At 40.7% G+C, this 111,626-nt stretch overlaps 2 protein-coding genes across 8 annotated transcripts; one reads left to right on the top strand and one right to left on the bottom strand.

Moving 5' to 3' along the window:
* Nucleotides 1-7,815: 7,815 nt before the first annotated feature.
* On the bottom strand, nt 7,816-85,333 carry SYTL5 (synaptotagmin like 5). Of its 7 annotated transcripts, XM_040057087.2 has the most exons (20): nt 85,220-85,270; nt 84,865-84,999; nt 82,202-82,292; nt 57,247-57,745; nt 47,954-48,169; nt 38,201-38,313; nt 36,828-36,960; nt 34,882-35,007; nt 32,041-32,179; nt 30,596-30,731; nt 28,670-28,776; nt 24,637-24,729; nt 20,426-20,491; nt 19,246-19,424; nt 18,339-18,441; nt 16,062-16,223; nt 12,858-12,966; nt 11,136-11,271; nt 10,049-10,257; nt 7,822-9,442 (listed from the first exon to the last, which is right to left on the bottom strand). In XM_040057087.2, exons 4-20 carry the CDS (start codon nt 57,363-57,365, stop codon nt 9,300-9,302), a joined length of 2,289 nt encoding a protein of 762 aa, XP_039913021.1. In that variant the 5' UTR covers nt 57,366-57,745; nt 82,202-82,292; nt 84,865-84,999; nt 85,220-85,270; the 3' UTR covers nt 7,822-9,299. The 7 variants fall into 7 exon arrangements, with proteins under 7 accessions (XP_039913024.1, XP_039913021.1, XP_039913022.1 ...); XM_040057088.2 differs by lacking the exon at nt 84,865-84,999 and having other exon boundaries at nt 85,220-85,333; XM_040057086.2 differs by lacking the exon at nt 84,865-84,999 and having other exon boundaries at nt 82,202-82,320; nt 85,220-85,287.
* Nucleotides 85,334-101,912: 16,579 nt separating this feature from the next.
* Nucleotides 101,913-109,207, top strand: DYNLT3 (dynein light chain Tctex-type 3). The gene is made up of 5 exons (XM_040056660.2): nt 101,913-102,014; nt 102,954-102,995; nt 104,804-104,927; nt 105,839-105,916; nt 106,985-109,207. The coding sequence occupies exons 1-5, from the start codon at nt 101,985-101,987 to the stop codon at nt 107,059-107,061; spliced, it is 351 nt and encodes a 116-aa protein (XP_039912594.1). The 5' UTR covers nt 101,913-101,984; the 3' UTR covers nt 107,062-109,207.
* Nucleotides 109,208-111,626: the final 2,419 nt, after the last annotated feature.

Genomic DNA, 111,626 nt, shown 5'->3' with positions numbered 1-111,626 from the left:
TTAACAGCAGATATTACTTGGAGGGAGGATGGGCATTGGAAGAGATAAGTACACTGCCCCACCTGGTTTAACAGCCCATTAACAGAAGGCCCCTGCCCCCTCCCCCCAGAGTTATGAGATAAAGAAAAAACACCTCTTCAACTGGTTTCAACTGATTGGGAATAGAATACGTGCTTTTGGTTATATATTGCAACCCAAGACAGAAGCCTGAGCTAAGACAGAAGCCTGAGCTTTCCAAGTGTTGCCGTTAGGAATAGGGGGCAAGGGCAGGATTGGTGACAAAAATCACAGAAATACCATTTCCCTTTCAGACCTGACCAAACAAACAATAAAGTCAATGCTGAACCCACTGTAAAGGAGCAGGGAGGGTAAGAGGCCATGGGGTAGTGGACACAGCTGTACCCCAAGCTGCCTTCCCTCTGCTGCCTAACTGCAGTCAGTGGTTAAGGAAATCAGGGCTGGGCACACCAAGGACATGGAGCTGTGGGAGGAGACCAGAGAAGAGACACTGAGGTGGTCCAAGAGCTGGAGCATCTCTCCTGTGGAGACAGGCTGAGAGCACTGGGGCTGTTCAGCCTGGGGGAAGAGAAGACTCCAGGGAGACCTTAGAACAGCCTAAAGGGGCTACAAGAGAGCTGGAGAGGGATTTTCAGAAGGGCATGCAGTGATAGAAAAGGCTTAAGCTGAAGGAGGACAGGTTTAAATTAGATGTTAGGAAGAAATTCTGAGGGTGGTAAGGGCCAGCAATCTGGACGTGTTCAGGGCCAGATTGGATGGGGCTCTCTGGAGCATGTCTAGTGGAAGATTCCCTGCCCACAGGAGGGAGACTGGAACAAGTTGATCTCTTAAATCCCTTCCAACCCAAACATTCTGTGACTGTGCCTGTGGAACAGAGGCAGCCCAAGGATACATCCATACACAGACTGCTGTGGCCCCAGTTCACTGCCTCAGGTTCTTCACCATGCACATGCTTAGAGCATGAATCATGGGTGGACAGGTTTAGTTTGTTTTTTTTATTCCCCTCACTTTCCTCACGGAAAAAGGAGAGCAACTGATTCCCAATGATTTAAAATCTGTTACAAAAATAAAAATCTTGGATGGGTCTGATTTTTCTCCTGTATTGCTGCAGTTCCAATCTGCTGCTACTCCATTTTGATTTAGGTACAGAGTGAGTGCATCCAGTCATCTTTCATGACTGGATGAACCGGAGCAGGGCTTTACAATTGCTACAATCAGGGAAGTGATTGCAATCACTAGGCTGTTACAGGAAATTGAATTAAGTGGAGGAGAGTGCATGAGTGATTGGATTACTAGTTATATTCTGCACAGAACATCTATTAAAATCCTGTGATTAAGAAAAGCTGTTCTTGATTAATAAAAGGTTTCTGGCATTTTCTGTTGTACATTTTTGTGGGGAACAGTGAAAAATACCATGTGCCATCTCTGTTTTGGACTCAAATCAGCCTGCATGTATGTATGCAGGGAATTGGTAGAATGGCCTTTTGGGAGTGTTTGAACAAGGGATTTAGTATTTCTGGCTTTAGCCCAGCATTTACATATGCAAATGTATTCCAGTAACTCATCCTGTACACTTCTAGTCCCAGAAAAATAACATTGCATAAGCAAGGTTCAGTTATCTACACCAGTGCACTTTTTTTATTAAAGGTTTCACAGAAAATTCTCCTCCCTCAAAGTTACAGTGGCTGGAGTCTCTTTCATACTGCCAACACAGCTCTTCTTGCCGTAACTCTAATCCTACCACTGCTGTCAAAATGCAAATCTGATTGAAGACAGGAATATTAGACCTGCCATAAGTCTTACTCTTTCCATCCCACCTCCAGGCTGTTCATTGCAGATGTGACACATTGCAGTGTGAGGATACAGTCATGGACTGGGGGTTCCTACATCATCCTGGAGGTTCTGAGTATGAACCAGAAGACTTCAATTATTTCAGATGAGAAAAGAATTACTGTTCCTGAAGCTCAACATCTTTTACAAACAAAACTATTGAGATAAATTGCAGGAGGCAGCAGTTTCTCAGCAAAAAACAATTTTGTGAACAGGCCTGATTTTCCCCAGATTCTACCTGATAATCCACCTAATTAGATGAGAGCAACACCTGCTGTCACACACCTCTACAGCTGCAGAAGAGAGACAAAATTTGAACTTGCATATCCCTATTCTTGAAGTTCAAAGCTCTCTGGGACAGCAAGTGTTGTGTTTTAATGAAAACACCAATGATCCTTAACAGCTCTGCACTAAACGACCACAACATGGGACTTCATTACAGCTCAGTACTTACATAGGAGCATGAGTCAGACTGCATCACAAAATTAATGAACACACAGAGGCTGAAGAGTAACCTGGAGTATATTTAAATACTCTTATGATCACAACCCACTTTTTAAATTGAGGTGAGAGAATCCTAGAGCTCAGGCTGTGCAATCTCAGTGCTTGATCGCTTCCAGCCACTCACCACAGTCTCTGTTCCTGCTGTACATCCACAGGAAGCAAAATGGGAGCAAGTGCTTCACACTGTCAGGAGCTGGCACAGCTCCTCTTGGCCGTGTGCCTGCTGTCCATTTCTCTCTTACAATTTGTGGCTGGAGGGTATTTTTATGGCAGCTTGGTGAAGGGAAGAGTGGGAAGTGACCTGCAGATGTTGGAAGGCAGAGAGCAGCAAGGCTGCCTGTGCTAAGGAGCCAGTGAGGACATGGGCAGCTGAGGAGAGCACATGCATTTTTTTCCCTGGCCTCTTCCAAGCAGTGACCCAGCTCCTGCATGCTCTGTGAAACAGGAAACAAATTGGAATGCCAGTGTCCATGCAGAATGTTCTACTCTAGTGCATATCTAGTTACCAACATGTCTCCCATTGCCACCCACACAGCCAGAAAGTAACCAGAACCTGAATTTCAATAACTACGATGGCCCATACTTCAAATTTACAAAGAGAATTTGTCATATATCACCTCAAAGAGAAGGGGAGGAGGAACCACTGTTCAGTTGTACAGGAGTGACAGAGGTGTTTTCAGACCCTCAAGCAAATCCTTGAGTACAGTCCTGAGCAAAGGTACAGAGACCAGAGAAATGGCAGGAGGGCTCCTCCCCTACCTGCAGCTGCCTTCCAGTTTTGGGGTGTCTGACCTGCCCATGAAGGCCAGAACCAGCACAAGGATGAGCTAGCCAAGAATGGTGTGAGGGCAAAAGACCCTGTGCCCAAACCACACCAGGAGACCACTGAGCCTGAACTGGTCTCACCTTGACCTGGGCACAGGAACTGAGCCAGGCTTTCAGACTGCTCCAAAGTGAGCAGAGGCAGAACAAGCCCAGAGTGGGGTTTGCCTCCTTTCTCACTGGGAGGCAAAAAAAGACACAAAAGCCCAAGGAACTTGGGTCGAACTGAGGGGTCAAATGCTTGTTGATTTTTCTTATAATAATAATAAAGAAAGAAATCAGAACCAGAAATTACAGAAAATACGCATTTTGAACATACCTGGATTTTCAGGTGAACTAGGGAAGAGGCAGGAGATTCAGAGATGGAGGGGAGGACCTGGTGAGCAGGCAGAGTGAATATACATGTAAAATAATTTTATAGCAAGGAGGAAGAGAAATTCCTTCCTGCTTTATTTCCCTTTTCCTCAGAACTGCATATTAAAAGAAATCAGATTTCATGCTTATGAAATTAAAAATAGTTTGATTTCTAAACTTTAAGTGTTTTTAAGACAAGAAAAGGAGAGACAGAGGCACCATCAATGGAGTCCCACCTGTGAAGACACGCCAGGCCCCTTGCATTAGTCATCACATATCAGTGATGTGATGTCTTTACCTCAGTGAGATAAGATGGGATATTCCTGGGAGACATAGTTTCCTGTAATTCATTTTAGGAGAGACAAAGACACAGCAACATTTCAGTATTTTAATTTAAAAGACATAACAGAAATCTTGACAACAGCTGCAGATGTCTTACCAGCCATCTTTGTCCACAAAACGATGTACAATGCACAGCACAAAAATGTTCTCAGCAGAAAACATTGCTTTATCTCAATTTGGCCAGAGCTTAACATACTGCAATGCCATTTACTGCTACTACTGTTCATGTCCACCAGAATAATTAAACAAATTGCTAGCAACAGATTTTAAGCAGACCAAAGGCAGCACAAGGGATATGTGACATTCTCTAATTGCTGCAACAAATGACTATGCTTGGCTTTAGGCAAACCTCAGCAATTAGAACTATTCTCAAAAATACACAGAGAGCTGTCAGGAGCAGTAGCACACAGCCATTTAAATGTTATTGCCACAAAGTAAAATGGTTGAAATAAAGAATGTAAATAGAAGGTCAAGATGCAGCCAAGGTGAGTTTCAAAAGCAATCTAAAAAACAAGCTGAGATTCAGTTCCTAGTGTCAATATACACAGTATAATTAACACTGTATTATTATCACTTATTAAACAGCATTTGGAAACATGAAATCATCAGGGAGGAAATTCATGGGCACAGTGGTAAGGTTCTGTTAGCATGCTCCTCAGCATCTCCTGCTGAGCTGTGGTAAAGGGCATCACTGCAAATAAAAGTTTGCATCACATTCTGGAATTCACCACCACTTCTCTAGGGTTCTCAAATGTTAACATTTCTGGGGGTTAAAAAAACAAACAACAACAAAAAAACCCCAACAAACTAATTAGTTTTAAAAAAAGTTTATAAAGTGCATAGGTCAGATCTCAGAAGATACTTGTTTTTGTCTTGGTGGCAAAGTTCTGAAATCAATACTGTATGTTAGCAGAGGAAAATTTCAGTCTTAACCTCATATAGAAGAAAATAAGTGGGGCTCTCCCATCACTTCTTCATGCTGCCTCTGCCCAGATCCCGGGGATCAGTGCCCAGGGAGAACATTCTGGTCAGGGCTGCTGAACCAAAGGGAGGGGTGAAGGGAAGAGAGAGCCTTGCCAAGATTCAGGTACAACTCTTAATCTTATGTGAGCCCACAAACCAGACAGCTGTGGAAACAGGACTCTGATCTCTTCTCCAAAGGTGTAAGAGACCCAAGCAGATTTTCTGTTCATTGATGCTATAGAGCAAACTGCAAACTTTACATTCCTGAAGCTGGGCAATGTGCAGAGCCATCAAGAATTCAAAATTATGCCAGATTGAAATGCAACCCTGCTGTTACTTCTCCTTATCAATTAGGACCAGTGGTTGCTGAAAGGCTGCTCTCTTGTCATAGCTGAGTTGATATTTTGCACAATCCAACTTAGAATAACTAACTGCATTTAGCAGGGCTTAACCAGTCAGGAAAAGAAAAATCAAAAATTTATATATAAAAATGCTTCATTCATGCTGCCTCAGCATAATCTACATTGGAAGAGGCACAGAAGAAAAATCTTCCAGTCTAATGTGCCATGATCAAAACATGGTCACCATCCTAATGCTTTCTCTCTTAAACCGTTACAGCTGGAAAAGAAGGATGAAAATGTGGCATCTGAAAGGCATCCAAGGAGGACAGTGGCACTTGGATTAGCCCAGGAAGATGGCAATAGCAGCCCTCAGTCTTTACAGCTTTCCTCTCATCTCACTCAGGTGTAACATGGTGGAGGTGGAGGAGATAGGAAGGACATTTCAAACTTATTTTATCCTGGTTCTGGTATCTCAACATGCAAGCAGGTTTAGAAACCTAAAGTCCCCATACAGCTGTTAGAAAAAAACACCAGAGAGCAGGGTTGAAAACCAAAATCTGCTGGCAGGGCTTAGAAAGCCCTTGGCATCAGCTCTTTTTGGTAATTATTGGTGCTGTCTATAGATGTGTTTACTGGCCCAGCTTGACCTTTTATAGCAAAAGTTGCACTTCTATTCCTCTTTAATGGGTTTAACCCTCAAAATTTAATCACAAACCTTGCTAGAAAAAGAAGTATCTGAGTAAAATGTGTTTTGTAACACATTTTCTACACCCACCATAGAGCAGATTTTTTCTCCACTGATGCAGCTTCAGTTGTTCGGGTCTGTGCAGAAAAAGATTTCAGAAACATCAGCTCTGCTGTATCTGTTTACTTAGGACAGGAGTTTATGAATCAGTGTTAAAATTGTGGCTATTTCCTCCTAAAAATTACCTTTGAATAAACCATTCATGCAGCTTCAATACCATAAACACAGAAAGAAAGGCTTTGGTCTAATTCCTGGCTTTCTATCTTTTTTGTTCAGCCTGGTAACACACAGTGCATGATGACGCACAATTATGGGCAATTAATTCAAACATCCAGGAAACAAGAAATCACATCTGCAGTTAATCATCTTGTGCTTTTTCCAAACCATAAACCATCTTTACAGAAGAAGAGAACAAAGAGATGAGAAATAATTAAATGTGACATTTTCCATAAATCAGATGATACAATTGAGCTGATAACATCAGAGAGCAGCAAAACTTTCCAAATTGCTCCAATGTTTATCTGATGCTCATCATCTCTCCGAGGCTCTGGTGAGTGTGGCTCCTTTTCTATTGACACCATGCTGAAGAACTGTCCCTGCTAACCCAGGAGGTCATTTCCCTCTTCTACCCCAATCCCCACCAATGGCAAACACCACCACCTTGGCCAGAATTCCTTCCCAGGTGAAACTGTTCCTTCCACGAGCTGAGCTGCAGCCTGTTCACAGCCCAGCCTGTAATTTCATGTGTGGGCTCAGAGTGACATTTTGGCTCTTTGGAAGGAAAGATCGGAGCTTAAAGCCCGTCTGTGTGCTGGGTGCCACTACCCAGATCAGACCATTCATCACAAACTCTGCCTTAGGACCAAAATGGGCGGAAGTTGAAGCAGTAAAATACAAACTTTTTGTTTCAAAGCAAGATGTGGTTTAGCTAAAATGTTCATGCTTAGAAAGTTAGGCAAATGCTTGTGCTCCATGCAAAAGTAAATTTAATTCAAAAGTTTTTTCAGTTTGGCAAATGAAAAAATGCCTGTTCCAAGGTCCAACTTGGAGGAGTTTTTTTGTTATTATTTTTGCCATCTTCAATACTAAAATTAATCAAGGCAAACTATTCAACAGACCAATGATCCTCTAGAACTCAAGCTGGAATTTTACCTCAAAGAACTATTATCTTTAGGTTCAACAAGTTTATCTGTCTGAAACAACTTCTAGCAAAAGAAAAAAAAAAGTTTATGCCTACCTGTCAATGTAATATTATTATTCCCAAAATAAATTCAGGTTTGTAGTACAAACAACCAAGATAACTAAAAACAATTCTGTTAAAGAGAGAGGTAGTTCAGGTGTCAAAAGTTAGGTTTGGTTTCACTTTGGAAGATACTGATTAAAAAATAATACTTAAAGACAGACTATTGTGATAAGAACAAGGTCATAAAATGTTGTGTGCTTGATATTTGTGCTCTAATTTGTCAGCTCACGGCATCTACAGCACAGAACTGTAGAATGACAGAATCATTTAAATTGGAAAATTTAAAAGTCAGCTAAAACCAAACTAGACTTCCCTGACTGCCCAATTTAAGCTGAACTTCAGAAGAATATGAAGAAAAGATAAAGAAGGAAAATGAAGTCAGTTTTCTTGAGTAACCACTGACGTTTTGTTCCCAATCTGAGATTCTGTAGGAGAATTTTCCTTTTCAAAGATGACTCGGTAATTTCTGAAAATGGTGAGTCTCCAACTGGGCAAGCAGTACCTCCAGTCACTTGTAAAAGTCATACCAGAATTTTGAAATAACTTATGCATAATAAAACAAATAATTTTATTAAAAGTACTGTTTTCAACACGAATAAATACTTCTGTTATGCAATAATACTATGGTTTTAGAAGACTGGCTGTAAACTTCCCTGCAGTTTCCAGCCACTCCAAAAACAACAACAACAAAAGCATAAAATATCTTAAAAAGAAAAGAATTAACATTACATTTTAAGGTTTTGAATTCAGCTCTAAATACATGTACTTGATTGTAACACTAGGACACCTACAAATGTCAAAATCTCCAGCTGTAGTTGCTCAGTTCATATTCTGTTGTTTAATCTAAATTTCTTGCAATAAACTTTGGGGGAAAAATCAAAATGTAGGAATATCTATAGATTAATTTACCAGTGCAAATAGAAAGCTGTGCTCTAATAGTGGAAAATTCAGAAGAAATGCTGTTCACTCAGCTTCCTTATATTTCTTTGTCTTAAACCTTGAGGAATCACAAAATTACTGTTGAACAATTGTCACGGTTAATAAGATTAATGATTGTATTGGCCAAGACCCACTCATCATTAAATCCACTGGGGGATGTTCAGGAGAAAAAATGTCCTACTTAGATTATAAATAATGTGCATGGGCCTGAATGAGACCCCAGCCCCTTCAGAGAAGATTTTACAGTTATGCAAATCATTTTGGCATGTGCTTTGATCCCATTCTGTTCCATACAATCTGTTGAATCAAGTTTTAGCTAACTCTGTCCAAGCCTGGCATGTGTCTCATCTCAGCAACACATCAGATGGGGACTGGCATGTGGACATATTCCCTCTGTTCAATGACATCAGAAGGTCTTGGCTAGAGCTGTCAACTGAATAAAAAACACAGCAGCATCATGTAGTTCTGGAAAACTCTTTGAGCATTTGTTACGATTTATTTTCATTAGAGGCTCTTTGATTACGTTGAACCAAGTCTGCCTTTTATACGTGTGCATTAAAATACCCAGAGGATGCCAGGGCACCAGCACTGCCCACCAGCTCACTGCTGCCTGTTTCCAGTGTGCAACACACTGCATTGGCCCTGCTTGGATGGGTTGTGGTCCCAAGCCTGTTGTGCTGCGCCACTGCACAACCCAACAAGCAAACACGATGAAGAAACACTGTTTGTTGTCCTTCGTAACGTTATGGCTTCTCAACTTACAAACACCAAAGCACAGACTCGCTCTGAATCTGCTTGAACTGTGCCACTGCTGCCTTCTGGGCCATCTCCGAGCCAGAAGGATTCATAAACCTGGCATTACTCACTAAATGGCCGGTGAGAGAATTTGCTCACTCTGAGCAGCCCTCAGGCAGAATGGTCATCAGCTGCACACCAGCCACCAGAAGGGACAGAGAAAGCCAGTCTGATCTCTGTGCAAGGTCCAATTCTCACTGGCTTCAGGGGAAAAAATTCACACAAGAAGCCTGGGAAAAGAACATGTGCATGAAAGTGCAGAATGCATTAAAATCTCATTCAGAACCTTAATGTCCAAGGCAAAGGGTACAAACCCTTCTCACGTCCAAATGGGCAAAGTGACAAGAGCCTGGACACCACCGGAGCCAGGAGTACCTGTGGCACCCCCAGTAGTTAAAGTCTTTCAAGGTCTGTGTTTTCCCATGCTGGATCTCAGCATCAACACCCCTTCCACTGCAGCTCCCGGACTGTCAATCATCTTCTGCCAGAGGAGCTGCTCCTCCCCTTGAGAGTCCATCCAGTCAACCTCTTTGCCATTGCTTACACCTGATAATTGTAAAAACATGAGGGAATTTGGCATTTTAGGAAGTGGTTGGATAACATCACTGCTTGTTTACTACAACAGTGTACAAGGCAAATGACAAGCATTTTACACTTCCACCTGTACAGGGAGTTGTACTGAAAACAGGTCCTGGAGAGCACCAGTTTGTCCTTGAACTCCTTCAGGCACACGGGCAGAGGCTCAGAAATCTCCCCACATTGCACCACAAACAACTTTTTCCCAACACAGGAGGGGTTCACACCTTTTCCAGCTCACTCTATCATCAGCAGAAAGGCTGCTTCTGGGCAGGAATAGTTCAATCCTTCTCACTGGGATGCTAAGGAATGCTTCCCAAGGTATTCACAGTTCTTTTAGACTGTGTAGAAATACAAATGGGCACATAATTTTTGTGTCTTATTCAGTGGAGGAAAGAGCTAAACCATCTACAGATTATCTACGTGTTGACTTTTCTCCATTTTCAAATTCCACAATTTCCTCTCTATTTTCAAAACACTCAGTGACATTTCTGTCCTTCACACACATGGATCACTTGGGATAAGGAAAGAGGAGAGCAGAATAAGAGGAGCAACATGAGTCAGATGGGACCTTACCATTTCCAGTGCTCAAACGGACACCTCCCAAAAAAATATTACTGGAAAGCGACTCCTTGTCCCACACAGTCAGTTCCAGGCAGACATTCCGTATGTCCCTTGAATTCAAGCCACTGAAGGCAAAGGTGTGATTCCACTGGGGGTTCACACTCTTTTTTACTATGGGGGTTTTGTGTTTTGTGGCTTTGCTGTCATCTGGGAGCAGGTATCTGGGAGATAAAGAAAAGGAAAATGAATATGGAAATGGATTTTCACATAGTATTCACAATATATAACAATCACATAGAGGCTCAAATGGGGTCAGAACCCCATCTCCCCACTGGTATTAAGTTAAGCATCTACCTCAAGTGCTTCTTTTGCATTTGTGCTCCATTTGTTCTCATACCTACAGTGTCAGTTGCCACAAGCAGCAACTGAGTTAGGTCTCCTTGCCCCAAATCTCAACCACAAACTTTTTGTTTCAGTGAGGCTAAATATAGACAGAGTCATTAAAAACATTGGCTAGAAGGGACCTCTCTGGAGTCATCTTGTCCAGTGTCCCTCTCAAGGCATGAGATTGTCCAGAAAGAAATGAAAATTACTTTTTCTACTTGAAATATATGTGCTGAGTGATAGTTTTAAGCACAGCAGAAGATCAAGATAAATTCTAACCTTCACCAGGGAATTAAAGACAGGATGTTTCCTGTGGGCCCCAGCAACTACGGACCCCAGTACTATGAATTGGAATGTAGCTGGAAATCAGCAAGCCTGAAAACTAGCATTCAGAGCAAAAACTGGCAAAGAAATATGTTTTAAGGTATCTATTACTTCCTAAATGTAACATTTATAATGCATAACCTACATTTATGAGAAATCCATTATAATGAGAGCTGCAGAATTATGTTCATTTTTTTTTCAAACACAAGCATTCTGTATAGTTTGGATTTTGAGTGTCCAACACAATATGCTATATATCTAAAAAACAATGCATACATTGTCATACTATGTACATCTTTTGTGTACCCACATGCTTATAAGCATGTGACACAAATCTTAAATTAGATCCAGTGCAATCATTAAAAAAAGGAGAGGAAAAACCCCCACAAACCCTTTCACAAAAGTATCAGATGTGCCTCCTGATTTCACTGCTGTTAAATTCTTTGCTTCTTTGATGAGGACTTCTAATATGCCTCCAGATGGCAGATGAGAATCTCCTTTCTTTCCTTTTTTGAAGCCTCTCTTTCCTAAGCATAGAACAAAGTTGCAACATTACAATCAGAAATTATATATAGATTGCAAGACTGATTTGGAAATGTAAATTGCCTTGGTTCGATTTTTATAAGCAATTTATTGCAAAGGGATTAAAACATTTGTTATTAAGGCAGGGGCAGAAAATCACTCCATATTTGGTAAAGAACTTGACCAAGGACTAACTAGCTAGTCCTTGCAGGACACAACACATGCTCTATCTGAAGTCCTGTCCCAATATAAGTATTCAATGAGGATTGCTATGCTGAACACAAAAAAAATGCATGCCCAGTAAATCCTGCCCTCTTTTCAGAATCCACTTCCAGTGCTGATGTTAAGGCAGCCCTGGACCACAAAGGCAGCTATAAAACCTCTGTCCCAAAGCCTCAAGTGCAGAAATAAGCCAGCTGTATGCTGTGTGGGGATGCCCTGAGCTGCTGCTCCCAAGCAGCAGCACACGGACACGTGCACTTGCAGTTGCTGCGGGTTCCAAGAAGCTCTTATCAGCAGAGTCTGTACACTCTGATTCGGGCTGAAAGCATCAGGGAAAGAAAATCAGGAGTGATGGTAAAATGTACTAATTTTTAAAAAATGCAGACTGTATCTGCGCTGAGCTGATGACAATGAGCTTTTAAGAGGGCAAACCTTGAGTAAACCTTACCACTAGTAGAGGGAGTATCCTCTGTCGCAAAAAAAAAAAAAAAAAAAGAAGAAGGAAGGAAAAGAAAGAAATCTGATCTATCAAATGCAAATACTAACAAGCAATACTGTCACTAAGACAGTGATAAACCTGCATCTGGTGCATCCATGTGCACTCAGGTGCTACCCAGTGATTGCTCTCACTTCAAAGGATTGCTGTTCCTCATGCTAATACAATGCAAAGAGATAGTAACTCTTCTCCCTTGTTCATGGGTGATGAAAGTAATGGCTTGCCCTAAAGAACTCAAATAATATTTTACAGGACTAAATTGCAGCAGGAAGACTGAGCAGAGGAAAAGAAGTGTGAAAAAGGGTGAAAAATGAGGAGGCAGATTAAGGTGAGTTAAGCATGAAGAACTAAGTGAAGTGTACTACTTGATCAGCTAAACACTGTATATAACTAGCTGAAAAAAGAACTCTCAGACTATAATGCTGACAGTTTATTTCTCTGTGGCTGCCCCTTTTCATGTTAACTAATGTTTGGATTTTTTTTTTTTTTTAATTAAGTCAGAGCCATGCATCAGCCATTGACTGCATATTCCTTTTCATTTCTCTCTCCTTAAGTTCAGTGTAAGAGAAAAGGATGAAGCAAAAGAAACTTTCACATGGTTCAGAATTTCCACACGTAACTATTGAAGACAGGTTGGATAAGGCCTTGAGCAACCTGGTCTAGTGGAAGGTGTCCCTGCTCATGGCAAGGGGCTTGGGACTAGATGGTCTTTCAGGTCCATTCCAACCCCTCAGCATTCTGTGATTCTGTGAATGAGCATATCAAAGTATGATTTCAGTCTTCACCAGTATCATCACTTTGCCCTAAGTGAGGATTTTTTATACATCATCATCACATGATTTTTAAAATCATCATTATTAACGTTTGTTTTACCTTGAAACTGCCCCAGAGGAAGCATTAGGTTTCTGTCTGGGGGAATATAACGTAAAACCACTGTCAGTTCTCCTTTGTATTGAAGCCCAAAATCTGTTACTACCTCCACCTGAAGAGAAAACAAACAAACCAACCAGAAATGCAACCAAAGTTAATCATTCACCTTCTTATTTTGATTTCAATTCTGTCAAAATATATCAATACCTCCATATAGTGTTTTAAACACTTCTTAAACATATCAAGATGTAACAGCCCACTTTCAGATAATTAGACATTCCAAATTGGAGGCAATCACATTTTAGAGAACTTTCTGAGCTAGGGAATGCAGGCTCTCAGGAAAATAAACCCTTGTGGCATTAGACACTGTTCAGTGAACACAGAAGAGGGAGTTATCTAGCATGAGTAAGTGAAAAAAAAACCCAACGGCAAAAAAACCCTTCAAACTTATTTCTGAGTTTATAAACTGTAACTGATTTAATCTGATAATCAGCCCTTATTTCCACCAGTCAGGATTTAAAATGTGATTAGTTTAATATTTTTTAGAGAAGTCACTCCTGAGTCACCATTTGAATAGATGTGTGGGGAACAAAGGTGCGGAGACCAGAGTGCAGTTTTGAAACAGAAAAACTTCTAAAAAACTGTTGTTCCCAGTGTTCTTCTCCTTTTCTACACAGCTACTTACTTCTGCATTTCTATGTCTTTTTTTATAAATGTTTATATCTTACCCAGAAGAATGCAATCAATGCTCTTCAGTTCATCCTTGTAACAGTAATATTAGGCCTTCACTGGCAGGGTGTTGAACTTCCATTCACGTTGTAAGAAGTTGGAAAGTACATTTTAAAAACATTGGATGCAACACAGAGAGTTCTAACTTCTCTGCTGGACGTGGGACTATTTGGATGCTCCCAGCAGTGAGAGCTGTCCCTGCCCATGGCAGGGGTTCGGCATGGGATGATCTTTGAGGCCCCTTCAAACCCAAACCATTCTGTGATTCTGTGATATGATTTTTGTGCATGCTGCAGTGCTCAGGTTTGGGTACAAACAAACAAATCTTCCTGATTTCTTTAGAGGGACAAAGGACATGGATAAAGGGAGAGGATCCTCCAGCACTGCTGGAGGCACCACAGAAGCCTTTAAAGAGTTGTTCATAGGGCAATGTCTGACCTGTGAATGTAATTCTCTGAGGTGTATTCAGCTTGTTTCCTGACACCCCATGGAGGTCAAACCTCTATTACCAAGAGAAAACAAGCAGAAGAGCCCCCACCAGGAATTCACAAGGTGTATGCAGAGAATCAGCATTGCCAACGCTCACAGACTCCAGGCTGAGGCATGGACCACGTTCACTGGGGCTAAGTCTGCACCCAGGGATGGGACAGAGAACAAAACAATTTCACCCACAGCAACAGGGCCCTTGTGTGGCTTTGAAGCATTTTTAGAGCAACACAGGCACTGCTGCACTGACAGAAAAACAGTCCTGTCTCACACCAGTATCCAATGCCAGCTGCTGCAACAAAGGACTAAAGAAAATCTGTAGTAAATGACTGTGGAATAATCTGCACATCTGCATTTTGCCAGTCAGGCAGCTCACTTATGGCCTGAACTAAGCAAGTTTAGGATCAAGTTTCCCATAAAGGCATCAGAGGTTATTTTTTATTTAGTTCTACTAGTGGACAAGCAGTGGTTCAAGTCCTAATGTCAGGAAAAACTTAGTCAGCCTGTCCCCCAAATCCACATATAACATGACTCTGTGTTCTCTCCTCTCTTCAGCCACAGAACTGTTTTCTCTGCTTGTTCTGACCTAACCACAACTCCTCTGGAAAACAGATCTCTCAATGCTCATAGAAGAAATGCGTCCTCAGGTCTCCAGCCTTTTCACTAAAGCAGCTCAATGATTCATGATAAAGCAAACAAAGAAAGCACTGTAATAAATCCCAGAAAACGTTTGATAGCCATTCCTTCATTCCTGTCTCTATCAGGCAGTGCATACAGGAGAAGAGCGTGCATTTTGCATGGATATTAACCCGTGCTTCATTTTTGTTAATTTAAAAAACAATAATTGATTTTTTTGTTGTTGTTAAATAACACCCTTGATGATCAAAAACTTTAGCAGTGTTTTAAGTTTAGGAACATTATTGGTGACAACTTAGGAGGCAGACAAGACCAATTCTGTGTTTGCTTTCTTTGACAGTAAAAGAAGTAATTTAAAAATCCTTTGAATGGGTTTGGAAATAATCAGATACCACCAGCTGCACTGGCTGAAATGCTTAGTGCCTCATTATTATTTTCCTGAGCAGGAGAGCTTCATGACTTTTTTAGTTATTTTCCCATTAAGATTAAAAGAAATTACCTAGAAATTAATTACAGAGCAAACAGATCCATCTCCCACCTGATAGAAAGGCAAAAGTTAAACGCACTCTCCTGAAACCCCAAAGATAATATGAATTCCTTAAATGTAATAAACATAGAAAAACCAAATCCTCCAGTCAATCTTGACAATATTAGCTGCACGCCTTATATATTTTTGCAAATAGAAAAATACACTTTTTTTAAATGTCAATCCAAACCCCTGGAATTCCTGGGGATTATGACTGCTGCAGGAGCAAGCAAGGCAGTAGCCTTTAATCCTCTAGTTTACAACAGCTCTTTGAATCTCTTCCAGAAATAAACACCTTTGCCAAACCAAGGGAGCCCGGGGCACAGAAGTCTCCCTATCCTTCTGTTGCACAGACCAGTTATTTGTATCTCTGTGCCTTTCTAGTTAAGGTGAATGAGGGATTTTACATCTGAAAGATGTAAAACTCTTTGGAAAAAAAAAAAAAAAAAAAAGCTTTTTTCTTTAAAAACCTCTTAAGGGTTTGGTAGAGGGAATGATAGGAAAGACCTTTGTTTTATGTGATATTTTTAAAAATTAATGCATTTACTAGGTCATTTTTTATTGGAGTTGGATGAACTTATGGTTTATTTAAAAGCTTTTTTGTTGTTGTTATTGTTTTTAAGTAGCTAATCATATGTGAAAGTTTCATGAAGACTTTAAAACCAGTAAGTTTTACTGAATTTAGAACAAGTTGGGGTCTTTTTTATTATTATTATTGTCATATTAGACACTTATAAAGTCCTGTTTTATAAACAGGTTCCAAAGGAAAAAATAACTAACTCTTGCTAAATTTGCTTCAGAGCACTTTCACCAGTCCTGGAAATCCTTACCTTAGGCTGGAGCACAAACCACTCATCACCCTGATTTTCAAAGTTCCAGGAATCAAATGGAATTTCCACTTCCCCAAGGAAGCTGTTGCGTCCAAATCTGTCATAGTGCCAGACAGAAAGTTGTAGGGTCCTGGTTTCCAGCTGTGACTGACTGATGACATACTACCAACAGAAAAAGAGAAAAAGAAACTCTCAAAATAAGCAGCAATAATATTTTCCACTGAACCTTTTATAGCTCTAGCTCAGTTTCACCAAGCCCACAGCAGTTAACAAATGGAGCATGAAAGAGAGATTGGTTTTCCTTGCAAACAAGACTGATCTAGCCAGAAAGCTCATAATGTTAATGTGAAATCTTTCTTTGCTGTGTACATCCTGTGATAATTTTTATTGTGGCCTTTTTCTTTTTAAATTTTATATAAATTATGTAAAATTATGATGCTTAAAAAAATGAGGGTGCTAATTCCCTACAAGTTTATGTAAAAGAAGAAGATCAACATCTAGGCTGATAAAAAGAAGAAACTCCACTGGTTCTTTCATCCCTAAAGAGAGTCTGCTGAACCCTTTTCCAGAAATTATCTCCTCATTTCCAATTTTTTCTTTGTTGCTTACAAAAAATTGTTCTGCAAGTGCATACAGCAGCATCTGCAAGTCATGGATGGAGTCTATCAGAAACCATTGTTGAGTTTGAGAGCTAAAAAAACTCATCTCTAGCTATAAATACATTCAAACTATTAAAAACTCATATAGTAGTCTAGCAAATACACAGAAAATTATAAACATCTGGAATTCTGGCTCCTCATCCTCTACTTTTAGCAAAAATCCCATTATTTCCCTGCCATTCACCCTGAATGGTGGTAGGTGAAGGCACCCAGATGTCTTATTTTTGCATCAGGAACAGTATCTTGGTGTGGACAAATACTCTCCAAAACCTAAAACAGTCAAGTCAGTTGGCTAATTATGTATAGATGTATCTACAATGCCTAACCCTAGATGCCAACTGTTCCACTCTGAGAAAACTCATATTTTGCAGCAATGGAATAACAGTCAAAGAGGGAGATACAAGACAGATTTAATTTTTTTTTTTCTTTTTATTTTAAGAGGATTTTTCAGTTTGGATGAACAACTCTTCTTTATCCACAAGCATTTCAAGTAACCCCCTTTTGTTACAATCTGTATTTTTGAGAAACTTCTATGTCCTATCTTCACCTAGGAATTATTTTTAGTGCCATATTACTTCATATATAAAGTCGAATTCTTTATTTTTTTTTCCCACTTCAGGCAAGCCTTAATTTTACTCTATACTGTTTAAAAATGAGGCTATAAAAAAGCTCTCCTTTGGCAAACAGCACGGCCAGACCGAGTGTGTGTGCCTGCAAAATGGTTTTGTAGCCAGGCTACGCCAAGGACCCCGGCCAGGGAACATCTATTTGCCTCTATTATAGGAAACTTATTTAGAATGTAACTGAAATTAAAAAAAAAAAAAAGAATCAGGAGAAATTTAAAAAATATATTTCAGGAGAAACTAAAGAGAGTTCCTGGTTTCATGGTAGCCTGCTGGATAACTCATTTCAGTTGGTAGGAAAGGGAATCATCGTGAGGCTTGAGGTCAAGATGCCAGAGAGGCAGTGAAGGGGCAGCCGCCCCACCGCTCCCACCTGCACCCCAGAGCTTGTGAGGAGCTCAGAAGAGCTCAGCCTCTCCAGTGGGGGTGGATAAAGGGCAAGGAAGGAGAGAGCTGCGGCCATGGTGTCCCCAAGTGCATCAAGTCCGTTGCAAGAGAAAATGAACTTCACCACAGGTTTTTAGGAAGACAAATGATGAAGCAATTCCTGACATTTTCTTATCAAAGTTAGCTCTGCTTTAGAAATAAGTCAAGTCTTCCAGAAGAATTCAGATCTTACTGCAAAATGTTATTTTCTCTTCTAAATCAGTTAGACGAGATGTTCTAATCTAGCTTTATTTCGGCATCAACATATAAAACCTTTAAGGTGCTTTTAACAACTCTAAGCTTAGGCTAGATGGGAACATCAATAGTTTCGAAACAGATCTATGGAAACTAATAGAATTTTTAACTAATGGGGAGGTCCAAACAAAATTACTTCCTTAATGCTGAAAGCCAGAAATTGAAACTCATGTTTACTGGATGATTTTGCTTAAACACCTCCCCTTTTGAGGCATTTCTTCTGAGTTCTAATCCCTGTACTGAAACACATATAGAAAATACCTGTGAGCATAAGTGAAACATTCATCAGGGCCTGAGAGAGTTACTGTTCTCACCTTCAGCGTCTCATTAAATTCTGGGTTGGTGCTGTCACTTTTAATTTTGGTCTTGCGCTTACTCTGGCGGGATTTATCAGGCAGAAGGTAGGCTTTGACATATCTGCAGAGCAAGGAGCAAAGGATTAGCAAGGAATAGAAAATGACCAGTTTGAGCAAAGATCTGGCATTGCTGCCTCAGCAACACATATGAGGAAATTAATTTTTGTGGAATAAAGAGTGTAAGCATGTAACAGAGAATATGCCAAACATGGAGAGGTATGGCCCTTGCCTACAAACGTAGTGGCGAAAGTCAGATAAGATCAAAATAACAAAAGGCAGAGCTAAATTAACTTACTTATCCTCAGAAACGCAGCAAGCTTTGGTAACAATTTCCCTTTTGCCACATATGATTATCAACTATGGTAAAATATACACTAAAAGTACAAGAGAATTAAAAATGTCATCATTTATATACCATAGATTAATCATGATTAGAGACACTAATTGTTACTTTCTGATGAGAGAGTTTACATATTATACTGAAAACTATGATGAGAAATTCAGAAAACATGGTACTTTCAAAGTGAGTATATGGGCCCATGAAAACAAAGTTATTTCCATTAATCCAGAACATCTCTTCTCATATACTTCAGTTTTGATTATGGAAGTAAAAGAAACTCGATGCTGCCTGCTTATTCCTTCTTTTTTGTTTCCCTTTTAGTACCAAACAGGTTTGGTAATTTAAATAATCTTATTGTTTCCCCAGAACACGGGGAACCCAAACCAAACCATCACCAAAGTTCTGCTTGTACCAACTGGATCCTGTGAATTCCCAGGGTTGAATCCCAGCCCCTGGTTACAGCCAGGTGGGATGTGGCGGAGGACAGCCCTAGCAGAGCTCAAGGAAATTCTTCTCTGTGCTTACGGATCTGTCCTTTGCCTCCTCTCATCTGCAATGGCCAGGTTCCTGCAGCTCTTCACCAGGATGTTGAGGGCACCCGTTTTGTAGATGTAGTTGATGTTGAGGAGGATTTCACCACTGACCTTCACATTGCCATAGTCCCCAGTTTCACTATATACACTTGTCATGCTGTTAATGCTCGTCTGCAGGGGAACAGAAAAAGGGCTCAGAGGCTGAAGCACATCACTCTTTTCCAAAATCCGCCTTTTTTTTTTTTTTTTTTTTTTTTTTTTTTTTTTTTTTTTTTTTTTTTTTTTAATTCATAAAGCTACAGCCTTGCAATATTGTCATACCTTTTAGGACTTGCTATGGAAACCAATATATCAGAGAATAGCATTGCCATGGTTATATGTAAAGGGAATAAGGACTGTAGTTAATAGTAGTTTAAATGTCTAGACAGAATTTTTTTCATGCAAGACTCAAGCCTATTTATAAACATAACTAAATCTAAATTGCCACATTTTACTTAATGGATGAACTGAAGAGCAGAGAGGCTACATAAATTGTAAGTTCCAAGGAGGGTAAAAAAAAAAAAAAAAAAAAAAAAAGATCTCTTCTCTGGCTCAGCTGGTCACCTCATTTTTACTGAGTCTCATAAGACAGCTGCTGACAGAGCCCTTAGGAAAACTTACAAGGATGCTTCCCATAATGGAGATAGTATAAAACCATATTTATTTAAAGTGGCATCTGTCTCTCATTAACAATTCTAAAAGGAGCAAAATTGTGCACCCACTCCATTGCTACAAATTTTGTGAAGTCAAAAAATTTTATCAATAATATAATCAATACAACAATTTTTGCCACTACAGCATAATATATTATCCCTCAATCCCTCTTCCTTCACACTCATAAAATGCAGAGTATTGTTATGAGGATTCCCTCTTCCAAAAGTTTACAATTAAGAAAGAACTGAATATTTTTTTAAGAAAACTAGAGAAAAATGTACACTACAGAACCAAAAGCATTTGGGAAATCTGGCGCACGCTTCCTTTTGTGTCATTGAACAAGATTGCTCCAAAACACATATAACACCTAAATTCTGACACACAGAGCCTTGCAAGACACACAGATACAGTCTTCAACAAAAAGAGAGAAAGGAGAAACACTGCAAGTAAGCTAGAGCAGAGGATTCAGGAGAACTCACTGTATCACCATCTGCTTCGGGAACATTTAAATATGTCCATTTTCTGTCAGAGCCTTCTGGGGAGTTCTTTAGAGAAGGCAGTGCAAAAGATCAAGAGAAAAGAGCATTAGACTGCTGCAAGAAGAAAGAATGAGTGCAGTGAGAAAGCTTTATGTAGATGGAAAGGTAAAGGAAGTTTGTGTTGAAAAGGGAAGGAAGGGAAGGAAGGGAAGGAAGGGAAGGAAGGGAAGGAAGGGAAGGAAGGGAAGGAAGGGAAGGAAGGGAAGGAAGGGAAGGAAGGGAAGGAAGGGAAGGAAGGGAAGGAAGGGAAGGAAGGGAAGGAAGGGAAGGGAAGGAAGATCACCAAATCAGAGAAATACTGTTTTCCATACACTTCAAGTATGGAAGGATGCATGCTTTAAAGTAACTACATAGAAATGAAGTGACCTCTGTATCAAAATAAACAAGTTATATTTTAGAACCGTAGCTCAGCAGGTTTGGATTCATGTTGGATTACATTTGTTCTCATTTACGTGTCCCTGTGCATATCAATCCTCCCTGAAGCCAGTCAAAAGCAAATCATTCCTCTATTTGCAGCTTCAGCGCCTTTGTAAGAAAGGGAAGTTTCTCTGTGGAGTTCATAAGAACAGGTAAAAATTGCACTAAAATGTTGAAACATGTCGCTCTCTGGGAAAAAAATACAGTAATGATTTCATTATTCAGGGACACATTTTCCCTCCTCTTCTTGCTAGAGCAGGATCTCACCAACTGTGTCTTGATCCATCTCCTTCCTTGCCAGCTGCAGGGAGGAGCACAGACCAGGGAAAGGGAAGAGAAAGAATTAGTTTGTGACAAAACCCATCTCTCCTTGGGCACCTTGCCCAAGGGCCCTTCAGCACAGAAGGCTCAAGGGATAAACAGTTCTGGGTCAATGTGGTAAACAACAACAGACAGGAAAAAGTGTTCTTTATATTACGATTATTACCCATAAATTTAATTTTATACCCAGTGTAGGAAAAATAAACAGCTAAAAAAAGGTGGGTTTGATGTTCTGCTGGCTGGCTTTATGCTTAATTAAGGGAGAGAAGAAAAAAAAAAAAAAAAAAAAAAAAAAAAAAAGCTTGTCCTTTTAATCCTTTTTATAATTGTCTGACATTCCATTAACTGGACTGGTTAAAATTACTGGAGAATTATCAACACATACCAACCAATGTGACATTTTTCATCCAATTTCTAACATGCCTTGAGCTAAATTCCAGCCTTTACAATTTATACATTTTCACCTCTAAAATACATGAAAATATCCTTTTACGCTGTTAGGGAACTTAACCAGTGCAGTATGTGCTAAAAAAATGCCTAAATTATCCCTGCAATGATTTGTATACCCACTGCAGGAAAAAAAAGCCAAGGCTGTAGCAATACAAGGAGGTGGAAGAGTTGTTTTCTTCTCCAAACACTTCTATCTCTAATCTAAATATTTTTTTCCTCAATCTTTATGTAAGCAGGCAGCAAGGCATAAATAGCTGGATGAAGAAAAAACAAAAAACAAAACATGACAGAAGGTCTGAAATAAAGACATGGCCCCTGAGCCTGGAATTTATGCAAACACATTTTCCAAATTGCTTGCAAACCACGCAGAAAGTTATACAAATTTAGTAGAATTTGATATAATTCACTTTTTTCCCCCCACCCCCAGACTGTTCTGTAGCATTTACACAGGACATTGCATACACTAAATGTAAAATCCCAAAGAAAAGTACTCATATCCCTGCTGAGGAAGTAGCAAACAAGATGTGAAGGATGCAAGGCTCATTTTGATACCTCACTAAGAATTATATTTTTTTTGCATCATATCTTATCACTGCAGTAAAGCACTGGAACATCTTTGTCTCACTGATGTGGTGGGTCTTGACAAGAACACATAAATATGTACAAGCATGAAGGATGAAGAGAAAACTGAACTCACAGTTCATGCAATAGCATTGGGAAAACACAAAATAAAAAACTAACACTGAGATACAGTTTCCCTTCAATGTCACTTCCCACTTCCATTTTTGCTCATTCATGTTGCAAGTAGATTTCAAGTGTCTTTTATCCTTTGTGATATTTCTTTTCCTCAAATATACATTGTAAAACTAGCCATACTTATTTTAGAGAAGAGAAGAGAAGAGAAGAGAAGAGAAGAGAAGAGAAGAGAAGAGAAGAGAAGAGAAGAGAAGAGAGAAGAGAGAAGAGAGAAGAGAGAAGAAGAGAGAAGAGAGAAGAGAGAAGAAGAGAGAAGAAGAGAGAAGAAGAGAGAAGAGAGAAGAAGAGAGAAGAGAGAAGAAGAGAGAAGAAGAGAGAAGAAGAGAGAAGAGAGAAATCATGCTGTTCTGAGTCTACAGTTCATTAATAACCTTTTTTCTATGTGACTTAATAGTTAACTGTAATTTTACAGATAGCACAGGATAAAAAAAAACCATACTGTGCAAGAAGGCTCAAAGGCTAAAAACAATCAAAGTGAAAGTAAAAATAGGATGGGTAAAAGTTAGCAACACACTTAAGGGGAATAAAGAAATGAACCTGTAAAATTGCCCTGCAAGGAAGGAAGAGGCAGCTAGCCATCTACAACTTTGTCATCAACATTGCATGCGGTGACATTAAAAATCATGCCATGGTGAATAAGGAGAAATGGGAGCATTGAGATGTCAGACTATCTCAAACCTACAGCACTGGAAAAGCTGCACTTTGCTTAAGAGAAAGGTCAGAGGGAAATCTACAGCAAAGGACAAAACCCAACACATGGACAGAACGCTGCCTGAAGCGCAGAGGGAAGGATCACTAAATGCAGCTCCTTAATTTGTGGCCTAACAGAGGAAGCACTTGGGCCCCTGCAACCCTCCCATCAATATTCCAAGGAAATGAAAATGAATCTGTCTCTAAAATCCCCAGGAGGAGGAGGCTTTGGAGGCTGAGCCATTGCCAGCCTAGGCTGAGTGGGTGTAATCAGCCCAGTGCCCACACGCTACAGGCGCCCGAGCCTGACGTGGTGTGAAGAGCTGCACTCTCCACTGTGTCTGCAAAAATCAGAGGGAAAAAGGGTCTGACATGGCCAGATCTAAGGCATCCAGGTGCTCTGTGATGTTAACATTCTCAGCCCTTTCTCCTCCCCATGTAAGCCAAGCTTCAGTTCAGCCAACTCCATTTTTGGGGATCAAGAGCTTCTTTGGGGATTCCCTTGGCCTTGCTTGCACAGAGACTAATGGGGGTGCAATCTAGAAAGGACAGTTTTTTGGTTATTGTTGTAGACCTAATTTCCTTCTCCTTTTTAGTATTCAGACTCCTCTTTCTTCATCCTCTTCATCACTCACACACTCTACATAGAATTTGTTGCAGCTTTGTGCAGTCCAGACCTATTCTTAGACACAAGCTGTAAAGAAGAGTGGCCAGGGAGGACCCTCTGAAGTTATTATCAGTTGCCCACAGATCCCAAAAATGAGGTACACAGCAGATAGTAATAAACTAGACATGTTAAAGGCTGCTTTTGTTATCTATTTTCTTTCCCAGTGAACAACAGACTGCATAATAAACAGCAGAAGGCTTCTTATACCAGTTTTGTTGCTGCCATCAGGTGCAGCTATCCCTTTATTGTCACCAACCTAATCCCCAAGCACCTCTCTCCTGCAGTAAAGGGAAATAACTTTCCAGCTGTGGGGGGCATAGCAATCATGCCATGAAGAATGAGAGAAGCTGAGTTAGGGGACGGACAAGGATTCCATGGAAGTGGGATGTGTGCAAACACACGGAGAAATGTTTGTGTCCCAAGAACCTAAAAAAATCAGAAAGCGGCTTGAGAAGGAAAATCCTCCCCTGCACAGCCTAGTTCTCTTTGTTTCAGTTTAATTAAGATCCTCAGTTTAATTAAGTGCTCCTCTGCAAAGCTGAGCAGTCACACACTTCAAGAACCTCTGGTTTGCCTTCTCCACATGTAAGTTTGATGGTAACCCAAGCGTGTGAGGAAGTCTGCAAATGAGTATGCAAAATAGTTTTCTCTTTCCATGCCCTGCAGAGAACAGTGTTTTAGCTTTGAACAGCATAAATAATTTAATAGAAAGTCTATCTGAATATTAAAAGATGCTTCTCAAGTGCAGAATGAAAGATGAATGTGGTAAGTGGTATGAAATAAATTCATTTCAAGAGGAAATACAGCCTTTTGTGGAAGGACAATGCATGTTTTCTACTCAAGATCTTACTGTTGATAATCCACTTGTCATATGTTCATGTTTTCCTGGATAACAAGAGGCCACTATGTCATCAATATCTTCTTCTTTTTCATCCAGATAGCCCTAAATGACAAACAGGCATTTTAGTTGTTGTGTTCTGCACAGTATTTGGTCAGCTTCTGTCACTTAGTTTTGTTTCACAAGTTTTTCACGTTAGGAAGACAGTGCTCAATGCATTCAAATTCTCTTCTGCAGAGGAATTTTGATTCACATTTTCCACATCTCTGCACAGACACGGAGCATAAGGGGAAGAGACAACTTTGGTTTCAGGATTCAGTTGTTTAAGAACTGAAAATCTTCACGCATACACTTCACGTCTTATTGTATCAAACCAGTTGATAAGCATTTTGAAAAATAATTAAATTTCTGTATTATATTAATAATAAAAAGGTGGAGAATCAGTAACAGATTAAAATAAGTGCCTGAGTTTTAATGAGCAAGACTGAAGTTGAGCAACTTTACTTATATACAGAAAACAATATTTTTCATTGTTTAAACACGGGAATAAAGTAAAATCTAAACCAAATCTTTAGATATGATTGATGGTCCTAATGGGACTCTTAACTTTTACTTAAAATAATATGAAAAAAAAATGCCAGCAGACAATTATAATCCTATTAGGCATAACTTGGAAATCTCACTGTTTCCCATAAGACTTATCTCAGGTACAATTTGAAAGACTTTGCTTTTAATTTTAATGGAAGTCAAATTTTCAACTTCCTTATATCTGCTTTGCAGCTATAAAAACCTCACCTCATTCTCTATTGCTTCGTTGCTCTCACTCTTTGAACCTAAACAGAGAAACACTGTATTCAAATTCAGGAGTCTGGAAGACTTCTGTGCTAATCAGCAAAAACAGAGCAGACAGAAGTAGTGCTGCTAGAGAGTTGAATTCACAGTTTACATTAAAAAATTGCAGCACATTTGCCATACTTTACATAAAACTGGCTGTTACATCTCTTCTCCTTTGCTCCAGTGACTGAACAGATATGAAACCACCTAAAAGTGATTTTCTATTACTGCTTTCCAATTATTACTGCATATGTAATATTGAGCAGAGGGAAATCAGAACAAGCTATCACCAAAACTGACATACTGAAGAAAACACTAAATTTAATGTTCTCACCATGAGTTTGCTCTGCTGTTCTCTTATCTTTCTAATCTGTTTAAGGCACCCCACAGGGGAAAAAAAAAAAAAAAAAAAAAGAAATAAAAAAAAAAAAAGAAAAAAAAAAAAAAAAAAAAAAAAAAAAAAAAAAAAAAAAAAGTAATAGATACCTTATATGGAGACCTAGGCCCAACAGAGCAAACTATTTCAGGGAGACATATAGCTGAATCATTCCAAAGTAAAATTTCCCAAAAAGCTAAAATAAGACCCAAAAAACCCCACAAAACCCCCCAAAACCCCATTCCACCTCTAATTTCTACTCCCCTCATTGAGATCAGAGGTCAGGTGATGTAGTCTAGTTTTAAATTGCAATAAGAATAAATTTTTCTCTACTTGTCCATGGAAGCAATTCTACACACGAAAAACTCTTTCCTTTACACTGTTGTATGCATATCAGTGAACTTGAAAATAAACAATGCTACATTTTTATTGCAAAATAATTAAACACAGGGATGGAAAAAGTAAGGCAACATCTTCAGATTGGGGTGTTTCAGGTCTAGACAATCAAATACTAACATTGCTTCACTGAGTCCTAACAACTGCTGAATACTAATTTTTGTCTGCAAGCAAAAATCTAAAACTTAGGGTAAAAAAAAAAAAAAAAAAAAAAAAAAAAAGGTTAATATTTAACTTACACTCTTAATTTATTTTGCACCACAACAATTATATTTCTCAGGAGGTGTTACAGATTGCAACTATGTAATTGGTTGGTGTTATTAGCTTATTAAAGTTAGAGCTAGTAGGATAATAATCTCATGGTCTCCAGTGGGGGCTATAAAATGCACATCACCCAATTACTCCTAAAAAAGCAGCTGAGCATGTAATGAACATTACTTGGTCAGGAATTCAACACACACCTCTCTAGAAAAGGTGCTGACACTTGAACACAACACTGGATTTAGCTGGTTCCCCATGCTCCTTGATAAATCTGGACCACACCATGTGGGGTTTGGGGCTTGTCCCGTTTCATTATCAAAAGCAATACTAAGTTAGAGAAGCAAAATATCCATTCCATTTTCCAGCTGATTTCTCTGTATGGGTAATGGGTTTCCCTGATAAAGGTGGGAGCATTTAAAGCCTTTTCCCATCCTTTCAGCTGATCAGTTCCAGCAATCCTATTGACATGTGGCATCTCCCATACCAGCTCCCATCACTCATGAATAAGAGACTGAAGGACCTCAGCTAGAAGAAAAGGAGGTAAAACTCCAGCTTTTCTCAGGCTGCAGGAGCTGTTTTTACCATCATCAGATACCTTTCTTTTTGTCTCTCACATGCAAGCAACAAATAAACTAAATTCCAGCAGGAATACAGCTTTTATCTCAAACCACTGCATCCATAATGAATATGGGACATGACTCTGTAGGACTCCTGTGAGGCAAATTACCCTAAATGAGTATAGTAGCACAAAAGCTGATGGAAGCAATCAGCTCATTTCATAAGGCAGAGAAAGAGAGGGTATGGGTAAAATCAGAGACCTGTGCCTCCTGTTATGAATGAATTTTAAAGGGGAATTAGCACCAGCCTCCAGAGCAGCTAAATCAAGGTTAGGTCACAAGAGAAGTCTCCCCTGCTAGCAAAGAAGCTACAGAGTTGCAGAAATGTGATCTGAAATTTCATTCAGATTCAGCAAGCAAGAAAGAAAAAACAAAATCTCTGATTAAGAAGAAAAACATCAAAGAACAGGTAACAACTCTGGATTTGTCATCTCTGGCAGCTGCCTCAGAGAAACATCTAAGTTGTAACTGTCAATTAAAGCCGAGTACAGATATAAAGAAATATAAAGTCTGCATTTTTTTATTTTGTGTTTTTCTCCTGCATTATTTTCCAGGTTGTTAATAAAGACTGCATCCTTTCTCTTTATTACAACTTAAAAATAAACCACTTATTTGTGAACTTTTTCTTCCACCAACACCTGATATGCAGGAAGGTCTTTTGTTAATTCCTCAAAGATAAACCCGAAGCAATGCTGCAGGCACATTCTCTGACTGATACTAATACAAGAAAAGACGGAAATCCCAAAACGTGGTTTTCCACCAAGACTCAAATTTTGACACTAAAGGAAGAGGAGATATCTGCCATGGCCAATGCTCTTCTGCAAACAGCAATGGAAGGGCAGGGCTATGACAACAGGCAGAATGCAAAAGCTACAAGAACACATTTGGAAACTTTAGAATAAACTGCGATTGGATAAAGAATTACTTAAATAAATTTTCCCATCTCATGAATATTTCATAAGCTTGGATGTTCTTTTATAGCATTGATGAACATCTGCAAATTGCCTATCTTGGATATGTGCATAAGAGGAGAGGGAAGTTGTGAATCATTTCAAGAAAAGCAATCCATAGAATACAGAAAAAAAGGCACGGAGATGTATGGAAGAGTCAACAGGAAGATTAGGCAAGCAACATTGCCAGAACAGAAAGCTGGATCTTCCTGCTAAAAATACAGGTAAATGGAAAACCAAACCAGACAAAGATTAAAGCCTTTAAACTATGAATTTCTCAGCATCAAAATTAAAACTTATGAAATATGAATTAACAGGATTTAGGAGCATGTACAATTTAGTGCCTGGAATTTATTTTCAGGCTAGGTTTCTTTCATCTGTGAACTCCAACACCCAGCAAATTAAAAACAAACTGGAATAATGACTATTCATTGAAATCACTCTATAGCAGACAGACTCAGAAGACAACATTCTTAAAAAACTCGTTAAATATCCCTGAAAGAATGTCCTGCCTTACCCATATTTTATATGGATACACATAAAATACTGATTTCATTGGTCCAAACAAATAGAATGTCCACGAGATGAACATTTACATATTTATGACTCACCAGTTCCTGATCTAAGGCACTAGGTACAGATTTGCTTCTTACACTCAGGGTATCCTCATTTCCTTCAGAGAAAGATTCGCTCAAATCTATCTCAGATCTGCTGCGGTCTGGAAGACAAAAACAGTTTAAATGTTTGCTACAGTTTGTACAGAAATATTCCATTTCATCTTCCATACAAGTATTGCCCCAACCCCAACGCTTTTTAACAAAAATAACCAAAAAAACAAGATAAACAAACAAACTAACAAACAAAACCCACAAAAACCCAAAAACCCAGTATTTTGGTTATCTGTCAAAAGGTATGGTAACAGAACACCACTATGGTAAATGGAGAAATATGTTTTCTGATGCTGCTTAGCCTTCTGGGCAAGTTTTACCCCTATACTATTTATTTATCTGCTGGGATTGTCTTCTGTGGATGATACCATAGATCATCGGAATTTTGACTTTCTCTGGTAGGCCTGTCAGCCTGGAATGTTGCAAACTTCACTGTCCAAGTGTTCACAGCGATTGCTACACCTACCACCACCACCAAAATCTCCCCAGCATCTGCATCAGAATCAAGCAAGGGGGATACAGATGGACATAGAAAGTACTTCTGTCATTAACGGTGTTCCTGGGGCAGAAATTAGGAGGAAACAAATAGTCTCAAGAGCTCCAGCAGCTTCTCTCAGTCTTACAGGTCTCCCATCCACTCTATAGCATAAGACATAGAAAATATTTCTCTAAGGCCTCTTAGTCCTCCATATATAAATCTTTTGTGTGACTGTTTCAGTATATTTAGAAAGAAAAGAGGGGGAAGAGAGCACTTTTAGATCCTGCACGTAGGAATCTGAAAGGTTTTTAACTGTTCATCTTCTATCTGGTCTACAGCTGATGTGGCAGGAAGGGTCACGCTCCTGAGCTAAATGTCCCTTGAGATCTGCCAAGGAGACAATGCAGGGCAAGCTGCCTACAGTCTTGTTCAGCATCCATCTGCTTTGGTAACACGAGGTCAGTTCTTATCTACCAGGAGAGCCTTTATTTTGTAAGGTAGCAGGAACAGGAGAATTTTTACTTCCTAAGTAAGTAGCCATCTGTAACACCCCTGCCTGGAGTTGCACTGAGCAATATTCTCAAGGAAACTCTTGATGCTTTCAAGCTGAAATGTCTGAGGTAAGGAACATTCTCTCCTTGGATTATATCTGTGGAATACACCATTAGGCTAAATCCAGCTACAATAAAGTGAGCCCTGCTGTGTTCCAGAGAGAAGCCTGTAAATCCAAGCCCACTCCATCAGCCCTGCAGGAAGCCAGCTGAGTGCCTGGGAGAAGCAGAAGAGTGCAGGATGCTCCTGCCTCCCATTTCAGAGAGGGAAAAGAGGATCTCCATCCACTACAGCAAAGTGGCTGTGACAGCACCTTCCTGTATGAGCCCTCTCTACCAGACTCCAGTGAAAAGAGGTAAATTACAGATGGATTGACTGGTTCAGAGCATCACATGTAAAAATCAACAGACAAGATGTCTGTGAGGGTCTTGTTCTCTGACCACTCATTGTTTCCCAGATTTGCTTCTGGGCAAAGTGGGTGTGAAATGTAATGGCAGCAGCAGAGTGATATTATATACAGGTAGTATTTCATACAGGGAATGATGGAACAACATGCAGCTGTGAATGAAATCTCATAACAACTCTAAATCACATGATTTACCTAACAATAGCATTGTACCAATGTTTCTGGGGTGTGGATTACCATTTTTTAATGTAAAACTTGTGAAGGGGTATGAACTTGATCAATAAAAGGGAAGTGTCTTCAGAATGAACAAATTTATGAAACTTACATTTGGCCTTTCACCATGTTTAAGAACAAAAGGAGCAGAGTCACAAGAACAGGCATAATCCTCTGATAATAAAGGCTGTCAGAAAGAAGAAAAAGAATTAATACTTGCCTGATGACAAAGATACCCTAGAAACTGCAATGGAAGGTGTTCCAGATTGTTTCCTGCAGTGCTTCTTTACTAGATCCTCAGGCACACTTTCACTTGCTGGAATAATCATGCTGTTTTCTGAGCCTGCCCAAGTGTCCTGCCCAAGAGGAAAAATACACATGCCATAAATACAAAACCCAGGTTTATTCACTATTAGTTTATAAAAGCATGATTTCTATCAGATTCCAGAACTCCAAAGCTACTTTAACATTACTGAATATATTTAGATTCCAGTCTGATCTGCTTTGCTTAGCACTGATGATGCATAAAATTTGCAGAAAGATGCAATTCTTGCTTATATTCTGAGTTTGCAGCTGAAGAACCACAGAAAAATAACAGGAAAAAGAAACACTCAAATCTATTAGAAGCTCACTCAGCTCAGAAATCAGGGGAAAAAAAAAAAAGGAAAGAAAAGACAAAACCTACGCTTTTTGTACTAGCATAATGATTGCAGTCGGGGCAAAACCAAATGGACTTGAACTTATTAAATTATGCCAATATAACCCCTTAAATAAAGCCCATATCCTTGATATCATTATGAACCCTTGCCTGCCTGTAAAATAAAAGCTAATAACATAACTCCATCTAAATTAAATGGATTTTTCAAGCAAATCTAACGCACTTGAAAACAAGTCAGTATGTGTGCAGGCAAGAATATTAATAAAACAATCATTCATTTATTTACACCGCCTAAAACTGCCCTTCATACACACTAACTTATTATTTTATTATGAAAGACAACATATTAGGCCAAGTATCTGTAAGTTAGAAAGAAAATCGATGTGTTCAATAGGGCTGTGATATAAAAACTCATCTACCTTTTTTAGAACACTAATGGTAAAAACCTCCCAAGAGGCCTAACAGCACGTGAGAGGAACTGTTCTGATAACGTGTTTAACACACATTTTGTGTTGTGGAATAATTTATGCAGAGCACAGTGTCCAAATCCAGATAAAACTAAAATCAGTTTGGCCTGATTTTCTGCAAGTGCTGGACTTGCAAAATTTCCCTTAGGAGTCACTGGGAGAATGCCAAATTGTGCATGCTTGAAAGTCACATCTCTATTTCACTGCCCTTACTCAAGACTCCAAAGTGCCAAAAAATATTCCCATCCCTTGTGCCTCCCAGTCCAGAACCTGTAACTCATTATCTAATGCTGGACATCCACAGCGATTTCTAGACAAAAGAGGAACGCCTGCCAAACCACAAACCACATCGCTGCTAAGAGCGTGGCAAGCTGTGCTCCCGCAGAGATCTCCACAGGCCCCAGCAGAACGGGGCGAGAAATGAGATTTTCTCTGTCAGGCTCACCCTTAGGTGCTACAAAGAGATCCAAGAGGGCAGAGCCCAGCCCTGGTCCGGTGCCAGCTGTCCTGGGAGCCAGCCCTGCCCTGCCCTGCCCTTACCCCGCTGCAGTCCGCGGTCATGCTGCGGGTGCTGAGCGCCGGGGAGCGCGGCACGGAAGCCTTGGGAGCGCTGCCTCTGCCCCTTGCATGTCCTGCAGTAGCTCCTGCACCGCTGCTGGCCAGGGAAAGCGTGCTCCCTCTGCGGTGGAGACAGACAGGAGGAGGGAAGGGTTACTGCTCCAAGCAAACCAAGGCAGCAAGAAAAGTGCTGTGATAACTTGAGGGGAATAACAGAGCCCTGATGGGCTGGGGTATCACCTGGAGAGAAAAAAAAAAACACAGGCAAGGATGAATTACAATTGCTTTACACGTACAAGTCACACAAGTCCTGTCAGGGCTTCTAGCAGAAGTGCAGATGGCCCAAGTGGGCAGCTCTTGTCCAGGCTGCGTTCGTCCCTGTTCGATCCACACTGCATTCACATCCAGCAGGAGGAGGGACAACTCATGCAACCATTCCTGCCAGGCTGTTCCACTGGTGGAAACTACAGTAATGTGACGCTTCTGGACACTTCTACAGCCGATTTAATGCCAGCACTATCTCCAGAAACTCCAAAATCCTTGTGTGTCTGTCTCCATCTATCCATCTATCTCCAGAAAAACACCAACTTGTTCACTGTCCTGTTTATGCTGCAGTTACGACTCTAGACCCAAACCCAAACTAGGCTGATTCTTTCAACCATTGTAGAAACTTAGGAAGGTTGGACAGGTCTTCTTGGAGGTTTCACTTCAGTAAAAGTGACAAAAAATCATCTGTGATCAGACTCCAGTTGCTGTCTAACATCATAACAAGTGAAATTTTTTCCATGGAACAATTTCTCTTAGAAAATACTGATAAAGCCATGTGAACACTGCGGGCTAGAAAGGGTAATCTGTTGCACTTTTTAAACCCTTTTAAACAACGAAGATTATTTAAAAATGTGTCCTTAGTTCTTATTTCAATCTACTATTAGAGAGAGATTTGACACATTTTATACATGTTAAGTAGACAACAAAAAAATTGTGTTGTGACTTTGCCAGGCTTCTTCTGGTGGTAGACAAGACCTGAGGGCAGTGGAGCGGAGTGCCTGTGTAAACGAGCCTGAAATCCCACACTATTTATCCTAGAAGTGTCCTGACCTGATGCAGCCTCCCAGTTCATTCAGCAGCAAAAACATTTACAGCATTCAGCAGTAAGCATTTTTGCTAGAGTAGAAATAAACCAGTAGATGAGGTGAATTCATGGCCTGGATTTCCCTGTTTCTAGCTCAATACATCTTCTCTTAAACAGAAATGTTTGAAAATAATAAGAATTCTCTCTTGGTTTCCCTGCTGGTAGGTGAAATACTACCAATTTTGACAACATTACTTTGGGCTTTGGCACAGGACACTAATTTCACCAGAGATTGGTGAGAATGAGATTACAAGTAGAGAAGAATTTGTCAGAATCTCTCAATACATCACCCTAATTTAAGAAGTCTTGCACTCTGGCACTGGGAAACAGCTAGAAAATGATGATTTATGTGAAAGTCAAGCAAGGCAATCAAACATAAAAGCTGTCCTTATAGACAGAGAGTTTATCAGGTGCTGAATTCCACCACACCAACAAAATTATTTTGTTTCATTTATGGTCAGCTGAATGATAACTGTCTTGTGATTTGGCACACAAGAAGAGCTGCACAGAGCTCTCACAAGCATCCCTTTGCCCTTATCCTGGTAAACTCTCAGAGAAAGATCCTAATATTGCATAACCTCACTATTAAGCAGCACAGACACCAGATTCCTGAGGTTTTGTCTCTTAGATCCTTCATTCATCTCCACCCTATTCAATGAAAATGCAGAAAACCAGTAAAAATTCTACTTCTGGTCTCATAGAAGTCAGGTGTGAGTCTGGTGAGATATAGAAGGCCTAATAAGCTTAGTGAAAAAAAAAAAAAAGATATAGTGAACTGGATGAATTAAAGAAAACAACTAGCTTGAAAGCTGGATTGGCTGGTAGGTGCTGCAGCACCCAGCAGAAAAAGAAAAATCAAATTATCAACTGTCACAAAGATTTCTACCATCAGCTTTAGGCAAATTGCAGAACATCTAGAAACTGGGATTTGAATTGTAGGTAACAGAGAAGCAAGTTCTTGCTTGAACAAGAGGGTTTATCTATGTGCACACTAAACTCCGTGATGCTCTTTTTACCTGTTATCCTTTGTTCCTGCATATTTCTTTGGAGTCTCCCAGAAACACTAGTTTAGAGACAGGAAATCATTATTAGAACTTAGAGCAAATTGTTATTATTTTTTCAGTCCAAACTGTGAAATTTCTACGTGCGTGCACCTGAGCAAAGAATGTGTCTATATCCAGTGTAGGGTATCCAACTGAACAAGGGAAAAGTGAGCTGCTTTTTGGCTTCATTTGAAGGTAGGACATGACAGGATTGTTGCTCTTGGAATTTGTAATGCCATCAGAGGCATTAGCAGAGATCTCTTAAGCCCAGAAGACTGATGAAATAACTGGAACAATAATCATGGAAAGAGAAGGGCAAACAGCCTTTGAAGAAGAAAACATAAATTATAATCAATTAACATTTCATTAGTAAAGAAAAACAAAGAACCTGAGTTCTGTAACATGAACACAACTCATCAATTAAAAGCCAGAAAACAAAAACAACGTGCTGACATCGAGCACCAGGTGAACATGAGGAGAGTAGAACGAATGGAGATAATTTTTTGGTTTGTTGGGTGTTTTTTGATGTTTTGTTTGTTTGTTTGGTGAACATAAGCTCTGTTTCTCAGACAGCATTTGTGTTGGGCATCCAAAGAGACAAAGCAGCCCAGGGCACTGGCCCATGCCCCCAGGTCGGTCCCTGCTCACCTCTCGGAGCACGGAGCTGATTTGCCACCACGCAGACTTGAGCTTTCAGCCTCTGAGCCTCTGTTCCTTTCACCTTCATCTTTTCCAAATGTAATTTCTCCTTTGGTGACTGCCCTGATAACCCTTCTGTTGAGAACAGGGAATAGAAGATTTTCAAAGTTGTGATGTGCACAGTCCATTAATTTCATCTCAGCTATGGACAAGTCTGGATATATAAAGGTCACCAAATCTGGTTATGAAACCGGTTGCTGGGGGGAAAACATTGTATTTACTACAAACTGCATTTTAAGACACTAAAACACTAAAACATTCCTTCCATTTGAGCTTAGAACCAGAACTGCCTTTTGTGAAAATTCATCTCTTTTTTAGAGGGGAGTTTATAGTTAACAAAGAATTTTTGACTAAGGGTGAAAGAAAATTATATGTATTTTCTCTTTAGATATTTCTAGAATTATATGCATCAAATGCCCCAAACAAGCCATTTCTAAAAAAACCCCATAGCATCACCTCCTTACCCTGCAAAACATGGCCTAATGGGATGGAAATGAATGAAATTAAATTTCACAAAGTAATAGGATTCCTCATGACCTCACAAACCACAATAGACTGATAATTTATCCCATTACACTGTCAATAGCAGCTGGCCCCCTTGCTAAAACAAATGCCCTCACGAGATATATGAATGTGAAACGTGAGGGAGGAAGAAGCAAGCAAGGAAGAGGAACAATAATGAAATATTTTAGAAGAGGCCACTATATATACTAGGAAAAGCAAGCCAAATTCTTGTAAGATTATGTTTCTTTTGTGGGGAATGTCACCACCAAAAACATTTCTGTCCACAAAGAGAAACAGCACCACTAAAATAAATAACAATTATAAAAACAATTGCTTCTTGTAGGGGAATATGACTTATTGGTTTGCTTAAGGGATTTAAATGGAAGGAGGATTAGAAAAGTAAATTTTAATGCCCTCCTACTATAGCTACCACTTAGCATGACTCAGAGCAAAATCTAGGTCTATTACAGAGGATTCCCTAGGCTGGTTCTTTCTTTACTGTAATTTGAGGGGCCAGAGGTGTTCTGATGCTCTTTCCCCCTATATTAAAGAGAGATAAATCACTTCTGTTAATTTCTGGAGTTGCTGGAGCAGGTAATTTCATTCTCATCTCTCCTCAGAAGTCAAAAAGCCACTGAAAGCATCCACCTGCCCTATCCCTTGGATCTCTGATAAAAATGTGTTCTTCCTTTCAACAGGAACAAAGTTTTTCAATGGCCATGGAGGCACCAGCCATGATATGAACTTCCATCCAGGTTTTCTTCCCATTCACCCAACAGCCCCAGGCTCAGTGCAGACACCACTTGTGCAGCCACATAGTCAATGCATCTGCCCTGAGAGTGAGTTCCTCTCAAAGGGCACTGCCAAACCGGGGCTAAACCCTGCAAGATGAGCAGCAGCAGCTCTGTTTATTCACTGTCACACACACTCAAACTGTGCTTGCACAGCTGAAAGCTCAAAGGAAAACTTGTCTTGTGAGCCAAACTGACCAGGATCCATAAAAACCAGGTCATACAAACATTATTCTTTGCATGTGCTTCTCTGGCAAGTCTGCCTTTAAGGACACTCTGTCACCTCTGAGTAGAAACAAGAAAAATCCAAAAGTAAAATTGACTTTTTTTCTGCTGCCTTTATAGCTGAAGGACAATCACTGCTGCATTTCCTAGGAAACAGCAATCTAATTACAGTAAGCATGCCTTTAAATGAAGGTTGTTTCTAATCCCGGGAAGTTTGAGGCTGATGTGGAAGACTGGAAAAACTCAAAAGAAAATCTATCCAACCATATGCAGCTGATTTTAGATTAATCAGTGATCCAAAACAAACAAAGAAACAAACAAAACAAACCCAGAAACCAAAACAAAAACCAACAACAACAAAACCAAAGGATTTACCCAATCTTTCTAGGTCTGCTGAAGACAGACTTGTGCCCGTTTGTGGAGCAGACTGGTACATCTGGCTTTTTTTCTTCATTTTCTTGGGGTTGATCTTTGAACGTTCTTTCGTCATCTGCATTGGGAACTGCATCTGCAGTGGAGGGAGAAAGAAAATACAAAGGAAACTTCTGCACAAAAAACACAGCACAGGTCAAACAACCTACAAAAACAGATAATGAAAAAACCTTGGGGAATCTTTGTAAAGAAATAAAACTTTAGCTTGAGATGTTCCTCATTATCATCTCTTGTCTTGATCTATGCTTCCAAATTTATCAGTGACAGTATTTAATAACCAAAGGACCTGAAATTTAATTTTGAAACATACAGTACACTCTGTGTTGAATGAAAGAATGTTTGTTCAACTAGGAGCAAGGTCTGGAAAAAAATGGCTTAAATATATTTTTCAATATATCTATCAAGTAGCAAATCATGAAATACCCAATTTGACCACTAACATAATACAGAGAGCTTACACACTTGCCAGTTTTACCGCTACTGAAGCACAGTGATATTGGCAAGGTCTGTATTTTCCAAGGATCAGGTTTGTACCACATAGATTTTTTTTTCCAGTGGCACTAAACCAGTGCTTCTCCTTACGAGCTAGGGGATAAAACTGGGCATAAATTCTACATCTGAAACAGACTACCTGACAGTTTCTGTGTTCAGAGTGAAGGGGTTAAATGGGTACAAACCAGCAGCATTCAGGGAAAAACTCCTATAATGGTCCAGTGGTACCCTGCAAGGTCCCAGAGCAGCTCACACACACCAGGCTGTGCTTGGCCAAGATAGACAATTTATTGTACCTAAAAGTGCAGGTGCAGCTTGTTTGAGATACCTGGGCAAAAGGAAAATCTGAATCCCAGGTAGCCTGGATATAGCCTCTGCTCCAGCAGACAGCAAAGGAGCTCACATTTACCTTTCTTCTTCAGAGTTGAAAATTGGAGTGATTTTATACACCAGTATCACAAATAAGAGAGCCAGAGCCAAAAAATGACCAGGCTGAGATCTCTCCACACAGCCAAACTTCCTGTAGGAACTGAGAACAAGGACCCAGAGTCTCTGCTGCTGGGCTTTGCAGCTGAATAACACTGTCCACCTGTTTGGACAGTGAGTTTTCAGCAGCTCCCTATCTCCACAGAGATAATTCTTTCATATAGGCCTTACCTTTACTGAATATTAATTATTCGTAAATCACTGTATAGGCACAAATAAAAAATTAAGATAAAAATGCTGATTTTGCTTTAGTCAGGAATAAAATACAACTCAAGCACTCAAGAAACAAGGATTTGTACATATAAAGCACAAGCAAATCTCTCTCTTGAGGTCCCTACCTGGGAATTTGTGAAGGATTGACTGTCTGACAACATCAGTTCCAAGATTTGATTGCTTGAAGCGCTTTGCTCTCTCTTCAAAAAACCATTCTCCTGTCACTATCCGTAGCTCTCTGTATGAGGAAGATGAAAAAAGCCAGAGACACATACACATTAACCAACTTGGCCAACCAAAGCTACTGCAGTTCATCAATCAACTGCCATGTTCACAAATGCTGGACAACATTTGCACAGTCCAAAATAAAGTGTAAAGAGATTGATTGTAGAGCTTGGAATAATAGGACACTCAGAAAAATACCACTTTATTTTGTGAATAGAAAGGGATTTTTAGTAGATAGACATTTACTTGACAAAAAACATGTTTCAACCACGTTTACGAGGTTTCTGCAAAAAACACAGAACACTCTGTCATCCTAGTCTTTTGTGAAGTACTCAGTGTCACAGATTTTAATGTCTCCAAAATAACAAGAGACATAGAAACAGCAACAGTGGATTGAGGGAGAAAATCCCCCACCAAGGCTCCTGCCAGATGAGTCAGCAGTTCATTGATCCTGTGGGGTTATAGACAGTTTGCTGCAAGTCCATATATATATTTCATGTCTAGTTTTATATGCTGACACATATGCAGTTTCTTCACATGGCACTGCTGCTATGAATTAGCTGTGTGTCAGCGATTCAGAGCAATGAAAATTTGTCTTTGTTGCTGTTCTGGATAATCCTGCTTTTTCTGGCTTCAAATTCTTTTACCTATACTAGCAATTAAGAAAAACTGTACTGGCACAGCTGGGATTTTTTGCTGGGTATATTTTAATGCTGGTTGTTAGCCTTTTCCTGAATTAGTTTCATTATGGCACAGCATCGCCATTTCTACTGCTTCACCACACACAGCTGATGGCAAAAAGCTACTAATCACAAATACTCCAATAAAAAGCAAATAAACAAACTAATAACCCCCAAACATTAAAACCTGATTTAACTCCAGACATGTTCCTGCTTACTGTTCAATAAGAAATCTTACTTTCAAACCTCTACCGTAAAAGAAATCATCCAGTCTCTTGAGCACTAAAATTACTACAGACAGATTTAGAGCACTTATCAATATCTTCATTATTAAGTTATTTCTGAGTCATGCCTGATTGGAGTCTTGCTTGAGAAAATACTGAAAATTACAGAATAACACCCTGACAGTGGTGAAAAGACCTAATATTATCAGTTTGTCCTAACCTGTTAATGAATCATGCATCTTTCATGACTCACTAAAAAAAAAACCAACAAACAAAAAAAAGAAACACCCCCCCCAAAAAACAAAAACCCAAAAAAACCTTAGAAAAATCAAACTCCCAAATAAATGTCCACAAGCATAGAAATAGATTATTGCCTTATCTTGTTGTTGCAGACTCTCAGTCTGAAAAAGCCCTCCATAATTCATCATCATGATCACCCAGTCATTATGAAAGGTATTAAATGAAATCTTTGTGCTTCAACCAGGAATTTTTAAATTACTTCTGTTGGTTCCAAACACTGAAAAGGATTCACTTCATAAGAAACTATGCCTGGCCTGGCTGATGTGAAAAATGTGCTCTTCTCTGAAAGCGTACTTTCACAATTCCCTTACAGCACACGCTTTTCTCTGCAGTTATTTTATCCCAAAACTTATGGCATGTTTAATGTTTTATACCAAACCATAAATCTCCCAGACCTTTCACTACATCATTAAATTCCATTGCAACGTGAATGACATTGCAATATGACCTATACAGTTCATTCATTTTTTTCCTCAGTTTTCCTACCAAGTTTGACCATAAAACTCCACAAGTGCTGTTATCTCCTCAGATGGAGAATTCACCCATCCCTGATATCTTACCAGGAATACTTAACTTGATTAAGGTCAAACAGAACACTGCCCAAATCCTCATCTAGAGAAGCACCTTCACCCTTCTCCAAGCTCTGACAAGCTGAAGGAGCTGTGACCTTCACCCGGGCTTTCAGCAGCGCTGGAGGCTGCCGTACACAGAGCTCCAGGCTTTTACAACCAAACCTTGCAATTATTTTCACACACAGCCCCGACAGTGACACCCACCTGGGTTGCTGTGGCTCATGGAGGGGCAGCTCTTTGCCACAGGGCCCCTGGAGAGCCGTCCCCTACGCTTTCTGGGGAGATGTGAACAGTGGTGAGGGAGAGAAAACCTCTCTGGTGCCTCCTGCATCACAGGTGCCCAGGGGCTTTCAGCCTGGGTGGAAGGGTGGCCAAGACCAGAGTGGCTGCTTGTTTTACTGTCCAGTAGTTTTGTGGGCTGATGTGGAGATTTGACCCTGCACTAGCAGGACCAAGAGCTCCTGGAGAGTCTTGGGGGCTGAAGAGACCGTGGGAGCTGCAGCCAAGGGAAGGATGTTTAGGGCAGCTGTGGAAGGAGGCTGGGAAGGAAGCGGATGGAGGATTTCTGGGCTGTGCAAGGGAGGATCAGCAGTGGGGTTGCTGGTGGAGGCAGGTCCTCCCTCAGCATCCCTCCCTGGGAGAGGGCCCTCCTGTCCTCCATTCCACTGTGGTATGGGACCTTAGAGCTCACCATCAGTCTCCCCCTCTGTGTCCCCACTCCATCCCACACCGTCTGAACAACCTCTGCCGCTTCTCCCTCTGGCAGTCAGGCAGCCTAAAAGATGGGAAAGGCTGGCACCAGGCTGGGATTGAGGAAAGAGAACTGTGCAGAAGGACTTCCCCTTCCTCTTGCCATCCCTGTGTAACTACTGACCCAATACCCATCTTCCTCAAAAGGTAAGCTTTGCAGGGAAGGGATAGATTAGTTTATTTGGGCAACAAGGGTTGATCCCTTTATCTATTGGCAAAGGATAACTAAGCAATCTACTTCTCATACTAATCTCTCTCTGCTATCTGGCACCTGCCACTGCCAAACAGCCCCAAATTACACAGCTTGTGCCCTCCTGCTGAACCAAGGGTGTTCCAGGCCATTGCTGACAAACACAAATTGGGCCTCAAGGAAAGAGGAGGGTGAAAATCCTTCTCAGGGCTGAGCAGGCAAAGGAGTGTGGCAGACACTGCACTGACAGAGCTGCACTGTGCCCATTCAGGTTACACAGCAAACTGACCTGCCCACCTGCTTCATTAGAAGGATGTTATTAAGATCCACATTTTCAATGAGGTGCCAACTCCTTGACAGGGGTACTCTGAAGAGGCTCACACCCATTCTGCTCTGAGTTCACCAGAAGGGTGAAGTCTGAGGCAGAACACAGACAACTCCCTCAACTGAGGCACAAAACAGGACAAATAGAGGGAGAAATGCTTTGCTTCAGTCAGGTGCTTCACCCTCTGTCCAGCCCTGTTTATCCACAGCAAAGAGGGAAAAGCAGCAGGTGCTGACAGACAGCCATTGCACGTGCTGCGTGAAACAAGAGGCCTCAACCCTCACTTCAAACCTTCATCCTTATCTTCAGTCTGTCTGGAGATCCTGGCTTCAGCTGGCAGACCTTTTTTCCTACAAAATATCACTTTCATTTCACACAAATATCACTTTCTAATGAAATAAAGGGAAAATCCCCAAGCTCTGCAGCTTTGAATTTCTAGTGCACTAGTATTGGATGTATTTTACATGTATGCTGAACAGTTCACACAAAGATGAGTGTTCATCTTAATCACTCATACATGTCAGGAGTACCTATTAAAATTTTTTTTGTACTACACATAAATAGAAATGACTTCAGATTAAATGATTGCCTAAGTCTCTGACTTGAGGTTTGAATTTAATTATTGCATTTGACATTCTGAATCAAAAATGTGAAGAGCAAGACCTAAACAGTCTTGTTCTTCATTATAAGAATAATAATGTTATTTTCATGCAATTATGACAAGGGGAGTCTCTCCTGCTGAGATAGAAGAAAGATGCACTATTTCAGATACAGGATTTACATGAACCCCTTCTGCCTAAAGAACTGTTTCAGGTGAAAAGAAACAAGGGCTTTACTCAATAGTGGTTTGAATCAGGACTTGCAGGTTTGGCTTTGTAAAATGGGCCCAAGGTAGATACTGACTGCAGATTATGGTATGTGCATGCATTTCCTTTACTTTCCCAGTCAGATGTAGCTCATGATGTAAACAACATGTATAATTTCTACCAAAACAGGATTTAGCCTGGCCTTCCAAGGTGTTCAGCAGATGCTGAGCTCAGTAGCTTTAGAAAAAAGGAAAGCAGTGTTATAAATTGTAATAACAGCAATTTTTGCACAACTGCTCTTTCCTACACTCAGAATAGCTAGCAAAATTAACATTCAAGCAGTTAAGTTGAGTACCAAATACTTTAGGTATCTGCTAAAGTCCTTCTGTATTACTGATCCACCTACTCACATCATCATGTGAGAGGGAGCAGGTTATGGTTCTGTGCTTCTTCCCCCTCTGTGATCTCCTACTAAACAAATTAATTTCACGCTGCTCAGTTTGAAAACAGAACACAACCTATGGCCTGCCCCTGCCAAAAACTCAGATTTTCCACTCTCATTTTTATGAGGCACTTCATGGTTAAATGCCCCAGTTAATAATAAAAAAATCCATTTCAGACAGAAAGTCCCAGTTGTTACTTTCAAATATTTCTTTAGGGCAAAGCCCCACATTGGTAAAACAGTTTCACCTCCATTTAATCATCCTGTCTAATTCATATTCACAGCAGAATCAAGAGATTCAGCCTACCTTCCTTTCCATCCTCTGTTCTTAAAGTTACTTTTACTTCCTCCTCAAGAAGAAAATGTGGGATACAAGGCAAAATAAAAGGCTGAATAAAATCTGCTTTGAACACACCTAAGCCCTCATCTTTGAGGGTGTGTGAGGCTTTATGGTTCTACATATTCGATTCCACAGAGTGTTTTCAGCAACATAAATTAATTCCACTCTAAGTTTTATTGTGCTGTGAGGCTATTAAACAGAATTTTTTGACCCTGTGAAAAGAAGGAAACCTTGCCTAGAAGTTACTAAAATAAAATTATAAATAATTTGAAAAGGCTTTGCATAGTAAAACATTGGAAGTGGCTCTATTTTTAGGCTCCTAATGGGAATAAATGTTACTAAGAGATACCAATGAATTCTCATGACATGTTAAGACAGCATAATTATTTGAGAGATTAAGATAAATTTTCCATTACTGCTTTGTTCTGCTGTAATAATTTGGGCTACCTAGGCATTTGGTATATAAAGGCAGTGCTCTCACACACCTAGACACACTTGCAATAAGAAATACAGACAGCATCAAGGTGTGAAATGTACCTTTCAGAAGACAGCTGGGAGAACTTCATTTCCCTCAATCTATTGATCATCTTGTCTGACAAATTTAAAACAAAAACTGATCATAATTTAAGAAGATGCAGGGGGGAAAGAGACTTTAATGGGAAGTTTCTCTTACAACACACATGTTTGAAAGCTCCTGATGACCTCAGTTCCTTGTAAACAAGGAATGGAGCAGAAAGATTCCTCTACAAGTGCATCACTACATACAGGCTCATTAAATAGTGCAACAACACCACTATCAAACACAATCACGTGGATAAGGACTGCCTGGTTCTCTGACCTTATCTTCCCTTAGGAGAAATAAGAGTTTGACTGAAGACCTAGCTCTAATCCTTCTTGACCTGTAAAGGCTTTGTCTTGTGACTGTATTTTACCTGGTAATAACACCCATGAGGGGCAAAATCCAACTGAGTAATTTTCTCTTTATGGACATTCAAGGGAGATATCCTTTAACAGTAACTCTAAACTGTAAGACAACTTACACATTAATCTGTTTGTTATACTTAAAAATACTGATGAACCTCTCTCACTATTCATATTCAAATGTCTTTCCTCAAATTCACTAAATCTCTTTTTCGGAACCTTCTCAGAATGTAATTAATGTATCATAATGAGCTTCCCCATCACCATAAGCTGTTTTTCAGGCAAGTCTGTCTGGAGAAATGGCAGATGAAATGCTCTAAATATTATTTTATAGAAGTCAGATTCTATTGTTGCCAGATGATGTTCTGATTGACAGATGAACAAAGAAACTGTATTATTAAATGAACCGGTATCTCACCCCTACAGCCTCCATCATGTAACTATGTTGTGCTTGGAGTTTAATTTGTTCAGATAATAATATTATGCTTTACCACATAATTATCGTCTTGAAATTACTGTTCTTCAAATCAAAGTGAGCATGCTTGCAGTTTGCCACCTTTTTTTTTTTTTTTTTTTTTTTTTTTTTTTTTTTTTTTTTCTTTTTTTTTTGGTAGCTGGACATAAATCCACCCTAACTCTTAAAGCAATAACAACATTTAATCCCAGGCCACGTGACAAAATGCCCTTTCAGTGTACTGAAAGTATCCCAAACTCCAGTGTTAGGACCAGACAGGCAGAACTCAAAAAGCTCATAAGAAAAAAATTGTCAAAATGTTTTAAATGAAGAAACAGGCAGATATTGGCTGATATTACCTACATCCTTTTTATTGATACAAGTTATTTCTGCAACCACTTTGGATTATCTGTGTAATTCAAGGTATTTCTGAAGAAGTTAGTGCAATTGTTTTCTCTTTGAATGAACACACACTCCTCACCCAGTACCAGACCTTCTTCTCTGACACTAAATGTACTAATTAAGTTTTCCAATCGTTCTGAAAACTTCTGGACATATTCCTGCATGTGTAACTCATGACGAGGAAGAGGGCTTGTACAAAAAAAAGATACTCTTGAGCACAATTTGGGGAGCACAGCATCAAAACTGTTAAGGGTTCACAAAGGCCATAAACACTTTTCCCTGACTTTTAATTGCAGTCTGTTTGACATCAGACATACACATCACAACAAGAGTTTAACCTGGCTCTGCTAATGGAACAGCTCAGCAGGGGCTAGAGTCTATATAGATATCAACAGAATCAAGACTGCTAAAAGAGAGACAGAGGAGAGGGACAAATATGAAAGATTTCCAACACTCTTTGGAAAGCATGGTAAAACAGTCCAATTTGACAGACACAAACACTACACAGGTCAATGCTACAGAGCTAAAAGATTTTTCTCCTCTTCCTGCATTTTGTTTGCTACTTATAGATCATAAATATCTCTTAGCACTGGGTTATTTTCTTTTCCTTGCCTCCCACCTTTCCATCTTATCAAGGGCCCTATTAACTTAATCAGCTCCTCCATCAACTGTAATTTTAAAACCCTAAAAATCCTGATTCCCCCTGCATTTCTCACTTGGTAGAAAAGCAGAACAGAAATAATTTGAACAAGAACTATGCGCAATGATGTAACTGAAATGCCTTTCCCAAACTTCCATCTCCACGCTGCCCACACAGAAGATAATCTCTCTGTGTACTCCCAGCAAGGTAGAAGACATTTTACACATCATTAACTGTCATGAAGTCTTGCAGAAACACTGCATATTAATAAAAAGAAAGGAGAGAGCGCGCTTTCAATTTAGTAAAGATACTCAACATGGACAGAACTTAAGCATTTACAAAGTTTAGCACTTTGCAAGCAAATTAGACCATGTAATTTGTAACAACCTAAAGGCAGACTTCAACCAGAAATAATTGTCAATGTGATTGCAAAGACCACTGCTTGGCACACAGAATTGCAGCACAACCAGGAGAAGCAGAGCTTGCATGTGTTTTGAGAAATTGCCTCACCCATCCTTCAGCCCCAAAACAGGACCACCTTTATTGATGTCATCATCCCAAGAGAGGTTTACCCAACCTGTTTTAAAACAGCATTCTGCAACCTTCCCAAGTTATGTTAATGTTCATATCATCTAAATTACATCCTTTCACTGCAATTTAAGTACCACATTACTTTTCTTACCCAAAGAGGGGTCATAGAACAATCTGTAAACTGATTTCTGTAAATTTAAAACTCAGGTATTTTGTCTTCTCTCACCTAGGCTGAACAGTTGTGACTCCATCCATTGCTCTGGACACCCTGTGTGCTAAGTTTCATTATTTTCTGCTGAATTTTCTCCAGGTGCCCAATATGAACTCTGATACACAGAAATGGGCAGGTACGCTACATAAAATAGGATTTTATCATGCATTTTATAGGCCATAATTTGGCTTGTACATCACTGTGTGATGCTTAACTTTTCTACAGTGGAAAATTCTGTTGATTCATGTTCAACTTTTATCCAGTACAATACCCAGATACTTTCCTAAGGAACAGATGCAGAAGCTTTATCCTCATTTTGTGTTTCTACAGCTGTATTTTTTCCCCAATGTAGTACTTCCACATGCCCATAGGGAGCCATCACTTGCTTTACCTTCAAACCACTTCTCTAAATTCTAAGCATCACTTTGAAACCCAGTCCTTTCCTTAAGCATGCCTGGAACACCTCTCAGTTTTATGTCTCCTGCAGGTGTAACTGGCAAATTTATCAGCTGCATCAAGGTCCTTGTTAAAATATTTAACAGTAATAAGGCAGGAAATATTCTGCTCTTTATTACTGCGTGCTTTTAATTATTTTTTGTTTGTATGTGTGGCACTTTTTTGGGTGTATTTTTGTTTGTTTGGGTTTTTTTGGGCTTTGTGTTCTTGAGTGGTTTGGTTTGTTTTGTTTTTCACAGTGAAACGTCCATAACCACACTGAGAACAGAGTTTTACAATTTTCCAGGCAGGTCTGCAATCACACCGGCAGAATTTATTCCAGGTCACAGCTACCCTAATTTGTCAGCCTATTAGAAAGGAACGAGAGAGTAACAAAAGGTTAACTTCAGCCAAGTTATAAGACAGCAACAGATCCTCCTCTGTCACCTATCAAAGGTGGAAATTAAATTGGTTTTGGCATTATTTGTTCTCGAGCCAGCTTTTACCCATCATCCTGTCACCTTGTCTCAGCTTTCAAACAACACAGCCACCATTTGTTTTAGTCTTTTTAGAGAAATTAAAGGTAGTGTGGCAGGGTCAACAAATCCCTCATTCTTTTCTTCATTTTTAAGAGCAGCATTGTGTTTGCTGTTCTCCATGCTGTCACCTCACCTGGACCCCATCACTTCTGAAAGGCACAGCACTGACATCTCAGGGACCGCCTGAGGCAAAATACAAGGAGCTCAGCCAGGCCTCGACCAATTTAAAATCATTTCACAAATCAAACAGTAAAACATTATTTGTTTTAAGAGGTGAGACACTGTCCTTTGGATGTGCCCCACTGGATGCAGAGGAGGTTAAATGGATGCAACCTTCTAAAGCTAAATTTAGGAGACACAAACCCTAAGCTCCTGCTGTGTTAATTTTTCACTAACTGTCTGGGTAGCCAAAGTCTTGATAGAACCAGCAATTTGTGTTCACTTTCTGAAACAATTTACAGAATGCCTTCCCTTTCTGATCTTGTTAGTTTGAACAACTGTTAAAAAAAAACCAAAAAAACCCCCAAAAACCAACAAACAAAAATGCATTTTTTATCGAGTCTCTTTCTTACATCATCCAGTCCTTACATAACTGAGTTTTCTTGCCCAACACATTTCTCCTTTTCTTCATCGTTATCTTACCAAGTCAAGTTAAAAAATCCTGTATTATCAAATTAATCAAGTGAATTATTCTTCCAAGTGTTTGGAAAACGAGCTAGTTGAAACTGGCTTGGAATTGGAAAAAGAGATATTGCAGCAAATAAAACCCCCAGATAAACCTCTCCCCTTGGGCATTCTCTGTGCTGAGGGGATGAACAACGGTAGCACCAGCACAAAATCCCAACTGGGGCTGTAACCTCCCAACGTGGGTATAAAAACGGCCCAACTTACGCAATCTTGGCACACACCGAGCACTTCCACTGCCCATCAGCTCCCACCACACGGCACGTGCTGCAGACTCGGAGCTTGCAGCTCTGGCACAGGTCTCCCCTGTCAAAGATGAAGCCCAGGCTTTTCTGGCAGCGAACACAGACCCTGCTGTTGTCCTGCTCAGCGTGGCGGTTGCCACCTTTCCTTCTCACTTCCAAAAGCTCATTTTTCAATTTCCTAGAAGTAAAAAAAGAATTTTTTTTTTTTTTATTTGGAGATTCAACGCAATGATCTGCAAGAATTTATTAAGACTTTGTGCTAAAAATACAAGACATAAGTAAGTGCAATTATTTGGTTGTATTTGCCGTATTTCTTGACACACAGGTGACACAGAATAAATCTATTCTCCAGCTGTCAGACACGCAGTGAAGAGGAAAATCTGGTAGATCACTTCAAGTAACTGCAGATAGCTGAGCACTTCTGGACAACTGGTAAACCATCTTTGCTTCTCCCTCATCAATAATTCAAGTCATGCTGAGCCCAGGTTGACAGCAACTCAGAACTGAGATCATCCAGTGTGTGCACAGAAGGAGAAGAAGAAAACATTTTCTGCAATTAGTGTGCATTTAATAGTATGCCAGTGCAGAGTTAGGAGTACATATGCAATTCTGTACCAGTTATTCAAAGCCTTGAAATAGCCCAAACCAAAAGATCCAAATAGGTAGTGGCAATCAAAGTGAAAAAGGAGAATGTCAGTTTAAATAGTGTGACCTGCAGATCTTACCAGTACTACCACTGACTCTACAAAATAAAAATATTCATGTTTAAGACTTAACTTTGAAGTCTGCACTTTCAATGACCAATGAGTTGGGTCCTTAACACGAAAACAACTGTGAGATGTAACTAAGCTTAGTGGCTGCTAAATTCTTTCTGTTTTACACGTCTGAGTGTCGCTGTGTCCCCACCCTTCCCTATGCTTCTTTCATAGCCAGGAGCCCCCAAAGTCCCTCAATCATGAAGCACTCCAGATACTGAAATCACTATCTCTGTACACAGATGTTTAAGGGGGGATTTAAAAACCTGCTGCCACCTTCGCCTAAAGATCAGTAAAAATGTGTCAGAAGAAAACCACACGGAAGATAAAACCAATAAAAGATTGCAGGTTGCAGCCCAGTAAAGGAAGCCAGGAACGTTGCTTGGGCCACCAGGGAGTCAGCTCTGACAGAATTAGGTTATTTGTGGATACAGTGCCTTGCTAAAAGGCTGGCCAGCATTTTGCTTCCCCCTGGGATCCCATGAACAACAGCTGCTCTACAGCCACCTGCCCTGCGGATGCTCAGCCTCTGACAGCTTTAGAAAAAGGGCATGCCCAATCCCTCCAGGCACCAGCCGCTAATCCCAGTCAAGGGTTTTGCTCTGCTGGCCTCTATCCAAAAGCTTTAGACCTTTCTTCCATATCCAATCCAAACAGCCTTTCTCTCATGCCTGAGCCTTCAAAAGTCTGTCCAGGCTTCAGGTGCTTTCTTGGTACTTTGCTAACTGTTCTTGCAGTTTACTGATTGCATTTTACATCTCCCTACTTCCTGCAGAGATGATTTTATTCCAGGCATGTGTCCATTTCCTTCTGAGGGTCAGCTCCAAATGCAGACCGGTGACTTGTGCCGTGAAAACTGTGCTGGGTGTTGCCACTGTGCACAGAGAAGGGAGATGACTTTTATTTTTGCCAGCCCCATCTTTGGATCTGCCTTCCAAGCAAGTCTGCCTTCAAACATTGAAAGAGAACTTATCTGCTTGTTCTGTACTGAGAACTACAGGCAACCCACCACCACCCACCACCAGAATGCTCTTGAACACACCATTTTCAAAAGAGATGCCACATCTCTCCACTTGAATAGAAATACACCTTTAGGTGCTCGTGAGGACATCTAATTACCACGGAGTTTATGGCCACTCACATCTCACTAAACATCAAACAACATTCAAAAATGCTTAATGATTTACTGTCACCCCTCCAGCAAAGTGAAGTTATCAGAGTTAAAGTGCTGTGTTACATGGCCTTTTCAAGTACGAGCTGACCTTAGGGAAATTTGTAAAGATTGATTGTTCTTTCACACAGTGAGAAGTATTGCAGCACTTTCCAGGTTCAAATTCACCTTGCCCTGGACTTTTGCAATGTCCTCAGGAGCTGGAATTCCCGAAGACCTGTCAGACCTGTAAGGACTGAGGCCAAGAAGACGTTGAGCACATTGGCCTTTTCCAAACGCTTTGTCACTAGGTCCTCTATTCCACCCAGCAGCAGGGCCATACCCTTCTTTGCCTTCCTTTAGCCTCCATTTTCTCAATTACAATGTTCTCATGTTAATCTCACCTAATTTGATTGCCAAACTGGACCACCACTTCATTACTTGGTCACTGGTCATTCTCTATCTCATCTTTTTCGTGGTCTCCTGTCAAAGCTGTGACTTTTTATAAAGCAGAACTGCCAATGAATGCCCAAGAGAGTCTTTGAGAGACAACTGTATTTTACTTTTTATTCAGGTTAGAGAAGATTTGGTCAATCACATACCAAAGAACGAAAGAGGCACAAATAATTCAGTTCCAGTTTCTTTTGGCACTTGGGTATCTGTATGCAAACCAAGCACCTGATCCTTACCCAAGTGTCAGAGTAACTCAGAAGATGAATATTGTTAATCCTCAAATCTCAAAAAGGTTAGAATACCATTCACTAACAAAGGTTTATTTTTTCATAGCAGATTTCTTTCTAGTGGCTCGTTTTTACCGAAAAAACTTAAATTAATCGTGACCCATTGCATTTCAGGAAGCTGACACGCAGTTACTGGCAGTTGCCGTCTTTTTGGCAATAATCACTGTATCCTATGCCCCGTATCCAGGTGTCTAATGGTGAAACAGAACCTCCACTGAACTCCTCCCACTCCAGCCTTCTCCCTCCCCACTGCAACTTTCAGGCCCTTTTGTGCTTAGTTAGAAGTATTATTGGGCACAAAATATGTTTTAAATAGTTCCAATTTAAATTTAAGAAATGTCTAGAGGCCAAAACAATAAACAGCACATTTTTTTAAAAAAGTTTGCTCAGAGATTTACATGTAGAAAAACTTATCAATGTTCTTGTGACATTAAAAAGACATTATTCCTGCTATTCACTAGTGGTGGTTGCAACAGTATTTCCCACTGCTTATGTGAAACACAATCTAACATTCTTATCAGATGACAGCCGATCTGCTAACAGCATAAATTCTGAGAAGTTAGTTTTCTTGTTTTTGAATATAAATTGCCTTTGATGACTTCCAGGGAACTGAGAGAAAATAAATCAAGCCAGAGTTTCTCCACTCAATTAAGCAAATGAGAAAGAAAAGTTAAAAAACAAGCAAAGAGTGCATGGACAGATACACTGGATATGAACTCTCATTTGAGATTCCCTATATCATTCGTTGAGCTGAACTGCTGATTGACTACAACAAGCATATTCACATCTTAAGAAAATAAAAAATGATCTGTCTCAAGGGCCAGGAAGAGCAGGAGGAGGTGGGTGAGTCATCTGAAAAAAATCCGTCATCATAACAGTCCCTAAACAAGCGCAGCTGAGCTGCACTGCTTACACGGTGCTGGAAAGGGATGACAGGGGCAGCCTGTAGCTGCACTGACTTACCACTGCATTTACTTCCCAGGGCAGGAACCAGCTGGATTAGCAACACCCAATTTCCTTGTGCCAGTCTAACGTTTGCACTCTCCATGATTTTAAAGGGATACATTTAAAGGCAGAGTTAAATGTTTTTAATTGCAAATATTAAACAAGAATTAATCTTTATCAATCTTCTCTTAGTAATATGAAAGGGATGATAAAACTCAGCAGAAGCCAATTTAATAGGCTTCTGGAGAAAAGGAATCCTATAATTCCTTGGAGTTTCTAAGCCTTCTATTACAATGGGTGTTTGATGAAAGATAGCTATTAAAAATAAATTTGATTCTGCCAAGTATAACAGAATATGTAGCCATTTTTCTAAACTATGAATTAATATTAAGATCCCTCTACTGTGTGAGAAAATATGTTAAGCACATTGGAGAAGAGGTCTGTTGTAATCAGCATTCCAGGTAACACTGAATGTCTTAACCTGAGCCTTTCCAAAAGTGGCTTAAAAGTCCTACATAAAATACAGCAGGAAAAAAAAACCAAAAGAAAAACAACCAAATAAACCAATTCCAGAATTCATAGCTCTTGGCACAGTTGCCCACCAGCTACCAGAGGCACAGGAATCCCTAAAGAACTCAGGTCCTTCCCTGTGGATGCTGAAAGCAACAAGGCAAAGGGCCTTGCTCCTTCACAAATGCAGCCTCAAGAGATTAAATACTCTCAAACCCCTGTAATACCGCAAAGAGGAAGCAATGAGAAGCTTTAACAGATCCATTTTTTATTAAAAGTAAGCTTTACCTTAGAGAATATTTATCCCTCAAAAGTAAAATAGCTATAGTGCTGCAAGAGTCAAGACATTCTTTGCCCAAGACATTCACTTAAATGAATGCCATAATTTCCTTTAACTCTGTAAGCATTATCCACTTGCTTTAAGCAGGGTAACTTTTTCATTCAATAGCAAACTGACTGGTATGGATGCTTTTTTTTCTCTTTCAGTAGGATTTTAGAAAACTTCTTATTTTAAATTTTTTTTCTACTTCATGTCCTCTCCATTAAAAAAACCAAACTGTCAAATGTAATAGCATACATAATATCTGAGTTTGGTTTTCAATTTTCTCTTGGATCTTCTTTCTCCCCATTTCAAAACCCTTTTTCCTCTGAAGATGTAGAGCAGCATAATCCAAATATACCTGATTTAACTTGTCATTCTAAATTTCCAGAGTTCAAAGAGGCATAAAAAATTGAATTAAAAATAAAAAAGGGCAGCCCTCTCCCTCCCTCAATCAATTATAATTAAAGAGTTTGGCAGGGAAAAAACTGAATTGATTTTCCACAGATGAATAGAAACATCCTTGTTCTGAATCTGTGCAACTGCTAACTTAAATATGAGAGAATTTTTCTGTGCAGGAACTGGCATCAACATTTTGAGTATGAGGAAGAAAAGCAATTTTCTAAACAGGCTGATTCCCAGTACCTTCTCTAAATTCAGCCTGATTCCCTCCACTGTCTGGCACAGTGTGCAGAAAATAACAATAAATATTATTGAAAGCTCACAGAAAGAATTGGGCTATTGCCAGCTTCTACTGAGATAGTAAAATATGAGTACCTGAAGTATTTTTTATACTTATGTAATAAGCACAGGTTTTCACATTTTGTTTATGTAGCAGATCAACGTGAAAAAAAACTGTGTTAAGAACACCCAACTATGGAGGCACATTGATGGCAACACAAGGAAACAAGCAAAGAATGAGTTTGCAAAGAAAAAGAGATCTGGCAGAAGGAATGGCAGAACAGAGCCCAGTGAAAAGAAGGAAAGGAGGGATGGGAACTGAAATTACACTGGATGTCATAACAAAAACAAACTTCCATAGATGAAACTTTTTCTGGGTAACTCACACATCCTCTCAAATAAAAACAGTTACTAAGATTGAAAAAAAACCCAAATAAAACAAAACAAAAAAACCCCACAAACAAAGCAAACTTGTTTGTTGAAAAAAAACCAACTGCTGTTCGTTTTTTTGCTAGTCCTCAATAAAACAGATTGCACCCAGCACATGAAAATTAGTCACCACAAGAAATTCTTTCACCACTGCAGGACTGTGGTTCCCAAAGAACAGAGGACAGCAAAACAGGCACCTCTACCCTTAGAGTACTGGCAATAGTAACTACCCTTGATGGAAGTGTCCCTGATTCAAACAATAACAATGTGGTAATCGGTGTTAAATGCACCTCACAAATGACTGAGCTACCAGACAGGAACTTTGCAACTTCCAGCCACAGATGGACAACGTGCTTCACCTCAAGGGTTCTCTCCTTCCAGTATTTATAAGCAGTTTTACAGCAACACAGACCATGCACCATATCACATACCTTACCCTGCAACCATTTTGTGCCTATAAACAAGCCTAGATATACACTCAACAAATAAGTCACTTCCCGATCCCCAAACTTCTGCTTTTTTAAAGTACTTGCCTGTAGCTACCATATGGTGGTACCCATGCTAACAATTTCTCCAATATTATAATAAACTTAATACCCTAAATTGTTTCCATGGATCTCTTTGGAAGATGACAAGAAGATGCCATTTTAGCCAGAGGAAAAAACAGGATTGCTAACTTTCCTTGTCGTTACAGATCTGGGGCTGGTGCAATTCTTACAACAACTTCTGGCAACCTAAATGCTGAGGGAGAAGTTCAAGCAACAACCCATTAAAGCCTTTTTCTTGGACAAAACTATAAAGTTCCTTCTCTGCTTTCCCAGCACAGCAATTATTACTCTGTCCCCTCTAAAAGCCTGGAATTTATAGCTGTGTTCCATAAAGAATGGAAAGGAACTTTGTATTTTAAACTCTAAGAAAATAGCTAGCGTAAGAATAAATTATTTTTCTCAAATAATCTTAGCAATTGAAAAAGAAATGTAATTCAACTGACATCAAAAGCATCATAAAGCAATGTTTAGAACATGGTAGGTTATTTGTACAAGTAATCTATTAACAGCTTCAAATCAATATTCAAAGAAAACTTCCAGTCGTGCAAGATGCACACTTAGAGTTAAGAACATAAATCATAATCTTTATTAAGGAAGTTGATTATTTGTATTATCAAAACTAGAGCTCAGAGAAAGAACTTGATGACTTCTGTATTTCTCTCTCATGTGGGTGAAATAATTGTGCATCAAAGAAAAATGCAAGAAGAGGCATCTACACTCCAGAACACAATAGTGAAAACAACCCTTAACAATGTCATTATTAGAACGTCCTCCCACATTTACCATTGCTTTCATAATGAATAGAAAGGTCTTTTTAAGTTACAAGGGCTTTTGAAAACTAATAGGAAGAGAAAAAAAAAAAAATTCAAGATAGATTCAGAAAGAGTAGAACAGGATAATAAGAATTCTTCAGTACAATGTACAAGGAAGCATCTTCCCACAGTGGAAAATGCCTTGAAAATAAATAAAGAGGGACTTGCTCTTTTTCAAAGTACTTCAATAAAGTATATAACAGATTGTACCAAATGGAATTTTAAAGACAACAAATGTTTCTCTGAAGTATGCTTATAAGCCGTGATTATAGATCCTTGCCAAGTTGTACTGAGAGAAAGAAAAATTAATAAGTCTCCTAGGAAGCTGTTAACCATCAAATTCTTTATAGTTTTTATATCGGAAAATATTTTATAGACCACATTCCACTGTTATCAGACAAAGCATGGTCTAGTGACAGTAAATACGAAGCCAATTGTTCATACACAGGTGCTAGAATTATGCATAAGCACCACACTGCATCATTACTCGTTCGAATTAGCATTATATTTCAGATTAACTTGATTTCAAGTGTTTTCTCAGGGTGCTTCTTCCATTTTTACCAAAATACTGATAAGCCAATACCACCTGTGACTTCACTGAACTGTGCTGAACTGCACCCTCCAGGGCTGCTGCAAGTTCCTAAACTCAGCAGTTTTGGCAGAGTGAATTCCAGCAATGCCATGAAAAGCAGGAAATTTAAAGGGTTAAGATATCATAGCTGAAAAAAAGGAAAACAACATCAAAAGAAACCCCGAACTAGCCAAATGAAACAAAACAAAGAACCCCACAAAACCTCAGGAGTTTCAAATTTCCATTTGAGATTGGGAAATAGCAATAGTAGAGAAAAAGCTTTCAGGGGCTTTAGGAATCTGGTGATCTGAAACATTCCATGCCTGTGACAGATGATTATTGGCACATCGCACTTTTCCAAGGCCACCACCTCAAGAAACTAAAATACTTTATTTACAATTTTTATTTTATTACTAAATAGAGCAGAATGCCTGGAACAAGCAGTGCTCCATCTGTTTTCTTCTTCACCTCACAAACCATTAAGGAGACCAAATGATTAATTTGCTCACACCACCTTGAAGAAACACCTTTCCTTCCAGTCTGGCAGCAGCAGAAGCAGCCAGTTCTTACCCCCTCCTTTTACATGAGCCACTGTGTTCCCCCAGGTGAATGGGCTGCACACCAACAGGGGCACTGCACTTAGACTGGGTTCAGATGAAGGAGAAAAGCTTTCAAAACCTGTGGCTAGCTCTGTATGGATTTCCAGATAATGGTTTTATACAGAAGATGCTTCAGCATCCATCCATACACCTTTGCAATGTCTAAAATGTCTTTGCACAATGTCTAAAATGTTTTTTTAGAAAATCAAAGGGAAGGACAATACAGCCTGGCCTTGAGATTCATAGACAGAAACCAGCAAGGGCTGGAAATTTTCCCTCTGTCATTTGTTATATTCAGCAACCATGTCAGCACAAGTTCTGCATCCATCCACAGTAAGCCTCTTTCTCAGAAGCAGCACTGTATGAAACTTTTAAAGGGCAGCGGGGGGAAGTGAAATGGAGCAGTAAAACTATCCTTGAAAAGCACAGGGACCTTCCCAGAACTGATACATCGCTGACCTAACTCTACCTGAGCCTCCTAAAGCTGCTGACTCAGCCTGCCTCCTCACATTGTTCTCTGACCTTTGGTTTTTATTTTTCTGAGTAGAAAAAGAACACATGGACTCCATTAATACCCTGAGACCCTGCTTCTCCCGACAGTGACTTTTGAGATAAATACCTGAGATTTTAAATTTCATTTATTAGTAAATCTAAGTCACTTGAAAAATGAAGTGTCTCTCCTCCCTGTCTTGTAAGTACCACAACAGAAAGGACACCATCATGCATTTGCCCCATGCTGTAGGAAGTCCTGAACAGAGGCAGATGACAATTTTCTGTCCCTCTGACACCTTCCAAGCCTCTCTCCCTCAGTCAGCTCTGAAGGCAGGCTCTGTGTGCAGCTCCTCTCAGAGGGAGAGAGTTCAAGTGCCTTATTAAATCTTTCCATTTACCGGGGGAAATTCAGCCAAACTGGACTAAATCTACAGAATCGGAAATTTAAAAAGACACTGCTGCATACTTGTGCACTGGTTATCTTTCTTATACTTTTGTCTTGAAGCAATGGGCATGATTTTTTGTTAACTGAGAACCATACTAACAAGCAATTTTCCTTGTAACACACTTTAGTTGAACTCACAATTAACTGTGCCATCTCGCAGCACTCATCCTCAAGTGAGGCACATAGAAAACCTTCACTGGGTATCACAAAAATATCTACCAACCCTTCATGTAAAAGCAATAACAAAAAAAAGGGTTACCTTATTCTTTTATCTTCAACTTTTTTCAAGTACTCGTCTCTCTTCAATACTCCCAATATTGTTTCCCTTTCATGTTCCAACAAAAATGACAAATTGATGATCTCCAGGTGCTTCGTCATGATCCTGCAACAGCTGCTCTATCAATGACCACTTTGCCCAATCAATACTTCCAGTGATTTATTTGCACGAGTCCAAAGGCACGTTTGTGTCAGAGATGCAAGATCCGCACAGTCTAGAGGTATTTTGAAAAATGCTTCTCTAAATTAACTGGGTGGCAAGATTGCATTGCTTCTCCTTCCAGCTACACAAGAAATAATGGTTTCTCCTTTGTTTCTTCCTTGGGAAAGGCAGTCATTTTCCTGATTATTGAATGCCCTTGGGTCCTGGCCAATGCTCACTGCAAGACTTCGGATTGCATCCACCGCAGCTGCAACACCAGCTTCCTGAATATTTGTAGTTTGGAGCCAGAAACTCACTGGGTGTATTTATATCACACTACCTGAAAGTCAAAACAAACACAGGTGGGTGATTTTGAAATTGCCATCAGGGTCTGATTTAACAAAAGCTAAATCTAGTATTGGCTTGGAAGCCACTGAAGAACAGCCTGCAGAGTTACCAGGTTATCTTGGGGGCTACTTATACACAACTGGCATAAAAGTTTGGTGTTTTTTCTTAGGAGTAAAAAATATCATTGCTTCTGCAAAACAGATCCAACTCTCAGTGTGGTTTTTATCAGGTAAGGAGATGGAAGGTGATACACAAACTGAAGCACACAAGTCAATGCAAGGCAGAAATACAAGTCAGCAGTGCCAGTTTTGAGCTTCTTATCACTGAAAATTGGGAAACAAGAAAACCGTGGACAACTACTTTTGGTTAGATTTCTGCTTTAGACATACAGCAGCTAAGTAATAAAAACACACATGGAAAAAAATGTACTTTTATTCTCTGCATTTATTTTAATCGGAGAAAACAATACTACTAGCCGCCGCCAACAACAACAAAAAACCAAAAAACCAAAAACAAAACAAAAACAAGAACAAAAAAGAATGCTGGACCATTAAATTTGTTCTTCAATTCTTGAAAAAGGTGTTTCTATTCATACCATAAAACCAAGTTACTTGTAAGCAAAAGGAAGAAATCCAACATGTGAACTGTTCTTTGTTATTATCAAGAAGGTCAGGTTCTTTCTTGAACTGCCTAGAAAAATGCCTGGTGAAAGCAACTCTTTTAACCCAACCTTATCCTAACATCAGCAGTCTGGGGAGCATGGGGCATCAGCACAAATCTCACAGAGTCATTGCTTGTCTGGTCAAGGTGCTCTGAAATTCTGTTTGTTGATTTTCCTTGCAGGGGTAGCATGAAGCATTATTCTCACAGGGATTTATAACTGGGGAAGAAAGAACCAGGTTTTATTGGAAATGGAAAGCCAAGAGGTAAAGGGGAAAGATTGAGTGAAATAATTGGAAATTTGGGACAACAAAAGTGTTAAAAATTATCTCTGACGGCATTATTATTGGGTTGATGATGTGCTACAGGTAACCGGGGGGTCTTGCAGGACCACAGTGTAGTGGTATGGCAAGCAGGCTGCCAAGAACACTCTACCTTGTGAGATATTCTGGCACTGGGAATTCAGGGAGGATGAAAACTGCTTGATAAGATTAACTTGACATCTGGTAATTTCTCCTCAGCTTTTCTTTTAACTCTAAAGAGATTAGTACTCCATACAAGAGCCTCAAATATTCCCTTTGACTAAGCATGTCGCTGATCCTGGAGTGTCCTGGGAGATTTTTCTCTCAATCCAGGGAGGCACATATGACACCCAAAATTTCTAAAGCCATAACTGGGAATCCAGTTATTTAATTTGCCACCTGGAGGGTGAAATACACAAAGCCCAGAGTAGAACTAAGCACTGGTAAAAGTGATGGGGTCACAAAATGCCAGATAAGTCAGGCAAAATTTCAGAGTGCTACACACTCCTGTGCCAGATGAAAACCAGCTGAAATATCATTCAATTTCATTTCTTCCAGGGAATAAATCCTAAAACACAGAGGACTATTCAGCAAAATTTTGGTATCTAATGCTGACAACCGAATTATGGTGAACGCTGCAAATCTTGACTAGAAATCATTCCAGTCTTGTTTGTAAAGACAACAGAAACCATGTCAGAGTATGCAACAGAGAATAATGCAGAGCATTATGAAGTTTACCAGATGGACAGATAGACATAAATTACATTGATGTTACCCACATGAACAGAAATATATTTGTAGTAGATTCTATTCTTATAGAATGACAAAAATCAACTGAAGTTGAATTTTATTCACAATGGTTTTGTGTGGTTTTCTTTCTATTCTTTACCAAACATTCCTTGGAATTGATCCTTCAGTCACACCTATGACAAAAACCTTGTGGATTTTAACTGTCCTTATCACCTAACAGAGGCATTTGGCAACTGTCAAGAAATACAATTTTACCTGCTTACATGCTCAACTAGCTCTATGTAGATTAAAACTGGCAATTAACATTGCAAATTAGCAACAGAATTCTCTTAAAGAACCAAGACGGCAGCCTGTTTAATGATCTCCTGCTCAAAATTAGCAAGATGTAAACCCCACCAACAAGAGTCTTAGAAGCAGCATCCTCCAGTTATCTTCTTGCTTTGGTGGGGGAACAGCTCCAGCACCCTGAGCACATCAGCAATGCAGGGTTTGTGTGCAGGCTGCAGTAGCAGACCCGATGCTGAAACAGCCCAGTTTTCCTCTTTGCCACTTGTCCAGCATATGTGCACCTACCAGATAATTGACAGAAAGATTCACACTCACCTCACCTTCCAGATTTTCTTCTGCACTATGAAATTGCCGCTCAAAAATACAATTGCCTAACCAGATACTCCCTCTCTGATGAAGCTTCAGCAAACACCTCAAGAGAAGCTCCTCTTTGCTCAGAGAGGCTTCCTTCTGGACATGCTACACTCATCATCTCTGCCTTGGTGATATTCTGTACCCCAGGCTAGCTGAAGTAGTGGCAGCAGTTAACTTTGCATAAAACAGGTTTTCCCAATCCTTTTATAATTCTTAGACAATATTACCCTTGCCAGGCTAACTTTTAGGACTGTAGGCACTGCAGGTATCTTTTCCCCCTCAGGAAGCAGATTAGTAAAAAATCCTTGTTCCTGCATCCAACATCACTCCTGCCTAATTGGACAGATTCTGTGTTGAAGCTCTAAAGACTGCTGCTTGTTCTGCCTTGTGCTGGTACAAGATGTGCCAAAACATCCCCACCTCACAGAAGGAGATCCCCTGGCTTGGCCCCCTGCCCTCTGTGGTAAGTGCTGGGCACTTCTGTGGCACACGTAGATGTTAAACAGCAGAACAACGTCATCACAACCCACAGGAACATTTGCTCTATAGGAAAGGAGACTAGAGAGTTAAAATAGTAATTTTAATAATCTACCACTTAAGACTACCATGCTTTGGACAACACATTATTAGAGACCATGCCTGTCTCAAATTAAGGCTTAATAGGAAAATTTGCTCTTCTTCCCTGCACTTCTTTTGCTCTCTCTCTAAATGGTCCAAAATAAATTAGCTGACAGAAGCTGAATCATGAATCAGCCTAGGGTTTAAAAACAAAAACCAGCCAGCCAGCCAGCCTTTAAAAGGTGACAATGCTCCTTTTAACAGACTTGTGATGTTTTATTAAGTAGCCCTGGGGCTGAATAGGAAATGTAGTTGTTTTCATCCTGAAGTGAGTGAAGATTTCATACAACGGAGAATTTGAGGAGCACTAAAATGTGAATTAGGACGCTGGGAAAAATGCAGACTTCTCCTAAATGGATGGGCTTTGCTCTAATCTACATTCAGTATGTAGACAGAACATTAATTTCTTAAGCCAGAGGAAAGCAATGATCTGACATCAGACTTGCAGAGGAAGGGTGGACACTTCACTCATTCCTGCTCCACTGTGACAGGAGTGAATATGAGGCCGTATATGAGCTTTTCAAGTCAGGGGTTTTTTTCCCTTGCCTCATGGGAAGGGTGGAAAAAATGCTCAGTGAGTCTATCCCCCATGCTTTTGCCACTTCTCTTACCCCCACAGAGATGTATCTCTAGAATGGAGTTTTACTCTCTGAAGCTGTTGTTGTGGGAAGATGCATTACAAATACCATGCACTTATTAGCATAAAACAGAAAAAAATAAGCAAAAAATAATAAAAAGGTACAGTTTATCCTGCATATAACTGCTTTCACTGCACTCAGGTACCATGTCTATCCAGAGATCATTTGCTCACCTTCCCAAGACAAAAGAATAAAGGATTGCCTAAAAAATAAACAACAACAACAAAGCAAACAAGCAAGGGGAAAAAAAATCATTACAGTGTGGGAGGATACAACATTTATTTTTTCTAGCTCTAGCTGCACTGCTTCCTGTGACAATTACAGTACCCCCAAAAGTGAATCTTGCTGAGGGACATCAGTTCAGAGCCACAGGAATTACCGTGAATCCACTGCAATCGGTGATGTTTGCAGTCACCACAGGCACAGTGACCATGAATGTTCCTGCCACAGGCATCCTCCTAAGCCCAGGAGGACAACAGTCCAAAACACTTTTGTTTATCTGTTCCCTATCTTCCTGGGAAAGGAGAAGTATCCTGCTCTCTAGAGACAAAGCGGAATTGAAGCAAGATAAAGGGAGAGGAATTATTCTCTTTTCTTCAATGGCTCTGTCATCACATTGCCTGATGGAAGAAATTGCTCCCACAGCTGAAGCATTATGTTTACTTAGCTGGAAGCCAGGACATGAACGATTTAGTGACTCAGCAACAGAGGCAACATTTTCCGTGTGCAGTGACTGCAGTGGTACAGGAACCACAGCATTGCCTCACATTGCTCGAGTGATTGAGCCTCCACCTACTGCTGGCAGGAAATTCTTTGCCAGCAGAGAAGTGTTGTTTGCACTACATATATTTACTAGCATGGGTGTATTTAGGATAAATTGTATTTTCATACTGGTAAGGAAATTCCTAGCCAGAGAAGCCAAATGCAGCATGGCTTGGCGGCTTGTAATTGACTTCTGCCACTTAAGAAGCTGAGATGGATCATCTCCTGAAAAGGCACAAATCCCTGCTTGAACCAAAGCTGCATGAGGTACAACAGCCTAGCTGGAAACTGCACAGGAACAGCATTAATGGCATTACTGACTCTTCCCTGTGCTTCAGGAAGCCACAGGTTCTACCTCCCAGCTCAGCGCTGCACTGTAGATCACAGCATGGTGAATCTAAGCCCAGCACACGCAGCTTCAACACTCAAATGAAAAGAGGCACATATATCTGCTGCCTAAAACACACAAATCCTCTGTACACTGGGTTCATTCACATGGGGGTCCAAAGTAAAGCTCAAAACTACAACGGCTTTCAGTAGAAAGCCACCAAAGCACAGTCCACATCCACAGCTGTTTTTCTCTTTTCTAAGGCCCCCAGCCATATGTAAGCCAATGATGGGGGAAGGAGGGGAAGGGCTGCCCACATTAATTCTAATAAAATAGCAGGAAGATGTAAAAATTCACAAGTGGAAAGCTTACCATGCTGAAACGGTAGCGGCCAGCTTGGTTCCTCCTGCTCTCTTTTAAGCATGCTGCTTACAGAATGCCATGAACAGGAGCAAGAAAAACCAGCTTCACTTCCCAGCAATGTGTTTGCAGAGGGCACACGCCCAGGTGAGCAAACCAGATGTCAGCAGGTGCTGAAGGACCAGGAAATGCTTGTTGCACAAATCAACAAATTTGTAAGGTGAGAAAGAAGCAGTCGAGACACCAAAGTCAAGTGGCAAGGAAGGAAAACCAAACCACACTTGTTGAATGTGATCTTGGTTAATTGCACATGGATTAGATCAAGTGAGAACTCTGGTCAGTATTACAGTGTAAATAGTAAGCAGATTCTTTGGTTAAGAACAAGCTTCAACGGTCTTTAGAGGTAAGAGCTGGAAGACTTATGACCTGGGAAGTCAGGTATTGCATTAAAGGCAGGATCATGTCTGAGTGGCAGCAACAGTGATTGAAGAGTCATTTGAAGCACAAATTGGTATCAATTACAGCGAATACAGGCTGAGAGAGAAGCTGAAAATATGATTCCTTATGTCTACTTCTTTCTAACTAGCACAGTATGAGTGTGTTTGACTTCAGGGTAATTAGAAAAACTCAGATTTGTTAATCAAACAAACCCAATGGATTCAGAAGCAGTTCATTTTTTAGGTCAGGCACAATTCCAGCTGTCTGGAAATGTCTTGGCAGAGCTGTCGTGTACCTTCCTACAGACTGCAGATCTCTTCAACCACAGTCAATGCCTGCGAGCTACAGCTAATTTCTACAATTACTGTAATAATATTTCAAAACCAAAATCATGAGTGTTTAAAGACTAGAGCAATAATGTTAGAGCTCATTAAGTCTACGGAGCAGACCTTGCTGCTTAAGAAAGCAGTAAATTAACTTGCCTGATTGTACAAATAAGAGAGCTAGGACTAAGCTCAGCATTGACAGCCTGAGCATTCATTAAACATTGCTCCTTCTACAGGTCTCCTTCTGCTTATTTTTCAGCCCTGATAAAAAGCACTAAGTAATACCAGAAAAAAAAAAAAAAAAAAAAAAAAAAATTGCATTTTCTGTTTCCTTGCTGTAGGAATTTAGTCTCATGAAACTGTGCAGTCAGGTTACAACCCTCAGGAACGGGGAACAGCACTGCCCAGAGAAAGCTCACTACAGAGACACTGCTGGATGCCTCCCCAACGAGCTTGGGTGATTTTTCAAACTGGGAAAGAAACAGCAGCCATCCAGGCAGGGGATCAAGTGCAGAATAGACCAGAGGTTGAGAGAACACCAGGCAGTTCATTTGTGAACATAAGCCCATGCTCCCTAGGGATCCAACAAAACAATGAAAGAATTTAACTCCTTCAGAGATGCTTTGGAATAAACAAATATCTAAGAATTTTTCCTATATTAAGAGAAGATTCAAGGCAATCTTCATGTTTAAGATAATTTATTTACAAAGAGGAGGCAAGGAGTGGGAAGAATGACATGATAGGGTGGCAACCTTTTTCTTTTGTTTTGCTCGTCTTTGGGTAAATATGGTTCACCTTCCTGGCTGAGTATTTAGCCAGAAAAGAAGACACTTCCCAGGACAAGAATGAAAAGAAAATTCAATGCATCAGTTTGCCAAATCAACAAAACCAAACAGATCTGAATCAAAGAATGAATGAAGGAAAAATATTTCTGCTACTGTTAAGCAAATAGCATCTGTGCAATGTTAAATCAGCCATGAAAATATGAGTTAGGGCTTGAGTCATCTCAGTCTTATTGCTTAGTCACAGTGTGTGTTAAGGCAGCAATTCATTCAGCACTGAACTTCACTTTAATATGTTTAGGTTAATCCCTGCATCTTTATACTTTCTGTGATGAAATGGAAAGAGAAGCAATAAACTGAAGTTTAGAACAGAATGGATTTATACACAGTTGTAAAACAAACTCTAATACTGACCTTACACGTTTTGCTTAATGCATAAATTATGATTTAAACAAAGACTCACCATTATGAAATTTAACTAAGACAAGTTGAAGAAAATTTATCAATTCTTTACTTCTAAAAATCTGCAGCACCCTTTCCCCACTTTAAAATAGACATGGCGTTTTGGAAGCAGGAAAAAACTTCTTGGCATTGAATTCTTGTAGAAGTTGAAAGCAAGTGCAATGCCAGCAAGATTCCTGATTCTTTCTTCTAACCACTAGCGTTTCTTTATAATATCAACACAGTTTAGGAGTAGTTAAATTGATACATACTGTGTTATGACATGATTGCATCTGACACCAGGATACACAGGAATGAAGCAGCTTGCACAGGACACCCCAAACCCCTTCTCATGTCCATTACTGGTCAGATTTGGTCACAACCTTTATTCATCCTCCTTAAATTCCCTGTCTACTCTTCACTGGGATTTGAGGCTGCATCCACCATCATGTTATGGGATCCCTGGGGCAGTGGTCTGTACTGCAGCACTGTTACAGGAAGCTTCATCTGACATGAAGTAGAAAATGCATGGTAAAGCAAGTAGACTATTTTCATTACTTAACAAGACTCCCTCATAAAAAGAGAGGGAAATCCCTGTTTCTTTTAACTGCAGTTGGTGATTGACTGAAATGTGAGCAGGTTTATTTGGTTTTTTTTCCCCCAGCAGAATTTTCTCACCAAAAAACCAGCAGCAGATATGTTGCACAGAAATGGATGAAGGTCCTTCAAACACACAACAGAAATCTATTTGTATCTTCCAATTCAAATGTTTTCACTAATTTTCTGAACTAAGAGAACTCCAAAGGAAGTGCATTCACTTCATCAAACATTTCATTTTGCAGAAAGGCTCATGACTCATCTGAGGTTTAGTCCACTTGAAAAAAAAATCTGTTATAGATTTTGCTTTCTTCATGAACAAACCAAAATGAAATTCTCTCTGAGATCTGCAGGAGGGCTGCAGGAAGAATTTTGAGGAACTGCTGCAGAGTCAAAGAGGGAAGGAGAATCTACAAGAGGAGCCATTTGGGAAGGCATCCACCAAGCCAGAGAAGCCCTCTCTGGGCTTGGGGAGAAGGTAGAACAGGACTGGTGTGTGAGGGCTTTGAGTGAGCACAGGTGCACCTGGTGTGTTGTCTGTAGGAGGTGAGAACCTCAGTCCTCCCTTATTTCAGCCTCTTTGATGCCAAGTGCTCGTTTGCCTTTCTGCCTCAACAGTGGGGTGTAGTAACACTCATTTTCCACTATTCTTGATAATTACTTCCTGCTTGATTTAACAAAGCAACACAATTTGCATTTTAATGAAAAGAGCTAAGTTTGAGCTCCACACATACCAAAGGCATCTCATACATTATATGACTTCTCTCTGTAGAGGTGTGAAAAGCCTTTAGGAGATTCACCTGTACAAGGTAAGGGTTTTGTGGATTTTGGACTGGGCAATCTTTAAGGGTCCCTTCTAATTCAAACCGTGACTCTATTCTATAAATTCTCTTATTTCTTCTGACCTAATCATTCCAGTCCATCTCTATAAGCAACAGAGAGAAACAGGCATTTCCAGGGCATGACTCACCTCATCTTCCCAGCAACATTTTAAAAAGGTCAGAGAAGCCCTTGTCTGGCAGCATCCATTTCTCACCACTGACCGTGAAGGGGATGAAACACGACTACCTCAAACTCAGGCATGCAAAACATGGGAGCAAATGTGTCCTACTTCTCATTGCCAGCATAAAATTGGCTGTTCACAAGGACTCTTGTCCAGAAACCTACCAGAGGACATAAACAGCTTAATCAGAGAGTGGGATGAGCTTGGAGTGTTGTTTTGTTTTCCATTAGATACAATGCTACAACCTTTTTCTCTACAAACAGCAAATAAAGCTAACAGGTCTGTTAAATCTTCCATGAAATGCAAAATGCATCAGTGTGTTCCTCCAGAGTACCTGCCTCAAAATGAAAATGGTTTGAAAGTCTGCATATATAAGAATATCATTTTCCAAAATTCTTGTGGCAGGCAGGAAAAAAACCCCACAAAAACCTAGTTAGGAAATGTATTCTCACAGGTTACACTGCTGTCTGTTCGAAGTCTGGGTTGTGTATCAGCCATCAGAGCCCTGAGGATCCCTCTCAGCGGGCAGAGGAGGTGGTGGACTATGTGGAGCCTTCCTTCTGCTTCCCAAGGTGAGATTTGTAACAAGGTCTATCCAGAACAGCTCAAAGTAACAGGAGTTGGTCTGTGGGGAGCAGCCATGTGTCCTGTATGGCTGAGGAGCTGAGTCAGATCAGTGAGAAAGGAGCTGGACTCTGCTGTTGGATCTCCTTAGGACCCCAATGAATCCAAGGAGACTGTCTGCCAGCAGCAAGCACAGGATCAGCACCTTTTTCACACACTGCATGACAAAGAGAAGTGGCAGATTCCTCTGAAAATACTGTTTTTCTAACCAGAGGGACACCTGGGATGGCTTTCATTGGCATTTTAAAACTCTGCCCTTGCAGTGCAGCCCATCCAGTGCCTCAGATGGATGTCTGCTGAGGCAAGGGCGTGCAGCTGAAGCTGACAGTGCTGAACAGACTGGCTTCTGTCTACTTTGCACAAAAAGCAGCCACAAACCTTTGGCAGCACAATCTCCAGCAGTGGTCACTGAGCAGCAGCCAGGGACGGGGCCAGATCAGTGAAGTTCAGAGCTGCAGAAGGGATCACTGTGTGGGAAGTGCTCCCAACCAGAAGGAACTGGGTGCAACTGCTAAAGATCACTTTGCAGAACATGATAGAAGATGCCAGATGTCCACTGCAGAAATACCTTACAACACCTGAGGCCCTGACCAGTCTTCGCCAGCAATCTGAATTTTTCAAACAAACAATATCTAATATACTCAGTACTATTATAGTTTTTGATAACTGTAAGAAAAGGACCACAAGATTTCTTATCCTCCCTTCTGGCTGTGATCTGCCAAGGCAATTCCATAATATAATAGCAGTGGGTGCAGTACAAACAGCAGGAAGACACAGAAGATCTCAAGAAGCAGCTCCTACTCCAGCACAGACACACCTTTAATCATGTTTCTTCACTACAGGTTCCCTTTGTTACCATACCATACACACCATACACACCTCCCTCTTTCCATCTACATGTGTAATTCCAGTGGCACCAGAAACAAAAGAGTTTAAGAACCTGGAAGTAAACTTCCAGATTATCTGCCCATCCTAGGGCTCCTTGTCCAGATTTCCAGAAGAACAGGTGCTGGGCACAGGCAACATACTACTAGGACACCAGCTTTTAGATGAAATGGGAAAAGAGAAATTATTCAGGAGAAAGGCTGCACAGAGCTGCATTCACAGGATATTTATCACATCTTGACCTTTCTGCAGCATCCTTCTGCCTCCTTTTGGCCAAGATTTACTGCAATTATCTGCATAATAAGTGTTTCAGCCTTTTAATTACATTTGCAATACAGACAGCTTATGCCACTTGAAATTATACCAAAATTTGCCATTATGTGAGGGTCAAACTACTCAGTGGTCAGGGTTTGAGACAGAAAGCACAGTGGATGCACACTTCCAGGAGACAATCTGTGAAAAATCTTGCAGAACAGAACAAGCTCTCTGAGATGGTCAGTGTGCACAGAGAAGGCAACCAAGTCTGCCAGCCCAGAAGGGATGGTGGCTTGTCATAGGTTAGTACAGTTTGGTTTTTTACTTATAGAAGGATATAGAATAATTCTCTGGGTCAGGACCTGGGAATTGCTTTAGGAAGGACAGGGACCTATCAGAGGGTTAGTTGGAATATTGGCATTTTTTCTGACCACTGAAAATTGTTGGCTATGACTTAGGGAAGTACTGTATAAAACACCTTGATTTCCTGTAGGTGGGTCCTTTTCCTTTTTCCTTTGTCCAGAGAGAGACAGGTAACATCGAGCTGGGCCTGCTGCTCCCCATTTTTGGGGGGAGCTGGCCTGAGGCCTGGCTGGATTCCATCGGCTCCTGGGTGAAGGGGGGGAAGGAGAGGTTGCTGTTTTGTAACAGCTACTTTCTTCAGACTTCTCTGAAGCAGGGAGAAATCTCTGCTGGACCCTGATAAGAGCTATGGGCACCATTTAAGCTGAGGCCACCCTGATTTACACCAAGGGGTGGGCTGAGAAGGCATTTATGATCCTGCCTGTTTGTTTTGTGATTCCGGACTGCCTGAGTGCTCTGATCTCTGATGTTTCTGTGTGAGTTCTTCCTCCCTCATCAGCACAGCCTTGAACATCTAACACCACGAGCTACAGAGAGAGAGACAAAGACTCCAAGCAGATTTAACTCTTTCTTAGCAACATGAAGCTTCCAGAGCTTAGCCCTTCTGTGAGAGAGTAAGAAAGGACAGAGTGAACATAAAGAACAACAGCATGAAGTCAGTAGCAAGAGTGAAAAGACTGTTGGGACAGAGGGTTGAAGAGTTGGTTGTTCCATTCTTACTTGAGCTATGGAAATGAACTCTGTATTTAGATCATTCCTTTAAATCATGGGAAAGATATGCATTTGGGGAGATGATTGTTTTGACTTGTGTGTGGATTTGAGCAAAGGTGTTTGTAATGGACTAAGTAATATTAATCCTATAAAACGCTTGAACAGAGATAGAGATGAGAAGCTCTTGTGCCAGTGAAGAAGTGAGAAGATATCTCTGTACCTTGAGGTGAAAAATCCTTTGCTTTGGACTTATTCATCTTTAAAAGGTGACACCCCAGTATGCAAAAGTCTAAGACCCATGACCCATAAGCACCTTGGGAAGCTGCTCCTGGGAGGGTCACAAAGGCAGGTTTCTCCGGGCGGTTGTTTTTGTGACAGTTTAAAACCCACAAGAGAACTGTTCTAAGTTGTCAGTGGGATCCATGACTTTTAAGAGAGACTCTTCCCCTAAAGAATTAATGAAAGACTACTGTCAGATAGTGAAACTGACTGAAAATGACAAGTTTTATCTCTTTATGTTGTTTTGTAAGAAAGCAAACAGTTTGTAAGGAGAGGGAAGAGTGGTTTTTTGAACTTCCATTCTGTTTTAGTTTTTTTTCCAACTTTCTTTTTCCTATTCTTTTAGCGTGTGTTAATGAAACTATTTGTTAATTTTTAAAGTTGAGCCTGCTTTGTTTTTCTCCTAGTCTCTCTCCCACAGAAAGAGTAAGTACTAAGACCAAAAGTTAGTGAACATGAAACCGGTACATGGCCCCATGTCCTCACCTAGAAAGAACACCTCCAGGATGGCCTGGACACAGTCAGGAGCTGCTAATAGTGGTGTCTCTTGCCACTGGTGCTGCCTCTTGCTGCCCCACAGCAGGCAAGCCATCACAACTTGACTGTAAAGCCAACTTCCTCATTTACCAGTACAGCTTTAAGTGCTAAGGATATATTTATGGAAACCTGGTTAATCATTTCCAGTGTGAATAGAACTACATTTTTCCCAGTGATCCAATGCTAGATACCCATGTTCCACAGTTGAGCATTTCTCCTTACATACCCTGTGCAGCAGCTATGGTTTAATAGATGCCTTCAGGGAGTACATAGGAGTGATAACAACACAATTTTTAGCTTGGGATTATTGAAAGGTTAATAAGATTTATCTATTCAGTCACTGACTCACTCAGAGCAGAGATTTGGCGTAGGTTTTATTTTCCCCACACCAGTGAGTGTATCAGCTGGCTGTTGCACACAGCTCACACTCTCAGCCTAGCAGGGATTCCTCTCAAAAGGATTCTTAAATGCACCTTGTTAGGGGCAGATTACCTTGTATTCCAAGATCCTCTGGAAACAAAAGCCTCCTTATGTGATAAATTGAGATGGCTAAGGAAGAGAAAAAGACTGATTTTTTTGGTGATTTATTCAATAATAAATCAAGTGATCTTTCCAGTCTGTTGGCTTTGGAACACCACTCCCCAGTGGATACTGCCCTGTGTTCCTACATGCAGCCTTTTGGGTACAGACAACCATTTGGGTCCCCTGAGAGACTGAAGGGGAAGAATCTGTCAGGACTAGAAATCTGTTATTTTATGAATGAAAAATAAGCCTCCCCAGATTTAAAATGGTTTTGACTCTATCTACATCTTTAGTCCTTCCTCTATTATTACTGCAAACCAGCAAGCTCAAACAAACTTTTCCTGGTTAAAGTCCCTAAAGGAATGTTTTCCAGAAACCAGAATAAATAAACATAAACAAAAAAAGACATCTTAGCAAAAACACTTTCTGATCATCCTAAGTGAATAGTCCATAGTAACTCCTACCTTTGCTGCTTGCGAGTATCAGTAATATCCCAGCCCTCAGCAATTAGGCTTGTGTGTGTGTGTGTGCACAATCCCTCTGAGCAATTAATTGTTCCTCTATTGTGAATGATATCCCTGGAATTCTTCGGGAAACAAAACCAAACCCATAAGTCACAAGGTCTTAGGTACAGCTTTTGGTACTACATCAGTCTTTCAACTGTTCAACACCTTCAAAATGTGTCAATTAATATTCAGCTCACTGGGCAATATGAAAAGATTTTAAAAATACACAACCACAAATCTTGTTCTCCACATTATTTCTGTACTGTTCAACAATCAGGAAAGATAACGGCAAAAGAGCTGCCCAAAATTTCTCCCAAGTTCCACTATTCAGCATGTAGCCCATGTCTAATTAGTGGCACATTTTCTCAATCCTGAATATAGAATTAATAGAAGACTTGAACTTTAGTATTATACTTGTACACATGTATCCAAGTACCTTACAAAAACACTGATCTTAGCATAACACTTTTGACATATAAATTTTTACTTAGAAAACCAAAATCTTATAAGTTAATATCAGGACAGAAAGGGAAATACTTTGGTAATCAAAATATCTTGATGTCTGGACACTCCAGTTACAGACAGCCTGTTTTTTCAAGTATATAGTAGATAATCCCACATTATTTTCAAGAAATTCATGGACATACTGCAGTTTGAGTGTCATGCCCTGAAGTACAAAATTCTTCACCTTGTTATAGGGAACAGAAATCCTTCACTCATCATCTTCCTGCCTTTCAAATACTTCTCCCTACAAAAAGCCACAAACCCTATATTTTTAAGGGGGAAACACCCCCCCATATTTATCAATTACATTTTTTTTAATATGTACACCAATGCAAAACTGTAGAGCAATGACTGTGTTTAATAAAAAATGATTGTGAACAGGAAAACTGATAAACTGGAAAACCATGTACAAGTAACAAGATTATATTCCCATATTCCTATTCAACAGACCATCTGAAATCAACTGGAAATCTGAAACTCTCCTCTGCAACATTCACGTAAAAGCATCAGCACTATTCTAAACATAATAATTCCCACACAGGAGGATAGCAAGAGGCACTGAGAAAGTCTGTCATGGAAGATAAATGTCCTTTCCAGCTGTGAGACAGCATCTTCCTAGAGGACACTACAGGATACATATTTCTATAAGCTTTTTCTCATGTAAGATTTTAAAAAGAGGCAAAAAATGGAACAAAAAAAGTTGGGAGTTAGAATGTTATTAGTGCTGTATAATGCACAAGAAGAAGCAGTAAAATCTGGGAAAAACCTGCATTGCAAACTGCTGAAAATGTAACAAGCTGGACACAAGTAATGCAGCTTTGTCTTTGCCACACGTGATTTATTGAATGAGAAGCACAGCCTTGTAAACAACACACCTCCAGCTACTAAAAGCATGTTGAAAGAATAAAATATCCTCCAATGTGAAGGGATTGCACTTGGAAACAGATCATTGAAGTTTCTCAACTGCTTCAAATTTACCCCAAAAACATACAGACCAACCCCCCCAAAAGAGAGGCTAACCTAATCCCTTTATCAACCTGCAGTCGCTCTGTATGGGTAACTCAGTGTTAAATACATGTTGAAAATAATATCTGAAGACAACACTGTCTTCAGTACTTTAATCTGTTACTGAGAAAACTGCAAGACATTTCTGAAACAATAGATCACCCTTAGAAAGGGCAGTTACTTCTCTTAAATAATGAGTCCTAGAAACTCCAAGCCATGTTTTAACAAATGTATTCAGATTCTCAGCCTCTCCCTCCACTCCTTCATCTCTTATATTTATATATAAACTACTTGCAGCATCACTACATAGCCTCATAAAAAGAGAAGCACAGTACATTACGAAACAATTCGGGATGGCAGATGGAAGAACTTTCTGGTTGAACTCAGCGTTGTTCAGCAGCCTGTTTGACAGCACAACTCTGCAGTTCTGTGCCAGCCCATAGGTCAAACACAGTATGAACTCCAGCACTCACAGAGAGACCACAGGATGCTGAGCTGTTTGCACACAACATCCTCAGTAAGGTCTCCTGCCATTAGGAAACATGTGGTGCTCAAGCAGGGAACACCACTCCATTAACAACAACAACGAAATTATAAGCTTTCCTTGAATTAAATTAGAGCTTGAGCACCTTTTCTCGGTGCATTGCGAGGCAAAAGGGTTGCAGGTTGAGCTGTGCTTTTCTACGGAAAGGATCAACCTTTAGATCACTGGATTTTCCAACCAGGACATGATCAGCTTTGATATGTTCTGCTAATGTCACTCAATAGATTTCACAAACGAATAAACAGACACACTGTAGAGATGACTTCATTTCTCAACATTCCTTTCTCAAGAAGAACTTTACCATCAGAGATGCAGAGCTGTCAAATCTCATCTATAAGATTCACTCAACTCCCACCTTAAGCTCCTTTATAGTTCAGTTTCCCTCACAGCAACCCAAGAGCTTTTCCCCATCGTGAACAAACACGTCTGGTCAACTCACCACACATCTGTCAGATGAGGTAATAGGAGGATAAAATCTGCTTTGTAGCACCACACCTTAACGCCTCTCCTGGGCTGCAGCCCACCAGGGAGCCCAATTCCCTGGTGCAGTTTCCCTGTGCAGATCCAACATTTCTAAATAACCCAAAGTGCATGGGAAGCACCCATCCCACAGCTCAGGGCAGAGGTGTCCCCATGAGAGAGCAAGGGATTCAAACCTGCACATCAGAGGAAGAGAAACAAGAGGTTTGGAGACAATGTCAGCCAAGGATGCCTGGCCCACATGTGAGCAAAATCTGATTTGCCGGGCTAGAATCTCCCTGGGATCCTTGGCAGATAAAGGAGAGGCTGTCTAATCACTGAGGATCTATATGGGAGATGATCTCACATGTGGGATGTCCTCCTCAATTGTTTGTGAAGGGAGTAAGCCAGGATACTTAAAAATATTCTGCTTAAATAAAATAAAAATAAAAAGGTTAATTACTTATACACAGTGCAAATGTTTGGGAACAGGGACGTCCTACCCATGGAGGCAAAAGGAGAGACACAATTAGATTTCCAGGCCTCTAGGTGTGGACTGAAATTGGTTTAATAAATGAATTCATTGCTCCTAGATGTACTAAGTGCAGGCCTTATTGCTGTTAGAAACCAGCTCACAAGAAGATTACTCATGACCTGCTGTGGAGACAAAGGGAAGATATGAATGAATATGAGGTGTATGAGTGCTTTTAGATACTGGAACATTCCCTCCAGCCTGCAGAAGGAAGATTAGCTGACCACTTTGACACAGATTACTCAGACTCCTCGTTCCCCTGCTGCCACAGAATTGGGAAAGAAGGATTCAGCAGAATTCTGGGGAATACAGGATATTTCATTTTATATGTGCTTATATATATATCCCACTAAACTATTCTCACAATCCATGCACCAATTTACCTTCTCTGACCACTTTCTTATATTGAGCTCTGAAATTTTCATCAGCTTTTCATGTATTAATTTCTGCTGTAGTAGCAGGCAAAGCCCACAACAAGTCACTTAAAGGCATTTAAAGGCAGATATAGTATTGCTTGGCTCTCTCCAACTCTTCAATTGGATTGTGTCTCCTCAGTAACTTATTACAGAGATTTCTAAAATAAAAGTTTCATCTATACAAGTAATTTTCATGGAAGTTATTATACAACCCCCAAATTCTTGTGAAGTTTTTTGCATGCTTCTGTTCTGTGATATTTTGTCATGCAAATTATCAGTTCACCACTGCTCAGGAGAGCTCCTAAACCCATGCAAAAATATGGAAAGGGATAATCCTCCAAAAAGAGCAGCAGGATGGTACAAAGAAGAAGCCATTGTCACCCAACACATGTAAACCACAGCAAATCTCTCAAGTCCTCTCTGCTTCTGCTTGCAGCCAGCACAAGGAGAATCCCATCTCCTGGTCCAAGAGGTTATGCCATGGAAAAACACATCAAAGGCCACGAGGCTCACTGATATTATGGGTATACCAGGCATAAAATGCACACACTATATCAAATTGCTAAAATTCTCCTTTTTTTTTTCTGTGGCAAATAGGATTCCTCCTTTCCTGCCTGGCATATAACATCAGGTGTCCCAGCAAGCCTCTCCAGTAAAAACTAACAGGTTTTTTTTCCATTATAAAAGGTCAAGTTCCTAACAATTTTGCCATGTTAACTATCAAAAATTAGGTTTTTTTGCAATACTCACACTGCCTAGGGACATATTCTAGATGAACATTCTGACAAGAGCACGGAAGTAAACCCACCACATTGCTTTACTTTGTCATAGGTGTATGACATTTCCATTTTCACAAATTCATACACAAGTCTTAGGGCAGGCACCTCATACTTAGACATATTCTGTCAGGGAACATTTTTTTGCAGATGCTGTTAAAGTTTGTCTGGTTAAAGCCATATTTTAAGCTTGTGGAGGAAGGCATAGCTCATTCAAGTTCAATAATTCTTGCAAATGCTACCAAGTACATGAAGACAAGCTTCCCAATGGTAAAATTTAGGTGATTTTGGAAGAATGTGAAAGGGAAAAGAACCCAAAAAATAAACGAAAACCAACGACAAGCACACAAAAAACTAAATACAAAATGAAAAATATACTATGTGCAAGAGGTATTGGGCAACCTGATCTATAAGAATTGCTGGTTATGCCACTTACAGTGTATCCAAAACTGTTAATTCCATCTGTCTCCTGTTCTTACTCTTAACACAAGGGAGGTTCTTTCAAGACTTCTGTGACCATCTTTGTCATTCCTTAAACAAAGAAATTCAAACTCCTGGAGCAGCTGAGACTATTTTCTCAGTTAGAGGAAGCACCAAAACAAATAATTCCTTTGATGCCTTTTTCATCGAAACCAATATTATAAATGGTGCAAAAGTTAATTAAACTGTAGCTTGGGAGAACAAGGCACTGCAAGCTAAGACTAATACCCTGAGGCATCAGTATAGAAACAACTCAGTTTGGGAGGTTTCCCAGAACTTAAAAACTTGTCTTTGATTTTTAGACTACCAATCAGGTCTATTAATTGCAACAAATTTAACTAAGGAAGCACAGGGGCACCATTTTTGTTCAAGTTTGGATTTATGGACAATTGTGGGAAGGAAAACTAAAGAATTCCTTGGTATCCACTCCATTCCTTTTGTACTTTCTGGCATAATGTAAATGCTCTCATGCTTCTGTCTCAGAGAGCAAGAAAAACTGCACTAGCACAGGTCATGAAACGCCACTGTAATGTATCACAGTTAGTGGTTGTGAGACTTAAACATTATTTTGCTGTTTTCCACTTGGCTGCCTTTTTTTTTTTTTTCCCCCATTTGTCACAACTTCTCTCACCCTCACCCTTCTTGAGGTCTCTAGACACATAAATAATTGAAGACATTTAATGTGGGGAAGGTGTAACAGCATTTTGGCAAAGTAGTAACTCTGTCTTTAGTGCTCCACAGGAACAAAAGATTGAAGAGAAATTGTACCAGGGGCTGGAAAAAGGGACTCAGAGGGTGACATAAGTAGACCAGGGAAAAACTATCTGGTTTTGCTAGAGCTCAAAGCTATTGCTTCCTTCATGTTTCAGCCATCTGCAACAAACATTCTGTTCACACTCACTCCAGACTATAACCTACTCAAGCCAATCCAGTTTAGACCTTTTTTTCCAATGCAGAACTGCCACAAACCTTGGAAAGCATAATTTGATTATCAAGATTGACACTAAAATCTGTCCCCATGAAAATGCACGTCTCAGTTTTCGGTTTTCATCAAAGATTGAGAACTATCAGCCTCCAGTTCCGCTTCCAGCCTCCAGCAGATTTCCAGGTGTGCAGGAGTTCCCACACATAACTGAGTGTCCACATATGAGAGAATGACCATTTAAATTTGTGTCTAGAAGGACACTAAAAGGACTCTCCCCATCCATTTTGCCAGAGAACAAAGAGCCCAGTTTGAACTGCTTTAATTACAGAGATCCGACCTTTCTGGTGATGTAAGCTGATACAGCTCTGCTGAAGAAATTGAACTGTCATTGTATTGTTCAGTTGGCTTCAGCTCCGTTTTTAGTTTCCCTCAAACCCAATACTTTTAATACAATGTTGTTTTACAGCTGTTGGAGAAAAACCAAAAGGTCTCAGGTGGCCAGGGAACTGCAGTAAACCAGCACAGCCCCTGAGCACAATAAAGCATACTCTTCCTCTGGTAACTGAAAACATTTTCATCCAAAAAACATAATTTGTAGAATTTCTATTTATTTCTACAGAATCCAAAACACCTCAAGTACCACATAATATTTCATTATGACACTGTCCTGATCATGCTGACCTGCTATTTATGTTTCACTTTATGCCAGGGCTTCAAAACACAATGGGAGAAGTCAACCTCTGCTACTGAAGATTATATACTGCAGCGCACAAAACCCACAGACAGAAAGCCAAAATTATGCTGTGCCAAATTATGTGTACCATACTGTGCATTTATCAAACCAACATCCTCAGATTCCATCAGGTATTCACTGGAGATGCAGATGTAATAAGCTGGGTGGATCAATGCCATGGCATCCCTTAAATAAGAACAGTGGTGATAAGAAAAGTGGTAATGTATTAATAGTCAAAGAATATGGTCATGGCCTCTTAATTTCAGGATGTAGACATTTTATAGTACAAAAAGAAATTGCATTTTTCTAATGCAAGAACATTTGTTTGACTTGTCACCGACCAATTGAAAGATTCTCAGTTTTAGATTTCTGTGCAGTTTGCTAATTTTCTTTTTGCATTATCCAGAGCCACTGGTAAACAAAATATATCAAACAACAGGGAATGCATTTCAATATTAGAGGTATTTTCCACTGTTATTTTCAGGTACTCTTTCAAAAGAGCAAGTTTCTGTCTATGCTTTTAAAATGAACCACAAGATGATCAGGTATGCAAGGTCCTTCAAAACTCAACAGAAACCCACTGGGAGCAAAGAATCTCTTCCTAAACCACAAACACAGGCTGCTAATTGTCACTGGCCTCCTGCTTATTCCCTGTCTTGTTACTGGTCATTTTGTTATTAGAATTACCGATTAAACAACAACGAAAAAACAACCCTAAACAAAAATCTCCCATTCCTGGCTGTGTGAGGCTGCCACATGATGATACCTTATTCTGTCCCCACTCTTCTGTTCCTTGGATGTACAGTGAACACCTTGAACCTGGTCTCATTCCCTCTCCATTAATAAAAGCCAGAATTTCAAAAAGGACTTTTTTGAGAATACCAAAAATAAACACTTTGAAAAAAGTGCAGGTTTATGCATGAGGTGTGGTCTACTGCCAAGGAGAAGCAGTAGAATCATATCAAATCAGAAGGCAAGAGTATCAAAAAAAACTTGGGATACTTTTATCTTTTTGAGCCTTGGGCAATCAATAAACGTGTGCTGCATACAGGATGTACAATAAACTATTCCACCATAAACTCTTTGTGCAATTAAAGTGCCCTCATTTTTCATGCACTCATGGGGTTTTCATAGTTGAATCATAGCTGAATCAGCTGGTTGTGTGCTACTGATGGACATTGACACACCTCAAACAAACCTGCAATCATCCATGACATTGTCTGATGGCTGGTTTTGGTATCAAAACATAAGATATTGCACAGATTGAAAGTTCAGAAGCAGTTATTGCTGTTTAAACATTATCTTTTCAATTAAATGGAGAAAGGCCAGATGAAAAACACATTATTTGTGATATTGTTATGCATTTTAAGGGGGCCCACTACAGACATAATGAGCCTTTGAATCAATCTACAGTATATTTAAAATTAATTGAATGAAATTATTCTGTCTTTAGTAACAGGACTGGCTCAGATCAACCCTATCAGAAACCAGGATGGGAACAAGTGCAGAGATTCAATGACTGAAATCCAGAACCTTCATGATCTCAGTGAGCACAGGAATAGGCCAGAAGACAGACTGCACTGTTCAGAGACAGGATTTTTACAGATATCAATGATCCAAGCCTTCACCAAGCCTGACACTGAATTCTTAACTGCTTTTAGTCCCAAACATTGTCTTTTCATATTTGGAAACACGGTGTGGCAAACTAATATTAAAATGTTTTCACAAAATTAATCAGAAGTGAGCTCATAATTTCAATTCAAATATAAGGACTATGACATTAATTATTTAGACACCTAATTGAGAATGTGCACTTTCAAAACTAGCGTACCACAAATCATTTTGATGTGTTTCTGCTCTCTTCCACAATAAAAGTGAAATGTCACTGGCAAGGTCATGGATTAAAGTGATCTCATGGCAAACAGCAAATTCCTGCAAAATAAGAGGTTGTCTCAAAAAAAAAAAAAAATTGGTAAGAAAAAACTTGATCAAGAAGGACTTCTACTTTATCCTGGATGATACCATTTTAATAATCCCACTAAGGTTTCTCACAATCATAACCGAAACAAACCCCTGCCGAAATACATTCAGGAAAAACAGGAAATCCAAAGGAATATTATTTCTAGTGCCCCATGCTGACAGTCCAGACACCGGGAGAATGCTTGGCTAAATTTGAATAAACTCCATTCAGGTTCTGAATTCTGGGAAGGCCAAAGCCAAACAAACACTCCCTAAGGGAAGCACAGGGTTTACAAACACACATGGAATTCCCACCCCTCTTCCAGGGCACTCCTCACTAACCCTCACCAGCCAGGTGACACTTGTGTTTGCACAGGTTTCTCAAACTTCTCCACCTTCTTTGCAGCCATAATTCCCCAGCAGAGACAAAACACCAAGGAGGTACAACCTTCTCCCTCATTCATTTTCAGTCTTACCTAATAAATCGTTATTCTTCAGTGCATTAATCGCTGTTCCCCTCCTAACTCCTTCCTACTCATCCATATTGTTCTGACAGGGAGGGTTTCAAAGCTAGACAGAGTTAAGAACTACATTCCCATTAAAAGCTCATTATTTTTCCCCTCTAAAACTTCACACTGGTAGTAACAATAAAATGAGCTCTAATCTGGATATGGATGCCAGCAGTTAATAGACATTTTCACTACTGTAGCATCTAAATTTTAAAATATTTAAAAGGTATAAAATGCATCTCTGGAAAAAAAGGAATAGAAATGCTCCTTGAAAGACAAATATACTTGCACTCCAGAGCATGACTAGAGTCAAGGAAGCTGTTTTATAGTTGGCAGCTATGAAAAATGTTACAGAAACAACAGCTAGTTTAGAAAACTGCCAGGAAAAGTGGCTTCTGCAATGCAACCTCTGCATGCAGGCAGCTGTGTTGGTTTTTTTTTTACTATTAACCTTCACTGCAAAACTCAAATATGTTTCAAACATACAGGCTTCAAAAACACTCAGTTTCCTCATATTTTGGTCTTCTGGATTACTTTAGACAGGATTACAACTTGCCATTCCCCGCACAAATCCCATGGGTCTGGCTGCTGATGTTAACACACTCCATGATGCAGTTGGTGCCATTGCTGCACTAATGCCTACTGTGAATGGATGCTAATTCCTAGATCATATCTTTATTTAATTGAATTTGTATTTAACTGAAGCCTTCCAAATTTGCACGTGTGTGTAAGCACCTGTTTATCTTGGCATTATTATCCTATTTATTTTCTTGATATTGTGAGAATGGGAATTTGGATCCTTATTTCCTCCATTTTTCTCTTCCCTGACTCACCGGGCACCAGGGATTTTGTGCGGAGATTCTGGACAATGAGTGAGGTTTTAGAACCAATAATAAGTATAACTCTTTCCAGGACTGACCTTCTCTCGAGCTCTGCAATGACTGCAGAAGGAGGCAAGCTCAGATTCAAAGCACATAAAACTGCTCAAAAAGCCATTAGCTGTGTCATGCAGTAACTGCAAATGAAAAATATAATCTCTAGGTGACGAATGGCTTGCTTCCAAACACCACTTTTTCCCAGATATTCAATAGCAGAATCCCTGGAAACAATGTTCCCGTGGTCATGGACATTTTCTTCCACATTATTCAGGTAACACTTGCAACTTCTTTATCATACACATGAAAAAACCCCAACCCCAAATGTCTCCTCCAAGCTCCACTCCTGTTCAAGCCCTGGGAACACACTGGTTCTGTACACAATTCCTGCATTGTCTCCATCTCTGTATGTATTTTATAAACTGTATAAAAGCTTGGAGACCCTCATGCTGTGAACACGTTTTCCTCCCACCTGTGGATGCACTGCTACTTTCCCAGCTTGCCAGGCACAGTTTGAACAGGTGAAAGTTGGCAGAGTGATCCAAAAGTCACTGGAGCCCCACGTCAGAGACACAATTACAGTGAGCTGCATGTAGATCACAAGTCATCCCCACACAAAATGTAACCACTCCTAAAAAGCACAGGCTGTGGTGAGCGATAATCCTTCACACACACACACAAAAACATGTTATATGTCAACAATGAGGGATGCCTCAGGTAATTTAAGTATTCCAGAGGTACATTTAAGTGAAGGTGCAGAGCAACTCTCTTCAAAAGAAATAAAATGCTCATTTAAGGAGCTTCCTCGTTAATACCCATTTGTGGAATACAGTTCAAACCACAATGGAATTTTGTTTCGTTTCTGTTTCCATTTCTGTTTCTAAGCAATACAAAAAAGCATACCCAGGGAAAAGTTATGAAGAAAATAAAAAGGTCCAGATTAGAGTAATTGAATAGAGAAATTTCCGTGCAGGCAGAGAAATACTTAAAAAAAAAAAAAGAACCCAGACAAATTCAGTTCTCAAGCAATTGATTCTGTCCTGAGGCTATGTCCCAACATATGAAAAGCCCCACAAAATGGGGTCACTAAGTCACACCTAGGAAAGACTAAGAGACATGCTAAAAGCAGACCTTTTTGTTTGTTGGTTGGTTTTGGTTTTTTGTTGGTTTGGGTTTTTTTGGGTTTTTTTTGTGTACAACAGACCCAGGGTGTTTGGAGCAGAAAGAATGCAGAAAGCCTGACTGTTAAATATTGTACATATACGTTTGTGCATTCCCTCAATATAAAGAGTTGAGAAAAGTTACTGTGAAATTCAAAGAAATACGCACATAAGAGCTTCTTGTGCCTACCACAAATTACCCCCTACCTACCACCCTTAGAACCAAATCACCCGCTACCTACCACCCTTGGAACCAAATCCATGCCGGTCTTCAAGGTCTGTTCTTCGCACTGTGCTTGCCTGTTCTGCTTTCCTGTGTTTCCAGGCTCTGGGCTGACAAAGAACACAAGTGTGCTTGTCCCTGGCATGAACGAAGTTTGATTAGAAGGCAGAGTAAATGTAGGCAAGGCAAAGAGCAATAAACACTGGGAGACGGTGCTCAGCCACAACACAGTCCTGCGCTGCAGGTGTCTTCAGCAATGACTCCAGCAAGCAGATTCCCTTCCTCCCTCCACCCCACAAGGCCAAATATCTTACTAAGAGATGGTAGTTAATCATCAGATATTAAATTTATCTCTCTTGATAAGGTGACCTAGAACAAATCCAACAAGGATCCATATTACATTTTGTAATACAAATATGTTTTGCAGACAGGCAAACAACTGGGTGACTACACCATCACACTGAAAATTGTTTCATAAGGTCCTTCATGCCTGCTGTCTTTCCATTGTGAAAAATACAGCTACAACTGAAAATTCACATAGAATTTTGGTTAAATAAGCATTTATTCACCCCTAAAGAACTTAAGGTTTCAACTGCCACAAAATCTAAAAAAGCCAAACATGCGATTAAATATTTCTTAAGGATAAACATAGTGCTGAATGGAGCTTAGAAATGTTAACATGTTAAATAACTTCAAGTGTTTAAACACTGTAATAGTCTGTCTGGGAATTGTAGGTACACCTGAGCCTTACAAATCACATTCCTCAAACCTTACTCAGATCTATGAATAGTAACTCCCATCTTCCATAGTTGCTTAGATGGAAAAAAAAAAACATGGAGACCCCTGGATCTAATTACACTTAGGGAATAATTTATATTAAAGATACACAGGAAAATATATAGTGAAAGTCTAACCATTGATGTCAGAGAAACACAGAATGGCTTGGGTTGAAAGTGACCTAAAAGTTCATCCAATTCCATCCCTCCTGCCATGGGCAGAGATAGTTTCCACTTGACCAGGTTATTCAAAGCCCCACCCAACATAGCCTTCCACACTTCCAGCAATGGGCCATTCAAATTCCCTGGCAATCTGCTCCAGTACCTCACCAACCTGGGGAAGAATTTCTTCCTAATATTCAATCTGAATCAACCCTCTGTCAGCTTAAAGGCATTAGCCCTTGTCCTATCACTATTTGTCCTTGTCAGAAGTCCCCCTCCAGCTTCCTTGTAGCCTGCCCCTTAGGTACTGAAAGGTGCTACGAGGTCCCCCCAGAGCCTTCTCCAGGCTGAACAACCCCCATCTTCTCAGCCTGTCCTCACAGCAGAGGTGCTCCAGCCCCCTGATCATCTTTGTGGTCCCCTCTGAACTCACCCCAGCAGGTTCACATCCTTCCCCTGTTAGGAGCCCCAGAGCTGGATGCAGCACTGCAGGTGGGGTCACACCAGAGCAGACAAGAGGGGCAGAACCCCACTCCTGGACCTGCTGCCCATGCTGCTGTGGGTGGAGCCCAGGACACAGGTGGCTTTATGGGATGCAAGGGCACATGGCCAGGTCATGCTGAGCTTCTCGTCAACCAACACCCCCAAGTTCTTCTCCTCAGGGCTGCTCTCAGTATTATTGAGCCCTTTTACATCAAGGAGGTTGGGAAGCAAAGGAAAGAGACTGCATGGGGAGTGTGCTCTCAGAGATGATGGAGATTTCCTGATCATATGCCTAATTGAAGTGATAAGAGTTCATCATGATTGCTTGTTCTGGCCTCCCCTACATATGGCCCATAAGATTTCCCCATACTAAGTCTGGGTATAAATAAACCTGCCTTTAGGGGAAAAAACCAACCAACCAACCAAAACCAACCAAACAAATAAAACAAAACAAAAAAAAAAAAACAAAAACAAAACACAGAAAACCTCCCTGATTTAGTTTTTTAGTGATGAAAGACCTCTAAGAACTTATTAGCTTAATGACTACTTTTATTTTTAAAAAAAACCTGCCTTCAGGATGTCCAACTTCAAATTTCCAGCACTGGCTGATCTTAAACCCTTTTTTTTTTTTTTTTTTTTTTTTTTTTTTCCTTTTCCTTTCCCTCTTAAGTAAAGAGGCCATTCCTCACTACAACCTTTTTAGGCAAGGATCCAACCACTTCTTCTTCCTTTTGGATCCACCAAAACCAACATATACTCCCAGCATCTCTACAGCAAGGGTCGTTAAAATGCTTAATGGGCTGCACCTTGAACAAATCTCTCAGCTGAAGTGCACACAGCAAAACAGTAACACTTGTGCACTTCAGGAGTGATTGTTCCACCTGCTCCTCTGTCCTCTCAAATCCACTGAAAGGGTTACTTCCCTGGCAATCTCATTAAATGTTTCCTGCCATGGCTTTCCAAGAATCACTAACTCCGGGGTGCAGAATCCCTAATTGTTCCCGTGCTATCACTCCACGCTTGGAATACTGGAATGAGTGGTGGTTAGCTGCATTCAGTAGCTATCAAATACCCCTAAACTACTGTGTAATTGGTTCTTAGCCTCCATCATTTATTCTTTTCTTTGGACGGCCATAAAAGAAAATTGAAGTTATACATGATTGTATTTAAGAATAAGTAACTATATTTTTTTAAAGGAAGAAAAATGTAGGCAGCACACAGCTAGAGCCGATCTTCACCTGGGCGCCACGGAGCCACTCACCTGCTCAGCGGCGAGAACAACTAACTGCGAGCCCGTTCTTTACCATCCCTCCCACGGCACCACAACCCCAGACGGCATCACTGACGGGGAAGAGCCACCACCTTGGATTTTCCCGGTAACACGTTGCAGAAAGCACTGTTCAAAAATAAAACCCCAACCAAATACGCGGGCATCCCCTATCAGGTTATTAACACCAAAGCACCCGGGCTCCGGCGGGAGGTCTCCACCGTGCCGCAGGCTCTCTCCTCGCGTTCTTCTCTCAGGGTAAAGAAAAGGCAAAAAAAAAAAAAAAAAAGAGAACAAAACCGAAACACCCCCCCCCAAAACCAGTTGCTGTTAAGAATGACGGACTCACCAGGAACCTCGGCAGGGGAGGAAAACCGCGTACAAGCAGCACCGTCTCTGCCGAGGGCTGCTGCTGCCGGCTCCGCAGCCCGGCGGGGCGGGGAGGTGAAGCCCCTCTCCCGCGGGCTCTGCTCCCGGCTCGGGCACGGAGCGCACCAAGCGCACAGCCCGCACCGAGCCCGGACAGCCCCGCGCTCAGACGGGGCACGGCCAGCGACCCCGCAGGGACAGCCCTGCGACAGCCAGCCTGTCACCGCTCCCGCAGCCCGGGGCTCCCGGCCGTGGCTCCAGCCCAGCCGGCACCGGAGCCGCCTCCACCGCGTCCCCCCGCGCCTCTCCCGCTGCCGATCCGGCCCCGCGGCCGCGCTCCCGCAGCGCCTCTCGCCGGCCGGGAGCCGGACCGGGATAAGGGGAGGGATGCGGGCCGGAATCGGACCGGGATGCGGGGAGGGAGCCGGACCGGGATGCGGGGAGGGAGCTGGGGTTGCCCTCCCGACCTGCCGGGAGCGGGGCGGAGCAGCCGGCGGAGCGGGGCCGAGCGGGAGCGCCTCCGCAGCGGCACCTCTCCCCTCTCCTCCCTTCTCCCCTCTCCTCCCTTCTCCCCTCTCCTCCCTTCTCCCCTCTCCTCCCTTCTCCCCTCTCCTCCCTTCTCCCCTCTCCTCCCTTCTCCTCTCCCTTCCTGCCCGTCCCGAGGTGACACCCCGTGCCGTGCAGGGGGACAGTGGGGACCCAGGTCGGGTCACCCCATCTTTCCGACGGGGCTGGGAAGGGTGCGGATCCCGTTCGTGTCACCTCCTGGTTTTCAGCGAGGGTTTAGTAGTGCGGAACTGGCAGCTCAGGGGGCGATTCCGTGATTCCTCAGGAAGGGTTTGGAAAGAGGAGAACATGGTATTTACTTTATAGTTGTACGGTTTTTCAACCTTTATTAAATAACAGGTCTGCACCGGGTGAGGAAAGCATCCAAAAGGTGGAACTGTATTTAAGAGTAGAATAGAATGTACTTGTCATAGCTGTCCTCCTTACACCAATAGGCAACACTTATTAAGCTTCACGACTATCACTTTCAACAGTGGTTCAAGTGAGCTGGATTTATCAAACAGCTATATAAGTATTAAAAAATATTCCAAAATTCAAAAGTAACACAGCGAAAACTGCATCTCGATTAATCCAGATGAACAGAATGATTCATTCCCCCTCAGGTACCTGAACAGCTCCTATAGCAGGCACCTAAGAAAGATAAGGAAACTAATTTAGCACTTACATGCGTTTCCTTACCTGTTGAAATACTGTTCTGAAATTGGTGGAACAAACATAGGTAGGCCACATGAAAATAGTTGACCCTTTCTTTTTCACAGCTGTGAAATTTTATCACTTTCAAGAAATTCTGATGCATACAACCAGAATCTCCTGCTCAGCTTTCACATTAAAAAAAAAAAAAAAAAAAAAAAAAATCCTCAAATTATTTTTTAAAAATTGCTGGGTTTGTGTTATTCCAAATAATGCATGTATTGGAAAAAAATTTACTATTGGGAGGTACAATATTTACTTGGCTAGTATATAAATATACCACCTTTGGAGCATAATTCAAGTTTGCTACATATTATACTCACAACACTGTTTTTTGTCTTGTTCAGGCTATGCTATTGAAGGAACCTGCTCTAAATTAAATGCTCAAGTACAACCTCTGCCTGCAATTACTAGAATAACACATTGCTCTCTCTAACAGTGTGAATCATTATCAAAAAAGCTACCCAAGTCAATATATTCTGTAATGCACGATTTAAAGTATTAAATCAACAACTTCAGATTTACATGTTTTTGATTTTTTTTACAGTTTCACCTTATAAATGTTGTTTGGGGGGCTAGTGAAAGGAAGGGCTGACAGCTATTTGCACATAAAGAGCTCAGGTACATGATTACCAACCAGATATCCAAGTACAAGGAGAATTTCTGAGAAGCAACACAGACCTTTTGTGTTTCTCTTGGGATGGAGAGCAGCCACTCAGAGAACCTGGAGGCCCCATATAGGTAGCACTGCCCATACCAGCCCATATTTATTAATCACCCTTTGTGATCCATAACAGACTACATGAACCAAGGGATTTGTAAACCAGGATTACAGAAATCTGTGGCCTATTTAGAGCAAAGATAAAGAGTTCTTGTTGTTGTTTCTTTGGTGACTCCAATCTCCTCCAGTAACCCTTGCATTGCTGTAAAGAATTAACCAACTATGGTCTAGACTGCAGCTTTATTAACGATGAATTGCAGCGCTCGTGGTCCTTTTCCAGAGTACTGTGACAACTCTCTTGTCCTCTGGGAGAGAAGTTTTGCAGTCGGTTTTCTTCTCTGGATACAGAGCTGCTAATTTCATGCACCAGAAATCAAGGAACTTCACCATTTATCGATATCCTGGTTCACACAACCACAAATTCTTCCAAATGGGAAGAACTTGTGCGAACTACACATAGGTCAGTTCAATAATATTAATGAACAAAACCTAGTTTGCCTCCATTTCAGATAGCATTGAGTGCTTCTATTTCTCTCCACCTTAATCTAATCTACCAGTAAACATAAGAAAAATAGGCTATCAGTGCAATTTTCTAAACTTAAAAGTTTTGAGTAAGAGATCATGTGCCATGAAATAGAAAAGAGATTTTTGATAAACACCCATTGCTGTTAACAGTGAGAGCTACTCTGGAATATTTACATTTTTCTCCTGGTTAATACATGTGCTAGGAGTAGAATTTGAAAACAAAATAAAGAAAAAAAAAAAAAGAAAGCCTTTTTGGAGGAAACTGAGATATGCAGGTTCTCATGGTCCAGTTGAATACTCCCTGGGCTACTTTCCAAAAGTGTAATTGCAGTCATCATGGAGAGGAGAATGCATTTTGGCAACTCAAGGTTTTGAGCTATCACTTCCTGGAGATATTCATAAAAAATAGAGACCTCAGAAATACCTTTCAGCAGTTAAAAAATTAAAGAAGATATTTCAATGAAAGTGTCCTCCTTGTGTTTTTTCGGGGGTGTGGGGTTTTTTGTTTGTTTGTTTGTTTGGTGGTTGGTTGGTTGGTTTTTTTTTTGTATTGTTTTGGTCTTTTTTTTCCCCCAGTGTTTTGAGATCTTGTATGTTCTGAATTTTAAATTAAGGGCTTTTTGCCATTTCTGTAAATATACTCTCTGTTAAAATTTTAATGTGGCCTGTGATACTGATGTGCTTCTTTGAACTTCCAGATAAAAGGGGGAAAACCTCAAATTTATGTTTGGAAAAAATGCCTGGTTTGATGCACTAATTAATAAAAAGGCAAGATAATATTTCAAAAAGAAATACAGTAACTACATCAGGAGCAATTGCACCACACTTCTTCAAATCATTCATCATTTCAGTCAGAGTTCCTTCTTGAAAAAAAAGCCAATTTAATTTAATCAATGTTATCATGCCTGCTGAGATAATTTTACTTAAAAATACATTTAATTTAATTTCAGACTGTACTTTCACAATTCCTGCTCGGTGAGTGTGTGTCATGTTGGAATTTAATGTAGCCCCAACAATCTCCTTTTCAGTGTACATCATGAATCTTCATGTGATCAGTACAACCAAGTAGAATTGTGATCCAGACCTCTCAGTTTCTTTTCCGAGATTCAGGTGGTTTTAGAGTCCTTTTGCCTTCTGCAAAGCCTTGAGCCAAACACAGGAAAGAGACGGAGTCTTCAGGTTCTGATTTTTCAAGGTTGCATGCTCTGTTTATTGTTTCTTATCTTACAATTCTCTCAGTGCCCAACAAAGGTCTGTGAAGCTGCTCCGGCATCTGGTGACTCCTCCCCACTGCGGTGTCGCTATCTTTTATACTAATTGTTACATATTCTTTATTTATCATTATTTGCCAATACCTATCACTTATACTGAAAAGGTCATCCCTACTTTGGCCCAATCTTCTTAAACTACTTTGTGCCACCGTCACTGCAGAAAATGGAGTGAGGGAAGAAGAAAGAAGAAGCAGGAGACAACGCCCCAAATCCTCCATCTTGCTCCCCTTCACTTCCATACTAAAAACCCAAACCTACTGTTTTCTCACCCTGTGATAAGCTAAACTACTGTCTTTCACACTCTTGTGGCCTGCAATCCCTCCCGCAGTGCAGAAAGCCTTTCCCATGGACTGGGATCAAAGCCAATGTCCCTCTGGGCTCTGGGCCAGGGTCCCAGACCCCCCCTGTCCAGGTCCCAGACCCTCCAGGGCAGCCAAAGGAATGCCCTGGATTCCAACACAGACCCACCTGCTTTTCTTAGGACTGGGATTTTGTCTTTGTAACAATGGCACTGGGCTGCAAGTCGGAGGTTCTTGTCCCTGAACTTACCCTACTCGCTGTTTTTACTTACGTGACATGGAGAGGTTTTCTTATTACAAAGCCAAGCTTCCCTCTGGGATAAAAGTGGCATTTTCCAAGCTTCATTCTAGTTGTTCGATGTCACCTCAGCCTTCTCCTCCTCTCCATAAAAAATAAGCATTGTCAAAACCAAGATGCAGGAAATGTTATACAAGAAGAATGAAGCCTCTTGTACAAGAGGGCAACACTTTGTAAAGGTTTTTCTTAATGTTAGTTACTTCACCAAGAGAAAAATTGCATGTCACAGACTTAGAAATGAGAAAAAGAAACTGGTGACATTAGCTCTTCTGAGATCAGGCCATTGCTGTTTCAGCCACTGAAAAGATTTAGAAAAGCAGGTATTTACAAAAAGCTTTTCAGAGTAATTACAGCATCTCCTGCTCCTTTTAAAGGAGAAGTTAAAAGCAGACTCAGAAAAATCAAATGCAGCAACGCATTTGTACTTCCCTTTCTCACATAATAAAAATGAGGAATCTATTTAATTTCTTCTGCTTTTCTTTAGTACATTTAAAAGAAAAAGAATAAGAGAAGGCACTAATTAGTGCTGTATGAAGCCAGTATTTGAATTACTGCCTAGAATGGACTCATGCAAGCTGAGGGAATGCTCTTGCAAACCCCATTACTGTGTGTACTATTTATTTAGACAATTATTTTGGTGTCAGCTATGCCATTTTTTCTACAAGAAAGAGCTGTGCAAGGTGAGTCAGAGCTGTAGAATGAAGTGCTGCATAAAGAAGGGTTCAGTTAATATCCACATACCTGATGTTCCATGTTGAAAAATATTTCTCCAGGCAACAATGAAAAAAAACATTGAATGAACTTGAATATTTAGGAAGCACCTGCAAAGCATAGACTGTGACCCAAACATATTTCATCCTGAATATACCAAAGTACTTTTTTAGAATTACTGTTTTACTTCAAAATAACTAGCTACGATTTTACTAATTAGCAAATGAATCAGTAAAATAATTGTGTTTTTCACAAACGTTTTATTGCAAATACTTTTAATGGCCTTTACAAACTTCAGAGATGTTTAATGAAACCAGCTGATTTCCTATATATAAAATTTTTAAGGGTCATCAAGAATATTCTTCAAGACAACTAAATGTTAGTTATCTTCTAACTAATTGTCAGTCAACAAGATTTAGGACTTTTTAGAAGATGCAGAGGAAAAAAACCCAGAACACCCCTATAATTCCACACAATAGAGAATTAAGAGAAACAGCCTTTTCCTAGCTCCCTAATTGTTTTTTGGTTTTTTTTTTTCCCTACACTTAATCTCAACACTTTTGCTGGACATGTGAAGAGTTATGGCATTTCTTCTAATAAAACCTCCCCAAAACTCTACAAGATGACTACAGTTGCTCTGCTGAAAATGCAGACACAGACAGACACTTAGAGCCTGTCTATAATATATGGATTGCAAAAAACTTGTGGGGATTCAGGCAAACTCTTCCTTTTCCTCTGTTTGCTACCACTGAACTGCTCTAAAGCCAAGATATTTCACCAATGTCTTTGCATCATCCTGACTCACTTCAGAAGTTTGGTATAAGCCAACCAGAAAATGAGTGTAGAGAACTGTAGGGTTTTATTGAATTAACAGGGTGTACCAACTCTCTGATCCTCAAATTTGTCTTTCAATGAATTATCCTGCTGCAAGCAAAGGTATTTGTTAACACCAGCAACAAACATTTAAGACAGGCTTTATTCATCAATGCTTGTCATTCTGGTCAGAAACTGAAAGGACATTTTAGCTCAAGCAAATTTGTTCAACTTGTCCTTGACAAGAAACAATGCTTAGGAATGGAGTAGCTGGGTTCTGCATTTAAAACAGGGTTTGGAAAAATAACTAGGGTGACAAACATACATCTGCACAGCAAAAAGTACTTCCATTTATTTTATAAAATAATTCTTCACCATTTAGAAAGCTCAATGACATGGAAGAAGTCTCTAATTTGGTTTTATTTCATTTGCATGATGTTTTGCTAAATGCACTTGTTCACAGGAGTACTCTTAGGAGGTGATTATTTCTAAGAGGAAAGCTGTAAACTTAGAAGGGGCTCTGAGCAACCTGACCTAGTTGAAGGTGTCTCTGTTGAAGCTGGATGATCTTCAAGTCCCTTCCCAGCCTTCTATAATTCTGTGATTCCATGATCTTGAATCAAGTGCTTCTTCAACATCATTTAAGTGGCTTGTCAAAACAGCCCAAATGTGTTGCCTTGAACACTTGAAGGGGATGCTAGGTACCCATGAAAGTCTCTCTGTCACTCCCCTCCTCAGCTGCACAGCGAGAGAAGATATAACAAAATATAACAAAAGGCTCATGGGCCAAGATGAGGACAGGGAGGGGTCACTCACCAGTTACTGTCATGGCAAAACAGGCTCTAATAATTAGGGAAATTAATTTATTTCCAACCAAATCAGAGCAGAGTAATGGGAAATAAAACCAGATCTTAAAAGCAACTTCCTCCCATTGATCCCTTTTACTCAGGCTGAAATTCACTCCTAATTTCTCTACCTCATCCCCTCCTGAGCAGCACAAGGCAGGGAATAGGGGCTGGACCACTCAGTTGGCACTGAGCCTTCACATCAGCTCAGCCTCTCATGGTGTTTTCTCCACCTTAAAAATAACCTGTGTTTGGTGTTTTTTCCCAAATCAACTTCTTGGTGAAGAAAAAAATAAAATCAGCAAATTTTAAGTGCATCCATGTAGCATTCTTGCCAGCTTTTAATTCAGCCTCTAATGATAAGGCATTTTGTATCAGTTATAGCAGGAAAATGTCAGAAGGGCATCCCCTGTCCTGTAATGGTTATTTTCACATCAGTAAAGCATCAGTGTAAAAGATAAGAACACTGGTCATGGTAAAGAGCAACATGTTTTATTTCATTTTCATGCAATTAAGATGTTGCATTCCAGAATGGGATAGTAGTGTGCCTGCTTTTAGTGCTGATACTGAATTTCTAAATTATAAAAGACTGAGATTAAGAGGGTTTTATGCATAGCACACTATAACAAAATTCACAGGCTGAATGTTTTTAAACAAAACCTTTTAAAAACAGCTCCTATTTTCACTTAAATGTTTATATATCATGAAATCTGTCATCTTTAAGCACACGTTGTGGGAGTATTTGGGCACAAGTTCTCAAAATTTATAATCTTACAACAGCATTAGGATGACTGCTTAATCAACATTTAAAACAACACCATATTCCATGTGTTTTAAGATATTATCTAATAATATTTATCAGAAGCAAATGAAGAGTTACAAACGTGAATAGTCTTGGTACATTCTAATGTTTGCACAATAAGGTCAATGAATTTAATTTTCTTTACCATACATGACTATTTACAAAAATCTTGTAACAGTTGTCTCAGAAACAGTTGTCTCAGAAATCATTCAAATTTATGAGCCTTCACAGTCATAAGAATGTCCTCGATAAGACTAATTTCTGATTCTCTGGCTTGAGAGGCTACTCTTGTATTTAAGTAAATCAAAGAAATTGAGACTTCAATATGGAGATCTCACATTGCTCCTGAACCATCTGTGGTGAATTTGGATTTGTAGGAGGAAGTAATTCAATTCATTTCAAATGAATAAATCTGGAGCCCTTCTCAATTGAAATCAACCAATTTCTGGTTAAAAAAAATAAAATAAAAAAAAAAAAAAAGGAAGTGTATAAACTCATAAAATTTATTTGCTTTAAGACATTTATTTTAACATTTTGATTACTAGAAATTCCCACTAAATTGCTTTGCACATTGCTTTGTTAATCACTTTGGAAAAATAAAATATATTCCATAGCACTCATTTGATCTGCTTGGGAAATGCCATCTTTTTTAGCCACACATACAATCATTTATCCAATTTATGAATCCCAAGTTACAGTTATAATTGGTCCAAAAATGTTAATACACTGTAATACTTTATCATAGCTGTAAAAACTAGTAATATGTCCTAAATGCTGCATCCCTTGCTTTGGTTAGATATATTCTCATTTCTTTATCTTACTGGAACAAAGAGGTGACTTTCAGAAAAAAAAACCCCAAGCAATAGGATGGAGAATACCTAGTCCTGTGCTAACCTTTTCCTCCAGCATTCTGTTCCTGAGCTGTTCCTGTTCTGTATTTATCCCATAAAGAGGAAAACGACTGAAGTGGAGCAAATTATAATGCATCTTCCTCTCCTGCTTGAAGAAAGTTGGTATTCAAAGGCATTCAAGTAACCCTGCTGCATTTTTGTGTCTCTAATTGCTGACTATCAAGGAATAAAGCGATGCTGACCGCCAGTGGCTTGGGGAGCAGTGCTGCTTTCAGCTGTGATGTGCAGAGGGAGCTGTGAGCTGCCAGAGTGCTGGGCTGAGGCAGAGGCTGGGCTGATGGCTGCAGCCTTGGGCAGTGCTGGATCCATTCCCAAGGAAGCTGGAACCAGCTGTGCCTGACATGGAGGCAGCTCCTGGTGTCTTCTCAGAGCCCACAGCTCCTGCAGTTCCCAGCTGCTACCTGCACATTATCATGTAAAAGTACAGGAGATTTCTGCTGTCATTTGGGACCTCTGTGCCAGCACAGAAGGGAACACCGTGGGAAATCAGATCCCTGTGTTAAGCCCTAAACCTGCTGTTCTCTCTGTAGGCAAGAGTTTGCCTGTTTCCTAAAAGCAAGAGGGAACTGTTCTCAAGGAGCGCTACTGACAGTATCAACAAGCCTAAGACCTCTGTCTCTTTATTTGAGGCTAACATCTATATTTGGAAACTGGAAAGACTAACTAGATACTAAATTTTCTTTTGTTTGGTGCCAAGGTAAATAATGTAGATCTGGTTCCCAGGACAGCTCTTCTTCATTTCCTTTTCCTCTTTTTTTTTTTTCTCCTCAGCTTTAGTTTTGAAGATGCCGGAAATTTATATGAACATGAAAATCCTGGGAACATCCTTAAGGACAAGTAACAGCTCCTCCTGAGGTAGTTCATTGCACGGGTTAACCGCTGCCAGGCACAGCAGCAATCAGTTCTTTAGATAATTTCTTTCTATGACTGGTTAACACCTTATCCTACCATCACCAAACACTTTTTCTTCTTCATTGCCATATTTGCTTGTTGTTGGCAGGTGGCTCTAGCTCCAGTGTGTGCATGCAGTGTGAAAGAGTGCAAGTTGTTCTTATCAAGGCTTGTTTTGTCCTGATGTGAAAGCCACAACAAACATCTTGCCTTCAGTGAGCAGGTGAGCATTTCATTCAAATTTCTGCTGAAACTCTAAGATCTGAAATGTCAGCCTTCCCCATGAAATAGAAATTTAAATTGCCCATCAGTTTTTATCCCAGGTGTTTGTACTTATTTTACATCCCAGCATGTTTGTACAGTCTCCTGGACAAAAGGACAAGACATTATTCTGTCCCCTTCCTGCTAAAGCAAGTTTCAAAGCTCAGGAATTGCAGCAGGCTGCGGTCTTCTCCCCCTCCAGCTTAGTGGTCTCTCTTTGAGTTATCATGTCATGTAGCAATAATGCTTTTGACTTGCTGTGTTAGAACTAGGAACTTTTTAAACTGTTGTTTAGTGGCCATTCAGCCCTTCAAAGAACTTCTAGCAAGTCACTGCACTAGCATTAAAACAACTCTCAGAAAAAAAACAAAACTCAGAAAAGCAAAAAATTAAAACTCCTGCTGGGGTCAAGCATGCCTGATTTAGCAGCAGAAGAGGTGCCCTGTGGATCACCCCAAGAGTCCATCTGATCTCCTGTTCCAATCCCTGTGGTAGCAGGCAGTGAGTGTGCAGGAAGAGAGCAAGAACAAGAGCAGCACCCTGTGATCCTTCCTCCAGCCACGTGTAGCTCAGGAACTGTCAGAAAAATTAAACAGAATTCTACTGATTTTGGATTTCACAGTTCAACATGGATGTGGAGGTTTAAATGTTTGCTACGACGTAAAGGATAAATCCAGACAGGAGGCAGATGATTTTAGCTGCTTTAGTATTCACGATTTTTCCTGGCTGTGCTCAGGCAGCGTAGGATCTGCACAGCCTGCACAGACTGCCACCTCTCCAGAGCACCAAATCCTCTTCAAATATTTGCTTTTTAATCAACAAATAATTTCAACTTCACTGTTTGTTCCCTTTCTTGTTAAAAGCTCCTGGTCTGCATTTGAAAGATGAAAGACTACGGTTCTTTCACATTTAGGGTTGTATTTCTGAGCCACCACTTTCAGCACATTTCACATTTCCTATCACAGTTCTCAGAACTGATTATACTGCCAACCCATTTACATTTTCCAGTTTGCAATCTGCAATAGTGTAATAAGGAATTAAGCAACGTTATCAGGTAATTCCTCCTGAAAAGAAGTGTGCTTGCTGGTTCCTTGTTGTTGTTGTTGGGTTTGGTTTTTTTGTTTTTTTTTTAAATTTATCTTGTGAAATCATTAAGAGCACTAGTCATTCTCCGGGGGAAAAAAAGTGATTTATGTTATTGAATTTAGATTTAAAATAGTGAATTTATTAGGAAAGAAAGGAAAATAAGCCCTCAATAGTTGCGAAAGTTGAATAAATCTGTGTCTAAAATTAGCTTAAGCATTATTTAATAATTCCTCCTCTCTAAAGGCCACCTAGATGCTTGGCAGATGTTAACAACATGTTATTGATCCAGAGGAGGTGATTTCAAAAGCAGGTCTGCTTTAGTCCTTTATTATTCTTATCCTTTTATTTATTATTATTATTATTTAACTTAAATCTCCTTGAGTTCTAATTAAAGGCATTATTTCTGGTCCTACCTTTCATTACACATTGGCTCGTTAATCACCTTTTCCAGTAAATCACTATGCAGTCAGAGACATCTGTAAAGAAGTCTGGGCAAGGGTGATAAAATAAATGCAGTCCCTCCACAAATCACATTTTCTAAGCTTCCTTTTGGTGCTGCCTTCAGGAAGAATTACTCTTCTGTCTGTCCCACCATCACACAGTGCTGAGAGTTACATTCAATGCCTGATAAACACCAAGCAGAACAAAATGACTGCTTTCTGTGCCCTTCATGGTGCCCTTCAATTTATTTAGCTTTTATAACATCATACTTGTGTTCCTATTTGTTGTAATTACATATTTTTCTCTGCAGCACTGCTGCCTAGGCAATTAGGCCCCATTTTGTAGTTGTGCATTTGATGTCTCTTGTTGTTGTTTTCTCCAACCTATTCAGTATTTTTAGTTTTGATCCTGTCATTCAGCGTGCTTGCAACATGCTGTCAATAAAAAGTTTTTATAAGCATCTTTTTATTCCATTATTCAAGTTATTGTGACTAATACTAATTAGCCCTTAGAGCAAAAACCCATCCATTTTCTTGCATTTATTCCTCCTACTTTTATAAACCTTTATCAGCAATGATTGGTTAGTTTTTCCCCAGATTACACATTCTTATGTGGGAGAGCATAAAAATAAAAATTTACTACAAAATAACACACCTATTCTGCATTTCCTCTTCATCCATTAAACCAGCTGTTCTACCAAATAATAAAATCAGAGTATTTGACATATATTCTTTACACCTGTGCGTTGGATGCTCATGGGTGATGCTGTGTCTCTTTGTAAACACTTCCTGGGTTAATATAATTTTGTCATCCTGTTATTTTTCTAGTGGCTCTCTGGATGTTGAGCTGAGCCTGATGGACTCAGCCTTTCCCTGGACCTCCTGCTGTCCTACTATCTACAAAGGGTAGCTGGAGAGGAAGGATAAGTAATTTTTTTTTTTGCATTAGGAACTACACTCACATACACATTCATCAGTCATTCAGGAACACTTCTTATTTTTCATGTGATTCAGTGACATAAATATTGCTATTTTTAAAAATTATTTCTTTGAATACTTCTAAACAGAACAGAAAAGCAGCCTAGGAACTGATTTCGTTTTATACTATACTGCATCTAAAGATACAGATGTAAAGATGTGAGATCTCTGAAGGATACAAAGGATAAAAAAAAAAATCCACAGGATGCAAAGATAAGTTATTTAAGCACTGTTAGCTTTGTCTACAGGATGTCGATGCATATACAACAAGTGCTTCCACTAGCTTTTATTTCAATGAAAGCCAGCATGCAATTTCATCCCTAGCTTAGCTCACAATAATACTGCAGAGGTCACAGGAAGGAAAAAAGAAAAAAAAGAAAAAAGAAAAAAAAAATTTATACTGCAGAAGATTTTCTTTCCCATGTTTTCCTATGACCACATCCCTCTGCACTTGCTCATAAAGATCTGCTTTTGAAGAGGTTTACTCTTCACCTTCAGTGTTCTTCTTACATGCCCATTAGCAAATACTAAACATGAAAGCTATTGCAAGAGCTGGGCAATAAAAAATGCTTAGTTTTACTTCCCCCTGTAGTTTCATGTTTTTCAAACACAATCTTTCCAATGAATGTACAATTAAGACTAAAGAAGAAACACTTTTGTAAAGTAGGTGTCTATATGTCCAAACATACTTCACTGACACTGAAACTAGAAGCCTTGGTCTTCTCTGTAGTGTTAAATCTGGTTTGGAAGTACAGGAGAAAACAGGAGAAAATGCAGGAGAAATCACAGGAGAAATCTAGACAAGATTCCCAGACCCACCACAAGAAAAATAATAGTAATAATTTTAAAAAAACCCACACTGAAACAACAACAAAAACCCCACCCTTTGAAACCTCTGCGGTTTTGTATGAGGTGCTTTTCCTGTTTCCCAGGCAACTTCAGAGAGACAGCAAAGATACGATGTATTTTTATATATCTCTGTGTGTGTGTATTGAGTGAAATAAAACTCAGGATCAATTCTCTGTAATGCAGTAGAATTTAAGGAACCTGAAATTAAATCTCCGGTTTTTGTAACTATGTTGGCAGGATTATGGGTAACAAATGGTAACCTTGTATGGGATAATTGACACAAATTCATACCAAGTAGAGGGAAAAGGGGAACACCTGAAGGCAGAGGGGTGTGAGGGCTCCTCTGGAGAAGCCGCTCCTGGGGAATGTTGTACATCCAGGAAAGGACTTCCCAGGAGCAAGAACATACACACACAGCCTGGCAGTGCCTGTGATCACACACACACAGCCTGGCAGTGCCTGTGATCACACACAGCCTGGCAGTGCCCATGCTCACACACACACACCCTGGCAGTGCCTGTGATCACACACACACAGCCTGGCAGTGCCTGTGCTCACACACACACACAGCCTGGCAGTGCCTGTGCACACACACAGCCTGGCAGTGCCTGTGCTCACACACAGCCTGGCAGTGCCTGTGCTCACACACACACAGCCTGGCAGTGCCTGTGATCACACACACACACAGCCTGGCAGTGCCTGTGATCACACACACACACAGCCTGGCAGTGCCCGTGATCACACACACACACAGCCTGGCAGTGCCTGTGATCACACACAGCCTGGCAGTGCCTGTGATCACACACAGCCTGGCAGTGCCTGTGATCACACACACAGCCTGGCAGTGCCTGTGATCACACACACACACACAGCCTGGCAGTGCCTGTGATCACACACAGCCTGGCAGTGCCCATGCTCACACACACACACCCTGGCAGTGCCTGTGATCACACACACACAGCCTGGCAGTGCCTGTGCTCACACACACACACAGCCTGGCAGTGCCTGTGCACACACACAGCCTGGCAGTGCCTGTGCTCACACACAGCCTGGCAGTGCCTGTGCTCACACACACACAGCCTGGCAGTGCCTGTGATCACACACACACACAGCCTGGCAGTGCCTGTGATCACACACACACACAGCCTGGCAGTGCCCGTGATCACACACACACACAGCCTGGCAGTGCCTGTGATCACACACAGCCTGGCAGTGCCTGTGATCACACACAGCCTGGCAGTGCCTGTGATCACACACACAGCCTGGCAGTGCCTGTGATCACACACACACACACAGCCTGGCAGTGCCTGTGATCACACACACACACAGCCTGGCAGTGCCCGTGATCACACACACACAGCCTGGCAGTGCCCGTGCACACACGCACAGCCTGGCAGTGCCTGTGATCACACACAGCCTGGCAGTGCCTGTGCTCACACACACACAGCCTGGCAGTGCCTGTGATCACACACACACACAGCCTGGCAGTGCCTGTGATCACACACACACACAGCCTGGCAGTGCCCGTGATCACACACACACACAGCCTGGCAGTGCCTGTGATCACACACAGCCTGGCAGTGCCTGTGATCACACACAGCCTGGCAGTGCCTGTGATCACACACACAGCCTGGCAGTGCCTGTGATCACACACACACACACAGCCTGGCAGTGCCTGTGATCACACACAGCCTGGCAGTGCCCATGCTCACACACACACACCCTGGCAGTGCCTGTGATCACACACACACAGCCTGGCAGTGCCTGTGCTCACACACACACACAGCCTGGCAGTGCCTGTGCACACACACAGCCTGGCAGTGCCTGTGCTCACACACAGCCTGGCAGTGCCTGTGCTCACACACACACAGCCTGGCAGTGCCTGTGATCACACACACACACAGCCTGGCAGTGCCTGTGATCACACACACACACAGCCTGGCAGTGCCCGTGATCACACACACACACAGCCTGGCAGTGCCTGTGATCACACACAGCCTGGCAGTGCCTGTGATCACACACAGCCTGGCAGTGCCTGTGATCACACACACAGCCTGGCAGTGCCTGTGATCACACACACACACACAGCCTGGCAGTGCCTGTGATCACACACAGCCTGGCAGTGCCTGTGATCACACACACAGCCTGGCAGTGCCTGTGATCACACACACACACACAGCCTGGCAGTGCCTGTGATCACACACACACACAGCCTGGCAGTGCCCGTGATCACACACACACAGCCTGGCAGTGCCCGTGCACACACGCACAGCCTGGCAGTGCCTGTGATCACACACAGCCTGGCAGTGCCTGTGCTCACACACACACACACAGCCTGGCAGTGCCTGTGATCACACACAGCCTGGCAGTGCCTGTGCTCACACACACACAGCCTGGCAGTGCCTGTGATCACACACAGCCTGGCAGTGCCTGTGCTCACACACACACAGCCTGGCAGTGCCTGTGATCACACACAGCCTGGCAGTGCCTGTGATCACACACACACACAGCCTGGCAGTGCCTGTGATCACACACAGCCTGGCAGTGCCTGTGATCACACACACACACACAGCCTGGCAGTGCCTGTGATCACACACACACACACACAGCCTGGCAGTGCCTGTGATCACACACACACACACAGCCTGGCAGTGCCTGTGATCACACACAGCCTGGCAGTGCCTGTGATCACACACACACACACAGCCTGGCAGTGCCTGTGATCACACACAGCCTGGCAGTGCCTGTGCTCACACACAGCCTGGCAGTGCCTGTGATCACACACACACAGCCTGGCAGTGCCTGTGATCACACACACACAGCCTGGCAGTGCCTGTGATCACACACACACAGCCTGGCAGTGCCCGTGATCACACACAGCCTGGCAGTGCCTGTGATCACACACACACAGCCTGGCAGTGCCCGTGATCACACACAGCCTGGCAGTGCCCGTGATCACACACAGCCTGGCAGTGCCTGTGATCACACACAGCCTGGCAGTGCCCGTGATCACACACAGCCTGGCAGTGCCCGTGATCACACACAGCCTGGCAGTGCCTGTTCCAGGCTGTCCGGCAGTGCCGAGAGCCGCAGGAGCCGTGCCCGGCTGTCCCTTGTGCCTGGCGGAGGATCCCGGCGAGAAGCGCTCTCTCAGAGAGTCACAGAATCATAAAATGGTTTGGGTTGGAAGGGACATTAAACACCATCCTGTTCCAACCACCCTGCCATGGGCAGGGACACCTTCCTTTCGACCCATCTGGAGTTTCGGAGCCCCATCCAGCCTGGCCTTGAACACAGCCAGGGATGGGGCATCCACAGCTTCTCTGATCAGCCTGTGCCAGTGCCTCACCAGCCTCACAGTAAAGAATTGTATCCTGATATCTAATCTAAACGTACACTCTCAGTTTGAAGCCGTTCCTCCTTGTCCTGTCACTAATGCTCTGTAAATAGTCTTGCCCCATCTTTCCTTAGGCTCCCTTCAGGCGCTGGAAGGCAGCAACACGGTCACCCCAAAGCCTTCTCTCCGCCGGGCTGAACAACCCCAGTTCTCTCATCCCTTCCTCCATCCCTCTGATCAACTTGGTGGCCGCCTCTGGAATCGCTCCAATGTCCTCGTCCTTACCGGGGACCTTTCCATCCGTCCCTTCCCGGCCCGGCGGCGCGGGCGGGCCCGGCCAGCGGGAGCTCCGCCCGGCCCTGCCCGGCCCTGCCCGCCCGGCGGAGGCGGAGCCGCGCAGGACCCGCCGCTGCCGCCGCTGCCGGAACCGCCGCCGCCCGTGCCGGGGCCATGGAGGAGTTTCACCCCCACAACGATGAGGTAGGGCCGCCGCCTCGCCCGGCGCTGTGCCCGGGGCCCTCCGCCCGCCCGGGCCCGCCGCGCCTCAGAGGCCGCGGGGTGGATGTGCCCTCCGGGAAGGAGCCGCGGCGCGGGGCGCTGCCGCTGGGGCTGTCAGGCTGCGGCCATTTTTCCTGGGAAAAACCCCATTTCCAGGGGAAAAATCCCAAGAAGTGCCGGGCCCGGTCAGCGCCGCGGGCTGGTCCTGCCAGATCGAGCCGAGGAGCCGATCCCTCTCCGGGCGCCGCTTCAGGGCTCTGGCCACCAGTTTTCACTTAAAAATAAACCAAAACTCCAAGCAACTTAAAACATTAATGCCCTTGAGGTTCTGCCCCTGCCCGAGTGTTTGGAGTTCATGGCTGTGAGCACACGAGAACGTGCCGTGATTCCTTTATGAGCCATGCCAAGTGCCCATGAGCAGGAAGAAGTAGAAAATGCGAGGAATTAAAACCTGCAAGCTTTTTCTGCGCTTGAGAAAGGTATTTGGGTAAGGTAATGACTGTGCAAACCAGTCTTTCAGATGTTCGGTTTGCAAAACCGTGTGTTGTCCTTGGAAAGCAAGATGTAACCTGTGGGTTTGCAAGTGTGTGACTCCAGTAAAAACACAGATTAGGACCCAGAGGAAAAAAAAAATGTCGTTTAGTTTTTCCTGGAGAATATTCCTGTGACAATCAGAGACATGGTGGAATTTAATCTTTACAGAAAACGTAAAGTGAACCTGTTTCAAAGTTCACTGAGGTCTGAGCTTTTTGGCCCCAGTCAACCATCACTAGAAAAGCAATGCTAAATAACAAATGTGTGAAGCTGAGGAAAAAAAGATTTTAAAATTGTACTGACAGACTACAATGCAAATAACTAATCCTTAAACTATAATTTGTTTACTTTTTTGACAGAAATAATAATAATTCACTTCTATTGCAGATGATCTTCAATGCTGATGAGGCCCACAACATAGTAAAGGAGGTAGGTTTTAGCTAACAGCTGTATTTCAAAGAAATTCTTCACCATACTTTGCACAGCAGTAAAAGTAGTTATCTTCCTTGACTATCCCAGAGAAATATAAAATTAAATAGAATTAGTATTTATGTAAAGACAGAGTTTAACTTGGAGCTGCTTTAAGCTTCATCTAATTGCTGTCTTCAACTACCTAAAGAGGAGAAGGTAGATGAGAGGGAAGCCAGATTTGCATTATAGTGGTAAGAGTCAGGGTGACAGTCATAAGCTGCAAGGGAAATTCACTCCAATATATGTTATCCTGTTTATCCATCTAGAAGCTAATCTCACTGGAGAAGTTGCAGGTACAGTTTGTGGAGTCTCAGTCCTTAGGGATTTTTAAAACTTGACTGGATGAGGCCTTGAACAATGTTATCAGACTTGGAAGTTAGCCTTGGCATGTGTGGGGGGTTGCACTCTATGAGCTTCTTGTTCTAGCTTTTAAAGTACATTTTTTACAGAGAAAGAACAGGATGAAAGTGAGTAGCCTGAGAGTCTACATTAAATACCTAGTAACTAGAAAGTGATTAATGAGAAGCCTGTGGCTCACAGATGCTCTCAGGTTTTGCAGGGAAATAGAGTTTTGAGATGAGGGTTTCTAGAGAGGCTCTGCAGGTCCTTTCCCACCTGCACTTTTGGAAGCTGCTCCAGTACACAACAGTAAGCTCTTGGATGTTAGATAAACAACAATTCAGCCTTTTATGTAACTGTCCCTGTCTTGTAAAGCCAAATACGGTGTGGCACAGTCTCCAGACACTGGGAGTAAAGCCAAGCGTTTCTGTCTCTGATTGGAAACTTAACCAGGGCCAAGGAGCTCCAGCACTGGGTACCTCTCTGGAAAGACCAAAATCCCTGAGGGGTCTTGTCCCTCTTCTCTCTTCTCTTGTGTTTTGTGACTGTTTGTTTCCACTGACTCCTTTGGCCAGCTTTGTGCAGTGTGGCCAGAATTAACTGAGCTTTTCAAAATCTGGGACATGGGTCTCTTACACAGCCTGTTAGTGGAGGATTAGTGCATGGGATGCATCTCTCTGAATCAGAGAACAGTTTTATTTCCCTTACCTTTTCCAGGTGTGTGTTTCTTAAGTGAATTCCTCAACTTTAAGAAGTATCCATCAGCACATAAGTTAATTTCTCAGGAGCAGAGAATGTAATTTAAGAGTGACAGTTTGAGAGAAGGAATTTTAAGTCATTTTAAGTTTTAAGCAAGTGTTGGCCAATCTGTAGCTGTGGGAGAACATCCAATTTTCAGGCAGTTCAGATGTTTCTTATGCTGCAAGATACAACCCTTGTGTATCTTCCCCATCTTTTAAGCAGGGATGTGCATTTCACTGTTGTCACTCTGTCTCTGAAAGTTTTGGAATTTTGCTTAAATGCTCTGAAAGGTTGGCCAGCCCAGGCTGATATTATTGATTTGAGTAGTGCCATCCTCATTACAGCAGCTTCTGAGAGGCAAACTGGAGCTGGCAGTCATTAGGAACAGTGGGATGTGTTAGATGGTAAATAGATCCATTCACTTGGTATCCAAAGTATGTGGCTAAGGTCTTTCCTGCAAGAAATGTTTAGTCAGAGCCTCATTTTTATATCTGTAATATTGTGGTAAATATGTCCTAAAAATAAATTTCCAAGAAGGGTAATTTCACTTCCCATTCAGCAGCTGATACCTAATGAGCTCAAGTAATTTAAAGTAACCTAACTGCCAGAAAAAAATCCCTCCGATTATTTTATAATTCTACATTTTGAAGTGTGTTTACTGTAACTATTTTTTCCCTCTGTTCTAGTGCATAGAAAGTGTTTTAGGCAAGGCAGATTATAATCACAACAAAGTCAACCAATGGACTGCTGCTATTGTAGAACAGTCACTGACCCATCTGGTGAAACTTGGGAAAACCTATAAGTACATTGGTAAGTACAAGCAGATGCGCTTGTGGCACAGGCAGTCTCAATAAATAATTACTGAAAGGTTCAGGGGAATGCTACAAATAAAACAGAGCAGGTACCTGAACTCTTCTGTTACACAAATTTTTAGTAATGCCTGTGGTAAAACTGTGGCAGTGTTACCTGAGCTGAGTATGTTGGCAACATTAACACAGAAGATTACATGTTACATGATATTTCCTGATTGTTAAGCAAACCCAAGACAATTATATCAACCTAACAGTTCAGGAAAAAATTGCTGGCTTTAATAAAATTTTTGATCAGCCTCCTCTAAATAGAAACATCTGGAAGACTTTAGTCCTGTAGGCAGAGTCATGTCCCATTATATTTATGTGTATACCTGTGGAAGGAAAAAGGTAAATAAAGTTTAACCCATTTTGGTCCTTCGTGGAGTGCTGATGTAATAGCAAGTGTTTGCACTCTGTTCTGTTTTGGAAGTCTTGGACTCAGGTTTTGTGATTTTGTGACCATTGCAGGTCGGTCTAAAAGAGCTGCACATTACTTCAGTGTGCTTTCAGAGAGGAGTCAACAAGTATTTTTGGGAAACAGCTCTCATCAAGTGTGACTTCTGCTGTAGCTGTGAGGACAGCACCTGCAATCCCATTCTGAGGGGCACAAGGCATATCTAAGTAGTTTAAAAGATAAAACCCATAATCCTATTAGCCAGTGTTTTGTTAAAGCTGTTGTCTTCATGTGAGTAAAAATAATCATGAAATGAGTTACAAGTTCTTACGGAAAATACTGGGGCCAAAGGGGTTGTCAAAAAAGGTTTCGTCTTAGCTGAATGCCACATGCCAGCCCTTTGAAAAGGCTTGAGTTTGTTAATGCTGAATGATTCACCTCTTCTGCTGTAATTCTGTAATGACTGTATCTTGCAGTTACCTGTGCGGTGATGCAGAGGAGTGGAGCTGGTCTCCACACAGCAAGCTCATGCTTCTGGGATACCACAACTGATGGTAAGTTTCCCCATCCAAACAGACAGTTTGTAATAAGAGAAATGTTACTTCTTGCTCAGTTGTAGTAGTTGGGTTGAAGATTTTTGGGAAGGACTGTGGAAGCAAGTGATTTTGAGGATGAGGTGTTTGTTTACAATCCCAACAAAAATGTTCTCATTCAGTGCCGGCATTAAGAGCGGTTGCTTTGTAAATTATGAGAAGCAGGGATAGAAAAGCCTTTCATTCTGAAACAAGGCAAAACATTTAATCCTCTCAGCTGAAGGGGCAGAAAATGTTGCTTACAGTAAATACATGTGGTTATCCCTAAACATACCTGCTTGCTGTGAGGGTACAGCTACTTTGGAGGGGAAAAGAACTTAGTGAAAAATAGAAATAGTTTGACTTTCTTATGTGTTTCAGCTGTGCAGCTCAGCCAGGATTTGGATGCATTCTATTGCTTCAAAATTAGTTCTAAATAGATTTCTTCACAGGTTGAGAATATCACAGGGAAACAGTATTAAAATAATTGGTTATCTGTCACAGATTCAGAAGGGTCTTTTTAGAAGAGGGTGCCAAGGTTTAAGTCTAAACAGAGAGGGCCTCAAAAAGTCAACCAAGCTTAAGAAGAAATCACAATATAAAGTTAAGTAAACACAGTTTAATCTTCATGTTTCTTTTGCTTGTAAGGCATTGATAGAACAGAAGAGGAAGACGAACAGAAAGTAAAATAGACTGGAATATATTGGATGATTTGATCCAGTCCCTTTTCTGATTTCTTGTCTGATTGTCATACCAATTTCAGTATAGGAATTTCAAGGATTTTTGCAAGTCCAGCTTTTAAAGAAAGATACTAGAACAGGGTTTTCCTGTTAACTGTCTTAAGTTTACCAGGCTCACATTAGGTAGCAAACAATGTATAAGTTAATAAAAGTGTTGTGATTTTAGTTTTTTTATAGTCAAGTTGACATACTATTTCCCTGAAATTACAGCTTAAATATTCATACTAATCTGGCATAATTTACACTTCAATAAAGTGACTGCAGTAAAGACAATGGAATTCTAATTTAATTTTGTAATAATCTCTTCCAGGAACCTGCACAGTGAGATGGGAAAACCGAACCATGAACTGCATTGTCAATGTGTTTGCTGTTGCTATTATCCTGTAGCTGACTGGAAGAGAAATAGGAGCAACACCGAAGCCTTTAAAAAAATAAATCATCCTAACATATGGCTAAGTATTTCAAACTATTATTTGTTTCTGTATGAGGAGCATACAGAAGTTCTCTACAGAGAGCATACAGTCTAAGCCAGTTCTCATAGATTAGTTATCTGAAAGCTAGCAAAAGAAATTTTATATATATATATATATATATATATATATATGAAGAGAAAATTTTAGTAATTTAAATATTTAGAAGTATATTAATGAGAAGTTGCCACAGAGATCAGTAGAATTTATGTCAAAGCTAATATCAGAGATACTTTATTCCGGAGGAGCAAAACACATCAAAGGAAATGTCAAAGGGCAAGCAAGACCTCTCAGGATTATGGTGCCTTTGGGAACAAATTATGAACACAATTCAGAGTGGATATACTGTAGACAACACTGGTCCTCCATGTGTGATTAAACAAAGCAAACTCCCTTGGAATGGTGGTGCTTGTGAAATTGCATGAGCATCACTTTTTGGTCAAGCATGAACGTTTACATGGACACTAAATCTGGGTAAGCTTTTCCCCTGGAGGCAGAGGAGGACTTTGCTGGGACAGAGGGGAAATATACCCAGTCCTAGCAGAATTTGAATTTATCTTCAAATGAAGAGCATAATATTTGTTAGCAATTCAGGGAAACATGCTGGGGATCTGAAACCAGCTCTTAATTCATCCATTGTAAATCTGAAAACATTCTGAAGGTACTTAAATTTGATTTTATTCCATGATTACAGAATTTGTGACAAGCACTTTATTGATTCCTCGTGCAGTAGCCAGGAGCTAGGGCAGTATCACTGCACCCATGCTCCAAGTAGGATTAAAGTGATTAGTGGGAAGGCACACACATTTCTAGAGGCTCTTGTTAGCTTTGAAAGCATTTATCAAAGTAATGTATCTGTTCTTTATAAGAGTTCTCCTATGTTCTCTAAGTCTAGAATTGGATCTTAGTCCCGTGAAGTAAAACAGTTAAGTTTTCAGCACTAAGAATTCCCCTCCTTTAAAGACTTATGCAAGTTCTTAACTTCGCTCATCGGATGAGTCTTAACTTGAAATATTCCACGTGGAAGAAAAGCATTTGCACACCTGCAAGTATTTGCTGGATTGGGGCCTACTTTTTTGTTGATAAATGCACAAATTATATGATTGAGAGATGTATCAATACCAAAAATGCCTAAATGATTGCTGCCACTAAGTGGCAGCTGCATTAAGTTGTTTTCTCAGATGCTGCTTAAGGATAGAAATTTTTGTTTATACTGTATGTCTTTGAAAGAGACTCGTAACAGCCTAACAGTACTGTAGGGCTGTTTTGAATTTTCAGAAATGAATATTAAAGCACTATTACACAGTTTTCTTTGGGTTGTTTTTCAGATAACTGACTATTAGGGTATGAAATAAGTGTCCTGTACAAAGAGCAAGCTAAAGAGTATTTTACTGCTTAAATTGTGTGTACGTGTAACTAGTGTGACACTACAGAAGGAGCCCTGTGTATGTGTAGTTTACAATACTGTTCAAAATATCTTGCTTTGCAGACAAATAAAATTCTGCTTTTACCGAAGTGCAAGTAAAATAAATGCTGTAATACTGCCATTTGCCAAAGGCAAGTGTTATGTGAAAATGTGTGTGTATGTTGTACTGACCTTCAAATGTAAATTAATAATTAAGCATTATTTGGATTACGGTAGAAATTTCTGAATTCGGTTCCAGCATCCAAGAGCAAATTGTGGAATTGACAAAAATACATTCATTTCACTCATATTTGGGACTTTGCAATGTGAAAAAGTATGTGGGGCAGCAACTGGAAAAAGGTTTGGTATGATCAGTATGGTTACAGAAATGGATGAGTTAAAACAGTGGTGGCTGTTGTGCCCATGTCATAGGTATTGAGGTGCAGTGATCAGAAGAAATATTCCACCTAGCTACTTGTAATCTCATTTGATATTTTTGCTTTACTTGAAAACCAGATGCACTGAGTAAGACTATCAGTTTAATGAGGCTTGGTGAAGATCCTCCTGCAGAAGAACCCTAGAAAATACTGCTTAATTACATGACTGTTTCATTTTTCTTTCGACCAAAAAAAAATAAAGTTTTGCCTTAGTTGTGTTTTTGCTTTGTGTTCTTGATCAATATAAAAAGTAACTGAGAAAAATATTCTTTTTACTTCCTTTCACTTGTCTACAATAGCGAAAACTTGGGAAATACATTGAAGATGCATTTTAGAGACAAGGTCTTGTAGAAGTCCTGTTCCAGACTTGGCCTGTTTTCTTACACCTCTATTTCTTACACCACTTTCTCACACCTTTCCCCTATTGTAAATCTTGATGGTGCAAGTTAAAGCTTTTTTACTACAGAAAGATTATTATGAAACTGGGAGAGGTATTTTCATATTGCATCATGTCCTAGTAAAATTAACTTGTTTTCCATTTTTCTTTTCCCCATCCTCTGTGGGTACACTTTTAACTCTCCTAACAAATGCTGAACATTATTAACTGCTTTTCCAAGTAGTTAATTTCAAGGATAAATCTTTGAGTTGCAGACTATGGAAGCCCACACCATTTCACTGGTATTTTCTATCAAGACATGTTTTTCTTTGTTGTGGCAATTAGGGGTGTGGGTTATGGTTAACAATGAGAATCTTATTAATGGTATTAAGGTACAGCCCGTGTATAGGGAGCTGTGTGTTCCCATGTATGATTTCATGATGAAAGACACCTGCTGTTCTTCCCACGCAGGTTTTGTGAATGTAAACAGAGAAGTGTGAAAGTAAGAGAGCAGATTTGTTACTTTCCTTCTTGCTTGCTGGGTGTCTGCCAGTGACTCGTTATCTTCCTGACGGCTGTGATCCCATTACACCCGGTCTGTGCCATCAGTACAAAGTCTGGTGTGTTCAACTCAGATTCGTGCAATCTAAAGCACTCGCAGAAGCCACTGAAATCCCAGCTTGCAGCTAGGCCATGTGGAGTTGGATGTGAGTGTCAGCACACTGATATTTTCAATACACCATAAAAGAAACCATTAGCTCCTGGTAGCCTGTATGCATCAGTACAGGGGCTGCCATACAGAGATAGACAGGAATTGTTCTAATAGAGAGCAGTTCCTGCAATGAGCAATTCTTACCTGATTATTGTGATGTGCTTTGCTGCCTCCTTGCAGTCTGACCAGGTCATTTTGTTCCCATTTAATTTGGTGAGGGATTTTTTAGCACAGTTGTGGTGTTGGTACAAGCACAGAGCCGGTGTACACCCCTGTCAGAATATCCTGAGTCTGTGTGCTGCAGGACCTTCCCAGCTCAAAGGCAGCAGCAGTTTGTCTCTCAGGGGGTATCAGCTCAGAGGTGATATCCTATAAATGCAGCCATAAACCCGGCTGTACCGTGGCTCCAAAGCTGTGCAGTCACACTTATATTTTGTTGCCTGTGAGCTGCTCTGCCTGCTGGGTTTGTGCCAGGTAAGGGGTCTGTGGACACCGGCTGTGTTTGGAATGGTTTCTCTCTCCCCTCTCCTCAAACAGAGCTGCGGCCAAACACCACATGCCCACTGAGGGAGATTTTTCTATTTCAGTGAATCTAAATCACCACTAACTGGAGGATTTAGCTCCCATGTTCCACCAATCATCTGTTTTCAGACACAGGAAACATATGTGACAGCAGCTTTATTTGTTACATAAAAGTTTTCTAAAAAGCACCTTGGTGGTGCTAGAGTGACGGCTGCAAACACCCCTGAAACTCCCATCCAACATCTGGTCTAAAATGACTTGAAAAGGGGAATAAGAGTCACAGAAACACCTCCCTGGTCATTCTGGTTTGTGTCAGGCACTTGCCCTCATGCAAAGGAGCTACTGTGGTCACAGAACACAAGTACTTGAAGCAAAAGAGATGGAAACAAAGTTTTGTAGTGACATTAAAATTTTAAAATTTTACATTTTACTCTATGGGTAAATTAATAACAGAGTTTGTAATTTCTGCTTATGAGGCTTCACAGCATAGCGATGTGAGAGTTCAGAATCAAAGCCATCAAAATCCCCTATCCAGAGGGGAAGGTGGGGAGATGGGCTTAACTGGCTCAGCTATGACACCTTCAAACTTCTTTCTGGTCAGCAGGTTCTCTTCCTCATAGGCCTGCATTGGATGTAGTTAAAATAATTCCTAAATAGCACCTCCTAGAGTATGAAACGTTATCATCCTATCTGCAAAACATCCACACATGTGTAATCACCTTAGGAAGAAATCAAACATTCCCTGTGATTTTGTAGAGTTTACTGTGATTTTTGAGGTATCTGTTATTCAGTGTTTATTCATGACCAGCTGGGAAAAATTAGAAGATGGAGGAAGGGGGATGAATGAAATTAAGTCCTTATTTGACAAACAGTAGTATGATATTTCTATGGAACTTTCATACAAACACATATATATATTCCTAAATGTGTTCATCCCTTTTTATTTATCCATATTACTAACGATTTTGAGTCAGACAAAGACAATATTTTTCATTTAAAATTTCATCTCTTGTTGCTTATTTCCACTTCA

The sequence above is a fragment of the Hirundo rustica genome, chromosome 2 (genome assembly GCF_015227805.2).
Source record: "Hirundo rustica isolate bHirRus1 chromosome 2, bHirRus1.pri.v3, whole genome shotgun sequence".
Lineage (NCBI taxonomy): Eukaryota > Metazoa > Chordata > Aves > Passeriformes > Hirundinidae > Hirundo > Hirundo rustica.
The sequence above is the reverse complement of the archived record's forward strand: the minus strand, read 5'-3'. Positions and strand labels throughout refer to the sequence as shown.

What these genes read in the sequence shown, in the direction of transcription:
- SYTL5 (XM_040057088.2), bottom strand. Translation starts at nt 57,365, where the DNA reads ATGACGAAGCACCTGGAGATCATCAATTTGTCATTTTTGTTGGAACAT. An exon ending in GGTTTGTGCTCCAGCCTAAG is followed by an intron (nt 12,967 to 16,061) that starts GTAAGGATTTCC and finishes TTTTCTCTTCAG; the next exon opens with GTGGAGGTAGTAACAGATTT. An exon ending in CCGTTTGAGCACTGGAAATG is followed by an intron (nt 9,443 to 10,048) that starts GTAAGGTCCCAT and finishes TACAATTATCAG; the next exon opens with GTGTAAGCAATGGCAAAGAG.
- DYNLT3 (XM_040056660.2), top strand. Translation starts at nt 101,985, where the DNA reads ATGGAGGAGTTTCACCCCCACAACGATGAG. An exon ending in CCCACAACATAGTAAAGGAG is followed by an intron (nt 102,996 to 104,803) that starts GTAGGTTTTAGC and finishes CCTCTGTTCTAG; the next exon opens with TGCATAGAAAGTGTTTTAGG. An exon ending in CTGGGATACCACAACTGATG is followed by an intron (nt 105,917 to 106,984) that starts GTAAGTTTCCCC and finishes AATCTCTTCCAG; the next exon opens with GAACCTGCACAGTGAGATGG.